Consider the following 117732-nt stretch of genomic DNA (forward strand, 5'->3'; position numbering starts at 1 on the left):
TTAGTGCGGAGCGACAGACCAGGTAGCGTCCACACAGCGTTACGCAACCGATGAAAAGATATTGCCGCTCGACTGATTCAGAGTGAGACCTCTGCTGTTAAACTGGAGCCAGTCATAAGCACACTGCCCAGGTATGGGAAACTCTCCACTCTCTCCACAACTGCCCCATCACCGATTGGGAGTTGTGGGGGTGGAGTGTCCGTTGGTACAAAATACCCAGGCAGGTGCTTAGTTTTGGTGGGGCTGATGGTAAGGCCCCACCACTCCGTGGCACACTCAAGTTTCAGCAGCAGCGCCTCCAATTTCTCCTCTGAGTGAGCTGCTATTACCAGGTCGTCGGCATACATAACGTGGTTGACCAATAGGGAGCCATCCCTTGACCGCACCCGGGCATCGATCAGCCTCCCATTCTACCTGTACCAGATGGAAATTCCTCGGGTACAGCTACTGAAGGCTTCACGAACTACGTGGTCGAAATAGATGTTAAATAATGTTGGAGCCAGAGGACATCCCTGTTGCACCCCAAGGTGTACAGGGAATGGCTCTGACTCCCGGCCACGTAGTTTTACCCGGGCCCGCTCACTATCATGAAGGTCCTTAATGATCATGAGCAGAGGCTCAGGGATTCCGAAAATACGAAGAACAACCCAGAGCCCAGGCCTATTGATGGTATCATAGGCCTTGACCAGGTCAATGGAGCAGAGATGTAGGTCTTGTTGGAATTCCCTACACTTCTGCTGTAGCACACGGGCAGAATATATGGCATCTGTTCAGGACCGCCCTTTCCTGAAACCGTATTGGAGCTCCGCCAGCTTCTCCTCAGTGTGCCTAGCAAGGCAATGTTGAATAATCCTTGAGATTCCCCTGTAGTTGTTACAGTCTGTGCGGCCCCCCTTCTTCCAATCCTGCAGAACCCATCCAGTGGTCCAGACTGTTGTTATGATGTCATGTAGGGCAGTCTGTGCACAAACGCCACAATCCCTCAGCATTTCGCTTGTGAGATCATTTCTGCCCGGTGCCTTTCCTGGTTTCAGGCTCTGGATCGCCTTCAGTACTTCCTCAATGGATGGCACCTCAGCCAGCCACTCACAGGGAGTGACTTCTTCCTCCAATATTTGAGGCACCGCAGCCTCAGCAGGGTCATCCCCACTTTGTCCCATGATGTTTTCCAGGCTGAGGGATTCCCCCTCCCCCAGGACCTCACAGAAATGCTAAGCAAATCTGCAAACCTGTTCCTGGGGGTCGGAGATCGGATCACCATTCTTTCCCCTAATGATGGTAATAGGTGTGGCGCTGCAGGTTACTTTTTTGATGGAGTTAAATAGAGATTTGTGATCGCGGGCCATTGAGGCAGACTCCATCTCCACAGCAACCCGCGACCACCACCCATCCTTGCAGCGCCTCACGGCTCTCCGAACCTCCGAGCGAAGGCTGCGGTAAGCCTCCTCATTCTCCGACGTGGGATGCTGTAGCCGATGAGCATGGGCCTGTCGCTTTTTCTCAACCATCCTGAACACCTCCTCTGTCAGCCAGGGTCTCTGGGGAGGTCTGGACCGCGTACCCAAAGCAGCCATACACACACACAAAGATAAAGATCCCCCATATAGCCTTAACAGACTGTAGGGGCAAGTGCTGTTAGCGAGCACCTATGAAGGTCGGAACGGTACACGAGGGGGTGGGTGGCCAGCACCACGCCCGACCGCCTTTGTCTCCCTAGTGGCAATGTTTACACACCGCACCAGGTACTCATTTGAGGCTGAGTCGACCTAGGGGAGGCCCAGGACCGGTTCAGATAATCGTTACTGACGGTGTTGGCCGTGAGCGGGAATCAAACCCGGGTCGCCGGGTTCGTAGCGCAGCGTAGCGCTAACCGCTACACTACCGCTCCCACACACACGCACACACATACATACACACATACACACACACACTCAGACACTCGCACTCAAACACCTTTGTACCTTCACCTCCACTCTCCCTCACACACTGTGAGGAGCGCCCCCACGCACTTCACTTGTGCTCATCAAAGACCAAGATCCCCTGTAGAGCCTTCAACAGACTGTTGGGGCAAGCGCTGTTAGCGAGCAGCACCTATGATGGGCAGGCGCAGCGTACGAGGGGCTGGCGTGGCCAACACCACCACCACGCCCGGATCTTTCATGCTCACACCTTCACCCACTCATACATGCACACACACTCACACTCTCCTCTCACGCTCACCTTTCCTCTCCCCACCCCCTCTCCCTCACACACTCACTCACTCACCACTCCCCACACACCCACCCACCTCTCCCCACACACTCACTTATTCACCTGTCACACCCACACTCACCTCTCCACCACACACACACTCACCCACCCTCACTCTCACCTTCCCTCTCCCCACCCCCTCTCCCTCCCTCCCTCCCTCTCCCTCATGCACTCACTCACCTCTTCCCACATACTCACCCACCTCTCCCCACACACATCCACACTCACTCACCTCTCCCCACACACACACACGCACTCACTCACCTCTCACACCCACACTCACTCACCTCTCCACCACACACTCACTCACTCACCCCTCACACCCACACTTACCCACCTCTCCACCACACACACTCACACTCACCTCACCACACACACACACTCACCTCTCACACCCACACTCACCCACCTCTCCACCACACACACACTCACTCACCTCTCACACCCACACTCACTCACCTCTCCACCACACACACACACTCACCTCTCACACCCACACACACTCACCCACCTCTCCACCACACACACACTCACACTCACCCACCTCTCCACCACACATACACTCGCTCACCTCTCACACCCACACTCACTCACCTCTCCACCACACACTCACTCACTCACCTCTCACACCCACACTCACTCACCTCTCCACCACACACTCACCCACCTCTCCACCACACACTCACTCACCTCTTACACTCACACTCACCTCACCACACACACACACTCACCTCTCACACCCACACTCACCCACCTCTCCACCACACACACACTCACCTCTCACACCCACACTCACTCACCTCTCCACCACACACACACCCACCTCTCGACCACACACACACTCACCTCTCACACCCACACTCACCTCTCCACCACACACTCACTCACCTCTCCACCACACACACACTCACCTCTCACACTCACACTCACCCACCTCACCACACACTCACTCACTCACCTCTCACACTCACTCACTCACCTCTCCACCACACACCACACTCACTCACTCACTCACCTCTTACACCCACACTCACCTCTCCACCACACACACGCCACACTCACTCACCTCACCACACACTCACTCACCTCACCACACACTCACTCACTCACTCACCTCTCCACCACACACACACCACACTCACTCACCTCTCCCCACACACTCACTCACTCACCTCTCACACCCACACTCAGCCACCTCTCACACTCACACTCACCTCACCACACACACACTCACCTCTCACACCCACACTCACCCACCTCTCCACCACACACACACACCTCTCACACCCACACTCACTCACCTCTCCACCACACACACAAACACTCACCTCTCACACCCACACACACTCACCCAACTCTCCACCACACACACACTCACCCACCTCTCCACCACACACACACTCACTCACCTCTCACACTCACCTCACCACACACACTCACCTCTCACACCCACGCTCACCCACCTCTCCACCACACACACACACACTCACCTCTCCCCACCCACACACACTCACCCACCTCTCCACCACACTCACACTCACCCACCTCTCCACCACACACAAACACTCACTCACCTCTCACACCCACACTCACTCACCCCTCCACCACACACACACTCACTCACCTCTCCACCACACACACACTCACCTCTCACACCCACACTCACTTACCTCTCCACCACACACTCACCCACCTCTCCACCACACACACACACTCACCTCTCCACCACACTCACCCACCTCTCCACCACACACACACTCACTCACCTCTTACACTCACCCACCTCTCCACCACACACACACTCACTCACCTCTTACACTCACACTCACCTCACCACATACACACACTCACCTCTCACACCCACACTCACCCACCTCTCCACCACACACACACTCACTCACCTCTCACACCCACACTCACCCACCTCTCCACCACACACACACTCACTCACCTCTCACACCCACACTCACCCACCTCTCCACCACACACACTCACCTCTCCCCACCCACACACACTCACCCACCTCTCCACCACACACACACTCACTCACCTCTCACACCCACACTCACTCACCTCTCCACCACACACACACTCACTCACCTCTCACACCCACACTCACTTACCTCTCCACCACACACTCACCCACCTCTCCACCACACACACACACACTCACCTCTCACACCCACACTCGCTTACCTCTCCACCACACACTCACCCACCTCTCCACCACACACTCACCCACCTCTCCACCACACTCACCCACCTCTCCACCACACACACACTCACTCACCTCTCACACCCACACTCACCTCTCCACCACACCCACACTCACTCACCTCACCACACACTCACTCACTCACCTCTCACACTCACACTCACTCACCTCTCCACCACACACACATACTCACCTCTCACACTCACCCACCACTACACCACACACACACACTCACTCACCTCTCACACCCACACTCACCTCTCCACCACATGCACACTCACCTCTCACACTCACACTCACCCACCTCACCACACACTCACTCACTCACCTCTCCACCACACACCACACTCACTCACCTCTTACACCCACACTCACCTCTCCACCACACACACACCACACTCACTCACCTCACCACACACTCACTCACCTCACCACACACTCACTCACTTAACATCTCCCTGCCACCCACGCTGCGCGCCGTCGCAGGAGCGAACGCGCAGCGTCGTCAAGTTCGACCTGCGCACGCGCGTCAAGGGCGGCGAGGCGTTCATCCCCAACGCCAACTACCACGACACTTCGCCCTACCGCTGGGGCGGCAAGTCCGATATCGACCTGGCGGCCGACGAGCGCGGCCTCTGGGTCGTCTACGCCACGGAGCAGAACCACGGGCGCATGGTGGTGAGCCGCTTAAATCCGCGCGCGATGCGCGTCGAGGCCTCCTTCGAGACGGCCTACGTCAAGCGCTTGGCCTCCGACGCCTTCATGGCGTGCGGCGTCCTCCACGTCCTGCGCTCGACTTACGAGGACGACGGCGACGGAGGGGCGGACGCCGTGGGAGGAGGAGGAGGAGGGGGAGGTGGGGGGACGAGCGACCGCATCGACTACGTGTACGACACCGACTCGCGGCGGGACGCTCGCGTCTCCGTCCCGTTCCCCAACCCGTTCCGGTTCATCACGTCGGTGCAGTACAACGCGCGCGACCGCGCCCTCTACGTGTGGAACAACCACCACGCGCTGCGCTACGCGCTGCGCTTCGGCACGCGGGACCCCGCTGCGGGTGAGCGGGACGGTGTCGGTGGGGTTGGTTGTGGGTTGGGGGGAGCGGGGGGGGGTGTGGAAGAGTGGGGCGGTGGGGAGCGGTTGGATTGGAGTTTGAAAGTCCGCTTTGTCTTCTTTGGTTCTTTCGGTAAAGTCACGTAGAATGAGAATAAAATAATACATTGATAAAATAAAATAACACAATAATATTCTCACGACGTTTCGGCCACAACACAAGCGGCCTTCATCAGGTGAAGGGACGAGACTGTCTGGTAGGACAGCGCTGGAGTGAAAAAAAGCCACGTTCAGATCACGACCTTTAAGCTGTGTCAGAAGAAACAAAGCGCCTTGACAAAGGAATTAGCATATAATTTAGCATTAAAATGGCCGAGTGATTAGCTTGTGACTGGTCACAGAAATGGCTATGTTGAAGTCAAGGTCTACACATCTGAGCTATTCACAGTAACTGGGTATACAATACAATGTATAATGAATACTATATAGTGAACCAATAAAAAACTAAAATATAAATTACCTTAATGTTATCAATAAACTCTATATTCTCCAATCAGCTAAGCTACCAACAATAAGTCGTTATATATCACAATGCTATATGGCGAAAAAATGGGTGGATTCTTACCCTCAACTTTAGCAACACGGATAGCTACGGGCCCCATTCAGACGGACGAGTTCATCCAAGGTCGGAACAGAGGAGGGGGAGAGAGACAGCTGCGAGGCGCTATTATACTCCATGTTGTAAACCATACCATTAACCGTGGTGTGAGAGGTATTAAGAGTCAATGCTGGTGAAAGAGCTGCGGTCTGAAGGTCATCGTAAAATACAATTAATTAAGAACGGAAATGGTTTAAAACATCTTTCCAATGGTTACTAAGCCAGAATCCATCTTCTCGGTTGAAATTGTCTCTGTGCTTGTATATGTGAATGGCCTCATGAACGAATCTCTCATGGTAGCCGGTTGGTTTGCAAAGAACCTCCGTCTTGGAGAAGTCAATGTCATGTGAGCCCACTGAATTATAACAGTGATCTGCCACGGCAGAGGAGTTCGTCCTACCGTGTTTCAAGTCTGCTTTATGTTCACGGATGCGGTCCGAGATATGTCGTTTGGTTTCTCCAATGTAGCTACTACCACAGAGGCACTTTAGTTTGTAAACGCCCGGGTCCTGTATGTCTGGAACAGCATCTTTTACAGATGGAACTAGATAACGGATTTTATGTATTGTGTTGAGTCGGACCTGGATCTTGTGTTCATTCAGGATTTTGGAGATCTTTTTAGTGACCCCTGCAATGTAGGGCAAGGTGATGGTTTTGAGTGGCTCCACAAGAGAATCCTTCTTCATGACTGGAGTGATGGCTTTGCGGATTGTGTAGTCGGAGTAACCATTAGCCCTGAGAGCCTGGTGTACGTGCTTGTGTTCACTGGTAATGTGTTCCTGGTCGGAAATGCATTGGGCTCTATGGTATAGAGTCTTGATGAGGGAGTTCTTCTGGGATGGATGGTGGTGGGAATCCGGTTTCAAGTGAGCATCTGTATGGGTGGCTTTCCTGTAGACAGAGTGGCTCATTGAACCATCATGTCTCCTTTTAATTAAGACATCCAAAAAGGGTAGTTTGCCATCTTTTTCGACCTCCATGGTAAATCTGATGGCTGGGTGTATGGAATTGATGTGGTCGCGGAATTGGTCTAGAGCAGGCTGGCCATGTGGCCAGATGACAAAGGTGTCATCCACGTACCTCTTCCATAAGGTCGGGCGTAGAGTGGCAGTCTGGATGGCGTCAGTTTCAAAATTTTCCATGAATACGTTGGCTACAACCGGAGATAGGGGGGAGCCCATTGGGGTGCCCTCAGTTTGTTTGTAGAAAGTTCCATTCCAGGTGAAGTATGTGTTGGTTAAGCAATGTCTCACCAGGGGGGGTACATCAGTGTGCAGTCCTTGATGAACCAGGTCTTCAATGATAGCGATGGTGTCAGGTACCGGGACTTTGGTGAACAAGGACACCACATCAAAACTGACAAGCAGGTCGTCTGGAGACAGGGAAATGCCTTTGATTGTCGATACCAGGTGAGTAGAATTTAGTACCGCAGAGGTGGTTTTTCCAGTGAAAGGTCGCAGTATATCAGCAAGAAAACGTGCCAGTTTATAGGTGGGGGAGTTGATAGTAGAGACGATGGGACGAAGGGGTGTATCTTCTCTGTGTATCTTTGGAAGGCCATATAATCTTGGTGGTCTGGCAGCAGAGGGTTTCAACGAGAACTGTTTGGTCTCATCAATTAATGCTGTTGAATCAGAGATGATTTTGTTCGTTTTGGTAACCAGGCTGTTGGTGGGATCTCTTTTTATTTTTGTATAGCTGCCATCGTTGAGTAGTTCTTGAATTTTGTTGTTATATTCTGTTTTGTCCATGATGACAGTGGCATTGCCCTTGTCGGCTGAGAGGACGACAATATCATCCCTCTTTTTTAATTGAGATAATTCAAAACGTTCGTCTTTGCTGATGTTGCTGGGTGGCAACTTAGCGTTTTTGAGGGTTGCAGCGATTTCAGATCTTGCTATGTCTGCAGCGATGGGACTCAAGCCCTTGAGTGCAACGTCGACATGGGCAATGATATCATTAACCGGTAAGTGTCTCGGTGTGACAGCAAAGTTTAGACCTTTAGTTAAAACGGATTTCAGACCATCAGAAATGGAACTGTTACTGCGATTAATTACGACTTTGTTGGCGTCTATCTTTTCGGTGTGTGGGTCCGATTTTTAGCTGGAGAGGTGATTGAATTTGGAAATCAAATTGTCCCTACATTTGGTCGACATAGTGGCAGCCGAAGAGGTAGTCATATTGTCTACATGTTCCCAATCCGATGTAGACATTGTTGCTGTCAATGTTAAGTGTGATTTGTAGAGTGTCTTGTCTAACTGATCGAGTTCGGTGCGTGTAAGTCTGATTTTTTCCGAGATAAGAGCGAAGCTAGTACTAGCTAGAATTCGTCTTGCATTGGGAGAGGTTGCAACAGCAGAGGTTAGTGTAAATGCGGTTGGTATTACCTCAGAGTCGCGGCATCTCTTCAGAAAGGTGAGAGACTCGATTAGTTGAGCCTTCTTATCCCGGAGTCTGTTGAATGATCTTAAGGATGTGTGAAATCCCTCCCCGTAGAGGCGGTTAAATTTCGATTTAAAGCTTTCGTGACTGCAAGGATTCATCTTCTTTGGTTCTTTCCGTAAAGTCACGTAGAATGAGAATAAAATAATAAATTGATAAAATAAAATAACACAATAATATTCTCACGACGTTTCGGCCACAACACAAGCGGCCTTCATCAGGTGAAGGGACGAGACTGTCTGGTAGGACAGCGCTTGAGTGAAAAAAGCCACGTTCAGATCACGACCTTTAAGCTGTCTCAGAAGAAACAAAGCGCCTTGACAAAGGAATTAGCATATAATTTAGCATTGAAATGGCCGAGCGATTAGATTGTGACTGGTCACAGAAATGGCTATGTTAAAGTTAAAGCATACACATCCGCAGAGGCACCCCTTGACAAAGGAATTAGCATGGAATTTAGCATTGAAATAGCTAAGTCAAAGCATACACATCCGCAGAGGCACCCCTTGACAAAGGAATTAGCATAGAATTTAGCATTGAAATAGCTGAGTGATTAGCTTGTAACTGGTCACAGAAATAGCTATGTTTAAAGTCAGAGCATACACATTCACCGAGGCACCTAGTACAAATCAAACAGGAGAATTTAGCATTGAAATAACTAGGCGAATTTAGCATTGAAATAACTGAGTCATTAGCTAGTGACTGGTCACAGAAATGGCTATGTTGAAGTCAAGGTCTACACATCTGAGCTATTCACAGTAACTGGGTATACAATACAATGTATAATGAATACTACATAGTGAACCAATAAAAAACTAAAATATAAATTACCTTAATGTTATCAATAAACTCTATATTCTCCAATCAGCTAAGCTACCAACAATAAGTCGTTATATATCACAATGCTATATGGCGAAAAAATGGGTGGATTCTTACCCTCAACTTTAGCAACACGGATAGCTACGGGCCCCATTCAGACGGACGAGTTCATCCAAGGTCGGAACAGAGGAGGGGGAGAGAGACAGCTGCGAGGCGCTATTATACTCCATGTTGTAAACCATACCATTAACCGTGGTGTGAGAGGTATTAAGAGTCAATGCTGGTGAAAGAGCTGCGGTCTGAAGGTCATCGTAAAATACAATTAATTAAGAACGGAAATGGTTTAAAACATCTTTCCAATGGTTACTAAGCCAGAATCCATCTTCTCGGTTGAAATTGTCTCTGTGCTTGTATATGTGAATGGCCTCATGAACGAATCTCTCATGGTAGCCGGTTGGTTTGCAAAGAACCTCCGTCTTGGAGAAGTCAATGTCATGTGAGCCCACTGAATTATAACAGTGATCTGCCACGGCAGAGGAGTTCGTCCTACCGTGTTTCAAGTCTGCTTTATGTTCACGGATGCGGTCCGAGATATGTCGTTTGGTTTCTCCAATGTAGCTACTACCACAGAGGCACTTTAGTTTGTAAACGCCCGGGTCCTGTATGTCTGGAACAGCATCTTTTACAGATGGAACTAGATAACGGATTTTATGTATTGTGTTGAGTCGGACCTGGATCTTGTGTTCATTCAGGATTTTGGAGATCTTTTTAGTGACCCCTGCAATGTAGGGCAAGGTGATGGTTTTGAGTGGCTCCACAAGAGAATCCTTCTTCATGACTGGAGTGATGGCTTTGCGGATTGTGTAGTCGGAGTAACCATTAGCCCTGAGAGCCTGGTGTACGTGCTTGTGTTCACTGGTAATGTGTTCCTGGTCGGAAATGCATTGGGCTCTATGGTATAGAGTCTTGATGAGGGAGTTCTTCTGGGATGGATGGTGGTGGGAATCCGGTTTCAAGTGAGCATCTGTATGGGTGGCTTTCCTGTAGACAGAGTGGCTCATTGAACCATCATGTCTCCTTTTAATTAAGACATCCAAAAAGGGTAGTTTGCCATCTTTTTCGACCTCCATGGTAAATCTGATGGCTGGGTGTATGGAATTGATGTGGTCGCGGAATTGGTCTAGAGCAGGCTGGCCATGTGGCCAGATGACAAAGGTGTCATCCACGTACCTCTTCCATAAGGTCGGGCGTAGAGTGGCAGTCTGGATGGCGTCAGTTTCAAAATTTTCCATGAATACGTTGGCTACAACCGGAGATAGGGGGGAGCCCATTGGGGTGCCCTCAGTTTGTTTGTAGAAAGTTCCATTCCAGGTGAAGTATGTGTTGGTTAAGCAATGTCTCACCAGGGGGGGTACATCAGTGTGCAGTCCTTGATGAACCAGGTCTTCAATGATAGCGATGGTGTCAGGTACCGGGACTTTGGTGAACAAGGACACCACATCAAAACTGACAAGCAGGTCGTCTGGAGACAGGGAAATGCCTTTGATTGTCGATACCAGGTGAGTAGAATTTAGTACCGCAGAGGTGGTTTTTCCAGTGAAAGGTCGCAGTATATCAGCAAGAAAACGTGCCAGTTTATAGGTGGGGGAGTTGATAGTAGAGACGATGGGACGAAGGGGTGTATCTTCTCTGTGTATCTTTGGAAGGCCATATAATCTTGGTGGTCTGGCAGCAGAGGGTTTCAACGAGAACTGTTTGGTCTCATCAATTAATGCTGTTGAATCAGAGATGATTTTGTTCGTTTTGGTAACCAGGCTGTTGGTGGGATCTCTTTTTATTTTTGTATAGCTGCCATCGTTGAGTAGTTCTTGAATTTTGTTGTTATATTCTGTTTTGTCCATGATGACAGTGGCATTGCCCTTGTCGGCTGAGAGGACGACAATATCATCCCTCTTTTTTAATTGAGATAATTCAAAACGTTCGTCTTTGCTGATGTTGCTGGGTGGCAACTTAGCGTTTTTGAGGGTTGCAGCGATTTCAGATCTTGCTATGTCTGCAGCGATGGGACTCAAGCCCTTGAGTGCAACGTCGACATGGGCAATGATATCATTAACCGGTAAGTGTCTCGGTGTGACAGCAAAGTTTAGACCTTTAGTTAAAACGGATTTCAGACCATCAGAAATGGAACTGTTACTGCGATTAATTACGACTTTGTTGACGTCTATCTTTTCGGTGTGTGGGTCCGATTTTTAGCTGGAAAGGTGATTGAATTTGGAAATCAAATTGTCCCTACATTTGGTCGACATAGTGGCAGCCGAAGAGGTAGTCATATTGTCTACATGTTCCCAATCCGATGTAGACATTGTTGCTGTCAATGTTAAGTGTGATTTGTAGAGTGTCTTGTCTAACTGATCGAGTTCGGTGCGTGTAAGTCTGATTTTTTCCGAGATAAGAGCGAAGCTAGTACTAGCTAGAATTCGTCTTGCATTGGGAGAGGTTGCAACAGCAGAGGTTAGTGTAAATGCGGTTGGTATTACCTCAGAGTCGCGGCATCTCTTCAGAAAGGTGAGAGACTCGATTAGTTGAGCCTTCTTATCCCGGAGTCTGTTGAATGATCTTAAGGATGTGTGAAATCCCTCCCCGTAGAGGCGGTTAAATTTCGATTTAAAGCTTTCGTGACTGCAAGGATTCATCTTCTTTGGTTCTTTCGGTAAAGTCACGTAGAATGAGAATAAAATAATAAATTGATAAAATAAAATAACACAATAATATTCTCACGACGTTTCGGCCACAACACAAGCGGCCTTCATCAGGTGAAGGGACGAGACTGTCTGGTAGGACAGCGCTTGAGTGAAAAAAGCCACGTTCAGATCACGACCTTTAAGCTGTCTCAGAAGAAACAAAGCGCCTTGACAAAGGAATTAGCATATAATTTAGCATTGAAATGGCCGAGCGATTAGATTGTGACTGGTCACAGAAATGGCTATGTTAAAGTTAAAGCATACACATCCGCAGAGGCACCCCTTGACAAAGGAATTAGCATGGAATTTAGCATTGAAATAGCTAAGTTAAAGCATACACATCTGCAGAGGCACCCCTTGACAAAGGAATTAGCATAGAATTTAGCATTGAAATAGCTGAGTGATTAGCTTGTAACTGGTCACAGAAATAGCTTTATTTAAAGTCAGAGCATACACATTCACCGAGGCACCTTGTACAAATCAAACAGGAGAATTTATCATTGAAGTAACTAGGCGAATTTATCATTGAAATAACTAATTAGCTAGTGACTGGTCACAGAAATGGCTATGTTGAAGTCAAGGTCTACACATCTGAGCTATTCACAGTAACTGGGTATACAATACAATGTATAATGAATACTATATAGTGAACCAATAAAAAACTAAAAAAAAATTACCTTAATGTTATCAATAAACTCTATATTCTCCAATCAGCTAAGCTACCAACAATAAGTCGTTATATATCACAATGCTATATGGCGAAAAAATGGGTGGATTCTTCTTTGGTTCTTTCGGTAAAGTCACGTAGAATGAGAATAAAATAATAAATTGATAAAATAAAATAACACAATAATATTCTCACGACGTTTCGGCCACAACACAAGCGGCCTTCATCAGGTGAAGGGAGCGAGACTGTCTGGTAGAACAGCGCTGGAGTGAGAGAGCCACGTTCAGATCACGGCTTTTAAGCTGTGTGAGGGAACAAAGAGCCTTGACGAAGGAATTAGCATAAAATTTAGCATTGAAAAGGCTGAATGATTAGCTTGTGACTGGTCACAGAAATAGCTATGTTAAAAGTTAAAGCATACACATCCGCAGAGGCACCCATTGTTAAAAGGAATTAGCATAGAATTTAGCATTGAAATAGCTAAATTAAGGCATTCGCTTGTAACTGCTACAGAAATAGTTACGTTGAAGTCAGAGCATACACATTCACCGAGGCACTTAGTACAAATCAAAACAGGAGAATTTAGCATTGAAATAACTAGGCGAATTTAGCATTGAAATAACTGGGTGATTTGCTGGTGACTGGTCACAGAAATGACTACACATCTGAGCTATTCACAGTACTATATAGTGAACCAATAAAAACTAAAATATAAATTACCTTCATGTTATCAATAAACTCTATATTCTCCAATCAGCTAAGCTACCAACCATAAGCCGTTATATATCACAATGCTATATGGCGAGATTATATGGCCTTCCAAAGATACACAAAGAAGATACACCCCTTCGTCCCATCGTCTCTACTATCAGCTCCCCCACCTACAAACTGGCACGTTTTCTGGCTGATATACTGCGACCTTTCACTGGAAAAACCACCTCTGCGGTACTAAATTCTACTCACCTGGTATCGACAATCAAAGACATTTCCTTGTCCCCAAACGACCTGCTTGTCAGTTTTGATGTGGTGTCCTTGTTCACCAAAGTCCCGGTACCTGACACCATCGCTATCATTGAAGACCTGGTTCATCAAGGACTGCATACTGATGTACCCCCCCTGGTGAGACATTGCTTAGCCAACACATACTTCACCTGGAATGGAACTTTCTACAAACAAACTGAGGGCACCCCAATGGGCTCCCCCCTATCTCCGGTTGTAGCCAACGTATTCATGGAAAAATTTGAAACTGACGCCATCCAGACTGCCACTCTACGCCCGGCCTTATGGAAGAGGTACGTTGATGACACCTTTGTCATCTGGCCACATGGCCAGCCTGCTCTAGACCAATTCCGCGACCACATCAATTCCATACACCCAGCCATCAGATTTACCATGGAGGTCGAAAAAGATGGCAAACTACCCTTTCTGGATGTCTTAATTAAAAGGAGACATGATGGTTCAATGAGCCACTCTGTCTACAGGAAAGCTACCCATACAGATGCTTACTTGAAACCGGATTCCCACCACCATCCATCCCAGAAGAACTGCCTCATCAAGACTCTATACCATAGAGCCCAATGCATTTCCGACCAGGAACACATTACCAGTGAACTCAAGCACGTACACCAGGCTCTCAGGGCTAATGGCTACTCCGACTACACAATCCGCAAAGCCATCACTCCAGTCATGAAGAAGGATCCTCTTGTGGAGCCACTCAAAACCATCACCTTACCCTACATTGCAGGGGTCACTAAAAAGATCTCCAAAATCCTGAATAAACACAAGATCCAGGTCCGATTCAACACAGTACACAAAATCCGTGATTTAGTTCCATCTGTAAAAGATGCTCTTCCAGACATACAGTACCCGGGCATTTACAAACTAAAGTGTCTCTGTGGTAGTAGCTACATTGGAGAAACCAAAAGACATATCTCGGACCGCATCCGCGAACATAAAGCAGACTTGAAACACGGTAAGACGAACTCCTCTGCCGTGGCAGATCACTGTTACAATTCAGTGGGCTCACATGACATTGACTTCTCCAAGACGGAGGTTCTTTGCAAACCAACTGGCTACCATGAGAGATTCGTTCATGAGGCCATTCACATATACAAGCACAGAGACAATTTCAACCGAGAAGATGGATTCAGGCTTAGTAACCACTGGAAAGATGTGTTAAATCATTTCTGTTCTTAATTAATTGTAATTTTACGATGACCTTCAGACCGCAGCTCTTTCGCCAGCATTGCCTCTAAATACCTCTCACACCACGGTTAATGGTATGGTTTACAACATGGAGTATACTAGGGCTTCGCAGCTGTCTCTCTCCCCCTCCTCTGTTCCGACCATGGACGAACTCGTCCGTCTGAACGGGGCCCGTAGCTATCCGTGGTACGGAAATTTGAGGGTAAGAATCCACCCATTTTTTCGCCATATAGCATTGTGATATATAACGACTTATGGTTGGTAGCTTAGCTGATTGGAGAATATAGAGTTTATTGATAACATGAAGGTAATTTATATTTTAGTTTTTATTGGTTCACTATATAGTACTGTGAATAGCTCAGATGTGTAGTCATTTCTGTGACCAGTCACCAGCAAATCACCCAGTTATTTCAATGCTAAATTCGCCTAGTTATTTCAATGCTAAATTCTCCTGTTTTGATTTGTATTAAGTGCCTCGGTGAATGTGTATGCTCTGACTTCAACGTAACTATTTCTGTAGCAGTTACAAGCGAATGCCTTAATTTAGCTATTTCAATGCTAAATTCTATGCTAATTCCTTTTAACAATGGGTGCCTCTGCGGATGTGTATGCTTTAACTTTTAACATAGCTATTTCTGTGACCAGTCACAAGCTAATCATTCAGCCTTTTCAATGCTAAATTTTATGCTAATTCCTTCGTCAAGGCTCTTTGTTCCCTCACACAGCTTATAGCCGTGATCTGAACGTGGCTCTCTCACTCCAGCGCTGTCCTACCAGACAGTCTCGCTCCCTTCACCTGATGAAGGCCGCTTGTGTTGTGGCCGAAACGTCGTGAGAATATTATTGTGTTATTTTATTTTATCAATTTATTATTTTATTCTCATTCTACGTGACTTTACCGAAAGAACCAAAGAAGATGAATCATTGCAGTCACGAAAGCTTTAAATCGAAATTTAACCGCCTCTACGGGGAGGGATTCCACACATCCTTAAGATCATTCAACAGACTTCGGGATAAGAAGGCTCAACTAATCGAGTCTCTCACCTTTCTGAAGAGATGCCGCGACTCTAAGGTAATACCAACCGCATTTACACTAACCTCTGCTGTTGCAACTTCTCTCAATGCAAAACGAATTCTAGCTAGAACTAGCTTTGCTCTTATCTCGGAAAAAATCAGACTTACACGCACCAAACTCGATCAGTTAGACAAGACACTCTACAAATCACACTTAAAATTGACAGCAACAATGTCTACATCGGATTGGGAACATGTAGACAATATGACTACCTCTTCGGCTGCCACTATGTCGAACAAATGTAGGGACAATTTGATTTCCAAATTCAATCACCTCTCCAGCAAAAAATCGGATCCACACACCGAAAAGATAGACGTCAACAAAGTCGTAATTAATCGCAGTAACAGTTCCATTTCTGATGGTCTGAAATCCGTTTTAGCTAAAGGTCTAAACTTTGCTGTCACACCGAGACACTTACCGGTTAATGATATCATTGCCCATGTCGACGTTGCACTCAAGGGCTTGAGTCACATCTCTGCAGACGTAGCAAGATCTGAAATCGCTGCAACCCTCAAAAACGCTAAGTTGCCACCTAGCAACATCAGCAAAGACGAACGTTTTGAATTATCTCAATTAAAAAAGAGGGATGATATTGTCGTTCTCTCAGCCGACAAAGGCAATGCCACTGTCATCATGGACAAAACAGAATATAACAACAAAATTCAAGAACTACTCAACGATGGCAGCTATACAAAAATAAAAAGAGATCCCACCAACAGCCTGGTCACCAAAACGAACAAAATTATCTCTGATTCAACAGCATTAATTGATGAGAACAAACAGTTCTTGTTGAAACCCTCTGCTGCCAGACCACCAAGATTATATGGCCTTCCAAAGATACACAAAGAAGATACACCCCTTCGTCCCATCGTCTCTACTATCAGCTCCCCCACCTACAAACTGGCACGTTTTCTGGCTGATATACTGCGACCTTTCACTGGAAAAACCACCTCTGCGGTACTAAATTATACTCACCTGGTATCGACAATCAAAGACATTTCCCTGTCCCCAAACGACCTGCTTGTCAGTTTTGATGTGGTGTCCTTGTTCACCAAAGTCCCGGTACCTGACACCATCGCTATCATTGAAGACCTGGTTCATCAAGGACTGCATACTGATGTACCCCCCCTGGTGAGACATTGCTTAGCCAACACATACTTCACCTGGAATGGAACTTTCTACAAACAAACTGAGGGCACCCCAATGGGCTCCCCCCTATCTCCGGTTGTAGCCAACGTATTCATGGAAAAATTTGAAACTGACGCCATCCAGACTGCCACTCTACGCCCTACCTTATGGAAGAGGTACGTTGATGACACCTTTGTCATCTGGCCACATGGCCAGCCTGCTCTAGACCAATTCCGCGACCACATCAATTCCATACACCCAGCCATCAGATTTACCATGGAGGTCGAAAAAGATGGCAAACTACCCTTTCTGGATGTCTTAATTAAAAGGAGACATGATGGTTCAATGAGCCACTCTGTCTACAGGAAAGCTACCCATACAGATGCTTACTTGAAACCGGATTCCCACCACCATCCATCCCAGAAGAACTGCCTTATCAAGACTCTATACCATAGAGCCCAATGCATTTCCGACCAGGAACACATTACCAGTGAACTCAAGCACGTACACCAGGCTCTCAGGGCTAATGGCTACTCCGACTACACAATCCGCAAAGCCATCACTCCAGTCATGAAGAAGGATCCTCTTGTGGAGCCACTCAAAACCATCACCTTACCCTACATTGCAGGGGTCACTAAAAAGATCTCCAAAATCCTGAATAAACACAAGATCCAGGTCCGATTCAACACAGTACACAAAATCCGTGATTTAGTTCCATCTGTAAAAGATGCTCTTCCAGACATACAGTACCCGGGCGTTTACAAACTAAAGTGTCTCTGTGGTAGTAGCTACATTGGAGAAACCAAAAGACATATCTCGGACCGCATCCGCGAACATAAAGCAGACTTGAAACACGGTAAGACGAACTCCTCTGCCGTGGCAGATCACTGTTACAATTCAGTGGGCTCACATGACATTGACTTCTCAAAGACGGAGGTTCTTTGCAAACCAACTGGCTACCATGAGAGATTCGTTCATGAGGCCATTCACATATACAAGCACAGAGACAATTTCAACCGAGAAGATGGATTCAGGCTTAGTAACCACTGGAAAGATGTGTTAAATCATTTCTGTTCTTAATTAATTGTAATTTTACGATGACCTTCAGACCGCAGCTCTTTCGCCAGCATTGCCTCTAAATACCTCTCACACCACGGTTAATGGTATGGTTTACAACATGGAGTATACTAGGGCTTCGCAGCTGTCTCTCTCCCCCTCCTCTGTTCCGACCATGGACGAACTCGTCCGTCTGAACGGGGCCCGTAGCTATCCGTGGTATGGAAATTTGAGGGTAAGAATCCACCCATTTTTTCGCCATATAGCATTGTGATATATAACGACTTATGGTTGGTAGCTTAGCTGATTGGAGAATATAGAGTTTATTGATAACATGAAGGTAATTTATATTTTAGTTTTTATTGGTTCACTATATAGTACTGTGAATAGCTCAGATGTGTAGTCATTTCTGTGACCAGTCACCAGCAAATCACCCAGTTATTTCAATGCTAAATTCGCCTAGTTATTTCAATGCTAAATTCTCCTGTTTTGATTTGTACTAAGTGCCTCGGTGAATGTGTATGCTCTGACTTCAACGTAACTATTTCTGTAGCAGTTACAAGCGAATGCCTTAATTTAGCTATTTCAATGCTAAATTCTATGCTAATTCCTTTTAACAATGGGTGCCTCTGCGGATGTGTATGCTTTAACTTTTAACATAGCTATTTCTGTGACCAGTCACAAGCTAATCATTCAGCCTTTTCAATGCTAAATTTTATGCTAATTCCTTCGTCAAGGCTCTTTGTTCCCTCACACAGCTTAAAAGCCGTGATCTGAACGTGGCTCTCTCACTCCAGCGCTGTCCTACCAGACAGTCTCGCTCCCTTCACCTGATGAAGGCCGCTTGTGTTGTGGCCGAAACGTCGTGAGAATATTATTGTGTTATTTTATTTTATCAATTTATTATTTTATTCTCATTCTACGTGACTTTACCGAAAGAACCAAAGAAGATGAATCATTGCAGTCACGAAAGCTTTAAATCGAAATTTAATGGGTGGATTCTTACCCTCAACTTTAGTAACACGGATAGCTACGGGCCCCGTTCAGACGGACGAGTTCATCCAAGGTCGGAACAGAGGAGGGGGAGAGAGACAGCTGCGAGGCGCTATTATACTCCATGTTGTAAACCATACCATTAACCGTGGTGTGAGAGGTATTAAGAGTCAATGCTGGTGAAAGAGCTGCGGTCTGAAGGTCATCGTAAAATACAATTAATTAAGAACGGAAAAGGTTTAAAACATCTTTCCAATGGTTATTAAGCCAGAATCCATCTTCTCGGTTGAAATTGTCTCTGTGCTTGTATATGTGAATGGCCTCATGAACGAATCTCTCATGGTAGCCGGTTGGTTTGCAAAGAACCTCCGTCTTGGAGAAGTCAATGTCATGTGAGCCCACTGAATTATAACAGTGTTCTGCCACGGCAGAGGAGTTCGTCTTACCGTGTTTCAAGTCTGCTTTATGTTCACGGATGCGGTCCGAGATATGTCGTTTGGTTTCTCCAATGTAGCTACTACCACAGAGGCACTTTAGTTTGTAAACGCCCGGGTCCTGTATGTCTGGAACAGCATCTTTTACAGATGGAACTAGATCACGGATTTTAATGTATTGTGTTGAATCGGACCTGGATCTTGTGTTTATTCAGGATTTTGGAGATCTTTTTAGTGACCCCTGCAATGTAGGGTAAGGTGATGGTTTTGAGTGGCTCCACAAGAGAATCCTTCTTCATGACTGGAGTGATGGCTTTGCGGATTGTGTAGTCGGAGTAACCATTAGCCCTGAGAGCCTGGTGTACGTGCTTGAGTTCACTGGTAATGTGTTCTTGGTCGGAAATGCATTGGGCTCTATGGTATAGAGTCTTGATGAGGGAGTTCTTCTGGGATGGATGGTGGTGGGAATCCGGTTTCAAGTGAGCATCTGTATGGGTGGCTTTCCTGTGGACAGAGTGGCTCATTGAACCATCATGTCTCCTTTTAATTAAGACATCCAAAAAGGGTAGTTTGCCATCTTTTTCGACCTCCATGGTAAATCTGATGGCTGGGTGTATGGAATTGATGTGGTCGCGGAATTGGTCTAGAGCAGGCTGGCCATGTGGCCAGATGACAAAGGTGTCATCTTCGTACCTCTTCCATAAGGTCGGGCGTAGAGTGGCAGTCTGGATGGCGTCAGTTTCAAAATTTTCCATGAATACGTTGGCTACAACCGGAGATAGGGGGGAGCCCATTGGGGTGCCCTCAGTTTGTTTGTAGAAAGTTCCATTCCAGGTGAAGTATGTGTTGGTTAAGCAATGTCTCACCAGGGGGGGTACATCAGTGTGCAGTCCTTGATGAACCAGGTCTTCAATGATAGCGATGGTGTCAGGTACCGGGACTTTGGTGAACAAGGACACCACATCAAAACTGACAAGCAGGTCGTCTGGAGACAGGGAAATGCCTTTGATTGTCGATACCAGGTGAGTAGAATTTAGTACCGCAGAGGTGGTTTTTCCAGTGAAAGGTCGCAGTATATCAGCAAGAAAACGTGCCAGTTTATAGGTGGGGGAGTTGATAGTAGAGACAATGGGACGAAGGGGTGTATCATATAATCTTGGTGGTCTGGCAGCAGAGGGTTTCAACGAGAACTGTTTGGTCTCATCAATTAATGCTGTTGAATCAGAGATGATTTTGTTCGTTTTGGTAACCAGGCTGTTGGTGGGATCTCTTTTCATTTTTGTATAGCTGCCATCGTTGAGTAGTTCTTGAATTTTGTTGCTATATTCTATTTTGTCCATGATGACAGTGGCATTGCCCTTGTCGGCTGAGAGGACGACAATATCATCCCTCTTTTTAATTGAGATAATTCAAAACGTTCGTCTTTGCTGATGTTGCTGGGTGGCAACTTAGCGTTTTTGAGGGTTGCAGCGATTTCAGATCTTGCTACATCTGCAGCGATGGGACTCAAGCCCTTGAGTGCAACGTCGACATGGGCAATGATATCATTAACCGGTAAGTGTCTCGGTGTGACAGCAAAGTTTAGACCTTTAGCTAAAACGGATTTCAGACCATCAGAAATGGAACTGTTACTGCGATTAATTACGACTTTGTTGACGTCTATCTTTTCGGTGCGTGGGTGTACCCCCCCTTGTGAGACATTGCTTAACCAACACATACTTCACCTGGAATGAAACTTTCTACAAACAAACTGAGGGCACCCCAATGGGCCCCCCCCCCCCTATCTCCGGTTGTAGCCAACGTATTCATGGAAAAAATTGAAACTGACGCCATCCAGACTGCCACTCTACGCCCGACCCTATGGAAGAGGTACGTGGATGACACCTTTGTCATCTGGCCACATGGCCAGCCTGCTCTAGACCAATTCCGCGACCACATCAATTCCATACACCCAGCCATCAGATTTACCATCGAGGTCGAAAAAGATGGCAAACTACTCTTTTTGGATGTCTTAATTAAAAGGAGACATGATGGTTCAATGAGCCACTCTGTCTACAGGAAAGCCACCCATACAGATGCTTACTTGAAACCGGATTCCCACCACCATCCATCCCAGAAGAACTCCCTCATCAAGACTCCATACCATAGAGCCCAATGCATTTCCGACCAGGAACACATTACCAGTGAACTCAAGCACGTACACCAGGCTCTCAGGGTTAATGGTTACTCCGACTACACAATCCGCAAAGCCATCACTCCATTCATGAAGAAGGATTCTCTTGTGGAGCCACTCAAAACCATCACCTTACCCTACATTGCAGGGGTCACTAAAAAGATCTCCAAAATCCTGAATAAACACAAGATCCAGGTCCGATTCAACACAATACATAAAATCCGTGATCTAGTTCCATCTGTAAAAGATGCTGTTCCAGACATACAGTACCCGGGCGTTTACAAACTAAAGTGCCTCTGTGGTAGTAGCTACATTGGAGAAACCAAACAACATATCTCGGACCGCATCCGTGAACATAAAGCAGACTTGAAACACGGTAGGACGAACTCCTCTGCCGTGGCAGATCACTGTTATAATTCAGTGGGCTCACATGACATTGACTTCTCCAAGACGGAGGTTCTTTGCAAACCAACCGGCTACCATGAGAGATTCGTTCATGAGGCCATTCACATATACAAGCACAGAGACAATTTCAACCGAGAAGATGGATTCTGGCTTAGTAACCATTGGAAAGATGTTTTAAACCATTTCCGTTCTTAATTAATTGTATTTTACGATGACCTTCAGACCGCAGCTCTTTCACCAGCATTGACTCTTAATACCTCTCACACCACGGTTAATGGTATGGTTTACAACATGGAGTATAATAGCGCCTCGCAGCTGTCTCTCTCCCCCTCCTCTGTTCCGACCTTGGATGGACTCGTCCGTCTGAACGGGGCCCCTAGCTATCCGTGTTGCTAAAGTTGAGGGTAAGAATCCACCCATTTTTTCGCCATATAGCATTGTGATATATAACGACTTATTGTTGGTAGCTTAGCTGATTGGAGAATATAGAGTTTATTGATAACATTAAGGTAATTTATATTTTAGTTTTTTATTGGTTCACTATGTAGTATTCATTATACATTGTATTGTATACCCAGTTACTGTGAATAGCTCAGATGTGTAGACCTTGACTTCAACATAGCCATTTCTGTGACCAGTCACTAGCTAATGACTCAGTTATTTCAATGCTAAATTCGCCTAGTTATTTCAATGCTAAATTCTCCTGTTTGATTTGTACTAGGTGCCTCGGTGAATGTGTATGCTCTGACTTTAAACATAGCTATTTCTGTGACCAGTTACAAGCTAATCACTCAGCTATTTCAATGCTAAATTCTATGCTAATTCCTTTGTCAAGGGGTGCCTCTGCGGATGTGTATGCTTTGACTTAGCTATTTCAATGCTAAATTCTATGCTAATTCCTTTGTCAAGGGGTGCCTCTGCGGATGTGTATGCTTTAACTTTAACATAGCCATTTCTGTGACCAGTCACAAGCTAATCACTTACCATTTCAATGCTAAATTATATGCTAATTCCTTTGTCAAGGCGCTTTGTTTCTTCTGACACAGCTTAAAGGTCGTGATCTGAACGTGGCTTTTTTTCACTCCAGCGCTGTCCTACCAGACAGTCTCGTCCCTTCACCTGATGAAGGCCGCTTGTGTTGTGGCCGAAACGTCGTGAGAATATTATTGTGTTATTTTATTTTATCAATTTATTATTTTATTCTCATTCTACGTGACTTTACCGAAAGAACCAAAGAAGATGAATCCTTGCTGTCACGAAAGCTTTAAATCGAAAAGTCCTCTTTGTCTTGCAGTTCGATGGCATTATGACAATAATAATAATAACAGTGACGATAAAAATTAATTTGCTTGCTTCATGCCGCTGCTGGTGGAAGGGATTCTACTCGAGTGAGCTCTAGAGAGGGTACTTGGCCTACTCTTCCACGCTGGCCAGACTTCTTTGAGAGGCGGGAGTACGGGGACACGCTTTGGCCCACCATAGCGACCTACCCATCGAATACCAGGTGAGGCGGTTAACATCTCACCACGGAGAGAGAGAGAGACACGCAAACTCCAAATATACAGCAGCAGCAGGCGTCAGGTTCGGGATCGAACCCACGACATCCTGTATACCAGGCGAGGTAGTTAACATCTCACAACGGAGAGAGACACGCAAACTCCAAATATACAGCAGCAGGCATCAGGGTCAGGATCGAACCCACGACTTCCTGTACACCAGGCGAGGTAGTCAACATCTATTCCACTGCGGTGCCCAAGTTGAGGAGTTGGTTGTCAACAGACACTCGCCGTCGCATTCGACGACGACTCAAAACTGATTTTCCTGCTCAAGAAGAGCGTCTCGAGGCATTTGGCTCTCATCTCCCGCTTACAACCCCGAGCCAGCGTTGGGAATTCCACCTTCCTATGGCGGGGCCAAGTTTGCTCACAGGACAATGTCATTACATTCAGAGCGAGTGATTAAATCCAGCCACTCGTACCAAACTGACCTTTTAAAACCAGAGGTAGGACCCCATCCATGGCCCTACGGCTTTGCTTCACAGAGGCCCACAGCCGCATGAGGACTGCCACGGGTGATTGTTATCCATCGCCGGGAGGCACTCATCGACTAAACGGCACAGGGGTCTCAAGTCGCTCTCCCATCACCGCCTCGTCTGTTTGACATTTTTATTGAACTCGCTCCGTCTGTTGTTGACGTGTACTCAACAGACGTCTGCAATAACCGCGCACATACTCGCGGTGAACTTGCAAACGGAAACATCACGCTCCGGTAGTATGTGATGCACTGTCTTTGAAACGTATTGGCCTACACCAGAGACAGCCGTCTTTATGGCCCAGTCCCATCAGTGTCTGGCCAGAGAATGCCGAAAGGTGACCAGGACAAGGACAACGGCACTATCGGAGCGTTGATAGCTCGGAGGTGAACAGCAACACCATCGGGAAATATTGTTTTGCCAGTATCAAAGTATTGAAAGATAAGAATAGGTTTTAGCCATTTCTGCCAATAACACAGGAGGCTTTATTTAAAGCTTTCGTGACTGCAGGGATTCATATTCTTGGTTCTTTTGGTAAAGTCACCACGTAGAAGGGAAAGAATAAAATTATAAAAATATAAAAAAACAATAAAATTCTCACGACGTTTCGACTGCAACACCAAGCAATCGTCATCAGGTGTGAAAACCAGAGCAAGAAAATGTTCTTGCTGTGTTTTTTTCTTGCTGTGGTTTTCACACCTGATGATGATTGCTTTGTGTTGCAGTCGAAACGTCGTGAGAATTTTATTGTTTTATATTTTTATTATTTTATTGTTTCCCTTCTACATGGTGGTGACTTTACCAAAAGAACCAAGAATATGAATCCCTGCAGTCACGGAAGCTTTGAATCAAACCTCCTGTGTTATTGGCAGAAAGGGCTAAAACCTATTCTTATCTTTCAATACTTTTGATACTGGCAAAACAATATTTCCCGATGGTGTAGCTGCTCACCCCCGAGCTATCAAGGCTCCGATAGTGCCGTTGTCCTTGTCCTGGTCACCTTTCGGCATTCTCTGGTGAGACACTGATGGGACTGGGCCATTAAGACGGCTGTCTCTGGTGCAGGCCAATACGTTTCAAAGACAGTGCATCACATACTACCAGAGCGTGATGTTTCCGTTTGCAAGTTCACCACAAGTATGTGCGCGGTTATTGCGGACGTGATTGCTTGTGTGAGGTTTCGTCTGTTTTAGTGTTTGAGCATCTTAACACCTCCTGTTTTAGTGCCAGAAAGGGGTCAAGCCTATTCTTGTTTTTCACACGGTGACCGACTTTGTTCGACGGTAGCGATCGGGGCGGTACGTTGGAACTTTCTCTCGCGCCCCGCGTGGCCGACTGCGCTAATCGGAGGTGCGTGAGGAGGCCTCCTCCTTGCCTTTTGTCTCTGACGTTGCGCTCGCCAGCTGCCCCCCCCCCCTCCCCACGGGTCGAGCATGAGGCCAGAAAACTTTGAAGCGGCTCAAGCTTTGAACTCTTTGGGACACCGGGGATGGCCTTCCTGAAACCGGGGAACGTTCGGCCAGTGCAGGACGTTTGGTAGCCCTGCGCCGCTGCGCTTGGGTTGTGAATGTTTGCACGTTGAACTTTTTCCGCGCCGTACGTAGCCGATCGTGCCAATAGGCGGTGTCGAATGGAGCGGCCGGCCGTCACTGCTCTTGCCGCCGTCGACTGTGTAAATGTTAGCCGGTCGCGCCCGTGTCATCAATGCGGTCGTTTTGTTCTTTGCGTTTCCCACAATGCAGTGCACGAGATTTCGACGTCGGGGCCTTCCAGCGGAGGCGGCACCGCAAGTCCTCCGCGGAGCCGCGTGGCGACGGTGCCGCCCATCCCTGCGCAACTGCCGCAGGTGACGGTGGTGGTGATAGTAGTGGTAGCAGCAAGAGTGTTGGCAGTAGTGGTGGTGGTGGTGATAGTGGTGGGGAGCGGTGGTGCGGCGATTAGCGCTACGCCGCGCTACGAACCCGGCGACCCCGAGTTCGATTCCCGCTCACGGCCAACACCGGTGACGATTATCTGAACCGGTCCTGGGACTCCTCTCCTAGGTCGACTCAGCCTCAAATAATTAGCTGGTGCGGTGCGTAAAAACATCACCGCAGGCGGTCGGGCATGGTGCTGGCCACCCATCCCCTTGCGTGCCGTGTCGGCCTTCATAGCTGCTCGCGAACAGCACTTGCCCCTACAGTCTGTTAAAGGCTATACGGGGGGGTGGGGGATCTTTATATTTGTTGGCAGTGGTAGTGGCGACTGTGGTGGTGGCGTTGTTGTTGCTGATGGTAGTGGTGGTGAGCAGTGGCGGTTGGCGCACCCCACCTCCGATTAGCACGGTTGGCTCTGCACGGTTGGCGAAAGAGGTTCAACACTTGCAACGCTGCGCTCCACTCTTTAACGCCACCGCAGGACACGACCGACGTGAAACCGGGAGACGCGGCGCCCGCTGACGGCGGCGAGGGCGGCACCCGCGAGCCCGCATTCTGTCCCCCCACGCTCGCCCACGCCGTCCAGTGGCCCCAGCTGCCGCCGGGCAAGACGGCGGAGAGGCCCTGTCCTGCGGGTGCCGTCGGTAAGTCCGCCCGCCCTCCGCCTCCGCCCGTCTCCCTCTGTCTCCCTCTGTCTCCGAGTCTCTATCTGCGTCTCTGTCTCTCACGTCTCCCTCTGTCTCCCTCTGTCTCCGGGTCTCTAGCTGCGTCTCTGTCTCTCACGTCTCCCTCTGTCTCCCCCTGTCTCCAGGTCTCTAGCTGCGTCTCTGTCTCTCACGTCTCCCTCTGTCTCCCCCTGTCTCCGGGTCTCTAGCTGCGTCTCTGTCTCTCACGTCTCCCTCTGTCTCCCTCTGTCTCCGAGTCTCTATTTGCGTCTCTGTCTCTCACGTCTCCCTCTGTCTCCCTCTGTCTCAGAGTCTCTAGCTGTGTCTCTGTCTCTCACGTCTCCCTCTGTCTCTCTCTGTCTCCGAGTCTCTATCTGCGTCTCTATCTCTCACGTCTCCCTCTGTCTCCCTCTGTCTCCGGGTCTCTAGCTGCGTCTCTGTCTCTCACGTCTCCCTCTGTCTCCCCCTGTCTCCGAGTCTCTATCTGCGTCTCTGTCTCTCACGTCTCCCTCTGTCTCCCCCTGTCTCCAGGTCTCTAGCTGCGTCTCTGTCTCTCACGTCTCCCTCTGTCTCCCCCTGTGTCCGAGTCTCTATCTGCGTCTCTGTCTCTCACGTCTCCCTCTGTCTCCCCCTGTCTCCGGGTCTCTAGCTGCGTCTCTGTCTCTCACGTCTCCCTCTGTCTCCCCCTGTCTCCGAGTCTCTATCTGTGTCTCTATCTCTCACGTCTCCCTCTGTATCCCCCTGTCTCCCCCTGTCTCCTGGTCTCTAGCTGCGTATCTGTCTCTCACGTCTCCCTCTGTCTCCCCCTGTGTCCGAGTCTCTATCTGTGTCTCTATCTCTCACGTCTCCCTCTGTCTCCCTCTGTCTCCGGGTCTCTACCTGCGTCTCTATCTCTCACATCTCCCTCTGTCTCCCCCTATCTCCGAGTCTCTATCTGCGTCTCTGTCTCTCACGTCTCCCTCTATCTCCGTGTCTCTGTCTCCCAAATCTTCCTCTGTATCAGTGTCTCTATCTGCGTGTCTGTTTCTCTCACATCTCCCTATCTCCATCTTTCTTTCTATTTATCTGTGTGTGTGTGTGTCTGTGTGTGTATCTGTGTATGCTGATGATTTGGTAATAGCTGCTCAGTCAGAGGAGGAGTTGGAGACGCTGCTGCTGAGACTGGAGCGTGCCACTAAGAGGTGGGGCCTTACCATCAGCCCCACCAAAACTAAGCACCTGCCTGGGTATTTTGTACCATCGGAGACTCCACCCCCACAACTCCCAATCGGTGATGGGGCAGTTGTGGAGAGAGTGGAGAGTTTCCCATACCTGCGCAGTGTGCTTATGACTGGCTCCAGTTTAACAGCAGAGGTCTCACTCCTAATCAGTCGAGCGGCAATATCTTTTCTTCGGTTGCGTAACGCTGTGTGGAAGCTACCTGGTCTGTCGCTCCGCACTAAGCTTCAGGTCTTCTCGGCCACGGTCATTCCCTCCCTTCTCTACGCTTGCGAAACGTGGACCCCCCTAATGGAACTTCTTCGCCGGTTAGAAACATTTAGGCTGGCCTGCCTACGATCCATCCTGGGTTTAACCAGACTGGATTGTGTGAGGAGCTCACAAATCCTTGAAAGATCTGGGCAGGGTCCCATCGGTGAGCTCCTCCGGCAGGCAAGGCTGCGATGGCTGGGTCATGTAGCCCGCATGCCCAGCTACCGCATGCCGAAACAGCTTTTGTTTGGCCGGATTGAGGGGGCTAAGCGGGCGCGGCACGGGCTAGAGAAGAGATGGAGTGATGTGGTACAGGAGGACGTGGAGCTGAGTGGACTTGCCGATGACTGGTACCAGCGGTGTCAAGATCGGCCTCTGTGGAGGAGGCTCGTGAAGGATGCTACTGGGCAGTTGGAGGCAGTCGCCCTCCAACAACAACGGAGGGCGGAGGAGCGACGCTCACAACAACGAGCGGAGCGCCGGGTGGCTAAAGCACAGCAGGTTGGCACAGTAGGGGGCACAGGTGGTGCATCAGCCAGTCATCTCAGTCAGTCGACCCGTGGCACCTGGGTCTGCCCAGTGACCTCCTGCCAGCGGGCGTTCAACACTTCACGTGGCCTCACGGTGCACATAGCCTGGCACAATCGTCGTGGTGACGTCACCGCCACTTAGTGGCGAATGGCGGTTGTTGTTGTTGTTGTACTAGGGAGACAATGGTCTATGTAGGCTACAGAGGGATCTGTGTGTGTGTGTGTACTAGGGAGACAATGGTCTATGTAGGCTACAGAGGGATCTGTGTGTGTGTGTACTAGGGAAACAATGGTCTATGTAGGCTACAGAGGGATCTTTGTGTGTGTGTACTGGGGAGACAATGGTCTATGTAGGCTACAGAGGGATCTGTGTGTGTGTGTGTACTAGGGAGACAATGGTCTATGTAGGCTACAGAGGGATCTGTGTGTGTACTAGGGAGACAATGGTCTATGTAGGCTACAGAGGGATCTGTGTGTGTGTTCTAGGGAGACAATGGTGTATGTAGGCTACAGAGGGATCTGTGTGTGTGTGTGTGTAGTGGGGAGACAATGGTCTATGTAGGTTACAGAGGGATCTGTGTGTGGGTGTGTGTACTAGGGAGACAATGGTCTATGTAGGCTACAGAGGGATCTTTGTGTGTGTGTGTACTGGGGAGACAATGGTCTATGTAGGCTACAGAGGGATCTGTGTGTGTGTGTACTGGGGAGACAATGGTCTATGTAGGCTACAGAGGGAGCTGTGTGTGTGTGTACTAGGGAAACAATGGTCTATGTAGGCTACAGAGGGATCTGTGTGTGTGTGTACTAGGGAGACAATGGTCTATGTAGGCTACAGAGGGATCTGTGTGTGTGTACTAGGGAAACAATGGTCTATGTAGGCTACAGAGGGATCTTTGTGTGTGTGTACTGGGGAGACAATGGTCTATGTAGGCTACAGAGGGATCTGTGTGTGTGTGTGTGTACTAGGGAGACAATGGTCTATGTAGGCTACAGAGGGATCTGTGTGTGTGTGTGTACTAGGGAGACAATGGTCTATGTAGGCTACAGAGGGATCTGTGTTTGTGTGTACTAGGGAAACAATGGTCTATGTAGGCTACAGAGGGATCTTTGTGTGTGTGTACTGGGGAGACAATGGTCTATGTAGGCTACAGAGGGATCTGTGTGTGTGTGTGTACTAGGGAGACAATGGTCTATGTAGGCTACAGAGGGATCTGTGTGTGTGTGTGTACTAGGGAGACAATGGTCTATGTAGGCTACAGAGGGATCTGTGTGTGTGTACTTAGGGAGACAATGGTCTATGTAGGCTATAGAGGGATCTGTGTGTGTGTGTGTACTAGGGAGACAATGGTCTATGTAGGCTACAGGGGGATCTTTGTGTGTGTGTACTAGGGAGACAATGGTCTATGTAGGCTACAGAGGGATCTTTGTGTGTGTGTGTACTGGGGAGACAATGGTCTATGTAGGCTACAGAGGGATCTTTGTGTGTGTGTGTACTGGGGAGACAATGGTCTATGTAGGCTACAGTGGGATCTGTGTGTGTGTGTACTGGGGAGACAATGGTCTATGTAGGCTACAGAGGGATCTGTGTGTGTGTGTGTACTGGAGAGACAATGGTCTATGTAGGCTATAGATGGATCTGTGTGTGTGTGTACTAGGGAGACAATGGTCTATGTAGGCTACAGAGGGATCTGTGTGTGTGTGTACTAGGGAGACAATGGTCTATGTAGGCTACAGAGGGATCTGTGTGTGTGTACTTAGGGAGACAATGGTCTATGTAGGCTACAGAGGGATCTGTGTGTGTGTACTAGGGAGACAATGGTCTATGTAGGCTACAGAGGGATCTGTGTGTGTGTTCTAGGGAGACAATGGTGTATGTAGGCTACAGAGGGATCTGTGTGTGTGTGTGTGTACTGGGGAGACAATGGTCTATGTAGGTTACAGAGGGATCTGTGTGTGGGTGTGTGTACTAGGGAGACAATGGTCTATGTAGGCTACAGAAGGATCTTTGTGTGTGTGTGTACTGGGGAGACAATGGTCTATGTAGGCTACAGAGGGATCTGTGTGTGTGTGTACTGGGGAGACAATGGTCTATGTAGGCTACAGAGGGAGCTGTGTGTGTGTGTACTAGGGAAACAATGGTCTATGTAGGCTACAGAGGGATCTGTGTGTGTGTGTACTAGGGAGACAATGGTCTATGTAGGCTACAGAGGGATCTGTGTGTGTGTACTAGGGAAACAATGGTCTATGTAGGCTACAGAGGGATCTTTGTGTGTGTGTACTGGGGAGACAATGGTCTATGTAGGCTACAGAGGGATCTGTGTGTGTGTGTGTACTAGGGAGACAATGGTCTATGTAGGCTACAGAGGGATCTGTGTGTGTGTGTGTACTAGGGAGACAATGGTCTATGTAGGCTACAGAGGGATCTGTGTGTGTGTGTACTAGGGAAACAATGGTCTATGTAGGCTACAGAGGGATCTTTGTGTGTGTGTACTGGGGAGACAATGGTCTATGTAGGCTACAGAGGGATCTGTGTGTGTGTGTGTACTAGGGAGACAATGGTCTATGTAGGCTACAGAGGGATCTGTGTGTGTGTGTGTACTAGGGAGACAATGGTCTATGTAGGCTACAGAGGGATCTGTGTGTGTGTACTTAGGGAGACAATGGTCTATGTAGGCTACAGAGGGATCTGTGTGTGTGTGTACTAGGGAGACAATGGTCTATGTAGGCTACAGGGGGATCTTTGTGTGTGTGTACTAGGGAGACAATGGTCTATGTAGGCTACAGAGGGATCTTTGTGTGTGTGTGTGTGTACTGGGGAGACAATGGTCTATGTAGGCTACAGAGGGATCTTTGTGTGTGTGTGTACTGGGGAGACAATGGTCTATGTAGGCTACAGTGGGATCTGTGTGTGTGTGTACTGGGGAGACAATGGTCTATGTAGGCTACAGAGGGATCTGTGTGTGTGTGTGTGTGTACTGGGGAGACAATGGTCTATGTAGGCTACAGAGGGATCTTTGTGTGTGTGTGTGAACGCGTGCGTGTGTGGGTGTTTGTGCACACGCCGTGTGTGTGCGTGGATCAATCACGTGAGGTGGGGAGCGGCGATTCCACTGTTGGCGCACTGCGCTTCGAACCCGGCGATCTGAATTGGATTTTCCAGCCGCAGCATCGGTGGCGATTGATATCTGACCAGATTCTTGGGCATCCCTTAGGTGAACTCAGACTAAATCGATGAATTTCCTATATGTGCAAATGTGTACGATTGCGTATTGTGCGTGTAAATGTGTGTGCCTTCTTTTATATGTAAATGTGCGTGATTGCATATTGATCATGTGTGAGAGTGTGTGTATGTGTGATTGCATATTGATTATGTGTGAGAGTGTGTGTATGTGTGATTGCATATTGATTATGTGTGAGAGTGTGTGTATGTGTGATTGCATATTGATTATGTGTGAGAGTGTGTGTATGTGTGATTGCATATTGATTATGTGTGAGAGTGTGTGTATGTGTGATTGCATATTGATTACGTGTGAGAGTGTGTGTATGTGTGATTGCATATTGATTATGTGTGAGAGTGTGTGTATGTGTGATTGCATATTGAATACGTGTGAGAGTGTGTGTATGTGTGATTGCATATTGATTATGTGTGAGAGTGTGTGTATGTGTGATCGCATATTGATTACGTGTGAGAGTGTGTGTATGTGTGATTGTATATTGATTACGTGTGAGAGTGTGTGTATGTGTGATTGCATATTGATTACGTGTGAGAGTGTGTGTATGTGTGATTGTATGTTGATTATGTGTGAGAGTGTGTGTATGTGTGATTGTATGTTGATTATGTGTGAGAGTGTGTGTATGTGTGATCGCATATTGATTACGTGTGAGAGTGTGTGTATGTGTGATTGTTTATTGATTACGTGTGAGAGTGTGTGTATGTATGATTGTATATTGACTATGTGTGAGAGTGTGTGTATGTGTGATCACATATTGATTATGTGTGAGAGTGTGTGTATGTGTGATCGTATATTGATTATGTGTGAGAGTGTGTGTATGTGTGATTGCATATTGATTATGTGTGAAAGTGTGTGTATGTGTGATCGTATGTTGATTATGTGTGAGAGTGTGTGTATGTGTGATCGTATATTGATTATGTGTGAGAGTGTGTGTATGTGTGATCGCATATTGATTATGTGTGAGAGTGTGTGTATGTGTGATTGTATGTTGATTACGTGTGAGAGTGTGTGTATGTGTGATTGTATGTTGATTATGTGTGAGAGTGTGTGTATGTGTGATCGTATATTGATTATGTGTGAGAGTGTGTGTATGTGTGATCGCATATTGATTACGTGTGAGAGTGTGTGTATGTGTGATTGCATATTGATTATGTGTGAGAATGTGTGTATGTGTGATCGTATGTTGATTACGTGTGAGAGTGTGTGTATGTGTGATTGTATATTGATTATGTGTGAGAGTGTGTGTATGTGTGATTGTATATTGATTATGTGTGAGAGTGTGTGTATGCGTGATCGTATATTCGTATGTGTTGGTGGGCTATGAACCCATTGAACTGAGTTTGATTCCCGCTCGTGGCCAATATTGGTTCCGAACATACGAACCTACCCTGGGCTCTCCCCCGTGGTCTAGACGTTAACCACCTCGCCCGGTGGTCGTGGGTTCGATCCCAACGCTGACGCATTGCGGATTGATGTTTTGCAAGTTTCGCTCCCCGTGGTCGCGTGGATTTTTCCCCGGGTCCTCCGGTTTTCCCCTCCACATTTGAGAATGGCCACGCGTCGTTTTGGGGGCGTTTGGCCGCCGCTACAAATTCCCGCGCGGTGATCCACTTTCGCCAGAGCCGTCAAATTCGTTCGCCAGGTGACTCCTGAAACAAAGGGGCTGTGCAGCTCAGTGGGCCTTGCCCGGCGGACTGCTGCAGACGTTGTTGGCGGTAACGCGGCGCGCTTTGTAAACAGCAGCACCGGAGATGCAAAGGCGACCGGCCGCCCACCCCATCGTGTGCCGTGCCGTCGCTCAGAGGCGTTCGCTAACGGCACTCGGCCCAGCGGCGTCTGTCAAGGGCCGCACGGGGGGAACTTTGTATCTGTGCGCGCGCACGCTTCAGGCACGGCGCTCTACACCTGCGATGCCGTCGGTGGAGCCTGGTCTGCCCGAGGGCCCGATTTGAGCAACTGCACTTCCGCCTGGGTGAACCGAATCGCGAAATGGGTGAGCCGTCAACTCCCCTGCTGCCTCCTTCACTGCCCTGCCTCTCCTCCCTGCCTCACCTCCCTCCCTCCCTGCCTCTCCCTTCCCCTCATGTGAGACACCAATCGAGTTGTCGTCGTCGTCACGGCCGTCGCAATGCCCGCAACGCCCCCCCCCCACCCACCATCTCGTCTCCTCCGCTCCGTCTGCTCGGCGGTCTTCGCCCCCCGCCTCGTCCGTCGCCTTCGGCTGCCGCCGGGCGTCGTTCCGTCACGGGGATGGCGTCCGTCAGCGAGCCCGTTCGTCCACTCCAAATCGAAATCGGACGCCTTCCGTGAATGATGAGAAAGTGAATCAAAAGAGAAGAAAAACTGTCTGAGCCGGCTAAACTATAGGGGATGGTAAACCTGATACAGCCACCGCGTTCAGCTTCACTCTGAGCTGGTGGTCTAGACAAGGCTGAGAACACCGTGACGTGCACCCGGGTGCACGTCACGGTGTTCCGTCAATCACGCTCCATGTTCCGTCAATCACGCTCCGTGCCGTGTTGTGCAGCAATGCACTGCACACCACAGGGCTCCGCTCCATGTTCCGTCAAGCACGCTCCGTGCCGTGTTGTTGAGCAATGCACTGCACAACACAGGGATTCGCTCCATGTTCCGTCAAGCACGCTCCGTGCCGTGTTGTTGAGCAATGCACTGCACACCACAGGGCTCCGCTCCATGTTCCGTCAAGCACGCTCCGTGCCGTGTTGTTGAGCAATGCACTGCACAACACAGGGATTCGCTCCATGTTCCGTCAAGCACGCTCCGTGCCGTGTTGTTGAGCAATGCACTGCACAACACAGGGCTCCGCTCCATGTTCCGTCAAGCACGCTCCGTGCCGTGTTGTGCAGCAATGCACTGCACACCACAGGGCTCCGCTCCATGTTCCTTCAAGCACGCTCCGTGCCGTGTTGTTGAGCAATGCACTGCACAACACAGGGCTCCGCTCCATGTTCCGTCAAGCACGCTCCGTGCCGTGTTGTTGAGCAATGCACTGCACACCCCGTGCCCTCCCCCCTCCGTGCCCCCCCCCCCGTTCCGGGGGCACGGGGGGTCGTCGTTGAATGACAAGTTGGGTGCCGTCCTCCTCCCTGTACACCGCCCCCCCCCCCCCCCAGACGTTGGACCACTTGAGCCCCAGCTGCTCCTTCTGGAGCTACTCGTCCCACACCACGAGGGGCAACTGGTCGAGCCACGGCTGCGAGCCGCTGCCCAGCAACAGCAGCAGCGCGCACGCCGCCTGCTCCTGCGGCCACCTCAACAACTTGGCGGTGCTCGTGGCGAGGGGCCACGTCGAGGTGCCCAGAGATTCGGGAGGGGGGGGGGTGGTGGTGGTGCCCCTCGGCCCGCTGGTGGTGGCGGTGGTGATGGTGATGGTGGTGGTAAAGTTTAGATGTGGTGGTGAGGGTGGTGAGGGTGGTGATTGGAGGTGATGGTGGTGATGGTGGTGGTAAAGAGGTGGTGATGAGGGTGGTGATTGGAGGTGATGGTGATGATGGTGGTGGTAAAGAGGTGGTGATGAGGGTGGTGAGGGTGGTGATTGGAGGTGATGAGGGTGATGGTGGTGGTAAAGAGGTGGTGATGAGGGTGGTGATTGGAGGTGATGATGGTGATGATGGTGATGGTGGTGGTAAAGTGGTAGTAAAGAGGTGGTGATGAGGGTGGTGAGGGTGGTGATTGGAGGTGATGGTGGTGATGGTGGTGGTGAGGGTGATGACGGTGGTGATTGGAGGTGATGATGGTGATGTTGGTGGTGGTCAAGTTTGGATGAGGAGGTGGTGGTAGTTGACTTGATAGTGGTAATGTTTATGTTGTGGGGGAGCGGTGGCCTGGCGGTTAGGGCGCTGCGCTACGAACCCAGCGACCCGAGTTCAATTCCCACTCACGACCACTAACTAATTATCTCAATCGACTCGGCCTCAAATCAGTAACTATTGCGGTGTGTAAACATCGCCACTTGGGAGACAAAGGCGGCCGGGCGTGGTGCTGGCCACCCACCCCCTCGTGTGCCGTTCCGGCCTTCATAGCTGCTAGTCGCTAACAGCACTTGCCCCTGCAGTCTGTTAAGGGCTATATTTGAAATCTCAATTGACAACTAATTTCTTTAAGCACTTTTTTCCGTTTAGTTTCCTTCCCCCGCACCCCCCACGAGCACGGCCGGCTACGGTACTTGGCCAAAGAAGTTCCCGATGCGTGCGTACGGCTGCCCACGGCACCCTCACACCCCTCCGTGTGTCCCGTGCCCGCGTATTGCCCGTGCGTGCCAGTACGGGCACCGCGCCCACGAGCTGCTGCTGCTGGTGATCACGTGGGTGGGCGTGCTGGTGTCCCTCGTGTGCCTCGCCGTGGCCACGTTCACCTTCTGCTTCTTCCGCGGCCTCCAGAGTGACCGCAACACCGTTCACAAAAACTTATGCCTCAACCTGCTACTCGCCCAGCTGCTGTTCCTTGTGGGCATCGACAAGACTCAGTACACGGTGCGCCCGCCCGCCCGCCCGCTCACGTTTAGTCACTTGCTTACCACTTTCTCTATTTTGCACTCGCTCCTGAAACAAATTGTTTAACAGCTCGGGGGGGGGGGGGGGCTTTGCCTGGGAAAATAAAAAAATAGTTCATTTTTGTTCATGATTTGTTTACCTTTCCTCTACTTTGCACTCCTACCGCATTGTGTTGCTTTAAGTAAACTCGCTGACACCTGTGACCCCCCCTAACCGGTGGACGTCTGTCAGAAAAGAGCTTCTTGGCTCATCGGATTCCTCCCTCCACGTCCAAATAAAGATTCAGATTCAGTGTAACGCCACCGCCGCCCGCCCGCCCGGCTGCCCCCCGCCACCGCGCCGGCTCCGCAGGTGGCGTGCCCCGTGCTGGCGGCGCTGCTGCACCTGCTCTTGCTGGCGGCGTTTGCGTGGATGTTCCTGGAGGGCGTGCAGCTCTACCTCATGCTGGTGGAGGTGTTCGAGGGGCGCCGCTCTCGCCGCAAGTACTTCTACCTCCTGGGCTACGGCCTGCCGCTCGCCGTCGTCGGGGTCTGCCTCACCGTCGACCGCACGGGCTACGGCACCGAGCGAGCGTGAGCCCCCCGTCGTCCCGCTTCGCCGCCGGCCGGCGCGCCGGGCTTACTGACCGGAGCGCGGTGTCGCCGGTTCACGCCTGGTGTTGCAACCTGGCGCCCGGGCTTACTGACCGGTGCCCGGCCTTGCCGGCTGGCGCCCGGTCTCACCAGATGTCCTCGCATACAATAAATGACACAAATGTCCCCCAATGTTACCAGATGGGTGCTCAAGTGCAACTGAACGGTGGCAAATGTTACCAGATGCCGGCAAATGAAACCGGATACATAGACGCGCTATCCCGGCCTGTCAGGCTAACCAGGCGATCGTTTGTCCTCTGTTCCGCCTGCAGCTGTTGGCTCCGGACCGACAATCATTTCATCTGGAGTTTCCTTGCGCCCGTGGCCACCATCATCCTTGTGAGTACCGTGCGTGCGCGTCGTGCCGGGGGGCGGGAGGTGGGCGGGCGGGTCGCCGTGTCTGCTGCTCGACGTGCGCATAGCGTGATGGGTCCCGCGATGAATCTGATGCGATTCCCACGTTCGTCTTGAGCGCGAATTCCCGAAATCGTCCCGTGCCAAAATCCCGTCTCGTGCCCAAATTGCAGGCGGGCACCTTCGATTGCCGCACTAACGCCAGTATGTACGTACGTAGCGTTGAACTTCTTTCCCACCGTACGTAGCCAACCGTGCTAGTCGGAGGCGCTAGCTCGCCTGCAACAGTCCGGCGCACGTGTGCGCGCGCTCTGCTTCGTGCGCGTGTTTGTTTCCCGTCCCATTTGTCCCCATGTTGATCCCTCCCTGCCGGTTCTAAAATTGTGACGTGAGCGTGTCGTTGGGGGACGAGTTGCAGACGTGCCAGCAGCTTTCGTGCCTTTGGGGGTGTTTCGAGGATGCAACGTCGCTCCGTGCGGGTAGGGAACCAGAGAACCCGGAGAAAAACCCACCTTGTTTACGACGAGGGGATGATGCTGCAACAACAAAACTCAACGCCACACAGGTGGCTTCAATCCACTTGCACTCTACATCTGCAGAACGTGAAAACTACAGCAAATTTTCTTGCCGTGGTTTCCACACCCGACGATGATTGCTTGTGTTGCGGTCGAAGCGTCGTGAGAATTTTATTGTTTTATATTTTTACTATTTTATTGTTACTCTTCTACGTGACTGTTCATGATTATTAATGAGGGGGGCTGGTCGACGTGGAGTGACGTCACGAGCGTTACGGGCAGACATGATTATTGTAGGTAGAGGCATCCACTGCTATTTACATCACTAAATTCACCCCCCTCTGATATTCGCACCTGATAGGCTCAGTGACGGCATCACCTCTACGCCTCCGTTTAAGACCAAAACAACAGGAGGAATCCTCCGCAATTCTGGCTATCGCCTGACGATGGTGGCTGTTGTTGTTGTTGTTGTTGTAATCACTGGCGAAACGTCACGCTGCTCGAATTGTAAATGTTGCTGTGGGTTTACTCTCGAACACACCGGTGCGCTGAACTAGCGACGAATTGTCAGGTTCTGTTTACGCGACAAAGCTTACTGATTGTCCGTGGTCGGGTGGGGGTGGTGACAGGCTTAACGACACGTAATCTAACCCAACAAAAAACAACGTCTTATGGACTCGTTGACTCGTATGCGCGGTGCGTGTGTGGTGTCACAGGTGAACTTCGTGTTCCTGCTGATGACTCTGTACAAGATGGTGCAGCATTCGGCGCCACTCAAGCCCGAGAGCATTAAGTGAGTGAGGTGGCCGGGTGTGGGGGGGTGGGGTTGGGGTTAGGGGGGGAGAGGGGCGAGGGGGGGGGTCGAGGGGGGGGTTCATCACTTATAGCGACCGCATTTTCCGTGAGGTTCAGCCGGGACACACGGTGGGTGAAGCTGGCTGTTCCCGCGCCAGCCCACTCTTCACATTAGGGCCCTCCCTTGCCTTTTCGTTTGACCAACTGGGCCCCAGCCACCCGTGATTGCACCTGGAGTGTTCCGGTGTCGCGAGCGAATGTTGGTGGTTCTCAGCCGCGGTCGCCAATGACCCCTGCGCAAAAATGTAACCGTCGTTTAAAATTCGGGTTTCGCTTTTAACGAGCTCCGTCCAGCTCTCGGGGGACCATCGGTTCGCTTTGACCCACCGTGTAACGATCGCCCTTTGCAAGGGATTTATAAATCACGCGCCTGCTTGCATTAGTTTAAACCTTTTCCGTTCCGGTGACGTACGTAGGTGTAACGTCATCCGGTTTTTCTTCCGATTCCGTTCCCATGACCTACGTGTGTGTCGTCAAAACGAAACCGGAAGAAAAACTAAAATAAAATAACTTTATCGAGACCGTTGCTCCCACAAGGCCATCCATCCCTTTGTCCATCCAATCCGTCTGACTCGTCATTCAACCCGTCCCATGTAGCAAATGAGCTTTCCTGCACAGCGACAGAACTCCACGCAGTGGCGATGTCGGAGTGGGCCCTTGGTGCCCACAGATGATGCCCTCTCAAAAGTGCTCGCGTTCGGTGACACCGACTGACAGCGCTGGCATTCCCGCTGGCGGTGTGACTCCCGTGTCTGTGGGGCAGACGGTTTAATCGCTCCGTATGCGTTCGTCTCTCCAGCCATGCATCTGTCCGTTTGTCTGCTCGTTCATCCGGCGATCCGTCCATTTAACTGTCAGTCTGATCCACCTCCTGAAATGTTAATCTGTCTGTCCATCCATCGTGGTGGCTAGGAGATGTTAACTCCCTCGGCTGGTATACAGGAGGTCATGGGTTCGAACCCTACCCTGACACTGTCTGCTGCTGCTGTATATTTGGAGCTTGAATGCTCTCCCTCTTTCATCATCATCATCACGGTGGCTAGGAGATGTTAACTCCCTCGGCTGGTATACAGGAGGTCATGGGTTCGAACCCGACCCTGACACTGCCTGCTGCTGCTGTATATTTGGTGCTTGAATGTTCTCCCTCTGTCTCATCATCATCATCATCACGGTGGCTAGGAGATGTTAACTCCCTCGGCTGGTATACAGGAGGTCATGGGTTCGAACCCGACCCTGACATTGCCTGCTGCTGCTGCTGTATATTTGGAGCTTGAATGTTCTCCCTCTGTCTCATCATCATCATCACGGTGGCTATGAGATGTTAACTCTCTCGGCTGGTATACAGGAGGTCATGGGTTCGAACCCGACCCTGACATTGCCTGCTGCTGCTGCTGCTGTATATTTGGAGCTTGAATGTTCTTCCCGTGGTTGCGTGAATTTTTTCTCGGGGTCCTCCGTGTCTTTTCCCTTTACATTAAGAAGCGTGTGCTTAGAGCGTTTGGCCGCTATAAATGTCCACGTTTTGCTCACGTGACAAACCTTACCAATTGGCTTGTCTTACTCATGGGCTTTTAAATTTTGATTCTAATCTCACTTCTTCAGAACTGCATTTTTTGTGTTTTTAGTTAGTTAGTTAGTCCTTCCCCCGCACCTCCGATGAGCACTGTTGGCTACGTACGGCGCGAAAGAAGTTCAACGTTCAGAGCGAAACCTTGGATTGCGAGTAACTTGGTCTGTGAGTGTTTTGCAAGACGAGCAACACATTGTTTAAATATAAATATTCACTTGATGAACGAGCGAGGGTCTTAGCAATACGAGCGGCAGCACGTGTAGACGCTTCGTACTGCCGAGCGTCACGCGATCACAACTGACGTACGAGTGCTTTGGATTACAAACACGCAGTCCCAAGGTTTTACTGTACGTCGATACGCACGTAACGTGTCGCGTCGTGGTAAGTTCACGACGACGACGATAATAACGACGATGACGACAACGCTACGCGATGGCAAATATTTACCACGGCGCTCGCTTTTTTGCCGGCCGTTGTTATCGTTCGTTTTTGTTCTTCCTTGCCCACAGGTCCTGTGCGCTGGGGGGCGTGGCGCTGCTGTGCCTCCTCGGCCTCACCTGGGTGTTCGGGTTCCTCTTCATCGACAAGGCCACGCTGGTCATGGCCTACCTCTTCATCATCTTCAACTCCTTCCAGGGCACGTTCATCTTCATCTTCCACTGCGCTCTGCAGATGAAGGTGCCGAACCCCCTCTTCCCGTCGCGCCGTTTTTTTGCTTCGACGTGGAAGTGCGCCCAGAAATCTTAACAACTCGTGAGGCCCACTGAGCTCTGTGGCTCTTTTTCAGAATCTTAAACAATTTTAAACTGGAGGCGGAATCCAAAGAGCCACGAAGCTCTTTCTCGCAGATGTCCAGTCATGGCACGGGGTCAGAGCGTGACAACGCAAACTCCAAATATGCAGCAGCAGCAGCAGGCGTCGTCAAGGTCGAGATCGAACTCACGACCTCCTGCAGACCAGGCGAGGTAGTTAACATCTCATAGCCATTGTGATGATGATGAGAGAGACACAAAAAACTCCAAATATACAGCAGCAAGCGTCGTCAAGGTGTGGGTAGAACTCACGACCTCCTGTAGACCAGGCGAGGTAGTTAACATCTCATAGCCACCGTGATGATGATGAGAGAGACACAAAAAACTCCAAATATACAGCAGCAAGCGTCGTCAGGGTCTGGATCGAACCCACGACCTCCTGCGGACCAGGCGAGGTAGTTAACATCTCATAGCCACCGTGATGATGATGAGAGAGAGACGCAGACTCCAAATATACAGCAGCAGCAGCAGAAGCGTTGGCAAGGTCTGGATCGAACCCTGACCGTAACCCCCGACTCTAAAACGCAAGCTTCAACACCGTATAACCCTAACTCTAGGCCTGACTTGAACTCTGACCCCCAACCCCTCGCCTCTTACCCGTGCAAGGTGTGCAAGGAGTACAGAAAGTGCTTGGGGCACGCCGAGTGCTGCCGAACCTGGGGCAACCACTTCTCTTACGACTCGTGGCTCTCCAGCAGCAAACGCTGCTCTTCCAACGCGCAGGTACGCACGCACGCACGCTGCATGCACTACACACCATACACACACTACGCACACTGCAACAACAACAACAACCGTTGCTCTCCCAACGCGCAGGTACGCATGCACGCTACACGCACTACACACCATACACACACTACGCACACTGCAGCAACAACAACAACCGCCGTTCGCCACTAGGTGGCGGTGACGTCACCACGGCGCTTTGTGCCAGGCTTTGTGCACCTTGAGGCCACGTGAAGTGTCAAACGCCCGCCGGCAGGAGGTCACGGGGTAGACCCAGGTGCCACAGGTCGACTGACTGAGATGAGTGGTTGATGCACCACCAGCTGTAACCCCCTACTGTGCCATCTTGCTGTGCTTTAGCCGCCCGGCGCTCCGCTGGTTGTTGTGAGCGTCGCTCCTCCCCCCTTCGTTGTTGTTGGAGGGCGACTGCCTCTAACTGCGAATAGCGGTTGTTGTTGTTTTGGCTCTGTTTGTTTTGGTTCATGTGTTGTATGTACAGTGCGTTGAAGTTTTTTCGCACCGTATGTATCCAACCGTACTAATCGGAAGTGCGGGGGAAGGACAACAAACTAACACAACGTGTCCGTTTGTGTGTCAGTTGGATGTCGGTTCATGTATCGATCTCCTTAACCCTCAATTCCTCGATCCTTCTATGCACACCGGCCTACGAACCCAGTGACCTGAGTTTGATTCCTGGTCTCGGCCAACATCAGTAGCGAGTGACATCTGGGCCTCCTTTTAGCTCGACTCGGCCTCAGGCGAGTATTTGTCGCGGTGTCGTCTAAACATCGCCACTGGGGAGACGAAGGCACCGGGCGTGATGCGGGCCACCCCACCCCCATGCCGGCCTTCATAGGTGCTCGCTAACATGATAAATAGTTCACAACTCGTGGCAACCCACCGTCGTTGTTGTTGTGAAGCCGATTCACTGCTGGCAACTGCCCGACAGCGCCGGTTGCGCGCAGCTACCCGCGGCACGTCCGCTGCCCGTTTTTATTCGGCGTCTTGCGTGGATCGCTCGCCAACGGCGACGAGATCACCGGTGGTGCTGCCGAGGCAGCGATAAATTGGCGGCGTTTGTTCACCACGAGAGAGAGGTTTTGTTAAATTGCCTGTCGTTCCGAGTGGAGGGAGAGTGCGTGGCGCAACACGTTACACGTGCGGCGATCCGACCCCCTTGAAAAATCAATCACGGCGGCTTTGCGATGATATTCTGCCCACTGTTTTTTGTCGAAACTTGTTATCAACGGAGGTGTGATTGTTGTTGTTATTATTGTGAGCATTACTATGATGATATACCGTGGACTGAGTGGTTCCGGCTTGACGCATCCCACACCGATCCCGTGCGCCTACTCAAGATGGCGCTCGCACACTTTCCCCCTCCCGCCCTTGTTGATATTACGTGAAATTGTGATTCTTGTTTAAACCTGTATTTCCTATAAACAAAAAGATAAAATTAAGCGCGCTGTCGTCGTGAATTCCCACGTGCGGTCAAGGGAGCGACAGAGAAAGATCAAGAGCTTTCCTTTGATATTAACTCCGTAATTGTGGATAACGCGTGTACAACGGAGAGTGAGGCACACACATTATAAATGTGGATTACATTCCCAACAGCATATGCGAGCGTATTATACAGTGACGTGGCAGCGATTTTGTTGGTTGTTGAATATGTCCGGGTGTATTGCTAAGTCTAACAAAAGGGTCAGAGACAGGGTCAGAGTTCAAGTCAGGGCTAGAGTTTAGGGTTGTGGTGTTATGGTTGGCGTTTAGGGTTAGGGTTCGAGTTGTAGTTGGTTATGGTTAAAGTAACGGTTTGTGTTGGGGTTAGAGTTAGTATCCAACTGGAGTTAGGTTTAGGGTTAATGTTAGAAACTAAATTATTTAAAATTTTGATTTAAAGCTTTCGTGACTGCAGTGATTCATATTCTTGGTTCTTTCGGTAAAGTCACGTTGAAAGGAAACAACAAAATAATAAAATACAAACAGTCATCATCAGGTGACTGATGATGACTGTTTGTGTTACAGTCGAAACGTCGTGAGAATTTTATTGTTTTATATATATTTTATTATTTTGTTGTTTCCCTTCAACGTGATTTTACTGAAAGAACCAAGAACGTAATTTATTTTATTTTACCAGGTAAGGCCCACTGAGCCGTTTCAGCTCTTTCGCAGAAGAAGCCTGTCCATCACAAACGATGGTTCAACTAAGCTGCTTATCGCCTATCACGTGGACGTTTATAGCGGCAGCCAAATACCCCGTTACTTTTATTTTTTTTTATCTCCCCTGCAGATTGTCTGGCGACGGGCCCGAGAGACGCCGGCGCCCTGGCGATCGCGCCGCACGACGGCGACAAGCGCCGGCGGCGAGCCGTCGCCCGCGGCGGCGGCGGTGGCGGCCACTTCCGCCTGAGCGGCCGCGACTTCGCGGCCGCTCAGGCAGCGACGCCAAGCCGAGAAGGAGGAGGATGACGAGGAGGAGGCGTCGGAGGAGGAGGAAGGGATGCCGAAGCCGAGGGGGTGAAAGCAAGCGAGCCGACGAGGGTCGACGTCGACATCGGCGGCCGTGGCGGCGGCCGTGTTGGCAGCCCGATCCGGATCCCTCTGCCCCGGCTCGGGCGCTCCGCCGCCGTGATGGACGGACGCGCTCGCTGGCGCGGGCTTCCCCTCCGCCCCCGCCTCCGCCCTCGGCGATCGTCGCCAGGGAGGACGTCCGCCCTCCTCCTACTTCCCCCTGCTCGTACCGCGCCAGGCGGCCGAGCTCTACGCTAGGCGGAGGGCGGCGGCAGGGGACGCGTAAATGTCTCGCGCTGATGATTCACCGGTGACGTTACGCAAACGACGCATTTACTAATGCAGACGTGTGTGCGTCGTTACGGGACACGTTGTACGTGATTGTACGTGAAGAATATTCAGAACGTTGGGAATAATGTCTTCTATTTATATATAATCGTTTATGTATATAATGTGCACTACCTCACTGCATTATGTCGTGTGTCCTGCATTGCGCAGTTAATATTGGTAATTGCGTACAAATGCACATTTTGCATTAACCAAGCAAGGGGTGGTAACTATTGCAAATAATGCGTAATTACGTTTAAAATTTCACGTTTACAAATTCAATAAAGTACCAAATGACAGTTTGCAAATATTTGATTGATATTGATTGACTTTCAAATTCTTGAATAGACACTCATTGCATATGGCCTCATCAATATCAGAAATAAGATTACACTGATTGCATTGTCCAACATATTGCACGCTGATCAGATGATGCACAACTACTACGCCTCGCAATAAATCACGACCGAGGAACGGTCCGTTTGCGGCACTTCGCTACGAACCTCGCGGCCTGAGTTCGAGTCCAGGCCACGGCTAACATCGGTGACGAGGGATATCTGAACTGGCCCTGGGCTCCCACCTTCACCGACCTGCAATGTCACTCATGGGGAAATATGAATACAGTGTAATTTTAGTCTGGGCAGGCTATCGGCCATTCCGAAACTTTCATCAACCAGCAGTGTGTTTGTTTTTAAGGTCTCGGCCCTTCTGGGGCTGATCAGAAGCGTCACGCTCGCTCAACACGTGCTGCTGGCTTTGTGGTTCGCATTGTCGTGATGCGCTCCCTCAAATAAAATGATGAGGCCCTGTCAGCACAAAACAATCAGACGATGTTTTGTCACGATTTATGACCCAGAGTTCCCCCGCAACAGCACAATAAATGTTTAACCATATCAACCAGAATGGTTGGACGGTGCATGAGGGTAAATTTTATATTTTTACAAAATGTTTTGCTAAAAACGTGAAACAATAATTCACTGTGTAACGAAAAAAGATTTTTTTTTTGGTTCCTGGGTGATGTGTTATTTTACAATTGCTTACGCCTCAAAAGTATATAAAATGGCTATTATTATTATTATTCCCCACAAACTTTGCTTTTGTGACCAGGACACAAAAGCAAAGTTAATAATCCACTCCCATTAATAACACTGTTTAACAAATTTATTATGTTCTTGTTCCTGGATAATAAGTATTATTTCCTAGTTGATTATACCTCAAAAGTACAGAAAATTGCTAATATTCCACACAAACTTTGCTTTTGTGAACAGGACATTGATATTTTGAAATGTATCTACTTTCAATGGGAAAACGTGGTGTGCATTTGTGTCATTCCTTCACGTCAAGTCCTGGTCACAAAAGCAACGTTTGTTGGGCAAAGAGGCCAGCAAAGCACTCAAGTTGGTGGCACAGAGGATGCCATTCTTCATACTGACGCACTGCCTCGGCGACTCATTTAACACTGAGTCGACCTAGGAGAGGTCCCAATCAGGTTCAGAAACCGAATACCGCCGGTGCCACGGTGGCTAGGAGATGTTGACTACCTCACCTGGTATACAGGAGGTCGTGAGTTAGACCCTGACGCCTGCTGCTGCTGCTGTATATTTGGAGTGTACATGTCTCTCATCATCATAATCACGGTGGCTAGGAGATGTTGACTACCTCACCTGGTATACAGGAGGTCGTGGGTTAGACCCTGATGCCTGCTGCTGCTGCTGTTTATTTGGAGTCTGCGTCTCTCTCTCATCATCATCATCATTATGGTGGCTATGAGATGTGAATTACCTCGCCTGGTATACAGGAGGTTGTGGGTTAGACGCTGACGCCTGCTGCTGCTGTATATTTAGAGTCTGCGTGTCTCTCTCTCATCATCACGGTGGCTAGGAGATGTTGACTACCTCACCTGGTATACAGGAGGTCGTGAGTTAGACCCTGACGCCTGCTACTGTATATTTGGATTGTACATGTCTCTCTCTCGTCATCACGGTGCCTATGAGATGTGAATTACCTCCCCTGGTATACAGGAGGTTGTGGGTTAGACCCTGACGCCTGCTGCTGCTGCTGTATATTTAGAGTGTACATGTCTCTCTTTCATCATCATCATCATCACGGTGGCTAGGAGATGTTGACTACCTCACCTGGTATACAGGAGGTCGTGGGTTAGACCCTGACGCCTGCTGCTGCTGTATATTTGGAGTCTGCGTCTCTCTCTCATCATCATCATCATGGTGGCTATGAGATGTGAATTACCTCGCCTGGTATACAGGAGGTTGTGGGTTAGACCCTGACGCCTGCTGCTGCTGCTGCTGTATATTTGGAGTGTACATGTCTCCCCGTAGTCGCAGTGGATTTTTTTCCAGGTCTTCCGTTTTTTCCCTCCACATTGGAAATCAACGTGCGTTTAGGGTACTGTATTTGGCTGTGATACATTACCTCATTAAAATGCAAATCAACGTATAAAATTTTTGACGTGCGTTTTTACTGGATTTTTTTGTTGTTATTCTGTCTCTCACCATTCAAATAAACCTACCATTAAAATTATAGACTGATCATTTCTTTGTCAGTGGGCACACGTACAAAATCAGCAGGGGATCAAATACTTTCGGGTGAAAGAATCAAGGAGTGAAGTTCACGATAACAAGTAACCACGGTGACTTTAACATAGCTATTTCTATGACCAGTCACAAGCTAATCACTCAGTTATTTCAATGCTAAATTCTCCTGTTTGATTTGTACTAGGTACCTCTGTGGATGTGTAGGCTTTGACTTTAACATAGCTATTCCTATGACCAGTCACAAGCTAATCACTCAGCTATTTCAATGCTAAATTCTCCTGTTTGATATGTAAACCCCTTTGTCAAGGTGCCTCACTTCTCTAAACCAGCTTAAAAAGACGCTACGAATCTTAACAGCGTTCATTGAAGCTCTGTCGTCCCGACAGGTTTGTTCCTTTCACCTGAAGAAGGCCACTTGTGTTGTGGCCGAAACGTCGTGAGAATTTTATTGTGTTATTTTATTTTATTAATTTATTGTTTTATTCTCATTCAACGTGGTGACTTTACCGAAAGAACCAAAGAAGATGCTTTACAAGTGCCGCGAGGTAGGAACTAGCTGACCCAGCGCCATGGCCGTGGCCACGGAGTCAAGATTTGGGGGGGCACCAAATCTTAAGAGGTCTCCCACCCACCAGAAAAAATAAATCTAAATTTGAAAGCTAATTTCCTGCCTTAAATATGAAAAAAATTTCACGAACGCATGGGACGGACTTGTTATTTGTTTATTACAATAATGTCTAATAGTGGTGTTGTTTTATTACATTGCTCTGTTTTTTTTATTTATGACCTTTGATTGTATAATCGTATGTAATGGCAGAGATTAGGGATTAAAAAAGTACAACCATAACCACAATCACGTGAACTGAAATCTATGCATTGTTACATGAAGACAAGTCCAGATATTGTGGCCAAGGTTTAGCAAGTTGTAGTTTTTATTTACATGGCATAGCAATTATATATATATTTTTAAATATTGTTTATAGCAATATATTATAATTATTACGGCCTTGCCCTGCACAAATCATCAGTGGGTCACCGCTCATAGTCCAGGCACGTGGTGTCCTACAGGCGCTGTGGGCACTGATTGGCGCCGCAGGTCAGGACGTCATCCTCATTAACATAACGAGCGCCTCGTGCGCTTTTGGCGGGAAACTGCAGCGCGAGCGGAGTGGGGGGGAAGGGGGCGCCACGTGACGGTCGGTGGCAGTTGGCGGGACACGCCGTTGCCAGGGCAACGTCCCCAGTTGTAGTCGTCATGGAGTCATCGGCGCCTCAATGAGACTCGTTAGAGATTAACTTAGTAAGAGATTAACTTAGTTAGAGATTAACTTAGTTATTAACTTAGTAAGATATTAACTTAGTTAGATATTAACTTAGTTAGATATTAACTTAGTTAGAGATTAACTTAGTAAGAGATTAACTTAGTAAGATATTAACTTAGTTAGATATTAACTTAGTAAGATATTAACTTAGTTAGATATTAACTTACTTAGATATTAACTTAGTTAGAGATTAACTTAGTAAGAGATTAACTTAGTAAGATATTAACTTAGTTAGATATTAACTTAGTAAGATATTAACTTAGTTAGATATTAACTTAGTTAGAGATTAACTTAGTAAGAGATTAACTTAGTAAATATTAACTTAGTTAGAGATTAACTTAGTAAGAGATTAACTTAGTAAATATTAACTTAGTAAGATATTAACTTAGTAAGATATTAACTTAGTAAGATATTAACTTAGTAAGAGATTAACTTAGTAAGATATTAACTTAGTAAGATATTAACTTAGTAAGAGATTAACTTAAAGATTAACTTAGTAAGAGATTAACTTAGTAAGAGATTAACTTAGTTATTAACTTAGTAAGATATTAACTTAGTTAGAGATTAACTTAGTAAGAGATTAACTTAGAGATTAACTTAGTAAGAGATTAACTTAGTTAGAGATTAACTTAGTTAGAGATTAACTTAGTAAGATATTAACTTAGTTAGAGATTAACTTAGTAAGATATTAACTTAGTAAGAGATTAACTTAGTAAGATATTAACTTAGTAATAGATTAACTTAGAGATTAACTTAGTTAGATATTAACTTAGTAAGAGATTAACTTAGTAAGATATTAACTTAGTAATAGATTAACTTAGATATTAACTTAGTTAGAGATTCACTTAGTTAGATATTAACTTAGTAAGAGATTATCTTAGTAAGAGATTAACTTAGTTATATATTAACTTAGTAAGATATTAACTTAGTTAGAGATTAACTTAGTAAGAGTAATAGATTAACTTAGTTAGATATTAACTTAGTAAGAGATTAACTTAGTAAGATATTAACTTAGTAAGAGATTAACTTAGTAAGAGATTAACTTAGTAAGATATTAACTTAGTTAGAGATTAACTTAGTAAGAGATTTAACTTAGTTAGATATTAACTTAGTTAGAGATTAACTTAGTTATATATTAACTTAGTAAGATATTAACTTAGTAAGAGATTAACTTAGTTAGAGATTAACTTAGTTAGAGATTAACTTAGTAAGAGATTAACTTAGTAAGATATTAACTTAGTTAGAGATTAACTTAGTAAGAGATTAACTTAGTTAGAGATTAACTTAGAGATTAACTTAGTAAATATTAACTTAGTTAGATATTAACTTAGTAAGATATTAACTTAGTTAGATATTAACTTAGTTAGAGATTAACTGAGTAAGAGATTAACTTAGTAAGAGATTAACCTAGTTAGAGATTAACTTAGTTGCATATTAACTTAGTTAGATATTAACTTAGTAAGAGATTAACTTAGTAAGAGATTAACTTAGTAAGAGATTAACTTAGTAAATATTAACTTAGTAAGATATTAACTTAGTAAGAGATTAACTTAGAGATTAACTTAGTAAGAGATTAACTTAGAGATTAACTTAGTAAGAGATTAACTTAGTTAGAGATTAACTTAGTTAGAGATTAACTTAGTAAGATATTAACTTAGTTAGAGATTAACTTAGTAAGATATTAACTTATTAAGAGATTAACTTAGTAAGATATTAACTTAGTAATAGATTAACTTAGAGATTAACTTAGTTAGATATTAACTTATTAAGAGATTAACTTAGTAAGATATTAACTTAGTAATAGATTAACTTAGAGATTAACTTAGTTAGAGGTTAACTTAGTTATAGATTAACTTAGTAAGATATTAACTTAGTAAGATATTAACTTAGTAAGAGATTAACTTAGTAAGATATTAACTTAGTTAGAGATTAACTTAGTTAGAGATTAACTTAGTTATAGATATTAACTTATTTAGATATTAACTTAATTAGAGATTAACTTAGTAAGATATTAACTTAGTAAGAGATTAACTTAGTAAGATATTAACTTAGTAAGATATTAACTTTGTAAGATATTAACTTAGTTAGAGATTAACTTATTAAGATATTAACTTAGTTAGAGATTAACTTAGTAAGATATTAACTTATTAAGAGATTAACTTAGTAAGATATTAACTTAGTAAGAGATTAACTTAGTAAGATATTAACTTAGTAATAGATTAACTTAGAGATTAACTTAGTTAGATATTAACTTAGTAAGAGATTAACTTAGTAAGATATTAACTTAGTAATAGATTAACTTAGATAGATATTAACTTAGATATTAACTTAGTAAGAGATTAACTTAGTAAGAGATTAACTTAGTTAGATATTAACTTAGTAAGATATTAACTTAGTAAGAGATTAACTTAGTAAGATATTAACTTAGTTAGATATTAACTTAGTTAGATATTAACTTAGTTAGATATTAACTTAGATAGATATTAACTTAGTAAGATATTAACTTAGTTAGAGATTAATTCAGTAAGATATTAACTTAGTAAGATATTAACTTAATAATAGATTAACTTAGTAAGAGATTAACTTAGTAAGAGATTAACTTAGTTAGATATTAACTTAGTAATATATTAACTTAGTAAGAGATTAATTTAGAGATTAACTTAGTAAGATATTAACTTAGTTATATATTAACTTAGTTAGATATTAACTTAGTAAGAGATTAACTTAGTAAGATATTAACTTAGTAAGATATTAACTTAGTAAGAGATTAACTTAGTAAGATATTAACTTAGAGATTAACTTAGTAAGATATTAACTTAGTAAGATATTAACTTAGTAAGAGATTCACTTAGTAAGAGATTAACTTAGTAAGATATTAACTTAGTAAGAGATTAACTTAGTTAGAGATTAACTTAGTTATAGATATTAACTTATTTAGATATCAACTTAGTAAGAGATTAACTTAGTAAGATTTTAACTTAGTTAGAGATTAACTTAGTAAGATATTAGCTTAGTTAGAGATTAACTTAGTTAGAGATTAACTTAGTAAGATATTAACTTAGTAAGAGATTAACTTAGTTAGATATTAACTTAGTTAGATATTAACTCAGTAAGAGATTAACTTAGTAAGAGATTAACTTAGTGAGATATTAACTTAGTAATATATTAACTTAGAGATTAACTTAGTAAGATATTAACTTTATTAAGAGATTAACTTAGTAAGAGATTAACTTAGTAAGATATTAACTTAGTAATAGATTAACTTAGAGATTAACTTAGTAAGATATTAACTTAGTAAGAGATTAACTTAGTAAGATATTAACTTAGTTAGAGATTAACTTAGTAAGATATTAACTTAGCAAGAGATTAACTTAGTTAGATATTAACTTAGTAAGATATTAACTTAGTAAGATATTAACTTAGTAAGAGATTAACTTAGTAAGATATTAACTTAGTTAGAGATTAACTTAGTAAGATATTAACTTAGTAAGATATTAACTTAGTAAGATATTAACTTAGTTAGAGATTAACTTAGTAAGATATTAACTTAGATAGATATTAACTTAGATATTAACTTAGTAAGAGATTGACTTAGTAAGAGATTAACTTAGTTTTATTTTAACTCAGTTAGAGATTAACCTAGTTAGAGATTAACTTAGTAAGATATTAACTTAGTAAGATATTAACTTAGTAAGATATTAACTTAGATATTAACTTAGTAAGATATTGACTTAGATATTAACTTATTAAGATATTAACTTAGTAAGAGATTAACTTAATAAGAGATTAACTTAGAGATTAACCTCGTTAGAGATTAACCTCGTTAGAGATTCACCTAGTCAGGGATAACTTACTAACAGTTATTTCAAAGTAAATAAACAGCAATGGTTTAACACAAAGCAACATTCCGCACACGTTCAACATTCACCAGTCTGGCTCGCTTCAACCAATGCTGGTGAACTGCAAGATGGATCATTACAGGTGAAGGACATTTTTATTTAAACTTTCGTGACTGCAGCGGTCCGTATTCTAACGGTTCTTTCGGTAAAACAAAGTTAACGTACATAGAAAAAAATAATAATCCAAATAAAGCGATTAAAAATATCACGACCTTTCGGTTGCAACACAAGCGTATGACGGACCGCTTTGTGTTTGCGTATCGAAACGTCGTGATGTTTTTAATAACTTTTTTTTCGATCTACGTAGCTTAATTAAAAGATACTCTTTGGTTCTGTCGGTAAAGTCACGTAGGTATACATTTTATATAGAGTATGGATTCCTGCAGTCACGAAAGCTTCAAATCTAGATTTTACTGAAAGAACCATAGAACACAGGCAAGGACCCTATCAGATATGGGTCCTATAACCAAAGGCAACATCACCCCCTGCCGGCAAATACCTGTTTAGGTTGTTCTATGGATGTCATAGGCACGTGGAATTTCCATTTGGCTCAGGGTTGTGTTTACCTTGTGCTGCACAAGGACAAGCTGTCATGAGGGGGTCCCTTAGGCTAAAATGAAGCTGACGCTCAGATCATTGTTACAGTGTGTGTGCAATATGAATACATTTATAATCTTTCACAACTATCGACATATGCCTTCAACTAATGTTTGTATCATGTATTTCACTGTCTAAAAACATCTAAATACGACAAAAAAACAAAGTGAAATCACGCGTCGCTATGTGCAAATGACTGCGTACAGTGTTAGCATTTTTATATTTGCATGGCACGCCTTAAGTGTACTACATTTCGAGGACAACATTTGCCCTTTGATAGGTCAAAACATGTTTTTTACATTTTAGCACCCGATTTGAAGATGGATTGTAGCCCTTGAACGTCATTGTCCCATAGTTGTGGAGTTGGGTGCTCTATGCAATGCATTTGGATTAATGTGGCTTATTTATAGCACCTCATCTCAAACAACGCGGTGGGCATGTTTACTCTATATTATGAATCTACGTTTTACATTTAATTATTAATGAAAAACACAGTTGCGTAATATGAATATGTACAAAATACATAGCAGTAGTAATGATGGCTACTACAATAATGTACTTCATGAAGGTTGACTAGAGTACATTTTTTATCGTATTTCCCATTGCCATGACAACAAACATTTGTTGCAACATACGTATTGTGGTAGCAATGATGGTCTGCTAGCTTGCAGGGCCGTGAGAGAAAGCGGCGGCTTATTGCGGAGGCCTTTATCCAGCAGTGGATCGACCATGGCTGATGACGATCCACTGTAGTGCCCTCATCTATACGCAGAAAACGAATCGCTGGTGTGTTGCATGATGAGGTGGCCCAGACCCTTTCACACGATGCTCTATTTGAAGTTAAACATCATATTCACATGGAGCCACATCTCCACATTCGATATAGAATGTTGCCAGTATCAAACACACCGTAATACCCGCACCTCCGATTAGCACGGTTGGCTACGTACGGGGCGGAACACGCGTATGTGTGTGTCCACACTTCTACACGAGGATAAGTGGACGGAGATAAGCATTGATATTTGGATCCACCAACAATACCCCGCATATCGGTGTGGATAAGAAGAGTTTCCAACATGCGCGTTGCTATATGTATGAGTTCCCTAACACAGAAACGGAATTCTTGTTTTGCAAGAATAATGCGAGAATAATGTGATGTTTGTTGTTGTCGTTACAGTGTTCACAAAGGCGTGGAGTCGATGGATGGCTTTGGCCAGTATTCTGGTGCGTATACCAATGACTTTCAAGGAAATCTCAAATGCGGCGATTCCTCAGAAAGTAGAGAAGCCAAAGAGAACGTTGGAGGTGAGACAATGAGACTTGGTGTATGAGTACATGTGATGGGTAGTCTCAAATGGTTTCGTTTTATTGTTGCGTAAAGCATCAGTCGCTTCACCAGCATTGGTGCAAGCAAGCTTGAAGATACTCAATGTCGAAACCAATACAGAGCTTTCCTGTGTTGTACCAATGCTGCTGATGGGATGTGCAAATCATACTTTTATATTTTTTTTACGTGGAGGCGCATATATGGGAAGGGGTCATAGCTGCTTATTTATGTAGTTACCTATAGTATTCTCCACAATCGTGCTCATTATACGTTTGTGTTAACTGTACATTGCAACCTTCTTCCTAATATTCCGAAGGGACTTTTCAGATTTCTCTTTAATTGTATAATTATGTAATAATAGGGGTTTTCCCCTTTTTTCTGGCAACAAAACTGAAACCTTTTTAACAAGGATTCACGTTACTGCATAAACCACAATAATTGCAGTCAAAATGCAAACAAAAAACATACTATGATAATATATGCATTGTCCTTGAAACTGAAAACATATCTCTTTTTTTCCCCAGAAAACTCGGAAGACTTTAGTATCAGTGAAATGCGATCAGTTTCTGAAATTCGTATCCTTTTTGAGATTGCCTCTTTAAAACAAAAAAATAATCGATCATATCAAGTGAGGGCCCTTGCCTGTAAGATTGGTATTTCACTCACCAGAATTGAGCTTCAACCGGACTAGACTTTGCTTTTTTGTTGTTGCATCAACGCTGCTGAAATGATTCACTCCGAGAAAGACGTGTGGCCGCTCGGATGTGTAATACATCGCCTTATTTTTTTATATTATGTGCAGGGACAGGTATGTGACAGAGGAGTATTGCATGCTTGATGTTTTTGTGCTATTTTTACTATGTTCATTTGTGAACATTCAACAAAATGTATATGAAATTAATGAGTGGACTTCCTTCAGCTGTGTTGCTCTTGAAACGAAGTAAGAACCAACCAGGTAGGCTTCAGCGGTAGAGGGATCAGCTCACAATCTCAAGGTTGTGAAATTCAAATCCTGATTGGAGGTTGACTCAGCCCATTTTCCCTCTGGGGTTAATATAAAATTATTACCACTTTGTTGGGGAAGTCAACTGGTTGTCCTATAAGAATGTGGAATTTCCACCACTGGTTCAGGGCTGTAAACAGGAGTTTAGCACCGCCTCAGTGCTCATTTGAGCAGGAAATCACCGACTTTTTTGTTTACCTTGTTTACCTTAGAAGTGTCTTAGTCTGTCTTCTGGGTTCTTTCGGTAAAGTCACCCACGTAAAAGGGAAATAATAAAATAATAAAATAAAACAATAATATAAAATTCTCACGACGTTTCGGCCACAACACAAGTAACCTTCTTCTGTCTTAGTCTGGTGCTCTATCATTGTGTCATCTATATATTCAGAGTGGTCCAGATGTTTTTTGACCCCCCCATTTAATTCACAAAACCTTCATATTTTTAAAATAAAGTTTCTTCAAAACAGAAATGAATACACAAAGGGGGAAAATGTTACGAGTCAATTAATTGGAGGTCACAAAACATTTGGAGCACCCTTCAGAATATAAATAACAAACAATAACGTCAATGAAACCACAATAATTAAAATACTTGCTGGATTGTGTGACATTGTGTGTTTTTATGAGCAAAAATGTAGTTATGCTTTCTGAAAAAGGTGTTGAGACTCAGTGAGACTCTCATTTATAAATAAGCGTAACAACTACAATAACCCCAAACAATGCGAATGTACAATTTCCTCATAATAAATGTTAGCACATGTTTGTCTTTGAATAAAGTAACAAAAGTCTCCTTTTTCAGTTATTCTCCATGGGAATTCATAATCCTAAACATATGTTATCCTAAACTTACCTTCAGCGTTGCCTTACAGACATATTTTCAAGGAGTTTCCTTTTTTTAACTCGGTTCAGTCTCGCGTCATGGATGACGTAAGTATATGGCATTTTACACTTAAACAAACGTGTAACTTACGGTTTGATTTCTATGTAGTGATACCAGTTTTGTTTTGCTCGGTACTATACATCTTCATTACTGATGGTAACTATGTCTGTGGAATGTACCAAGAGGGTTGATATTAATGGTCATTACTAAGTGAAACAATCATAAGGTTACAACGTTTAAGATTTCTAGAGGTAATCATACAGGCATATTTAACACGTAGGCTTTCGCGACCAATATTATTCACCATTCTGGCGAATTGCCCGATGATGCTGGATGTAATTACCAGCGAAACGTCGTACTCAAACTGTAAATGTTGTGGATTCACTCTTCAATACACTGGTGGGCTATAGTAGTGAACTATTTGTCTTTTGTCAACGTGACACTTTTTTGCTGATTGGCCGTGTCGGGTGGTGGAGGGTTACGACACATTTATAAATAACGCGATCTAACCCAAAAACCTTTATTATGAATACATGCATATCATGCAAGCATATGCATGCTATGATGAGGTGACTGAACAGCAGAGTGAGCGGCTCACATTCTGAAATTTGTGATTTCAAATCTAGGTTGGGGGTTAACTCACCCCATCATCCTACCAGTTTTGATATAATTGGTACCACTTTGTGGATGAGTCTGCAGTGATTACCCAATGGAGAGACAGACTCATCCCCAACTTAACACCGCCTCAATGCTTAATTGTGACTAACTCTGCCGAATTGATAACACTTGCACAACTTCCAAGAGGCAATGACAGTACCTCATATGAATGCTGGAGATGACTTTACACGATGTTTAACAAACTTTGTCTTACATTTTTTTAAAATTAAGATTCTGTACACAAACAGACCTGTAGTGGTTTGTGCTCCAACTGGTTCTGGGAAGACTGTTATTTTTGAGCTGGCCATAATTCGACTCTTAATGGAATGCCAAGGGCCCTCCTACAATGCAAAAGTTATTTATAGTAAGTACGTCTCTTAATTGTTGCATTATACATTGTTGCAATTGCCCACACGGTATTGTATTCGTACAACAGAAATCACGCTTGATGTAGACCTGTGTGAGCATGAATGTGACACGCACCCCCTAGTGGCCCCCATCAAGGCACTGTGTCGGGAGAAATTCGAAGACTGGCAGAACAAGTTTGGAGCACTCGGCATTCAGTGCAAAGAGCTTACCGGAGACACGGACGTCGATGACTATTTTGAGACACAAGATGCCCAAATAATATTGACAACACCGGTAAGTGTTGAAAAAATAAATATGCTGACAATACTCCTTCACGTAGCTGTCCTTCCACATTAAAATTAAGGGTATATTTTTTAGACATCCCATCAGCCACCACACGACCTTCTGGGATCATAATAATTTCAGCAGTATTGGTTCAACACAAGCAATACTCTGGACCGGTTTTGCTTATCACTGTCTCATCAGCAGAGTCAGGCTTTCTTAAGCCTATTTTTCTGAATTGCTCGATGTGTATAGGTGAGGACCCACTCTGTTAGATATGGGTCCTAGTTTGATGCTGACCTACATAATACGGAACACAACGTAATATCTCACCTGTGCTCAAGTTTCTCATTGGCTCCCAGTTCACACCCGCGTTGAGTTTAACATTCTCCTACTCGTGTTCAAGGCCTTCAATGGGCTTGCTGCACCTCACATCCAGGAAACGATTCAACCGTACACTCCGCAAAGTTGATTCAGCCGTACACTCCACCGGGATCTCTCATATCCACCGATAATTCCATACTCGGGTGTGGCACGCTCCCAGAGTGTGAACCTGGGGTCACGGGGCTTTTGTTTGTACATTGTAATGTTATATCTCTACTGGGCTCACTGACTTCATTTGTTTGCAGGAAAAATGGGATAGCACAACAAGACAGTGGCACGACAGGTCTCTCGTGCAGGTCGTGAGGCTGTTTCTGATTGATGAGGTAGAGTACATGACTGTATTGTTCTTGGTTTTCCTCGGCATACTTTTGTAAATACAGCGATACCCCCATTTACTCCCCCCCCCCGCCACCTCACATATCACAAATACGTCGTCACTTCATGGATACCGCGACCTGTTTTGCGTCGCCTCCACCCACACATACGTCGATGACAGCATCCGTCCTTTCTCGGGTCCGTCACCTCAGCCTTCGCCTCCACCTACCCTGTAAATTGCTTCGATTGATGTTGTTTGGATATTCGTTGTCGCACCTTTCAGGAACGCATCCCCGACGTAAACCGGGTTATTCCTGTGCACAGTATTGAATTTATAGGAAGCGGCCACAGTGGTGTGATGGTTAGCGCGCTGGATTTGCAATCTAATAAAGTGACATAGTTATACAGGGACTCCTTGACTTATGAGATAGACATGTGCCTGGAAAGGTGCGCGTATCTCAAAATCGCGTATGTTCAATAGCAATTTTCCCAGAAGAAATAATGGTACAGGAGGTGGTTCGGGGATTTCACTCGCACTCGCTGACGTAATCGCTTTTATTATCCTAGCCTATATCAATACAATACATGTACCCACAATATAATACTTTACATTAAAAAGAAAATCACGTAAACTCTAATTTACTTCCTATAAAATAAAGAAATCCGGTATTGCTTGTTAAGACGCCGGAGTTGCGTTGCGGAGGGGATGGATGGAGGCGAGGAGGGAGACAGACTTAGAGTTAGTGAATGCCGTACAAGTATAGCGCACGAGTTATCGTACCGCACTGGTTGCTGGCAACGCCGTTGGGCCGCGGTGCCAGGCTAGGGTGGCGCATCTCGTGTTGCGGATGACGATATTCCGAAAATTGCCTAGCGTATGTCAATATAAAGTCTAAATACAACGCGCGCGTTATTCCAAAATGACGTACCACAAAAGCAGGTAAACCGAGGATTGCATGCATACGGTTACAGTACCTAATTTGAATATATGGTCATCGAATTGAAGTGGGAGTACCATGTGTTAATTTTTCGATCATAAAGTTGGACCCATTCAAACAACTTATAAAGAAGTTGCTGGCATTTGTGCCCAGGTGTCTGAGATGTTGGGAATTTCGTGGCAAGACAGAATACTGTAAGCAATGCAGAAGTCTGGAAGAGTACACGACAGCTCAGTACTTCAGGGTGGTTCATGCTTGCAGGATGGGGAAGGGCCAATTGCCGATACAGGCATTGTAATGGTCTCCACGAGTTTGGACAACTCAAGGAAAAGAACCTGAGACAAGATCGTGGGATACTTCGATAAAAAAAAAATCATGGAAGTTGCGTCGTGTTATGCTGTGGGTCATGGTGCAGGTACACACAGTAGGGGATGAGTCACGTGGTGCCACCTTGGAGGCTGTGGTCAGCAGAATGAAGACGCTTTATAACCTTGTCCCTCCAACCTCCACAAAGGATGCGCTTCAACCGCTGCATACCTGTGCGGGAGTACGGATCATCGCCCTGTCAGCCACCATTCCCAATATAGAAGATGTGAGTTGGCATACTTATTATACATTGTTTAAACATATACTGTATCGCTACAATCTTGATTTGAAGCTTTCGTGACTGCAGAAATCCATACACTTGGGTTATTTCGGTGAAGTCACGTATATATAATTTGTATTTATTTTATACCTATGTGACTTGAGCGAAAGAACCAAAGAGTATATATTGCTATAACATTGATTAATAGCCAGGTGGCTCAGTGGTAGAGCGAGCGGCTCGCAATCAGAAGGCTGCGAGTTAAAGTCCTCGTTGGGGGTGCTAACTCGTTCCATGGTCCTTCGGGGGTCATTAAAATCAGTATCACTTTGTGGGGGAGTCAATATTGGTTCTACGGATAGACTCTCCCCCGTTATAAGAATGTAGAATGTCCACCGCTGGCTCAGGGCTGTAAATAGGATATGAGCACCGCCTCAATGCTCATTTGAGTAAAAAAATAACCTTCACGTCTACTATAAACTAGTTGCATTTAATTTGTAACATCCACTGTTAAAAGGAATTTGTGTCATCTTAATCAAGTTGCACGTGGGCAAATGCCCAGACATTCTTTTTGACTTATATATATAAAATATGGAGAGGTATGAATACCTCTCAATGCATTTAAATTAATATTTGTATATCCTCTACAAATATTGCTGAGGCATCCACCTTTCTCTTTCTAGGTTGCCGAGTGGTTGTCTGATAGGGATGGAACGGCAATCTTTGTAAAATTGGATGAAAAGCATCGGCCTGTGAAACTCCGCAAAATCGTGTTGGGATTTCCTTTCTATCGTCTACAGACTGCCTTTAAATTTGACTTGATACTCAACTACAAGCTCGCAAAAATTATACAAACATATTCTGAGCAAAAGCCAACGCTCATTGTGAGTACATGTCTTATTTGTTGTTCCAAGTCAAAATGGCATGATTAGTTTAATTGCATATTTTTTTTAAATTTAAATATTTTGCATGCATAGCCCTTAAATATGGAATATGTTAAGGTGTATATGGCCTCCATTGACACATACATAGCAAACAGGAAATGCCATGTGGACAAAAATCTCATGTGTAGCCTTAACAGACTTTTGGGGGAAGTGCTGGTGGAAGTGCTGGTAAGCGAGCACTTATGAAGACCATCATGAGCACACGAGGGGGTAGGTGGGCAGCACCACACCGGACCGCCTTTGTTTCCCCAATGCTGATGTTTCAGTATCACAGCAGGTACTCATTTGAGGCTGAGTAGACCTAAGGAAGCCCCAGAATTGGTTGAAATATTCACCGTCGCTTTTGATCATGAGCGGGAATCGAACTCGGGTAACAGGGTTTGTAGCACGGTTCACTAACCACCACTCCCCACTTGAATATCTATAACCATGCATATACAATCACACAACGGCAATATCCCCTGTTTAGTCTTTACAAGACTCACTTTCAGTTTTCTCAGTTTCATTTATTTGGTGTAGAGCCCTGTGAGCCATCCGGCTCTTGAATCGGGTGCAACTGCAACAAACAAAAACATGAACAAGAAAAACATGATTATTCTTAGCTCTTTCGGTAAAGTCACGTTGAAGGGAAACAATAAAATAATAAAATATATATAACAATAAAAATTCTCACGACCATAACACAAACGGTCGTCATCAGGTGTGAAAAGCAACGGCAAGAAACATTTGAAAGAAGTGTCGGTTCGCATTAATTAATTTATTTTTGAACGGTATTTTTATTTATAAAAAAAACGTCAGCGCCGCGTGCAGCGATTTGGCAGTTTATTTAGAAGGACGAGTCCATCTATGTTCTGAAAAGAGGAGGGGGGAGACGAAAAATTAATGTATGCTGTCTGAAAGCCACTGTAAGCGTGAACAATCAATTAAGACCTGAAATGGTTTATCAAATCTTTCCAATGATTGCTAAGCCAGAATTGTGTGCTCCATTTAGAAAGTGTTTCTTTCGTGGACGGTTTGGTAACGCTGGCGCGCAAGCCGTTTAGAAGAGGTGGGTGGCTCTGAAGAGAGCCTTTGGGTTGGTTGAGTGCGCGAGAGATGAAGCCGTAGAGAGTGCGGCCCTGGCGCTTGAGGGCGTAGACCACGTCCGTGGCGGTGACGGCCTCGCGCTGTCTGGGCAAGAAACCTTTAGCGAGCACCTGTAGAGGCCATACACATATACGTTTGCGCACACAAAACGTTATAAAAGTATGCATTTATACAATGAATATCACACCTAGTCAAGCGCACATATATAAATATTAAAATGGTTTAGGCCTTAGATATTTCACGTGTATTCCTTTGGAAGCAGGCATACTTTTTAATAGCGTGCATTGAAGGCACCTTGTGGTTATTCTTTTACAGTTCTGTGCGACGAGAAGAAGTGTTCAGCTGGCTGCAGCCACACTGGCTAAAGATGCTAAATTCATGATTGATTTCCAGCACAGGCAGAGGTAGGCGTGGGAATTGGGCTCTAGACATATTCGTGTTTCGCAAATGTTCTGTGATTAAGATATTGGTGTAAAAGTAACGGTCAAGGTGCCGTCCTCAAGTTCCTTGTTCGAGCCACTGCTGGTGTTAACCTCCGCTTGAGAGAAAAAATATGTTGAATGACTCCAATATCCACGATGATGTTGGTCGCGAAAGCCTACGTGTTAAACTGACTTCATAATTTATTTTGCAATATGAAATACGTACCGAGGCCCTTCGCTCTTATTTGCCTTAGGCCCCTCATAAGTTTAATCTGGGCCTGATCATAATGCATCTAAGGCCCAGGGAACAAGGTGATCAAGGGGAGATTGACACATGTGATTGTGAAAATTCCATACTTACACTATGGCACCAAGTCCGTCCGTAGTAATATATCACTTGAGAGAGAGATGAGCGTGCAGACACATCATCATCAGCCATGATCAATCCACTGCTGGATGAAAAGCCAACTGATATTTTTTGTTCAGTGTGCTGTGAAGATGGAGTAAGCTCAAAAGTTTGTGCCGTGGAATAAAAATGCTGAGAAGCACTACTCTAGAGGGATATTGGTCTACTCTTTCACATTGACCAGACGTGTTGGAAGAGGCAGGCGTACCCACACTTTACCCCACTACGTGCGACCTACCAATTTATGTATTTATACACTGCTCGGTGGACAGGGGCAGTGTGGGGGGGGGGGGGGGGGGGGTTTAAAAGATCGCGCTCGAAGGTGGAATTGATTACAAGTCTAGCGTGCTCACCACTATACCATATATACTGGTCATTTATTGTAATTTCAGACTGCAGAAGCATGCTTCTTGCCTAAAGGATATCAAGTTGAGAGGTAAGCTTGTAAAGCCCTCACTGTTTTAACGATGATTTAAAATAATTGCATCAAAATATCAAATTCACATTCGCGTAATTTGTTTTATTATTGTTGTAGATTTGCTGATGAAAGGAATTGCATACCATCATGCAGGGATGGAAACGTCTGATAGAAGAAACATTGAAGATGCTTTCTTGCAAGGAGAACTGCCAGTACTGTGTACGTAAAATATGAGCATATTATTTGTTCATGGAGAGATTGTAAATTGATATATGTGTCCATGCATCAGGTTTGCATGTGGCTTTGTGAAATTAGTAGGGGCTGTTATGTGTGCATATTTCAAGATTACAAACCCATACTGATATCTAACAGAGTATCCTTGCCTGTAAGCATCTGGCAGTTCACCATCAATGGTTCAAGCAAACCTGACTGGTGCTGAGACACTGAACGTTGAAACTGATCCAGAGTTCTGCTTGTGTGTTGCACCAATGCCGCTGAAATTGTGGTTACTAACAGCTGCCTTGTGACCAACCGCATGTGATACATTTGCTGCCAGATACATGATGACAGTAATTTGTAGAGTTCAATATTTTTATGATGACTTATTAACTTCACCGAGTTACTTACGCTATGTTTTGCGCATTGGGGCGGCAGCGCGCTTGACGATCGTTACAGAGGTTACACAGGTTCGCATTTGGAATGTGGCAATCCATTATGGTTAATACTGCAAGCGTATGAATCATAGCATACTTTGTGCCGTCTGCTTAAGAGTGGACATTAATTATCCCGTGGCATGATTTGAAGAGAGTAGGCTGTTGTGTGCTGGTGTCGAGGTCCAGATTTGAAAATGTTCCCACAAAATATCCAATCAGGAAGCATATAGCAATATGGCTGTCGCCTGATGAAGCTAGTTGTAATTACTGGTGAAACGTCGTACTCAGTTTGTAAATGCTGTGGCTTGGCTCTCCAACACACAACCGGTGTGCTGTACTAGTACACTACACTATACACTACATTATACACTACACTACTATACACTACACTATACACTACATTATACACTACACTACTATACACTACACTACATTATACACTACTATACACTACACTACACACTACACTACACGTTACACTAGTGCTGTACTAGTGACGAATTGGTCACGTTCTGTTTACGTGACAACCCTTACGAGTTGGCTGTGGTGGGTGGTGGCGGGTTTTAACGACACATTTATATATATCTAACCCAAAAACGTATATTATGGAGCATATAGCAACATTGCCCCTACTGCGAAACTTCTGCAGAATATGTGCACACACAGCGCTTTTTTTCGTGATTGCCTTGTGATAAAAGAATGGTGCAAATACCGAATGTTTTTATTTGATTTGTCTGCAGTCTCTACAAGTACACTGGCTATGGGTGTAAACCTTCCTGCACACCTGGTCATCGTCAAATCTACCATGCACTACACTGGGGGAGGCATGGTGCAGGAATATGGGGAAACAGATATTCTACAGATGATTGGCAGGGCAGGAAGACCACAGGTAGATGCACATATTCTGACTATATTGGTTCATACATCCTTACTTTTCGGAACTAAATATCCGTTTTCAAAACTTAAATGCATTGTGCACAAATGTATTCTAGTTTATTGGATCCCATCTCTTGAAACCCATCATGTGGACAATATAGCATCTATTTTGAAGAGGTAAAGATTTCTTGCTTATTTGTGCATTGATGTTGGTGCCCATCTACTATATACAGCCCTAAGCCAGGGGTGGACCTCCTTAATTCCAATGGAATGGGAGAGTCTTTCCAAAGGACAACCAATGTTGACTTTTTCACAAAGTGATATTTATTTTATCGACCAAAAGAGGGATGATGGGCTGAGTCGACCTCTAACCGTGAGTTGAACTCACAACCTTCCCATTGCAAGATGGCCGCTCTACCTCTGAGCCACCTGGCTGCTGCTGTTGCTGCAGAGGTAGAGCGGCCTTCCGATTGCAAGATGGCCGCTCACAACCTTCCCATTGCAAGATGGCCGCTCTACCTCTGAGCCACCTGGCTGCTGCTGCTGCAGGATGAAGTGAACTGTTGCACTATTCTTGCTCAATTATGAATGTGTCATAGCATGTTCACCATTTGTTAAAACATATACATGTGCTTTTATTTAGCAAAATAGCAAAGCGTCAATTCCAATAGGCTAACAAGCACAAGTAATAGATCATAGACGCGTGTCGCCATGCTGGAAGTGGGGAGCGGTAGTGTAGTGGTGAGCGCGCTGCGTTATAAAGCCCGAGTGACGATTATCTTAATCGGACCTGGTGCTGGCCACCCACCCCCTCGTGTGCCGTGCTTGCCTTCATAGGTGTTCGCTAACGGCACTCGCCCCAACAGCCAGTTAAGGCTCTACGGGGGATCTTTGTATTTTGTAGTAGTATATACCTGTGGTAGCAAGGGTTTGTGGATTTTTTTTTATTTAAAGCTTTCGTGACTGCAGTAATTCATATTCTTAGCTCTTTTGGTAAAGTCACGTTGAAGGGAAACAATATATATTGTTTGTTTGACTTTACCGAAAGGTTTGTGGATTGTGCATATTTGTGTGTCATACCCACTAGAGATGGCAGTACAGAAAGTTGGTTATGAACCCATATGTGTGAACCTGTGTTTCCCCCAGGAAGTTTCGTTTCCTCCCAAACACAAAACATATCCAAATAAATCAGGCAAATATTTCAATGAAGGATCCATCTGCATTTCCTGAGACTCATTAAAGATTTTCCTGCATTTAGCTCATTATTAGTATGGCTATTTATCTATTTTTATGTGAAGTAACATACGTGATATCGTTTACAGTTTGATGTTTCAGCCACTGCGGTGATATTGACAAGAAATGAATTGAAAGAAAAATATGAACAAATGCTAAGTGGGACCCAGAAACTAGAAAGCAGGTAGGACACTAACGGCTGTTTTGTTATTATATGTATATATTGGGCATGAACATGTACATATTTGTGAACGTTATGTATAAAGTCAGCATCGGCATACACTGCCCGCTGAAGGCCTTCTTAGCCGTAAACATCCTTCACAGTCCAGTGATACAACAATCCACGTGTTCCATTACCTTGGCTACCACTCCATCGTTAGTTTTGAGCACTGGTCATCATTCCTACTCGTGACATGTCCTGCCCAAGCTTACTTATTTTTCTTCATAGCTTTGATGCCTCTAACGTCATCAAAAACAGACGCTGCTTCTTCTTGTTCATGCTTTCTCCCTCTCTTCCCTCCCCTCTCATTACCCCGATATCTTGGCCCCAGTGACTCCTCCGCCTTAAGTCTTTGATGCATAAAAATGCTGTGACAACACAGAGGTTATGCTTCTCGGCTCCGTGCACTCAACTTCAGCTCATCACCCACAGTAACAGACACAACGTTGGTGGCTTCTGTGACCCTGCTCCGAAGTTTGAGGCCTATTTGAAAAGTGAAAAGTGAAATGTGAAATTCAGAAGTGATTTTTTTCACCTTCAAAGTATTGTCAGCACGACATCATGCTTGTCAAACTATTATGCAGATAATTTGGATAATGCGTCTCTTCTCTCTTGTCGATTATTGCCATGCCATCTTGTTCGGCATGCCTCCTGCAAGAGTTCTCAATAGGCTGAAATTCTAGATTTGAAGCTTTCGTGACTGCAAGGATCCATACTCTTCGGTTCTATTCGGTAAAGTCACGTAGGTAAAAAATAAAACAACAAAAATCACGACGTTTCGGCCACAACACAAGCAGCCTTCATCAGGTGAAGGGATCAGGCTGTCTCGAGGACAGCGCTGAAGTGGAACACAGCCACGCTTAAAGGTCGCGGTCTGAGCGTGGCTGTGTTTCACTTCAGCGCTGTCCTCGAGACAGCCTGATCCCTTCACCTGATGAAGGATGCTTGTGTTGTGGCCGAAACGTCGTGATTTTTTGTTGTTTGATTTTTTACCTACGTGACTTTACCGAATAGAACCAAAGAGTATAATAGGCTGAAATGTTTTCACAACGCAGCTTGCCTGACTTCTGCCTATAACCGCTCCATCCGAATATATCACACATGTTCTGGAATCTCTACTTTGGCTCTTGGTGAATCTCAGAGTCGACTCTGAGATCGTGTTACTGGCCTATAAAGCACCCACCTACCTTTGGGACTTTTTGAATCCCAGTATTCTATCTCACAATCTACATTTCATGGATTCCAGTCCTCTCTGCATCCCAAAGATGAGACAGCACTCCAAGGGCGATTGGGCCTTCTGCTGTGTGGTTCCCCATCTGTGGAATTCCCTCCCCAGCCATATTCGTGATTTTGGGCATTGTCGATGTTATTAAGTCACGATTGAAAACTGACGCCCATACTATTTCTTTGGAACACTAGACCAATTACTTAGTGCAAAGTATTAAATGTTGACATTGTCACATGTAACAGCACGTTGGTTCTTTTGAGGAGAAGTACCACATCAAAATAAACATTTATTTTGTATTATACTATCTTGTTCATGATCTTCACAATTTCACGCTGTAATGAAAACTTTCTCAATTTATTTCAAGATACGTTCAGAATGATGTGTTTTTTTTCCTACATTTTGTGAATTTCCATCAATCAGCTTCCCCTCTGCAACTTTCATGTTCCCATTGCTATAAAGTAGCTACCATGAATTTGTGAACACCTTCGGTCTCCTGCAGTTTGCACATGAATTTAACAGAGCACCTCAATGCGGAGATTGTACTGCACACGATCACAGATGTCAACGTGGCATTGGATTGGATCCGATCCACATTCCTGTACATTCGGGCACTCAAAAACCCAAAGTATTACAGTAAGAAATGCATTTACAATTCAAAATTAAAACGTACAATATTCGCGTGATTATACTATCGCAATGTGTGCGATAGTATAATCACTAGGTTACAATGATGCATATAAAAGGAATAACAATAAACATGAGTAGGTGTATTGGAAAAGGTTGAGTTACCTATTCGAGCATTTATTTCAGAAAATTATCAAGAACATACATGTGTTCTTGAGTAGTATAGGTATTTTGGAAGGATGTATATACATGCGTGTCCTATTAATTTTCGAATGAAACACAAAATAACGTGATGTACATTATGTAGGTTTGTGTTGAGCGAAGACCCATATCAGACAGAGAGGGCCCTTGCCTGTAAACACCTGGCAGTTCGTTTAACACGTAGGCTTTCGGGACCAATATCATCCATAATAGTTGTTTTAATACTGTATATAAATGTGTTGATAAACCCACCACCACCCTGATGAAGCTAGTTGTAATTACTGGCGAAAAGTCGTACTCAGTTTGTAAATGTTGTGGCTCTGCAACACATCGGTGTGCTGTACTAGTATACTACACTATACACTACATTATATACTACACTATGCACTACACTATACACTACACTACTATACACTACACTATACACTACTATACACTACACTACTATACACTACACTATACACTACACTATACACTACACTATATACTACATTATACACTACACTATACACTACACTATACACTGCACTACTATACACTACTATACACTACACTACTATACACTACACTATACACTACAGTATATACTACTATACACTACACTATACACTACACTACACACTACACTACACACTACACTATACACTACACTATACACTACACTATATACTACTATACACTACACTATACACTACACTATACACTACTATACACTACACTATACACTACACACTAGTGCTGTACTAGTGATGAATTGGCACGTTCTGTTTACGTGGCAACCCTTACTAGTTGACTGTGTCGGGTGGTGGCGGGTTTTAACGACACAACATTTCTATATTTACGCGATCTCACCCAAAAAAACTATATTATGGATCTGGCAGTTCACCTGCATTGGCTCACACAATCCTGACTTGACACTGAATTGCAAAACCGGTCCACAGTTTTGCTTGTGTTGAACCAATGCACTAAAACATTGTGTGAAACCATCTTTGGGTATTTTGAGCCATTATGCCTTTGCATAGATCAGCTATTGTAATATAAAACAGTAATTTTAGCTGTAATTACATTTCACGTTTGGGGCTTTCAAAAATATTATGAGCTGACTGGAGGAAATAACACGTTTGAATGTTCTTAAGTACAAAGGACACAATTACGGTATATTTGTAAGGAGTGAATATTAAACATTCTGACAATTTAGAGTTTGTTCATTGACATCAAGTGTTTACGTAGTTATGACTTTGACTATGACAAGATATTCAACTGTTAAAGCCATTTTAAGTACATCTCAAGCGATGCATAAAAAGGCAGCATACTGAAAAATAAATGTACTCTGTACGAATCACTGATACAGAATTTGCCGCTGGTCTGAACAAAGAGGACATTGAGAAGCAACTTCTGCAAGGTATAGTGATATTAACATAATCTAACATCAAACTGTAATTTTACTGGAATAATAGTAGACAATTTGAAACTGAGAGAAATACAACTGTTTGCTTGTGTTTTTCGTACGTTACTGTCTTCAGCCACCACGCGACAGGTCAAGACACTTCTGTCTTTGATTCTTCCCCCTGGTACTGATGCTTTCCAGTCCTTGTGAATTCCCTCCCACGGTCTCACTTCTCAAGCTCTTACAACCTTGCTCAATTCAAGAAACCTGTCTACTTGTTAGAAGATGAAACACTGAGAATAAAACCCATTTACGCAGCCTCTGAAAGAGCCAGTTGGTCAATTCAAGTTGCTCCTTGTGTTTCCACTACAAGCAGCATGATTTTCAATGATTTAAAATTGAGACAAATTGAACGTTGATTTGAAGCTTTCGTGACTGCAGGAATCCAGACTCAGTAGACAAAATAAAATAAAACAAAACATCATAAATATCACGACGTTTCGATCGCAACACAACAAGCGGTCGTCCTCGGGCGTAAAAAATAATAATTCAGCAGTGTGAACAGCTGAACCAGCGAGAGAGCTTTCGTGACTCAGGAAGGCTACTTGTGTTGTGGCCGAAACGTCGCAAGAATTTTATTGTATTGTGTTTTATTTTTGTTATTGTATTTCCATTCTACGTGGTGACTTTGCCGAAAGAACCAATCAGATGAGCTCTCTCGCAGCTCTCTCGCTGGTTCAGCTGTTTCACTGATGGAGGATTTTTTTCCACCTGAGGGCGACCGCTTGTTGTGTTGCGATCGAAACTTCGTGATTTATTATTTGTCAGTTTAATTAAATTTTTCTGCCTACGTGACTTCACCGAAAGAACCAATGAGTATGAGACGCATTGATTTTTCTTTAATTGTATTGATTTAACGATCGTTATGTCAAAATAATTAAGCTGACAATATGCCTTCTTCCCATAGCTGTCTCTCCGCATAAAAAGTAGAATCATTGTTTTTTAACATATCCAATCAGCCACACGGCCTTCTGGGAGTGAATATTTTCAGCAGCAACAAACAATCTGGACCGGTTTCGACATTCAATGTATAAGCAGTCAGGCTTGTTTGAAGCAATACTCGTGACCTGCCAGACATGAATAGGCAATGATCTACTCTGTTAGCTATGAATGTTTCAAGCAGATTTTAGATTTTAGTGGAGAGACAAATATGGGAAGGCATAATACCTGCTTAGTTAATTTGTTGTCTTGTCCACAACGACGTTCATGTTTCTTTTGCATTATTTATTTCAGAACTATGCTTAGAGAGTTTGAACTCGCTGGCAGCTTACAAGCTAATTTGTATGCAGAATGGGGATATTAAGCCAACAGGTAAATAATCCTTCTGCTGAAACAGCATATCATGACGTGTTTGTTCGCTTTATTTGTGACGAAAAAACATAATGTCATTTCGCATTTTCATGTTGTGTATAGCGTCCAGTCGTCAATGCAAATCGGCATTTCAGAACGTGCTGTAGAATTTGTCACGTGCGCAGGTTCCTAACGGAGGCACGGTGTGGGGGGGGACCCCCAGACAAGAATGGGGGCAGTGAGAACCTTCGCCAACTATTGCCCGAGCCTTGGAGCTGCTTATTTTGGAATGTGTCGCCAACTCCATTAATTGATGAGTGTCTGTGCATGGAAAAACCCCCACCTGTGCAAGGGGTGGTAACTCAATATCCGTGCGTACGGATATAATGAATTTGCTCTCCCGCCATACCCCTGGCAAGCCGAGAATATGGCGATCTTGGCAACCTTGGGAAGGGAGTTTTACCAATTTGTGTTTGATCCAACAACCCTGCATTACAGGCACGATGTATAGCCGCCACCAGCACCCTGGCATTTAATAACAGTTTATTTTAACATATCATGGGACCTCCTTTGCCTTTGCTTTCATGTGTTTTGCTATTTTAACAAAAAATGGTTTGATATTGTCCAGATGTTGGTAGATTGATGGCTTACTACTACGTGGCATTTGATACCATCAAGCTGTTTGGCACAATACAGGGCTCGGAAGCCGTGCAAGACCTGGTAAGTGAGGTCACAGGGTTGGTTTCTCATTGTTCCACATCACCATCAACTTACGTTAACAAGGCTTGCTGCGGCAATGTCCCCTTACTTAGCAGACGGTCGAGACCCCTGAAAGGGTTCGTGACAACGCATTACAGGTGGTGACTGTAATGATGTTAACAGACAAGGATATGTGTGTTTATGTGACACATAGCAAACAACCACAACGACTCACAGCAGCGGATTTGACAAGCGGCTGTAAATTATCATTTTGGATGTTTGACAATAGGCCGTGAATTATTTTGTAAGAAACAAATTAATAAGCGGACTTACAATTGTGCAGATAATTGAGCAGTTTTTAGCCATGTTTGGCGATCATCATTGTTTGTATCTATACAGTGCACCTTATTGGAGTAAGGATACCGTCTCATTTTAGTTTTACTTACAAAGACAGACTTTTAGTTTATTACTGCAAAAATCGTTGCTGACAATTCTATCAATCGGTGTGCATCTGGCACAAGGTTCAACTAACACCTACGTTTTAAGACATAATCAATGCATTGTACAGCGGCATTCAGAACCAAGTCAAAGTGATTTCCTGCCCAAATGAGCACTGAGGTTATCCATCTACCGTTGACAGCCCTGAGACTATCGTGGAGAATCCACAATCCTATGACAGGGGTCTCTCTGCAGCGCAACCACCGTTGACTTACTAACAGAGTGCTGCTCATGTTATCAAACTCGGAGGGAAGGTGGGTTGAGTCAACTCACCAGCAGTATTTGAACTTGGAGCCTGCCGTCTGTGAGCCACTCACTTACACTAGTTGAGCCACCAGGTTATAACTCCCGCGTGTATTTTACAAGAGAGTATTTTTGCGATTAGCAATTAGCTGAATTGATACATTTTGCTCCTGATCTCTTTGAACACATTTTCGGTTTAGGACACCTTGTATTGTAAACGTTTTGGAGGTTTGTAATTGCCGTTAAATACCGATTTGTTCCCGTAATGGATGTGGGTTTAGTGTCAGGGCAGATTTGGGAGCTCACCGTGTGTCTATTGTGCAGCAGCTGCGGGATTCTGACGGAGGGTGGAATTCTTTTTAATTCTGTGTAGTAGTAGCATCAATGATTTTGGCCATGATGATGACATCTTGATCTTTGACCTTCTTTACAGGTGACTCTTATCTCAAGCTGTCGAGAGTATAAAGACATCACGCTCCGCGTTAATGAGAAGAAAACCCTGAACACATTGAACTTGGCCAAAAAGCACACGATACGGTAACAATCAGTGACACGTCACCAAATAACCATTAGCATCGTCGTAAAGAATGGAAGAAAAAAATAATAAGCGTACAATATGCCTCCTTCACATATCTGTCCATCCACATAAAATAATCTATATATTTTACACATCCTATCAACCACGTGGAATTATGGGAGTGCATCATTTCAGCAGACTTGGTATCACACAACCAAACTCTGGACTGGTTTTGACATTCCGTGTCTCATCAGCAGTCACTTTTGTTTAAACCAATGTAGGTGAATTGCCATATGTAAATATACAATTATGCATACTGTGTATTGGTAAAGTTACATTACAATTAATTGCAATTTTACATGGTATATTTGGCCAGTTTGAAGAATGTTAGGTATTTTTTTTAAGATCCTGTGTTAATGTCATTACATTATTTGGAATAAAAATCCAGAACCTACACTGGAATAATCTTGAAAGTTTCATATCAAATTTTTTATCGGTCTAAAATTTTAATTCTAATTATTTAATTTAAAAGGTTTCTCGGATAGTGAAACATCAAGTGTGAAAACATTTACATATTTGAGACAATAGTAGTTGTGAATGTATTACGTATTTAAAAATATTGTATGGATAAACGAATGGGGTTTAAGTCTGTATTAGCACATTTTAAGTGTATATTGTATATTCAGTGTGTATTAGTTATTTGGACAAACCATTATGAGTGAATCTGAATGCTTCTGTCATTTCAGATTTCCAATATCCGGTAAAATAAAAACCAGTGAAATGAAAATAAACTGGTAAGTACAGCTATGATTTCAATGCTCCTGTTAAGATGACACATACGTACATTTGGAGTTGGTTATGAACTTTCTTTATAGTTAGCAACGCAACTTCGTGTTTAGGGTTTTAATATTCTACACATTTGCAGATTATTATCCATTTGATATCACCATACAGATGACACTCATTTTAACACTCGAAACTGCATCTATATTGCAAAAACAGTTTGTTCAAGTGGATAATTAAGCTTTTGCTACACAATTGAAATGATTTTGATTTAAAGCTTTCGTGACTGCAGTAATTCATATTTTTAGCTCTTTCGGTAAAGTCACGTTGAAGGGAAACAATAAAATATATATAAACAATACAAATTCTCACGACGTTTCGACCATAACACAAACGGTCGTCATCAGGTGTGTAGGTTTGTATTGACACTCATTTACAAACCGACACACCTAATGACGACCGTTTGTGTTATGGTCGAAACGTCGTGAGAATGTTTATTGTTTTATATGTATTTTATTGTTTTATTGTTCCCCTTCAACGTGACTTTACCGAAAGAGCTAAGAATATAAAACATTGTTTTATATATATTATTTTATTGTTTCCCTTCAACGTGACTTTACCGAAAGAGCTAAGAATATAAAACAATGCTTTATATATTATTATTATTTAATTGTTCCCCTTCAACGTGACTTTACCGAAAGAGCTAAGATTATAAAACATTGTTTTATATATATTATTATTTTATTGTTCCCCTTCAACGTGACTTTACCGAAAGAGCTAAGAATATAAAACATTGTTTTATATATATTATTATTATTTTATTGTTCCCCTTCAACGTGACTTTACCGAAAGAGCTAAGAATATAAAACATTGTTTTATATATATTATTATTATTATTTTATTGTTTCCCTTCAACGTGACTTTACCAAAAGAGCTAAGAATATAATTGAAATGACGCGTTGTTTGTAGTCTCATTCAAGCTCAGCTGGGATGTGTACTGGTGCAAGATTTTGCATTGATGCAGGACACTGCCAAAATCTTCAGGACTGGAATCCGTCTTACAAAATGTAAGTTTAAACTGCACTATTTAAACGAATGTACATTGTTTCTGAAGTTAACGTTTAAATGCATGACAGTATTTACATCCGTTATATCTCCGTTTTGTGGTTGTAGGTCTTGCCGAATTTTTGCAGCAAAAGGATAAGCAGAATAATTTCCAGGCCGTGCTGAATGCTGTCCACCTCGCTAAATGTTTTCATGCAAAGCTTTGGGAAAATTCACCTTCCGTTTTGAAACAACTTGAAAAAATCGGTAATTATAATCTCTTTCAGGTATAAGAGCAACACATACAAATTATTTACAACCACGCATTCTTTTCAGAAGACCCTTCAATTAAACATTACTTAACCTCAGTGTTTCTGCTGTAGGCTTCTCAATGTCCAGCGCACTGGTCAACGCTGGATTGACATCTTTTGAGAAAATTGCAAACACTCATGGACGGGAAATTGAGTTGGTGAGATAATGGGTGTAGTGTTAATCTCCACAACATGTACCTATGTTTGTGCCGGTGTTTAGCGCACTTCCCAGTACAATTATACGGTAGCTACACCGTAAATGACATTGGCCCAGTGGCAGCGCTTGTTCCAGAAGCTCGCAGTTCGAATCTGGCAGACCGCTCTGGTTAATTATACTGCGGATTTATTCACCGTAAAATGCTCGACGCCATCTTCTTCAAAATGGACGTCACAGACCCCCATGATGTCATGCCAAGAAGACCGTTGTGTACCGGCGTGATTGTCCAAATTAGCAAAATGTAAAAAGTAACTTGCAAATTGCTCAATTGGGAAACACATTACAATCGTCACCCTTCCTTAATAATAGGAACACCCGCGAATGATGAGCGTATTTCTTGTTTGTAAACAACATTGCAACAAAACCGAATGACGTTTTGCTGGCGGTGCATTCCTCCGTTGTGCAGATAGTGAACAGACACCCTCCGTTTGGGAACCAGATCAAAGAAGCCGTGCAGCATCTGCCCAAGTACCAAGTCAGAGTGGAGCAGGTGCATGAGACGGAACCCCGACTCCAATCAAAGATTTCACATTGCTAAAAACAACTAATGCACATACTCTTTGGTTCTATTCGGTAAAGTCACGTAGGTAAAAAATAAAACAACAAAAATCACGACGTTTCGGCAACAATACAAGCGGCCTTTTTTTTCTTCACCTGATGAAGGACGCTTGTGTTGTGGTTGAAACGTTGTGATTTTTGCTGTTTTATTTTTTTACCTACGTGACTTCACCGAATAGAACCAAAAAGTATGGATCCTTGCAGTCACGAAAGCTTCAAATCTAGAAACTAATGCACAGTCACATGGCTCGGGTGAAAATCAATTTCCCTTTAAGTGCGTTGCTACTTTCAACGTACTCAAAGCAGCAGGCTTTCAAAGGCAAACGTCAATTAGGACTTTGCCAAATACCTGTGAAACCATCCATCTATGTGGCTCAATTCCCCCGCATATAGCCCGCATACGCATATAACCCGCAGACGCATGTACCCCGGTTAAACAAAGTGCGCCCACTTGAAACATTGTCGTTTCATTGTGCAAGCAATTCGAATCATTTCAAACATGTTAACGCGTGCAATTTTAGTGCGAGTGGTTTATTCAGCAGTGCTTTAGTCAAAGGTACTGGAAGTGTTGCGCAGTGAAAAAATTAAACGAGTTATGACATGTCACACGTGTAAAATATTTTAGGGATAGCCCGCATCTGCATATACCCCACGGGGTCTTGTTTTGTTTTGTAAAAAGTGGTATAACCCGCGGGTTATATGCGGGAAAATACGGAACTCGAAACAGCATGAGTCTGAAGACAAACATTAATTAGTGTTTTGATAATACTGCACCTGTGAAACTATCCATGTGGCTCAGCAGTGGAGTGAGCGACCCGCCATCGGAATGTTTGCGAGTTCAAGTCGTAGCTGGGAGTTGACTCACTCCATCATCCCTCCGTGGTAGATAAAATAGGCACCGATTTGTGGGGAAGTCAACAGCGATTGTTTGATGGGTTATATAGAGACGCATTGTTTCCACCACTGTCTCAGGGGTTGTAAATGAGAGATGGTCACCACCTCAATGCTCATTTGAGAAAGAAAGAGTACTTGTAATGCCACCCAGTATCTTGGTATAGACGTGGTGACAACAGTGGGGCAAGTGGCCGTTGCTGTCATTTGTTAAATGTTTTTTCACTAGGTTTTAAATGAAGGAATCGACTATTTAACGTTTATCTTCACCTTAGTAATATTCAATTTCAATTAATGGCTTGGTAAGCTTTGCATATCATCAATTCAGAATGACACTGGTTGCTTTTTTTCCAGGGTAACCGGTACTACAAAGGTGTGGCTGAGGTGATAATTACAGTGATACTAAAGAACTGTGCGGACCTACAGTCTCACCGCACAGCTCCAAACAACCACTGCTGCACGCTACTACTGGGCAACGCCGACAACAACCTCGTCCATCGGCAAATCATCACGTGTGCTTAAATTACACATCGCAGTAATTGTGACAAGGCCACGTGTTTTTTTTCTATGTTGAATCGAACAAAATAATCGTTTTGCCTGATAATTAGAGACCCAGACATCGCACCTCCTTGCTTTGACATACCTCAAAGACACCGGTGAACCATCGACCACATCACAACATCAAACAGGCCAACGCGCACGTCTCCTGCAGTGCGATCAGTGGCCATGCAACCCAAACTATGGACCAGACAGTAAACCACTGTGGTCTCTGCTCTCCTTCAACCGAGCAGTATAAAAACGACACAAACTCGCTCCTGAAGCTCTCGTGGTTTATCAGATCTCGACATTGGCATTCAGCCCCTGAACATACAGCAATATAAAGGAATAGAGCATGATAATTAGCATCATATAGAAGTAAATGTAACAAAATAAATAGGCAGACATTATGCCTCCTTCCTATATGTAAACAACATTGTTCCTAAAAACAAATGTAACAACATTTTAAATGCACTTGTTACTGGAATTTTTTTTATAATAATCACCTGTTTTTGATAGGGCCTTTTACTCTGGGGTGTCTATGAGCGCTTGACGCGCAATAAGCGACTTACACCACGTCTCAGAAACATTTAAATGGGCACCCCCAGTGACAACTGTCCCTGTGGACACAAGGAGATTTAGCACCTGGCCTGCAATTGGGCATAAGGTTGCCAGTAGGGGGCGATGGTTGCTGTGTGTAATTCCAATTTAGTAATTTTTTACGTATTTCTGTATTCGTATTTGTCAACGAGTCGAACTGGTCTACTCGTTTTGAATGTCAAAAATCTTTAACGTCAGTGCAACATAGCGCACATATTTAATTATTAAGACACCTGCAGTAATAGTAAGTTGCGGAAACTACATATACAACCGATATGACCTTCACAGAGATTACATGCTGCTGAAAACAGGGAGTTTCATGAAGAAGATTGAAGTTGTTCGGCCGGAAAAGAGTGACGAGCTCAACGTTTACCTCCTCAGCTCTACATATGGTAAGTCTCAGGGTTGCCACCTTGTCCACAGACTACATCAGGACATATTTCTCAGTCAGCCTTGGTCAGGAGTCAGCTTCGGAGCCGCGTTCAGCTTCATACAGACTGCTTCATGACGTAATGTATGTACGTACAGTATTCACAAGTATGGCAGCTGTTGAAATATCAAGTTTTGTACTGAATTCGAAAAAAAGGCTCTTATTGTTATTTTGGTTGCCAACCCCTGGGCAAGGTCTAACGAAACTGTGCAGTGTCCTGGAATAAATTTCAACTCAATACTGGTACCAGGTCTAGGTAAAAAATAAATTACTGGTACCCGAGCACAGATGTCAATTCCCGAACAAGTGCCAATCTTGCACACGTTACACACAAACTTTATTTCATCCATGTAGCCTCTCGTCCAATTTTACTTGTTATTTATCAAAGGTTGCAATACAATGTGGATTCGTATGACATCTAAATGCGACAGCATCTCAAGACACCGTACACAAACAGAAGGCATATTATATTCTTGGTTCTTTCGGTAAAGTCACGTAGAAGGGAAACAATAAAATAATAAAAATATAAAACTATAAAATTATCACGACGTTTCGACTGCAACACAAGCAATCATCATCAGGTGTGAAAACCACAGCAAGATGATGATTGCTTGTGTTGCAGTCGAAACGTCGTGAGAATTTTATTGTTTTATATTTTTATTAATTTATTGTTTCCCTTCTACGTGACTTTACCGAATAGAACCAAGAATATGAATCCCTGCAGTCACGAAAGCTTTAAATCAGAAGGCATATTTTCAAAAAATTATTTTTAGAGAGGCAGTCGGCCATAGGCAGAGGAAAAAGGAAGCTCTTGATGCTGCATTTATACAAGGAGAAAGGCGTCGACAGAACTTATGACTGGGAGGAGGGAGGTCCAGATTATGGGGGCAGCAAACGAGAGTTAGCAACTTCCCAGTGAACCGAGGTTTACAGGGGGAATTTGACAGAAAACCTTGGTTGCTGGAGTGAAGAATATGTGGAGGGGAGTAGAGTGAGATGAGAGGAGAGATTTAGGCATGGGCGAGTCAATGGAGTATCTTTAGGACGGTGAGTGCTATTTTTAAATTGATCTGGGATTACATTGAGAGCCAGTGGAGGGATCTCAGTATTATGGTGATGTTTTGTTTACGGATGTGGACGAGAAGCCTGTCAGGGGCATCTTGCATCATCTGGAGTTTGAGGATGTGAGGAGATGTGAAAGTGTGGATGGCAGCTGGGGTAAGGAAATGGTGGACGTGGAAAATGTGCAGGTGGAGGTATGAGGTTCTCCAGAGTTGACAGTAGAGAGATAACTCGTGCTCAGGATCAATTACAACTGAAAGGTTTCTCACACTCTCTGTGTATGTGGCAGAACAAAAAATGTGGTGAAGATGATTAAAGCTATCGTGGTAAAAATGTGGTTCTAATGCATTTCCCAGTTGGTATGGACATCCATGAGAACTTCACACCATTCTACTCTAGCCCTCGCACCTCTGGGCTCTACGGGAATGGGAGACATCAGCAGGCCCAATCCCTGCATGCTACTACCTGTGAGAAACCAAAGGCGTTTGCCTCAGCAGCGGCACAAGCAGCCGGCAATGGTTTGTGTCGCCTCATTTCTACATGCATTTTATATCAATTGGTTTATTTAGACTCTATGCATTTGATCCCATGGAAGCAATTTAGAATGCAGCATCTTCATATCTACAACACTCATATAATCCTTAAATTGTGCAATTGTTCCCACCAACTCATGCTGTGACAAGTATGTGGCAATATACATAGGGGACGTTAGGTGTGGTGCATTATATTTTGTTGTGGAGTTGACCTGTACATATACAACTTTACTGCAAAGATCATCTCTCTTGTGCTCAAGAGTTCCAAACTGACACAGCGGTGATGGACCCCCCCCCCTCCCCTCTTCCTTGAGACCCCGAAAATTAATATTTTATTCTCAGAGAAAATACATGAACTGTATATATTTTATACGACTTTAGGGATATATATTCTTGGTTCTTTCGGTAAAGTCACGTTGAAGGGAAACAATAAAATGAAAAAAATATATAAAACAATAAAATTCTCACGACGTTTCGACTGCAACACAAAGCAGTCATCACACCTGATGATGGCTGCTTGTGTTGCAGTCGAAACGTCGTAAGAATTGTATTGTTTTATATATTTTTTATTATTTTATTGTTTCCCTTCAACGTGACTTTACCGAAAGAACCAAGAATACGAATCACTGCAGTCACGAAATCTTTAAATCACGACTTTAGGGATCTAATTAAATCTTCAGGACTGTCTCCCCCACCCTCCTTGGAACGTTTTAAGACATGCTTCTGCACACTAGAGTGGCTTACACATCTCGACTCTTCGCTCGACCTACAATATGCTGAAAGTAATGTTCATAAACATTCAGCGTTTGATTGTATTTGTCACGTGATGTGTAATGTGTCATTATAAAACACGTTTACAGTGAAAAAGACTTCTCCACAGAGCTCTCGTTTGTTTCTGAAGGTTACTCTGCTGGCTTGGAAGATTCCAAGAGAAGCTGTCTTCACAACTGTAAAAATAAACAAATGTGTGGACACGAGTGCTGTGAGTACCTTCATCGTGATTCAACGTATTTACAAAGTTATTACTACGAGCAATTGTGATTATTTTGGGTTGGGTATCATATCGTATTTCATCAAACGAAGACCGATACACTTCTGGCCATTCACCAGCGTTGATCCAAGCAAATCTGACATTGCTGATGAGACACTGAATTCCAAAACTGGTGCAGCGTTTTATTGTATTAAACACATTTTGCTGCAATTATGCACTCCCAGAATGGAGGTTTGACAGATGGGATGTATACAATTACTTTAATGTTCATGTGGAGGGACAGACATGGAATGCGTGCTGTGCGCGTATTTATTTTGTTTGCAGGCTGGTAATGGAATGTGTAAAATAATGTGATTTGACACGATTCCATTCAAGACTGCATTATTTTTTGTTATCAAGCTTCTTCTGTCTCATTCGTATGGTCTGCCTCGTAGATTCTGTCTTGTGCGGTCTCATTTTGAACGTTAGCCAAAATGATACATTTGCATATAATTTTCATCAGTCATCGATCATTCTCATGCACAATTGGTTGCACGCATCATAGGCCTGCTAAATAAATAACTCGTATAGTCTTTGTTTTGCCGCTCAAATGAGCATTTGGCGATGCTCATTTCCTGATGACAGCCATAGTCCAGTGGTGCTAATTCTGCATTCCTGTGGTGGGGTGAGTGAATCACAGGAGTTTGATTCTGTTGTCTTCCCCACAATATGATACAAATTTTACTGACCCTGGAGAATGTAGGCTGAGCCAACCCCCCCACTAGGATCTGAACCCGCAAGGCGAAAGCACCTGATGAATGCAGTGTTGTCACTCAGGTCTAAGCGCCTGCGTTGTTGTTTTAACTTGTAGGCAAAGGGAATATGGCCAGGTCAACGCCGCTAACACCCAGCACCCCGAGCGCTGACGTGCGTAGCTTCCTGAGTGAACTAAAAAGCAAGACCGTAAGTGTAACAGGCTTTCCGAGTCACAAAAGGCTCAAGGTATGAGTGAAAATGTCACGGTTAAACATCGCACATTTTGACAGCCCTCATATCTGTCACCGCACCTGTGTTCATACTGTACCTCGTTTTGTTTTGTGTAAATTGGCACGCGCGTAGCAAACACGCATGCAAACATTTAGAACGGACAGAGTGTTGTACAATGAGTACCGCACCCTGTCAACGTACAAATGAATACACAATGCAGTGGTGCACACCGCTCCACTGTGTGGACTGCACTCGAGATGCTGTAAGAGTTGTGCATTGTCTCATGTTGAAGTGGCTCTGGGAGCGAGAGTGCTCTAGGGGAGTCGCACAACCAAAGCTGCCACTGCTCCCCTGTGGCCTGAATTTAAAAATTTAGCTTTAGATGACCGACGTATGAACTTATTTTGTATGTTGATTATAGTGCGCTGCTACTGCTATTGTTAATCCGGCTGTTATGACTTATGCAGCTAGCGAAGGACGCTAGGTTTAGTGATGCGTGTTGTGTGTGTGTGTGTGTGTCGCTATTGTAACCTTTTAATCACATTTGTTGGGAGAACTGTTACGTTGTTTAGGTAGCATTGTTTCAGTAAGTTTTAGAGGGCCTTGGTTTGGCCCGATTTTTTTTATTTAGTATCGATTTATACTTAAATTTGTTTTATCTGTATTGTATTATGATTGTTATTGGGATCAAACATCGAAACGGATTTTTTTTGCACTTTTTGTACGCAGCATGAACGGGGCGGTGCTTTTTCTGTAGGATTTTATTGATTATGTACGTGGTGATGTTTAGATATGTGTACAATTAATTTTAGGTGTAGCTTGTAATTTTATTGTTTGTTGCGGCGGTTGCACCCAAACCAATAGCCGATTGGCTCACAGGGTCAATCCTAATAAATGAAACTGAAACTGAAGTGTGCCCATTGCTGTTTTCTCTCTAGGGATGGTGACGGATTACCACAGCCCTTGTCTGAATGCGTTTCTTTGTAGCCTTTGCTACATTTAAAAAATATAAGCACCCATGTATCAATAAGCACCCATGCTTTGTGAAATATTCTGAGATGCATTTGTATGTATGTATGTTGAGGTTCTTTCACACCGTACAGCGAGGGAAAAAATAGTATTTGATCCCCTGCTGATTTTGTACGTTTGCCCACTGACAAAGAAATGATCAGTCTATAATTTTAATGGTAGGTTTATTTGAACAGTGAGAGATAGAATAACAACAACAAAATCCAGAAAAACGCATGTCAAAAATTTTATAAATTGATTTGCATTTTAATGAGGGAAATAAGTATTTGACCCCTCTGCAAAACATGACTTAGTACTTGGTGGCAAAACCCTTGTTGGCAATCACAGAGGTCAGACGTTTCTTGTAGTTGGCCACCAGGTTTGCCACATCTCAGGAGGGATTTTGTCCCACTCCTCTTGGCAGATCTTCTCCAAGTCATTAAGGTTTCGAGGCTGACGTTTGTCAACTCGAACCTTCAGCTCCCTCCACAGATTTTCTATGGGATTAAGGTCTGGAGACTGGCTAGGCCACTCTAGGACCTTAATGTGCTTCTTCTTGAGCCACTCCTTTGTTGCCTTGGCCGTGTGTTTTGGGTCATTGTCATGCTGGAATACCCATCAACGACCCATTTTCAATGCCCTGGCTGAGGGAAGGAGGTTCTCACCCAAGATTTGACGGTACATGGCCCCGTCCATCGTCCCTTTGATGCGGTGAAGTTGTCCGGTCCCCTTATCAGAAAAACACCCCCAAAGAATAATGTTTCCACCTCCATGTTTGACGGTGGGGATGGTGTTCTTGGGGTCATAGGCAGCATTCCACCTCCAAACACGGCGAGTTGAGTTGATGCCAAAGAGCTCCATTTTGGTCTCATCTGACCACAACACTTTCACCCAGTTGTCCTCTGAATCATTCAGATGTTCATTGGCAAACTTCAGACGGGCATGTATATGTGCTTTCTTGAGCAGGGGGACCTTGCGGGCGCTGCAGGATTTCAGTCCTTCATGGCGTAGTGTGTTACCAAGTGTTTTTTTGGTGACTATGGTCCCAGCTGCCTTGAGATCATTGACAAGATCCTCCCGTGTAGTTCTGGGCTGACCCCTCCCGTTCTCATGATCATTGCAACTCCACGAGGTGAGATCTTGCATGGAGCCCCAGGCCGAGGGAGATTGACAGTTCTTTTGTGTTTCTTCCATTTGCGAATAATCGCACCAACTGTTGTCACCTTCTCACCAAGCTGCTTGGCAATGGTCTTGTAGCCCATTCCAGCCTTGTGTAGGTCTACAATCTTGTCCCTGACATCCTTGGAGAGCTCTTTGGTCTTGGCCATGGTGGAGAGTTTGGAATCTGATTGATTGATTGCTTCTGTGGACAGGTGTCTTTTATACAGGTAACAAGCTGAGATTAGGAGCACTCCCTTTAAGAGTGTGCTCCTAATCTCAGCTCGTTACCTGTATTAAAGACACCTGGGAGCCAGAAATCTTTCTGACTGAGAGGGGGTCAAATACTTATTTCCCTCATTAAAATGCAAATCAATTTATAACATTTTTGACATGCGTTTTTCTGGATTTTCTTGTTATTCTTTCTCTCACTGTTCAAGCAAACCTACCATTAAAATTATCGACTGATCATTTCTTTGTTAGTGGGCAAACGTACAAAATCAGCAGGGGATCAAATACTTTTTCCCCTCACTGTACGTAGCCAACCGTGCCATATCGGAGGTGCAGGGGAAGGACAACAAACTAAACACGAAAATCAGTTTAAAAAATAATTAGTTTTCAATTTAGATTTAAAAGTGCATCAGGATTAAACGTGGCATTATTGACTTGATTTCATTAGTAACAGGCCATTGTTATAATAATTGTCATGTTATACAAAACAAAACGTTTCAGATTGTATTTGCGTTCAGCACGATAATTGTCAACCCTTGATATACCTTAAGCATGTTGTGAGCATCCTGTTGTGTCTTGTGTTGAGTACATTCATCATAGGTTTGCTCTGTAAAGGGGGGAATCGCAGTGAATTTATCCAAGTTTGCTCACGTCCCTAAGCCTCAGTGTGGACTGCATGATGATAGGTACGTTTGACGGTAAATTAAGTGTGCTGAAAATTAAAAATGCAACAGTGATGAATACTTTTGATTTAAAGCTTTCGTGACTGCAGGGATTCATATTTTTGGTTATTTAGGTAAAGTCATTTGATTGTTTAATATTTTTATTATTTTATTGCTCTCCTATTGTTTCACGACGTTTCGACTGCAACACAAGCAATCATCATCAGGTGTGAAAACCACAGCAATCATCATCAGGTGTGAAAACCACAGATTTGTGGTTTTCACACCTGATGATGATTGCTTGTGTTGCAGTCAAAACGTCGTAAGAATGTTATTGTTTTATATTTTTATTTTTTAATTGTTCCCCTTCTACGTGGTGACTTTACCGAAAGAACCAAGAATATGGTGATTAATACATTAATTATGCTGAGTCATACCGTGTTAAGGTGTGTTGTACTTGTATAGCCATGGCAAAGCTTGATATTTTAAACGTGTTTGTCTTATTGCAGATGCAGTGGCCCTTCTGAGCTCCTGTCCCCACAAGGTCAGTTGGGTAATTTGGTTATGTCTGTAGATAATAGCTATATGCTCAACTTAAAATGCTACACTTGTCATTTTGATAACTCTGTGTCGTCTGAGCTCTTAACCTCCTAATGCATTGACTACAATTAACTGCAACGTTTGATTTTAAAATAAGCGATGCAGGAGAGACTATGTGTCTCTTTGCCCATCTCTCTCTGGGCCCTTTGGTCGAGTGTCTGTCCCACGAGACATGCTTCATCATGCCCTTCATGTCTTATCTATCTCTCTGTCCCTTCCGCTTCCAAAGTGTAAAATCTTGGAGTATCAAAGGCCACCCTGATTTTCTTGTAATCATGCATCTTTTTTCACCTTGCGATACAGAACAATAATAAGGCACTGTTGTATTTATATGTTTATAACCCTACATTTTAATTGTGCAAACCTGGAAGCAAATTAAAGGAGATAAGAAAAGATGGAGGCTTAAAATACCGTCGTCAAAAAAGTCAGAATAATTGTCTTGCTCAAATGAGCATTGTTGCACACTGCTGTTTATAGCCCTGATCCAGCGGTGGGATTTCACCTTTCCGACGGCAGGGGCAGACCCTATGCATAGGACAACCACAGATTAATTGTTCTCACACACACTGGTACTTACAGACCACGCAGGGTTGATGGGCAGAGTCAATCCCAAATGAGGATTTAAATTTGTAATCTTCCAATTTGCAAGCATTCGATCTCGTGCTGAGCCACAACGTCGGATAGCTTTAAAATGCGGCCATAGACTCTAAAAAGAGCTCAACATAATTATCTTGGGAATGTATTATAATAGATGATAAAATCAATTAAAATGTAATTCCTTGATTTCTTTTCCAGATTAAAAAATGTCAAAAGTACAAGGCCAAGCATATAAAGCTGTTTCCGACATACAGGGTATCCCAAAAGTTAGAGTAATTTCATTGAATGTAACACTGGCATTAAAAAAATGTGTTTATTCTTTAAGGTAATATTTTATCTATTATTAATACCTATTTTCTTCTGCCCCTGGGGTCACCTCGACAAAGAACCCGAATTGAATTGAGACAAAATAATTGATGAATGTTCAAAGATTACACCTGCAGTCAAAAGAGTCCTTAATTAATTTCAAAAGAGAATTCAAGCATCCATTAATGTCAATGGGAGTCAGTTTGAACGTTTGCTAAAATAAATCAAATAACCCGATGTGGTTTGTAAAAAATAAGTATAATAACTCTTTGTGCCCTTACTTTTGGGCTGCTACTGTATATTTATGCACTCTGGATAGGGACAAACATTTAACATGCAACAATATACATCAAGAAGCTTTGTAATACCGCTCTCTATGAAACGTGGTGTGTGCAGCTGTGTTTGCTGGTGACAAGAGTGTGGATCATCGCACGTCGGGGTCAACAGAGTTACCAAGTAGAGTGGCCAAACTCCGATCTCCCGTGAGCGTCACTGATGTTCCAGCTCCAGCATTTCGAAATCAAGACGACAGTGGGTCTGTCTCCCAGATCACCTTTCACACAACACACATTCAACATGCAAACGTTATTCAGCGAAATCATCCAAAATGCACCACCAGGTCTTACCAGTCCAAAGCTAATCAGGTTTAAGTCTGATTAAGCATTCAATGGGTGGTCATCGGGACATGCCAGATGTTGATAGCTTGGACTATGATCTGGGTTGTCTCCGAGTTTTCCAGTTTTCTACAACATGCTAACTTTCTCATGAATGGAAATGGCCAAACATCCCAAACCAAGATCTTCTGGAAGCACAGTCTTAGTAGTCAGTGAGGTTTTCCTGGAAAATTAAATAGCTTGATCTTTAAGAGAGTAATGGAAGTTATGGGTCGAAATAAGCAACAGCCAATCAGAATATTCTGGTTGATACAGGTTTACTAGTATCAAGTCGATACCAGATGACAGGTATGGACTAGAATACCTATTTAAACAGTTCACATAATTAGCCTGACTTCATCCTGATTACAGTGTGGCATTCAGGCAAGATGGGAGTGCCCATTGGGTGTGGCCGGCCTGGTGGAATCGCAAATGAAATGTTGAATTTTAGCCTCCTTGACGATCACAGCGATGCCTATAGAGTACATTTCAATGGCATTACTGGCCAGCTGGTTTCATGGTCTATGGCAGGGGTGGGGAACCTTTTTATCTGCCAAGGGCCATTTGGATATTTATATAACATCATTCGTGTTATATAAACAAATTAATTGGTGATAGTTAATAGTACAAAGGTAGATTGCCAATACTGCTAAATAGGCCACATTCTGGTTGTGCAGAGTCGACAAGAGGCATGGCAACCATAGGAAGAGACCTTATGACAGATGCTCAGGACTGGATGGGCAGTGGAGTCACCAGGAGCAGCGTGATCCAGCTGTTCCCCCGTGTGTCACACAAGCCAACCAACCCTTGCCAGCACATCCTGAGCAGGTAAAATTGCATCACAGACTTAACGTGAAAATGTAAATACTACATTTAATATGCACGTTTGGTAAGAATATGATAAACCACGATCGCACGCGCGGTTTAAGGTTTAGTTCCAAAGAAAGCAATGCAATTATGATTATTCATAGAATTTAACAACAGTTACCTCCTTATCACTGTTCTGTATCTGCTGTGACTACTCTTCGCTTGAACCTCACCCATTGAACTCTACACATATAATAATAATAATAGGGTTTTCCCCCTTTTTTCTGGCAACAAAACTGAAACCTTTTTACAAGGATTCATGTCTACTGCATTAACCACAATACTTGCAGTCAAAATGCAAACAAAACAAATACTATGATAATATGATGCATTGTCCTTGAAACTGATTGGTCCACACCAGGGGACGGCTTTCTTTTGAGCCTCGACCCAATTGGTGCTCGACCAGATGACATCAAAAGGCTCAAAAGAAAGCCGTCCCTTGGTGTGGACCAATCAGTTTCAAGGACAATGCATATATTATCATAGTATGTGTTTTGTTTGCATTTTGACTGCAGGTATTGTGGTTAATGCAGACATGAATCCTCGTAAAAAGGTTTCAGTTTTGTTGCCAGAAAAAAGAGGAAAAACCCTATTATTATATTTTGGTACTGGCAAAGGAGGTCTAAGGATGTAGATGCTCTACACACATGTTGAGCGCTCGGTTTACCGGACTGTTTCATCTCATCCACGCTCTGCATGCGCTAACCACAACAACTCCCTCTTTGCTTCTTTCTTCTTCCCTCGCTTGTAGAAGTCTCGTGGTATCAACGGCTGTCGCCACGATGACATCTTGTGTTTTGACACGATTGTGATTGGAGGGCGATGTTTAAGTGCTTACTCTTTTTTGACATCTCAGGTGGCATGCGGTGTGAAATCCTACGGTGATTCCAAAAGTCGCATGTTTTTTTCTCCAAGTTCCACTAGGTGAGACAAACCAGTGCTTTAAACAACGGGCCCAAACACCGGTGCAGTATTATCGTATTTAACGTTCTTATACAGTGTCTGCCCCAGCGGTAGTGGGTTTTTTCCCCCGCTTGTTGTAAAGGTCCCGGGGTTAGAATCTAGCAGACTGTCCTGGATATTACTGCCAGGCAATGAACTGCTAAGTACGACACGCCGTCTGCTTCGAAGAGGATGCTAGAAGAGCCCGTGGCATTGTTTTAAGATGAGTTGGCCATTGCGTGCCAGAGTCAAATTTGCAAATGACAGTCCTGCACTATTGTACACCGTATATTGAAAGGTTGAATTTCCCGTGGGGGTAAGAAGTGAAACGCTTAGTGACGGTGCTGTTGTTACGAGTGTGTAACAGGGAGTTCATTGAATCTTCAGACAGTGATTGTACTCGGTTGTCAAGAAATTGCCATCCGCCACAGTCGGTTCGTGACCTTGTGCAATGTGTCAATAGTGAGGAAGGGAATCAAGGCATAGTTTATACATTCCAAATGTTAGGATTTATTGTATTCTAGATCGGGTTACTGTCCTTCTGTCTGTCGTCGTGAAGCATGTTTAAAGAATCCGTCCGCGTTGGTGCCCTATAAAAAAAATATTGAGGGAATTGCACGTGAGAGAAAATGAATCAGAACAACCCACCCTCCCATATTAAACATGAGCAACCCTCACAAGTCCAGTCATGAAGCTGGGTGTAATTACCAGCGAAGCGTCACAGTACGCAATTTGTAAATGTTGTGCATTTATCAATGGTATGAGTTTCTTGGGTTAGATCGCAAAAATGTAAATGTGTCGTTAAACCCGCCACCACCCGACACAGCCAACTAGTAAGGTTTGTCACGTAAACAGAACGTGACAATTCGTTACTAGTACAGCACGCCGGTGTGTTGCAGAGCAAATCCACAACATTAACAATCTGAGTACGACGTTTCGCCAGTGTTCGCGACCAGCATCATCAGGCGACAGCCAGATTTGTTCTGTCCTCCTGTCTCCACAAATCTGGCTATCGCCTGATGATGCTGGTTGTAATTACTGGCGAAACGTTGTACTCAGTTTGTAAATGTTGTGGGTTTACTCCACAACACACCCGGTGTGCTGTGCAGGTAACGAGTTGGCATGTTCTGTTCAGATGTCATAGTTTTCATAGTTTCATAATTTCATTATTTGGTATAGCCCTGTGAGCCATTCGGCTCTTGAATCGGGTGCAACCGCAACAAACAAAAAACATGAAAACATCTTGAAGTGATTTTGTGCATGTGCAAACAGAAAATCCAGGAAAAAACATCAAAATATTCCTGAAATAGCACTGCACACCAACGCTGTGTGCAAAAATCCCAGTGGGATGCAAGTCAAACAAAAACAAGAAAACTTAGATTAGGGCATCAGTCTAACTCTGTACTACAATAAACAAAAACATTACCAAACCCAAAAACTTTTAGAAATCACCAAAATAAAGCCATAAATGCAATGTAACAGTGATCATAGGAACTGTGACCGAATTTTTAACAATAAACTACATAAATAACATGTAACACCAAACCCTAGAGCCACAGCTATGTCGGGTGGTGGCGGGTTTAACCACACATTTATATTTGCGCGATATAACCCCCCCTCCAAAAAAACCTTACTAGTACAGCACGTTGATGTAACGGAGAGCAAATCCACAACATTTTTAATCTGAGCACGACGTTTCGCCAGTGATTACAACCAGCATCATCAGGCGGACGGCCAGATCTGTGCATTTACTCTGCAACACACCGGTGGGCTTAAGTATGAACTAATTGGCACGTCTTGTTTACGTGACAAACCTTACTAATTGGCTGTGTTGGGTGGTGGTGGGTTAACGACACATTTATGCGATCTAACCCAAACAAAAACCTTTCTACTGTATTCATAGCAATTGGCGCCCCCTATTGGAGTGATGTATTTTTTGACCGATGTTTTCCTGGGTTAATAAGTATAGTGACTATAGTCTATATGGTGAATAATATGGCCTACTGTGAGGGGTTTTTTAAAATTGACGCACTAATTGTAATGCTGGTCGTTGTTGTTCGACATTTTAGCGTACAACAAACGGAGGACGCTGAGGATGCTATGAAGAACTTTCTGAAAATATTTAGAGGGATTTTCTGAGTTGGTAAATTGATTTTGAAACGTCTGACCGAGGTGTTCTAGCAAAATTGCGTCACTTATATTCTTTACGGATGGTCTTCATCATAACAGCAATTTCCTTGCCTGCAACACAACTTGTATAAGTTAATGTTTTTTTTTATAATGTAGTTTATCTAATAAAAACATTTCACGGTTGGTGTTGCATATCTAATCCTCTGATCGTATTACCAGTTTCAGTAAATGGTCAAGAGATGTAATGTTCCACAGTTGTGAAAACAAAGTCAAAGTTTCAAAATACTTTTGAGCGCCGAACGACGCCTCTGAAAGGTTTTTAGCCAGCGGAAAGACAAAGAAAATCCTTCTGTGATAGCGGAGGCGGCGGGGAGGGGGGACTGTAGACACAGCTCCTGTATGGGATGGAGAGTTTCTCCAGCGACCTAGGGGAAGAGGAGACGAGGCCACATGGTGGGAGACTGTGACGCAGATCTGAGAGAGGTCGCTGTTGTACAGCAGCAGCAGCGGTAGCAGCTGCGGGGATTGACGGGAGGGTAGAACGCGTTGGAACCTGTGCCAGGCTAGGTGCAGGAGGTCACGGGACAGACCCAGCAGGTGACATTAGTTGACTCACCGAGATGACTGGCAGATGCACCACTGTGCCAGGCTAGGTGCAGGAGGTCACGGGACAGGGCCAGCAAGTCACATTAGTTGACTCACCGAGATGACTGGCAGATGCACCACTGTGCCAGGCTAGGTGCAGGAGGTCACGGGACAGGCCCAGCAGGTGGCATTAGTTGACTGACCGAGATGACTGGCAGATGCACCACTGTGCCAGGCTAGGTGCAGGAGGTCACGGGATAGACCCAGCAGGTGACATTAGTTGACTCACCGAGATGACTGGCAGATGCACCACTGTGCCAGACTAGGTGCAGGAGGTCACGGGACAGACCCAGCAGGTGACATTAGTTGATTCTTTAGCACCCATGCAGAACTGCCATAAAGTGGCGGTGACGTGACCACAGCGCTTGTGCCAGGTTAGGTGCACTTAAAGTGCACACTTTGAGGCCACGTGAAGTATCGAAGGCTCTCTGCGAGCCGGTCACGGGACAGACTAACCGAGATGACTGGCTGTTTCACCACCTGTGCTCCCCATTGTGCCAACTCGCTGTATTTTATCCGCCCAGTGCAACGCTCGTTGTTGTGAGCGTCGCTTCTCCAACCACTGCTGTTGTTGGGAGGGCGACTGCCTCTACTGCCCAGTAGCGTTCTTCAGGAAACTCCTCCACAGAGCCCAAGCTTGGCACCGCTGGTCGGCAAGTCCACTCAGCTCCAAATACTCCTGTGCCGCATCAGTCCATCCCTTCTCATAGTTTCATAGTTTCATTTATTTGGTATAGCCCTGTGAGCCATTCGGCTCTTGAATCGGGTGCAACGCAAACAAACAAAAAAACATGAACAAGAAAACATCTTAAAGTGACTTTGTGCATGTGCAAACAGAAAATCCAGGAAAAAAACATCAAAATATTCCTGAAATAGCACCGTACACCAACGCTGTGTGCAAAAATCCCATTGGGATGCAAGTCAAACAACAAGAAAACTAAGATTAAGGCCATCAGTCTAACTCCGTACTACAATAAACAAAAACATGGTCAAACCAAAAAACTTTTAGAAATCACCAAAATAAAGCCATAAATGCAATGTAACAGTGATCATAGGAACTGTGACCGAATTTTTAACAATAAACTACATAAACAACCATGTAACACCAAACCCTAGAGCCACAGCTGGCTGCATGAGTTACTCCACAAACAACAGGAGCATCGGTCGGAGTATCAAATTTTTCAATGCACCTTTAAGATCAGCATGCTAAATCACAAAACAGATAATACTTTGCAGCGGTCATCCGGAGCGAAACATTTTATTTTATTTTAGGCCACTGAATAGCAGTGGCAAGCTAGGGGTGTACAACTCCTCTAGAGCAGTTTTGAGTGAATATCTCATAGGTAGCGATTCAAGTTGCAGTTTATTGGCAATAGCATTCCAGACCCTGGGGGCATCAATAGCAAAGGCCCTTCCTCCGGGTTTTTGTACGGGCAATAGGGAATGTGAAGCCGGTAGATGAGCAAAGACCCGAGGTCAAAATTTGTTCAAATGTGTTCTTTGAAACAGAGAGGAGATCCAGCAGCAGGCAGTCTGCGGGTTGTTTGGTTCTCCAGCTCATGGTGCGAACCCCTCGCCCACAACAGGGGGGGAAGGGAGGGGAATGAGAAGGGAGGAGCCGGAAGTGAGGGGGGGCGGGGTCTGAAGTGAGGGGCGAGGGGGGGGCGGAGGTGAGGGAGGTGACGGGGGAGAGGAGGGCCGGAAGCGAGGGGGGGAGGGTGGGAAGGGCGGAAGCGAGGGGGGAGGGGCATAAGTGAGGGGAGGGCCCGGGGGGAGGGTCCAAAGAGAGGACGAAAGAGGGGCCGGATGTGGAGGGGGGCCGGATGTGGGGGAGGGGCGGATGTGGAGGGGGGCCGGATGTGGGGGAGGGGCGGATGTGGAGGGGGTGAAGTGAGGGGGAAGGGCTGGAAGTGAGGGGGAGGGGCTGGAAGGTGGCGTCCTAGCTAGGTGCTGTCCCTGTCTCTCATCTCTCTGCGTCATCTCCCAGCTGCTCGGGACGTCTCCTGGGCTCCCGGGCGCTCCAACAGAGGTCTGACTCCACCACTCCACCACCCTCCTCCTCCTCCTTCCCTCTCTCTCTGCGCTGTCTCCCACGCAGCCGCTGCCGTCTTTGTCTCCCGTTGCTGCTGTGGCCACGGCCCCGAGATCTGTGTCAGTGTGTGTCTGTGTGTGTGTGTCTGTGTTTGTGTGTGTGTCTGTGTCATTTAGGCTGGCCTGCCTACGATCCATCCTGGGTTTAACCAGACTGGATTGTGTGAGGAGCTCACAAATCCTTGAAAGATCTGGGCAGGGTCCCATCGGTGAGCTCCTCCGGCAGGCAAGTCTGCGATGGCTGGGTCATGTAGCCCGCATGCCCAGCCACCGCATGCCGAAACAGCTTTTGTTTGGCCGGATTGAGGGGGCTAAGCGGGCGCGGCACGGGCTAGAGAAGAGATGGAGTGATGTGGTACAGGAGGACGTGGAGCTGAGTGGACTTGCCGATGACTGGTACCAGCGGTGTCAAGATCGGCCTCTGTGGAGGAGGCTCGTGAAGGATGCTACTGGGCAGTTGGAGGCAGTCGCCCTCCAACAACAACGGAGGGCGGAGGAGCGACGCTCACAACAGCGAGCGGAGCGCCGGGTGGCTAAAGCACAGCAGGTTGGCACAGTAGGGGGCACAGGTGGTGCATCAGCCAGTCATCTCAGTCAGTCGACCCGTGGCACCTGAGTCTGCCCCGTGACCTCCTGCCAGCGGGCGTTCGACACTTCACGTGGCCTCAGGGTGCACATAGCCTGGCACAAGCGTCGTGGTGACGTCACCGCCACTTAGTGGCGAATGGCGGTTGTTGTTGTTGTTGTCTGTGTCTGTCTGTGTGTGTGTGTCTGTGTGTGTGTCTGTGTGTGTGTCTGTGTTTGTGTCAGTGTGTGTGTCTGTGTGTCTGTGTGTGTGTCTGTGTGTGTCTGTCTGTGTGTGTCTGTGTGTGTGTGTCTGTGTGTGTATCTGTGTGTGTGTGTGTCTGTGTGTGTGTCTGTGTGTGTGTCTGTGTTTGTGTCAGTGTGTGTGTCTGTGTGTCTGTATGTGTCTGTGTGTGTGTCTGTGTGTATCTGTGTGTGTGTGTCTGTGTGTGTATCTGTGTGTGTGTGTCTGTGTGTGTGTCTGTGTGTGTGTCTGTGTTTGTGTAAGTGTGTGTGTCTGTGTGTCTGTGTGTGTCTGTGTGTGTGTCTGTGTGTGTCTGTCTGTGTGTGTGTCTGTGTGTGTGTCTGTGTGTGTGTCTGTGTGTGTGTCTGTGTTTGTGTCAGTGTGTGTGTCTGTGTGTCTGTGTGTGTCTGTGTGTGTGTCTGTGTGTGTCTGTCTGTGTGTGTCTGTGTGTGTGTGTCTGTGTGTGTTTGTGTCAGTGTGTGTGTCTGTGTGTGTGTCTGTGTGTGTGTGTCTGTGTGTGTGTGTCTGTGTGTGTCTGTCTGTGTGTGTCTGTGTGTGTGTGTGTGTCTGTGTGTGTTTGTGTCAGTGTGTGTGTCTGTGTGTGTGTCTGTGTGTTTGTGTCTGTGTGTGTGTCTGTGTGTGTGTTTGTGTCAGTGTGTGTGTGTCTGTGTGTGTGTCTGTGTGTGTCTGTGTGTGTGTGTCTGTGTGTTTGTGTCTGTGTGTGTGTTTGTGTCAGTGTGTGTGTCTGTGTCTGTCTGTGTCTGTGTGTGTGTGTCTGTGTGTGTGTCTGTGTGTGTGTCTGTGTGTGTCTGTGTGTGTGTGTCTGTCTCTGTGTGTGTCTGTGTGTCTGTGTGTGTGTCTGTGTGTATGTGTGTGTGTGTCTGTGTGTGTGTGTGTCTGTGTGTGTGTGTCTGTGTGTCTGTGTGTGTGTGTCTGTGTGTGTGTCTGTGTGTGTGTCTGTGTGTGTGTCTGTGTGTGTGTGTGTCTGTGTGTGTGTGTCTGTCAAAACAACCCCCTACCTCCTCGCGGGGCCGGACGGGCAACTCTGTCGTGGACAGTGCTGTGGGGGGAGATCCAATTTTGATTGGCTCCTCCCCTCATGGCATATGTGTCCACCACAGGGGCTAAACGGGGGCTCTGGACGGGTGCGAGGGGCTGGTAACCCCTCCATCTTCAATTAATTACCACGAAACCACGAATTAAACTGAAATATGTAACTAATAAGCTTGTGCCGGAGGCCCCGGGGGGCCAGGCGTCTATGACGTCTCCTGGCCAAACCCCATTTGGCGGAGCCAGGAGATTGAATACCTACCCTCGGGGCTACTCCAGAAACAACGAAAAGCCACTACGGGTGGCCACGTGGAATGTTCGAACGCTCACTGCAGAGGAGAGGCTGCCACTCCTCTGTCGGGAGCTGGACCGGTACCGGCTGGATCTATGCGGCATTCAGGAGGTCCGGTGGTGGGTGTACACCCAGTACCCCATTCCAACCTAAAGTTTCCTGGTCTCAGTTATCTGATGAAAGTTGCAAGCGAGAATTTCATCATCGCTTGCGGCTGGGATTGGCATCGTCCCCGACTCCTCCTGATGTCGAGGGTAAATGGGTGAGGTTTAGGACTGTGACTCATGCAGCTGCAATGGCTGCTTTGGGTATGCGGTCCAGACCTCCCCAGAGACCCTGGCTGACAGAGGAGGTGTTCAGGATGGTTGAGAAAAAGCAACAGGCCCACTGTCATCGGCTACAGAATCCCACGTCAGAGAATGAGGAGGCTTACCGCAGCCTTCGCTCGGAGGTTCCGAGGGCCGTGAGGCGCTGCAAGGATGGGTGGTGGTCGCGGGTTGCTGAGGAGATAGATGCTGCCTCAGTGGCCCATGATCACAAATCTCTATTTAACTCCATCAAAAAGTAACCTGCAGCGCCACACCTATTACAATCATTAGGGGAAAAAACGGTGATCCAATCTCCGACCCCCAGGAACAGGTTCGCAGATTTGCTGAGCATTTCTGTGAGGTCCTGGGGGAGGGAAAATCCCTCAGCCAGGAAAACATCGTGGCACAAAATGAGGATGACCCTGCTGAGGCTGCGGTGCCTCAAATATTGGAAGAAGTCACCCCCTGTGAGTGGCTGGCTGAGGTGCCATCTGCTGAGGAAGTATTGAAGGCGATCAGGAGTCTGAGACCAGGAAAGGCAGCGGGCAGAGATGATCTCCCAAGCGAAATGCTGAGGGAGGGTGGCGTTTGTGCACAGACTGCCCTATATGACATCATAACAACAGTCTGGACCACTGGACGGGTTCCGCAGGATTGGAAGGATGCCCTGGTGGTCCCCCTTTTTAAGAAGGGGGACCGCACAGACTGTAACAACTACAGGGGCATCTCACTCCTCAGTGTGCCGAGAAAGGTCCTGGCAAGGATTATTCAGCATCGCCTTGCCAGGCACGCTGAGGAGAGGCTTGCGGAGCCCCAATGCGGTTTCAGGAAAGGGCGGTGCTGCACAGATGCCATATTTTCTGTCCGTCTGCTACAGCAGAGGTGTAGGGAATTCCAACAAGACCTACATCTCTGCTTTATTGACCTGGTCAAGGCCTATGATACCATCAGTAGGCCTGGGCTATGGGTCGTTCTTCGTGCTTTTGGAGTACCTGACCCTCTGCTCACGATCATTAAGGACCTTCATGATGGTGAGCGGGCCCGGGTAAAACTACGTGGCCGGGAGTCAGAGCCATTCCCTGTACACCTTGGGGTGCGACAGGGATGTCCTCTGGCTCCCACATTATTTAACATCTATTTTGACCACGTAGTTCGTGAAGCCTTCAATAGCTGTACCGGGGGAATCTCCATATGGTACAGATATAATGGGAGGCTAATCGATGCCCGGGTGCGGTCAAGGGATGGCTCCCTATTGCTCAACCACGTTATGTATGCTGATGATTTGGTAATAGCTGCTCAGTCAGAGGAGGAGTTGGAGACGCTGCTGCTGAGACTGGAGCGTGCCACTAAGAGGTGGGGCCTTACCATCAGCCCCAACAAAACTAAGCACCTGCCTGGGTATTTTGTACCATCGGACACTCCACCCCCACAACTCCCAATCGGTGATGGGGCAGTTGTGGAGAGAGTGGAGAGTTTCCCATACCTGGGCAGTGTGCTTATGACTGGCTCCAGTTTAACAGCAGAGGTCTCACTCCGAATCAGTCGAGCGGCAATATCTTTTCATCGGTTGCGTAATGCTGTGTGGAAGCTACCTGGTCTGTCGCTCCGCACTAAGCTTCATGTCTTCTCGGCCACGGTCATTCCCTCCCTTCTCTACGCTTGCGAAACGTGGACCCCCCTGGTGGAACATCTTCGCCGGTTAGAAACATTTAGGCTGGCCTGCCTACGATCCATCCTGGGTTTAACCAGACTGGATTGTGTGAGGAGCTCACAAATCCTTGAAAGATCTGGGCAGGGTCCCATCGGTGAGCTCCTCCGGCAGGCAAGGCTGCGATGGCTGGGTCATGTAGCCCGCATGCCCAGCCACCGCATGCCGAAACAGCTTTTGTTTGGCCGGATTGAGGGGGCTAAGCGGGCGCGGCACGGGCTAGAGAAGAGATGGAGTGATGTGGTACAGGAGGACGTGGAGCTGAGTGGACTTGCCGATGACTGGTACCAGCGGTGTCAAGATCGGCCTCTGTGGAGGAGGCTCGTGAAGGATGCTACTGGGCAGTTGGAGGCAGTCGCCCTCCAACAACAACGGAGGGCGGAGGAGCGACGCTCACAACAACGAGCGGAACGCCGGGTGGCTAAAGCACAGCAGGTTGGCACAGTAGCGGGCACAGGTGGTGCATCAGCCAGTCATCTCAGTCAGTCGACCCGTGGCACCTGGGTCTGCCCAGTGACCTCCTGCCAGCGGGCGTTCGACACTTCACGTGGCCTCACGGTGCACATAGCCTGGCACAAGCGTCGTGGTGACATCACCGCCACTTAGTGGCGAATGGCGGTTGTTGTTGTGTGCAAGCGGATGCCTAAACAGCTAGAGAAGAGATGGAGTACACAGCAGGCGTCAGGTTCGGGATCGAATCCACGACCTCCTGTATACCAGGCGAGGGAGTCAACATTTTATTGATTGGCTGTGTCGGGTGGAGGAGGGCCCGAACGCACACACACGCGCGCGTCCACAAGAGATCTTGACCCCAAAAAAAACAAATTACGAATCGTCTTCTCGGGCGGCATCTTTGCTCCCTTATACACCGCAATTGATGATGCTATCCAGGAGGGCACGGGACGGATGCGCGTTTGTTTTTTCTCGAGTGCCATCGAGAACTCGTCTCTCGGCAGCGCGCGAGGAACCAACGCAACTGCCGTGGCCTTCTTAGGAAATGCGTCCTCATGGACATGACCTCCGAACAAGTGACCGATTGACATTTTACAACGAAAATAGATGAACGCTGTTCGAACAGAGGGCAGTAGTGATAATAACGATGTGATTCAGTTCACCCGGGGGGGAATTCCTCGCCGAGTCTCAAGGCTCTTATTCAAGAAGGGTTTGTGAGATTTTTGCACACAGAGTTGTAATAAGTTTTTTTCTTTTCTGGAAGATTTGCTGTTTTATCACAGGATGTTTCCGTTACGCGTCGTCGCTTTAAGATGTTTCTCTGTTCATATTTTGTTTGTTGCGGTTGCACCCGAACTCAAGAGCCGCATGACTCACAGGGCTATACACCTAATAAATGAAACTTGAAACTTGATTGGACTTGCCGATGGCCGCTACCAGCGCTGTAGATGTAGATGCCACTGGTTCTTCACGTTCTGCAGATGCAGATGCCATTGGTTCTTCACGTTCTGTAGACGTAGATGCCACTGGTTCTTCACGTTCTGTAGATGTAGATGCCACTGGTTCTTCACGTTCTGTCGATGTAGATGCCACAGGTTCTTCACTTTCTGTAGATGTAGATGCCACTGGTTCTTCACGTTCTGGAGATGTAGATGCCATTGGTTCTTCACGTTCTGTAGACGTAGATGCCACTCGTTCTTCACGTTCTGTAGATGTAGATGCCACTGGTTCTTCACGTTCTGTCGATGTAGATGCCACTGGTTCTTCACTTTCTGTAGATGTAGATGCCACTGGTTCTTCACGTTCTGCAGATGTAGATGCCATTGGTTCTTCACGTTCTGTCGATGTAGATGCCACTGGTTCTTCACGTTCTGCAGATGTAGATGCCACTGGTTCTTCATGTTCTGTCGATGTAGATGCCACTGGTTCTTCACGTTCTGCAGATGTAGATGCCACTGGTTCTTCACGTTCTGTAGATGTAGATGCCACTGGTTCTTCACGTTCTGCAGATGTAGATGCCACTGGTTCTTCACGTTCTACAGATGTAGATGCCACTGGTTCTTCACATTCTGCAGATGTAGATGCCACTGGTTCTTCACGTTCTGCAGATGTAGATGCCACCGGTTCTTCATGTTCTGCAGATGTAGATGCCACTGGTTCTTCACATTCTGCCAATGTAGATGCCACCACTGCCATTTATTGTGCGTGGAGGTTGAACTTACGACTCTCATTCCAAACGGGCAACTGGACAAACGGGATAGGTTTTTTTTTTATTATCTCTAAAAGTCCTGAAGTTGAATGTTTGTAAGTAGAGTAGTGCCTGTACAAACACGGGTGAACGTTTCCCCGCAGCGGCGTCACTGAATTAGACCGGCGGCCACGATGAGCTGGGGCTACCTCACGCATCTGCTGGAGGAGGTTCATCGGCACTCCACCTTCCTGAGCAAGCTGTGGATCACCACCTTCGTCATCTTTCGCGTCGTTCTCACGACGGTCGCCGGCGAGTCCATCTACTACGACGAGCAGGGCCGCTTCTCGTGCAACACGGCGCAGCCCGGTTGCGAGAACGTCTGCTACGACAGCTTCGCCCCGCTCTCCCACGTCCGCTTCTGGGTGTTCCAGATCATCGCGGTCGCCACGCCCACCATCCTGTACCTCGGCTTCGCAGTGCATCGCATCACCAGGTACCGAGGTTCTCGGAGGGAGTTTTCACAGTGGGGGGGGGGGGGGGGGGGGCTACGGTGGAAATTTGAATGGCTGCCCGCAGTTGGAAATGTTTTAATTTGTTTTTTAATTAGGTTGCGCCGTCGTTTTGGTCACGAGTTTGAACGGTGAAAGTGCCGGCAAGGTTTCCCCTTGACTTAGGAACGGAGTTCCGTTCCCGAGCCCCCCCGTCGGTACGTCCGAACGGCTAGTTCAGTTCGGGAGGGCGAATGTGCGCTGTGTTTAAACACGCACACGGTCAGCGTCGTAAAATATTCTGCGATTCAACAGCAAAAAGGGAAGCATTGTTAAACTCTTCAACAATAAGAAATATAATACATTTGCATGCGATATTATAATTGCACATGTATAAAAGGCAAAGTTGTGAGTATGTGTCTGTTCAAAATGTTTAGCGTACTTCCCGACATGCAACAAACTTGAAATTTGCCATGTGGGTACTTTCCATACTGTACACCATGCAAACATAAAAATACACTTATTTTTTTTTGGGGGGGGGGGTGGGGAAATGACGATGAAGTGTGGCGAGAATCGATATCTGGTGAGCTTTGTGGTATCGATTAAACGGGAATAGGCTGATTCTAAAGAAATCTACAACCTTCGATTCCTTTGCGCGATCTAAAGAATCGAATCTTGGCGCGCGAGCGTACGTTTTTTTATGCCGTGCGTTGGGTTTCATTTTAGTTTTTACGAATGAGGCAATGATCAAAGTTTTTTTTTCCACTTGTATATGTTATGTTTTTAAGTTTTGAGAAGTGTTTCAATATATGTTTTCCCCCGGGCAACGCCGGGTGCTTCCCGCTTAGTAGTAAATAAAGCGTCAAATTTTAAAGGAAGGTAAATATTTTAACTTACCTCGAGTCCCGACGCTGGCTCGCTCGTAGCGAGGGGTGAAACTTCGACGCCGCCGCCGCCGCTCTCTGTCGTGGTAGGATCGAGTACAAGCGAGACGAACAAACCAAGCGAGCCAAGCGAACCGGCGGCCCCGACCGCGTGGTTGAATGCACGGAGAAAGAGGAGGAGGTGGAAGAGGAGGTGGAGGAGGAGGGTGAAGAAGATGGCGAGGGGAAGCAGCACAACGAGCGGTGGAGGATCAAGACGGACGGCCTGATGGTGGCCTACACCCTCCAGCTGCTGGCCCGCACGCTGGCCGAGGTTGGCTTTCTGGTGGGGCAGTACCTGATGTACGGCGTGGAGGTGGCCCCGCGCTTCAAGTGCGTCCGTGACCCCTGCCCGAATAGCGTCGACTGCTTTGTGTCGCGCCCCACAGAGAAGACCGTCTTCCTTCTGGTCATGTACGCAGTCGCCGGTCTCAGCCTCCTGCTCGAACTGTCCGAGATTGCCTACCTGGGGCTGGGCACCATCCACGACTCGCTGAGCGGGAGGCACCGGCCACGGAGCAGGTGGGGGGCCTCGCCGGCGCGGTTGGCATTGCGTCACGTAAACTAAACGTGCCGGGTCGCTACCGGCTCGACACTCGCCGGCTGTGTGTCAGAGAGCGACCCCCAACTACGCCGACAATTCGAGTTTCCGTGACGTTTCGCCGATGATGACAACAGCAAAAAAACATCATGGGACCTCCCTTGCCAGTAACAAAATATAAGAATTGGTTTTACCCTTTCTAGTAATAAAACAGCTGTGTGAACATGATAACACCAAACGTAAACCTCTTGCAAGGAATCATCTCACTGCATTGGCCACGCACACGGTACTTGTAATGAACATGCAAACAGAAAAAAAACATGCTCTGGTAGTCTACGAGATGATGATGATGCATTGTCTTTGAAACTGATTGTTCCACACCAGAGACAGCTTTCTTTAGAGCCTCGTGTGTCTCACCCCGAGCTGTCAATGTCTTCGTAGTGGCATTGTCCTCTCATCTAACACTGTTTGAGACTAGGCTCTAAACAAAGCTGTCTCTTATTCTTGGTTCTTTCGGTAAAGTCACGTGGAAGGGAAATAATAACGGTTCCGTCAGCTTCCCAACCGCTATATATAGATGTTGTGTATAGTTTATAGTGTAGTGTATAATGTAGTGTATGTGTTGATATCTATGTATATAGATGTTGTGTATAGTTTATAGTGTAGTGTATAATGTAGTGTATGTGTTGATAGCTATGTATATAGATGTTGTGTGTAGTGTATAGTGTATAATGTAGTGTATGTTTTGATAGCTATGCATATAGATGTTGTGTGTATTGTATAGTGTAGTGTATAATGTAGTGTATGTGTTGATAGCTATGTATATAGATGTTGTGTATAGTTTATAGTGTAGTGTATAATTTAGTGTATGTGTTGATAGCTATGTATATAGATGGTGTGTATAGTTTATAGTGTAGTGTATAATGTAGTGTATGTGTTGATAGCTATATATATGCTGTGTGTAGTGTATAGTGTATGTGTTGATAGCTATGTATATAGATGTTGTGTGTGTAGTGTATACTGTACAGTGTAGTGTAATTGTTGATAGCTATGTATATAGCTGTTGTGGGTAGTTTATAGTGTAGTGTACAATGTAGTGTATGTGTTTATAGCTATGTATATAGATGTTGTGTTTGTAGTGTATAGTGTAGTGTATGTGTTGATAGCTATGTATATAGATGTTGTGTTTGTAATGTATAGTGTAGTGTATGTGTTGATAGCGATGTATATAGATGTGTGTAGTTTATAGTGTAGTGTATGTGTTGATAGCTATGTATATAGATGTTTGTAGTTTATAGTGTAGTGTATAGTGTAGTGTATGTGTTGATAGCTATGTATAGATGTTGTGTGTAGCGTATAGTGTAGTGTATGTGTTGATAGCTATGTATATAGATGTTGTGTATAGTTTATAGTGTAGTGTATGTGTTGATAGCGATGTATATAGATGTGTGTAGTTTATAGTGTAGTGTATGTGTTGATAGCTATGTATATAGATGTTTGTAGTTTATAGTGTAGTGTATAGTGTAGTGTATGTGTTGATAGCTATGTATAGATGTTGTGTGTAGCGTATAGTGTAGTGTATGTGTTGATAGCTATGTATATAGATGTTGTGTATAGTTTATAGTGTAGTGTATAATGTAGTGTATGTGTTGATAGCTATATATATAGATGTTGTGTGTAGTGTATAGTGTAGTGTATGTGTTGATAGCTATGTATATAGATGTGTGTGTAGTGTAGTGTATGTGTTGATAGCTATGTATATAGCTGTTGTGTGTGTAGTGTATACTGTATAGTGTAGTGTATGTGTTGATAGCTATGTATATAGATGTTTGTAGTTTATAGTGTAGTGTATAGTGTAGTGTATGTATTGATAGCTATGTATAGATGTTGTGTGTAGTGTATAGTGTAGTGTATGTGTTGATAGCTATGTATATAGATGTTGTGTATAGTTTATAGTGTAGTGTATAATGTAGTGTATGTGTTGATAGCTATATATATAGATGTTGTGTGTAGTGTAGTGTATGTGTTAGCTATGTATATAGATGTGTGTGTAGTGTAGTGTATGTGTTGATAGCTATGTATATAGCTGTTGTGTGTGTAGTGTATACTGTATAGTGTAGTGTATGTGTTGATAGCTATGTATATAGATGTTGCGTGTAGTTTATAGTGTAGTGTACAATGTAGTGTATGTGTTGATAGCTATGGATATAGATGTTGTGTTTGTAGTGTATAGTGTAGTGTACGTGTTGATAGCTATATATATGTTGTGTATATTTTATAGTGTAGTATATGTGTTGATAGCAATGTATATCGATGTTGTGTGTGTAGTGTATAGTGTAGTGTATGTGTTGATAGCTATGTATATAGATTTTGATTTAAAGCTTTCGTGACTGCAGTAATTCATATTCTTAGCTCTTTCGGTAAAGTCACGTTGAAGGGAAACAATAAAATAATAAAATATATATATAAAACAATAAAAATTCTCACGACGTTTCGACCATAACACAAACGGTCGTCATCAGGTGTGTCGGTTTGCATTATTTTTTTTATTTTTTTACAGTGTCTTTATTTATTTTAAGAAAAACGTCAGCGCCACGCGCAGCGATTTGGCAGTTTATTTAGAAGGACGAGTCCATCTATGTTCTGAAAAGAGGAGGGGGGAGACGAAAAAGTAATGTATGCTGTCTGAAAGCCACTGTAAGCGTGAACAATCAATTAAGACCTGAAATGGTTAATCAAATCTTTCCAATGATTGCTAAGCCAGAATCCATCTTCTCGGTTGGAATTGTCTCTGTGCTTGTATATGTGGATAGCCTCATGAACGAATCTCTCATGGTAGCCAGATGGCTTACAAAGAACCTCTGTCTTGGAAAAGTCAATGTCATGTGAGCCTACTGAATTATAATAATGATCTGCCACGGCCGAGGTGTTGGTCCTACGGTGTTTAAGGTCTGCTTTGTGTTCACGGATGCGGTCCGAGACGTGGCGTTTGGTTTCTCCAATGTAACTACTACCACAGAGGCAACTTAGTTTGTAGACACCAGGGTACTGTATGTCCGGAATCACTTCTTTTACAGACGGAACCAGATCACGGATTTTATGTAATGTGTTGAAACGGACCTGGATCTTGTGTTTATTCAAGATTTTAGAGATCTTTTTTGTGATCGCCGCAATGTAGGGTAAAGTGATGGTTTTGAAAGGCTCCTCAAGAGGGTCCTTCATGGTTTGAGTGATAGCTTTGCGGATTGTATAGTCGGAGTAACCATTAGCCTTAAGAACTTGGTGTACGTGCTTGAGTTCACTGACTATGTGTTCCTGGTCGGATATGCATTGGGCTCTATGGTACAGAGTCTTGATGAGAGAATTCTTCTGTGATGGATGGTGGTGGGAATCCGGTTTTATTGTTTTATATATTTTATTATTTTATTGTTTCCCTTCAACGTGACTTTACCGAAAGAGCTAAGAATATGTATATAGATGTTGTGTGCACTATACACTGCACTATACACTGCAATATACACTACACTATACACTGCACTATACACTGCACTATACACTACACTATACACTACAATACACTGCACTATACACTGCACTATACACTGCACTATCCACTGCACTATGCACTGCACTATACACTACACTATACACTGCACTATACACTACACTATACACTGCACTATTCACTACACTATACACTATACACTGCACTATACACTGCGCTATACACTACACTATACACTACACTATACACTACACTACACACTACAGTACACTATAAACTACACTATACACTACTATCCACTGCACTATACACTACACTATGCACTGCACTATACACTACACTATACACTACACTATACACTACACTATACACTACACTACACACTACAGTACACTATACACTACACTATACACTACTATCCACTGCACAATACACTACATTATGCACTGCACTATACACTACACTATACACTACACTATACACTGCACTATACACTACACTATACACTATACACTGCACTATACACTACTATACACTACGCTATACACTACACTATACACTGCACTATACACTACATTATGCACTGCACTATACACTACACTATACACTACACTATACACTGCACTATACACTACACTATACACTATACACTGCACTATACACTACTATACACTACGCTATACACTACACTATACACTACACTATACACTACTATACACTACACTATACACTGCACTTTATACTACTATACATTACACTATACACTGCACTTTATACTACACTATACACTGCACTATACATGCGATATAACCAATAAACCCTCTATCATGGAGAGTGTATATCTATTTTTTGTTAATGAAAATACTCTTATTGAAATTCGACTCGTTTCTAGGGTGGCAGATGCTGTCTAGCCGGAGTCCACGGCGGGTCCCAGAGCGACGTCACCATCGGAATTGTGGCAGCTCCGTGACGAGGTGAAGGAGCTTCAGACGGAGCTGGGGGCGACGCCGAGGGCCCACCAGGAGCCCCCCGAGCAGGCCGCTGGCGGCGCCTCCCACGGCGTGGACGCGCCCCACGACCTGCACGTCTTGATTTAGCGGGATAGTTTTACTCTCGGGCGTAGGTTATCGCTCAAATCGCTTTTTGCCATCCCACGTTCCATTTACTCGGCCCCCCAATGCCCCGCCGCCGTTTTGATCGTCTCGACTTTGGAGGTTTTCTTGACATTCTTCCGTCAAGATTCAATCGGAGGCGACCGTTTGTGCTTTTAAGATTCGAGCGGCAGAGTGCGGGCACCCCGCTAACGCGCTCGCGACGGCACGGGGGGCACGCCAGCACCCAGCCTCGTGGCTCGGGTGATACGGCGCTGGGTTTGTAACCCAGAGCATTTAGAGTTCAAATCTCCTTAGAACGCGTTTTGTGTGACATCGTGGCTTTCGCATTCGGTCAACGTATAAACGCACGAGTTGGGGGGAATGTTTGCGTGAGGGTTTGCAATCAATATGGAGGTGTGTTTTGATTAAAGAAACCCAAATATTTTTGTTACTTTAGCTTACTTCTTAATTTGCGTGAGTTTCTGTTGTCATTTTTTGTTAAACTTCCTCACTCATCAGTGGACAAGAGGGCCCGAGTTTAGCGGGCACGTCGTTATTATACCGTAACAGCCTGCTCCGATTTATATTGACAAAACAAAAGGCGTTTAAGGTGTTGGCTATGCCAACAGTGGATAACCTGGAGTTCTGCATTAATTTTGTGCAGTGTTTGAAAGCTATTATTCATCATTAGACCTCCTTTGCCAGTACCAAAATGTAATGATAGGGTTTTTCCCCTTTTTTCTGGCAACAAAACTGAAACCTTTTTACGAGGATTCATGTCTGCATTAACCGCAATACCTGCAGTCAAAATGCAAACAAAAAACCTACTATGATAATATATGCATTGTCCTTGAAACTGATTGGTCCACACCAAGGGACGGCTTTCTTTTGAGCCTCGACCCAATTGGTGCTCGACCAGATGATGCCAAAAGGCGTACAGCTCAAAGACAATGCACTCATTATTTTGATAGTGCATTGTCTTTAGCAATCAGGTTAACTTTACATTTGGTTGACATTGTCGCGGCAGAAAAAAAAACAGTCATGTTATCTACAAGGTCCCAATCAGATGTGGACATTTTATCTGTTAATGCTAAGTGTGATTGTAAGAGACATTTGTCTAAATTATCAAGTTCAAAACGGAGCAGTCTTATCCTCTCTGATATTAGCGATAGGCTAGCTTACGAGAAGTGACAGCGGCAGATGCGAGTCTAAATGCGATCGGTATTACCTTAGTTGATACATTCGTAATGAACTGCACAAGAGGTCAGAGATGAGCACGATGGTCAGAGCTACTTTAACTACAGCAGCTGCTGGACCTTACGATGTGCTCTGATGAGGATTCGTGTGAACATCGTGACCGCAGGAGGCGAATGATGACTGACCAGCACTCGGTTTGACCCCGTGGTAGACAGTGCACCACGGGTGGATGACATAAGTGGTGGGGAACCACAAATAGCGTGGAGTGCTGACCATAGCTGCGTTGCACGTTGCTCGATGGACATTTTCGGAAAGGCGATGACAGATGAATCAATCTCTGTCCAATTTGCCGGTAATGGCACATGCTGCTAATCGTTTGTCCAGACAATTCTGTTGTGGGAGAACAGATGCAATATTAGATTTACGGTGACAAAAAAAGACGCACACATCGCCTATGTTTTGAAAACTAAGAAGTTAAACTTTTTTCAGTGCAAGCAGCAGTCATATTAAGACTTGCCATCATACTTATTGACAGCGACCAAGTCAACACTGGTGTCAGGGCAATGGTCTGATGAACCTGAATGCTTTTGGCAGCAGCTCACTGCGCAGCTCCTCTGTTGACTGAATAAATAGCCTTGGTGTGTGGACTCAAAAATAAAATTGGCATATTTCACCAAATCTGGATGTCGCCTGATGAAGCTAATTGTAATTACTGGCGAAACGTCACGGTACTCAGACTGTAAATGTTGTGGCTTGGCTCTCCAACACACCGGTGTGCTGTACTAGTATACTACACTATACACTACACTATACACTGCACTATACACTACACTATACACTACATTATACACTATACATTACTATACACTACACTATACACTACATTATACACTATACATTACTATACACTACACTATACACTACTATACACTACACTATGCACTATACTACTATGCATTACATTATACACTACTATGCAATACACTATACACTACACTAGACACTACACTATACACTACACTATACACTACTATACACTACACTATACACTACACTATACACTACTATACACTACACTATACACTACTATACACTACAATATACACTACACTATACACTACACTATACACTACTACACACTACACACTAGTGCTGTACTATACACGAATTGGCCACGTTCTGTTTACGTGACCACCCTTACTGGTTGGCTGTGTCGGGTGGTGGCGGGTTTAACGACACATTTGTATATTTACGCGTTCTAACCCCCAAAAACACCTCTGTTGTGGATGATATTGGTCGTGAAAGCCTCCTAAGCGTTAATTCAACTACATTCTTATTATTTGGTTCTTTCGGTAAAGTCACGTAGATAGAAAAAAAAATAAAGTGAAGAAAAAAAACTTTAATAGTTTCTATCTACGTGACTTTACCGAAAGAAACAAAAGAATGTGAATGTTTCTGCGGTCACAAAAGTTTCGTGTCAAAGGTTTACATTCTGTGTATATAATTGCAACGGACTGTTCTGTTCTGCAGGTAAATTGCCCGGCTGCGTTGAGGGCTCCGACAACATCGCCCAGAATGCAACTTGAGCGCTTCTCTGCTCAGAGTAACCTCAGCACGCGGCTCGTGGCTGTTGGGGAAGCTGCCGCCGGGGACTGCCGGTGCGAGGGAATTCACGCGCGATACTCAGGCCGTCCACGAGGCGGCAGCCACGTAGCCCTGCGTCGGGATTCCCTCGTTCAGTTTCAGTTCCATTAATTTGGTGTATAGCCCCCTGTGAGCCATTCGGCTCTTGAATCGGGTGCAACCGCAACAAACTAAAAAAACAAAAACACGAACGAGAAAAACATCTTAAAGTGACTTTGTGTGACTGTGCAAACAGAAAATCCAGGAAAAAAACATCAAAATTTTCGATTTAAAGCTTTCGTGACTGCAATGATTCATCTTCTTTGGTTCTTTCGGTAAAGTCACGTAGAATGAGAATAAAATAATAAATTGATAAAATAAAATAACACAATAATATTCTCACGACGTTTCGGCCACAACACAAGCGGCCTTCATCAGGTGAAGGGAGCGAGACTGTCTGGTAGGACAGCGCTGGAGTGAGAGAGCCACGTTCAGATCACGGCTTTTAAGCTGTGTGAGAGGAACAAAGAGCCTTGACGAAGGAATTAGCATAAAATTTAGCATTGAAAAGGCTGAATGATTAGCTTGTGACTGGTCACAGAAATAGCTATGTTAAAAGTTAAAGCATACACATCCGCAGAGGCACCCATTGTTAAAAGGAATTAGCATAGAATTTAGCATTTAAATAGCTAAATTAAGGCATTCGCTTGTAACTGCTACAGAAATAGTTACGTTGAAGTCAGAGCATACACATTCACCGAGGCACTTAGTACAAATCAAAACAGGAGAATTTAGCATTGAAATAACTAGGCGAATTTAGCATTGAAATAACTGGGTGATTTGCTGGTGACTGGTCACAGAAATGACTAACCCATCTGAGCTATTCACAGTACTATATAGTGAACCAATAAAAACTAAAATATAAATTACCTTCATGTTATCAATAAACTCTATATTTTCCAATCAGCTAAGCTACCAACCATAAGTCGTTATATATCACAATGCTATATGGCGAAAAATGGGTGGATTCTTACCCTCAAATTTCCGTACCACGGATAGCTACGGGCCCCGTTCAGACGGACGAGTTCGTCCATGGTCGGAACAGAGGAGGGGGAGAGAGACAGCTGCGAAGCCCTAGTATACTCCATGTTGTAAACCATACCATTAACCGTGGTGTGAGAGGTATTAAGAGGCAATGCTGGCGAAAGAGCTGCGGTCTGAAGGTCATCGTAAAATTACAATTAATTAAGAACAGAAATGATTTAACACATCTTTCCAGTGGTTACTAAGCCTGAATCCATCTTCTCGGTTGAAATTGTCTCTGTGCTTGTATATGTGAATGGCCTCATGAACGAATCTCTCATGGTAGCCAGTTGGTTTGCAAAGAACCTCCGTCTTGGAGAAGTCAATGTCATGTGAGCCCACTGAATTGTAACAGTGATCTGCCACGGCAGAGGAGTTCGTCTTACCGTGTTTCAAGTCTGCTTTATGTTCGCGGATGCGGTCCGAGATATGTCTTTTGGTTTCTCCAATGTAGCTACTACCACAGAGGCACTTTAGTTTGTAAACGCCCGGGTACTGTATGTCTGGAAGAGCATCTTTTACAGATGGAACTAAATCACGGATTTTGTGTACTGTGTTGAATCGGACCTGGATCTTGTGTTTATTCAGGATTTTGGAGATCTTTTTAGTGACCCCTGCAATGTAGGGTAAGGTGATGGTTTTGAGTGGCTCCACAAGAGGATCCTTCTTCATGACTGGAGTGATGGCTTTGCGGATTGTGTAGTCGGAGTAGCCATTAGCCCTGAGAGCCTGGTGTACGTGCTTGAGTTCACTGGTAATGTGTTCCTGGTCGGAAATGCATTGGGCTCTATGGTATAGAGTCTTGATGAGGCAGTTCTTCTGGGATGGATGGTGGTGGGAATCCGGTTTCAAGTAAGCATCTGTATGGGTAGCTTTCCTGTAGACAGAGTGGCTCATTGAACCATCATGTCTCCTTTTAATTAAGACATCCAGAAAGGGTAGTTTGCCATCTTTTTCGACCTCCATGGTAAATCTGATGGCTGGGTGTATGGAATTGATGTGGTCGCGGAATTGGTCTAGAGCAGGCTGGCCATGTGGCCAGATGACAAAGGTGTCATCAACGTACCTCTTCCATAAGGTCGGGCGTAGAGTGGCAGTCTGGATGGCGTCAGTTTCAAATTTTTCCATGAATACGTTGGCTACAACCGGAGATAGGGGGGAGCCCATTGGGGTGCCCTCAGTTTGTTTGTAGAAAGTTCCATTCCAGGTGAAGTATGTGTTGGTTAAGCAATGTCTCACCAGGGGGGGTACATCAGTATGCAGTCCTTGATGAACCAGGTCTTCAATGATAGCGATGGTGTCAGGTACCGGGACTTTGGTGAACAAGGACACCACATCAAAACTGACAAGCAGGTCGTTTGGGGACAGGGAAATGTCTTTGTCGATACCAGGTGAGTAGAATTTAGTACCGCAGAGGTGGTTTTTCCAGTGAAAGGTCGCAGTATATCAGCCAGAAAACGTGCCAGTTTGTAGGTGGGGGAGCTGATAGTAGAGACGATGGGACGAAGGGGTGTATCTTCTTTGTGTATCTTTGGAAGGCCATATAATCTTGGTGGTCTGGCAGCAGAGGGTTTCAACAAGAACTGTTTGTTCTCATCAATTAATGCTGTTGAATCAGAGATAATTTTGTTCGTTTTGGTGACCCGGCTGTTGGTGGGATCTCTTTTTATTTTTGTATAGCTGCCATCGTTGAGTAGTTCTTGAATTTTGTTGTTATATTCTGTTTTGTCCATGATGACAGTGGCATTGCCTTTGTCGGCTGAGAGAACGACAATATCATCCCTCTTTTTTAATTGAGATAATTCAAAACGTTCGTCTTTGCTGATGTTGCTAGGTGGCAACTTAGCGTTTTTGAGGGTTGCAGCGATTTCAGATCTTGCTATGTCTGCAGAAATGTGACTCAAGCCCTTGAGTGCAACGTCGACATGGGCAATGATATCATTAACCGGTAAGTGTCTCGGTGTGACAGCAAAGTTTAGACCTTTAGCTAAAACGGATTTCAGACCATCAGAAATGGAACTGTTACTGCGATTAATTACGACTTTGTTGACGTCTATCTTTTCGGTGTGTGGATCCGATTTTTTGCTGGAGAGGTGATTGAATTTGGAAATCAAATTGTCCCTACATTTGTTCGACATAGTGGCAGCCGAAGAGGTAGTCATATTGTCTACATGTTCCCAATCCGATGTAGACATTGTTGCTGTCAATTTTAAGTGTGATTTGTAGAGTGTCTTGTCTAACTGATCGAGTTCGGTGCGTGTAAGTCTGATTTTTTCCGAGATAAGAGCGAAGCTAGTTCTAGCTAGAATTCGTTTTGCATTGAGAGAAGTTGCAACAGCAGAGGTTAGTGTAAATGCGGTTGGTATTACCTTAGAGTCGCGGCATCTCTTCAGAAAGGTGAGAGACTCGATTAGTTGAGCCTTCTTATCCCGAAGTCTGTTGAATGATCTTATATACTGCGACCTTTCACTGGAAAAACCACCTCTGCGGTACTAAATTCTACTCACCTGGTATCGACAATCAAAGACATTTCCCTGTCCCCAAACGACCTGCTTGTCAGTTTTGATGTGGTGTCCTTGTTCACCAAAGTCCCGGTACCTGACACCATCGCTATCATTGAAGACCTGGTTCATCAAGGACTGCATACTGATGTACCCCCCCTGGTGAGACATTGCTTAACCAACACATACTTCACCTGGAATGGAACTTTCTACAAACAAACTGAGGGCACCCCAATGGGCTCCCCCCTATCTCCAGTTGTAGCCAACGTATTCATGGAAAAATTTGAAACTGATGCCATCCAGACTGCCACTCTACGCCCGACCTTATGGAAGAGGTACGTTGATGACACCTTTGTCATCTGGCCACATGGCCAGCCTGCTCTAGACCAATTCCGCGACCACATCAATTCCATACACCCAGCCATCAGATTTACCATGGAGGTCGAAAAAGATGGCAAACTACCCTTTCTGGATGTCTTAATTAAAAGGAGACATGATGGTTCAATGAGCCACTCTGTCTACAGGAAAGCTACCCATACAGATGCTTACTTGAAACCGGATTCCCACCACCATCCATCCCAGAAGAACTGCCTCATCAAGACTCTATACCATAGAGCCCAATGCATTTCCGACCAGGAACACATTACCAGTGAACTCAAGCACGTACACCAGGCTCTCAGGGCTAATGGCTACTCCGACTACACAATCCGCAAAGCCATCACTCCAGTCATGAAGAAGGATCCTCTTGTGGAGCCACTCAAAACCATCACCTTACCCTACATTGCAGGGGTCACTAAAAAGATCTCCAAAATCCTGAATAAACACAAGATCCAGGTCCGATTCAACACAGTACACAAAATCCGTGATTTAGTTCCATCTGTAAAAGATGCTCTTCCAGACATACAGTACCCGGGCGTTTACAAACTAAAGTGCCTCTGTGGTAGTAGCTACATTGGAGAAACCAAAAGACATATCTCGGACCGCATCCGCGAACATAAAGCAGACTTGAAACACGGTAAGACGAACTCCTCTGCCGTGGCAGATCACTGTTACAATTCAGTGGGCTCACATGACATTGACTTCTCCAAGACGGAGGTTCTTTGCAAACCAACTGGCTACCATGAGAGATTCGTTCATGAGGCCATTCACATATACAAGCACAGAGACAATTTCAACCGAGAAGATGGATTCAGGCTTAGTAACCACTGGAAAGATGTGTTAAATCATTTCTGTTCTTAATTAATTGTAATTTTACGATGACCTTCAGACCGCAGCTCTTTCGCCAGCATTGCCTCTTAATACCTCTCACACCACGGTTAATGGTGTGGTTTACAACATGGAGTATACTAGGGCTTCGCAGCTGTCTCTCTCCCCCTCCTCTGTTCCGACCATGGACGAACTCGTCCGTCTGAACGGGGCCCGTAGCTATCCGTGGTACGGAAATTTGAGGGTAAGAATCCACCCATTTTTCGCCATATAGCATTGTGATATATAACGACTTATGGTTGGTAGCTTAGCTGATTGGAGAATATAGAGTTTATTGATAACATGAAGGTAATTTATATTTTAGTTTTTATTGGTTCACTATATAGTACTGTGAATAGCTCAGATGGGTTAGTCATTTCTGTGACCAGTCACCAGCAAATCACCCAGTTATTTCAATGCTAAATTCGCCTAGTTATTTCAATGCTAAATTCTCCTGTTTTGATTTGTACTAAGTGCCTCGGTGAATGTGTATGCTCTGACTTCAACGTAACTATTTCTGTAGCAGTTACAAGCGAATGCCTTAATTTAGCTATTTCAATGCTAAATTCTATGCTAATTCCTTTTAACAATGGGTGCCTCTGCGGATGTGTATGCTTTAACTTTTAACATAGCTATTTCTGTGACCAGTCACAAGCTAATCATTCAGCCTTTTCAATGCTAAATTTTATGCTAATTCCTTCGTCAAGGCTCTTTGTTCCTCTCACACAGCTTAAAAGCCGTGATCTGAACGTGGCTCTCTCACTCCAGCGCTGTCCTACCAGACAGTCTCGCTCCCTTCACCTGATGAAGGCCGCTTGTGTTGTGGCCGAAACGTCGTGAGAATATTATTGTGTTATTTTATTTTATCAATTTATTATTTTATTCTCATTCTACGTGACTTTACCAAAAGAACCAAAGAAGATGAATCAAAATTTTCCTTGAAAAAACACCGTACACCAACGCTGTGTGCAAAAATCCCAGTGGGATGCAAGTCACACTCGTCAAAATAAAGATCCCCCCCCTGTACAGCCTTATAGGGATGTTGGAGAAAATGCCCTTAGCTATAGCCACATTGTTAACATACATTTCAATTGGCCTCACTTCTCAAAAAAATGTTGATCAGTGCCCATCTCTGTCACCAGCCCTGAGCTCGTGATGGAAATTCAACATTCACATTGTGTGAACAAGTCTGCCCGTAGGACAGACATTTAAAATTAATTTGGTTGAATGCAGATCTTGTACAGACAATATAACGTAGTGCCTTCTTACTCTGCCAATTATTTAACACAACATAGATAACTTTTTCGGTTTATTTATTTTTTTTGGCAATTATTTTTCTCTTTTCATTTGTATGGGCTTCAGAGTTCTACTGTCAACAACTTGTTTCTTGTGATTTTCTGTTTGTACTGGGGAATTTGTCATTTTATAGGAGCATTTAATTGGAAGTTACACTGGTACACACAGGCACATTGCGGGTTGATAGAGAGGAGCCTGTATCGGTTCAGATGTCACTCGCCACTGACGTTAAGCCGTCGCCGGGAATCGAGCTCATGTCCTCTGGAGTCGTAGCCACAGCTCTACTCAAAGCAGTGTAGTATACAGAAATCAACATTGTCACAATTCTAAATGAACTAATTGAGAGAAATGCAACACGACAGAGAAACACCACACCGATATATCGGTGTTTTGTTGCCAGATTAAAGGGTAAAAAAAAAAAAAACTATCATATTTTGTTACTGGCAAATGAGGTTTCCAATGGTGTAAACACCACGCTGTTTAATTTAAAATTGTTAAATATTGCCCTTTCGAATTCAAATCGTCACACAAGTGTCTGACCCCTCCCCCCCTCCTCTCCCTGGGTGTGTGACGTCATTGAAGTTTTGCCCGGCGGTGACGGCGCTGGGACGCGGCTCCCGAGGCGGCTTCAGACTCCGCCGAGAGGCCGCGTGCCCGCACGGCCGACGCGGGCCCACGCTCTTGACGATGCCTACGCAGCCGGGAAGGCAGCAAAAGCGGCAGCAGCCGTGTGCCGGCTCCGGCCGTGCTCACCCCGCGCGAGAATGAGATCATCTTCAACGTGCTGGGCCGCAGGTGTCCGGTGAGTTGGTGATTAGGCCGGAGGCTTTACCCCAGCCACATAATCTTTATTCCAATATACAGTGAACAGGTTTGTTTATATCGGTGTTGACTCATTTGTTGTTGATCAGATGAGCCGTATGCCTGAACAGTAACTAAAATAACACTTTATGCTTGAAATTAAACTCGCCTAGAGGCACCATATAATGCATGTGTCAGAAGGAACTGGATGAACTTTTAAACACAGCAATACATATATATTTTTTTCTATAGTATTGTGATAATGTAAGCAAGTCGCATTCTTACGATTAAATGTCAAGATGAAAATACGGTGGGACAGGTAAAGGCTGTTATGTAATGATAGGATAAACGTGTACAGCCCTAATTTAATACACTGCTGGACAAGGGCCTTCTGACACTGCGGGTCACCGAGTTTTTGTTTAACCTTGCACCTTGCTGCTCAGTGTCGGCTGGTGGAAGCATGGAGCAAAGATGGAAGAGCATAGACATTACAACATTGGGTTTTTGCCAAAACTGCTAACTGCTGCCCACCCTGTCGTCGTTACTGCAGCCTATAACAACATGTGAGGGGGGTTGACTATTATGATACTTTCTCTCTAAGTTATTGTCATTCACATCAAGGACTCCTGCATGCAACCAGATTTTCATAATTCTCTACGCTGCCTGTAACAAAAAAAACATTAATGTCATTACAAAATGACCGATACTCTAGACAGTTAACCTAATAGCAATTGTTTGTACGGCTTTAATTTTACATAATTTCTCGAGCACCATTCTACCAGCCTTTCCCTGAGTATTATACAGCTACATTCGAGTGTATACAATGTATTGCGTTTTTTAGTTATTACCGAGCCTTTTCAGTTTGTAATACCTGTGTAGTGGATTCAACTGAGTCACAGATATTCTTCGTGGAGGCAACATATTTATTAACACCAACACATAACACAAGGGGTTACTGTCCCTTTACCAGATAACCTATGGTGGTGGACCACCAGGCTAACTACGCTAGTTACCGGGAGTAGCTACAACGGACAGGACCCTCCCTAGCTGGGGTCCTCGTCCACGTGTTGGTGACTTCTTCTTGGACGTAGATCTTCAGATGACGGTAGCAACGCTGAACCTCGGTCCCTGTGCGGACCCAGTTTATATGCTGCTGGGTCGCGGCTGGCCAAGACCACCTTCGAGAAACCTCTTGTTGTTTCTCGGCCCTTCCCTAGGAGCTTACCCTGACACGTGACCACCCCC

At 45.0% G+C, this 117732-nt stretch overlaps 3 protein-coding genes and 2 long non-coding RNA genes across 5 annotated transcripts; all 5 read left to right on the forward strand.

The window, feature by feature from the left end:
* Positions 1-4816: 4816 nt before the first annotated feature.
* LOC142912137 (adhesion G protein-coupled receptor L2-like) lies at positions 4817-44935 on the forward strand (the record flags this gene model as incomplete). Its single annotated transcript, XM_076060455.1, has 11 exons — positions 4817-5545; positions 35295-35474; positions 36303-36653; positions 37026-37246; positions 37579-37645; positions 38892-38968; positions 41110-41278; positions 42019-42135; positions 43635-43710; positions 44429-44574; positions 44840-44935. Coding segments are annotated over 11 exons (2229 nt in total), but the record flags the coding sequence as incomplete, so codon positions are not given.
* LOC142912115 (uncharacterized) lies at positions 26090-34147 on the forward strand. Its single transcript, XR_012933925.1, has 3 exons — positions 26090-26192; positions 26744-26906; positions 34050-34147. It is a non-coding gene; the product is annotated as an uncharacterized LOC142912115 (long non-coding RNA).
* Positions 44936-52562: 7627 nt separating the features above from the next.
* Positions 52563-85704, forward strand: LOC142912138 (putative ATP-dependent DNA helicase HFM1). The gene is made up of 31 exons (XM_076060456.1): positions 52563-52831; positions 54524-54651; positions 55198-55248; positions 56533-56603; positions 57445-57577; positions 57704-57855; positions 58473-58550; positions 59896-60072; positions 60747-60947; positions 62409-62497; positions 63314-63357; positions 63457-63558; positions 64733-64881; positions 66191-66285; positions 68049-68182; positions 69726-69776; positions 71055-71132; positions 71740-71831; positions 72985-73088; positions 73815-73862; positions 74821-74918; positions 75025-75162; positions 75279-75364; positions 75830-75913; positions 77227-77384; positions 78298-78401; positions 79858-80019; positions 80936-81016; positions 81876-82006; positions 84989-85074; positions 85560-85704. The coding sequence occupies exons 1-31, from the start codon at positions 52800-52802 to the stop codon at positions 85702-85704; spliced, it is 3282 nt and encodes a 1093-aa protein (XP_075916571.1). The 5' UTR covers positions 52563-52799.
* Positions 85705-86980: 1276 nt separating this feature from the next.
* Positions 86981-91328, forward strand: LOC142912158 (uncharacterized). Its single transcript, XR_012933939.1, has 4 exons — positions 86981-87088; positions 87884-88034; positions 88930-88997; positions 91085-91328. It is a non-coding gene; the product is annotated as an uncharacterized LOC142912158 (long non-coding RNA).
* A 9027-nt stretch (positions 91329-100355) lies between these two features.
* LOC142912116 (gap junction gamma-1 protein-like) lies at positions 100356-107185 on the forward strand. The gene is made up of 3 exons (XM_076060433.1): positions 100356-100683; positions 101653-102123; positions 106540-107185. Exons 1-3 carry the CDS (start codon positions 100382-100384, stop codon positions 106556-106558), a joined length of 792 nt encoding a protein of 263 aa, XP_075916548.1. The 5' UTR covers positions 100356-100381; the 3' UTR covers positions 106559-107185.
* Positions 107186-117732: the final 10547 nt, after the last annotated feature.

This window comes from Petromyzon marinus, unplaced genomic scaffold (assembly GCF_048934315.1).
Source record: "Petromyzon marinus isolate PM22_M1 ecotype Great Lakes invasive population unplaced genomic scaffold, UKy_Petmar_22M1.pri1.0 PM_G_Scaffold_19, whole genome shotgun sequence".
In the NCBI taxonomy this organism is placed as follows: Eukaryota; Metazoa; Chordata; class Hyperoartia; order Petromyzontiformes; family Petromyzontidae; genus Petromyzon; species Petromyzon marinus.

Coding starts and splice junctions, on each gene's coding strand:
- LOC142912138 (XM_076060456.1), top strand. CDS start 52,800: ATGCTGGTGAACTGCAAGATGGATCATTACAG. Junction 54,652..55,197: donor AGCCAAAGAGAACGTTGGAG/GTGAGACAATGA, acceptor TTTTTTCCCCAG/AAAACTCGGAAGACTTTAGT. Junction 75,365..75,829: donor ATGGACGGGAAATTGAGTTG/GTGAGATAATGG, acceptor TCCGTTGTGCAG/ATAGTGAACAGACACCCTCC.
- LOC142912116 (XM_076060433.1), top strand. CDS start 100,382: ATGAGCTGGGGCTACCTCACGCATCTGCTGGAGGAGGTTCATCGGCAC. Junction 100,684..101,652: donor GCAGTGCATCGCATCACCAG/GTACCGAGGTTC, acceptor CTGTCGTGGTAG/GATCGAGTACAAGCGAGACG.